This window comes from Pavona decussata, unplaced genomic scaffold (assembly GCF_977016875.1).
Source record: "Pavona decussata unplaced genomic scaffold, jaPavDecu1.1 SCAFFOLD_61, whole genome shotgun sequence".
Lineage (NCBI taxonomy): Eukaryota > Metazoa > Cnidaria > Anthozoa > Scleractinia > Agariciidae > Pavona > Pavona decussata.
In genome coordinates, this window is record NW_028145482.1 from 4,649,543 (window position 1) to 4,793,721 (window position 144,179).

At 39.6% G+C, this 144,179-nt stretch overlaps 7 protein-coding genes and 1 pseudogene across 9 annotated transcripts in view; 6 read left to right on the forward strand and 2 right to left on the reverse strand.

Moving 5' to 3' along the window:
* Positions 1 to 8,565: 8,565 nt before the first annotated feature.
* LOC146479242 (uncharacterized) lies at positions 8,566 to 10,056 on the reverse strand. Its single transcript, XM_085111176.1, has one exon. It carries the CDS (start codon positions 9,794 to 9,796, stop codon positions 9,209 to 9,211), a length of 588 nt encoding a protein of 195 aa, XP_084967302.1. The 5' UTR covers positions 9,797 to 10,056; the 3' UTR covers positions 8,566 to 9,208.
* A 9,016-nt stretch (positions 10,057 to 19,072) lies between these two features.
* On the forward strand, positions 19,073 to 79,496 carry LOC146479243 (uncharacterized). Its single transcript, XM_085111509.1, has 24 exons — positions 19,073 to 19,154; positions 20,107 to 20,137; positions 21,213 to 21,536; positions 22,262 to 22,313; positions 23,722 to 24,260; positions 25,900 to 26,202; positions 28,972 to 29,274; positions 29,758 to 29,971; positions 30,606 to 30,892; positions 31,246 to 31,297; positions 62,440 to 62,990; positions 63,893 to 64,192; positions 65,382 to 65,666; positions 66,450 to 66,740; positions 67,530 to 67,847; positions 69,048 to 69,198; positions 69,436 to 69,641; positions 71,297 to 71,481; positions 72,354 to 72,815; positions 73,715 to 74,185; positions 75,256 to 75,467; positions 76,003 to 76,043; positions 77,363 to 77,459; positions 78,347 to 79,496. The coding sequence occupies exons 1-24, from the start codon at positions 19,125 to 19,127 to the stop codon at positions 78,531 to 78,533; spliced, it is 5,892 nt and encodes a 1,963-aa protein (XP_084967635.1). The 5' UTR covers positions 19,073 to 19,124; the 3' UTR covers positions 78,534 to 79,496.
* On the forward strand, positions 32,176 to 36,002 carry LOC146479244 (uncharacterized). The gene is made up of 5 exons (XM_085111102.1): positions 32,176 to 32,233; positions 32,628 to 32,927; positions 33,791 to 34,108; positions 35,302 to 35,452; positions 35,805 to 36,002. Exons 1-5 carry the CDS (start codon positions 32,176 to 32,178, stop codon positions 35,971 to 35,973), a joined length of 996 nt encoding a protein of 331 aa, XP_084967228.1. The 3' UTR covers positions 35,974 to 36,002.
* LOC146479245 (uncharacterized) lies at positions 43,169 to 79,496 on the forward strand. 2 transcript variants are annotated; one of them, XR_014865039.1, is made up of 8 exons: positions 43,169 to 43,308; positions 44,231 to 44,667; positions 45,526 to 45,987; positions 46,287 to 46,498; positions 47,237 to 47,277; positions 48,259 to 48,355; positions 49,551 to 50,409; positions 79,246 to 79,496. XR_014865039.1 is itself a non-coding variant. In XM_085111511.1 (7 exons), exons 2-7 carry the CDS (start codon positions 44,296 to 44,298, stop codon positions 49,735 to 49,737), a joined length of 1,371 nt encoding a protein of 456 aa, XP_084967637.1. In that variant the 5' UTR covers positions 43,169 to 43,308; positions 44,231 to 44,295; the 3' UTR covers positions 49,738 to 50,571. The 2 variants fall into 2 exon arrangements, 1 of the variants encoding a protein (XP_084967637.1); XM_085111511.1 differs by lacking the exon at positions 79,246 to 79,496 and having other exon boundaries at positions 49,551 to 50,571.
* A 23,169-nt stretch (positions 79,497 to 102,665) lies between these two features.
* On the forward strand, positions 102,666 to 108,603 carry LOC146479246 (uncharacterized). 2 transcript variants are annotated; one of them, XM_085111514.1, is made up of 6 exons: positions 102,666 to 102,796; positions 103,751 to 103,807; positions 104,135 to 104,191; positions 104,651 to 104,718; positions 104,805 to 104,889; positions 106,239 to 106,563. In XM_085111514.1, exons 1-5 carry the CDS (start codon positions 102,704 to 102,706, stop codon positions 104,878 to 104,880), a joined length of 351 nt encoding a protein of 116 aa, XP_084967640.1. In that variant the 5' UTR covers positions 102,666 to 102,703; the 3' UTR covers positions 104,881 to 104,889; positions 106,239 to 106,563. The 2 variants fall into 2 exon arrangements, with proteins under 2 accessions (XP_084967640.1, XP_084967639.1); XM_085111513.1 differs by lacking the exons at positions 102,666 to 102,796; positions 103,751 to 103,807 and adding exons at positions 106,642 to 106,696; positions 106,858 to 108,603 and having other exon boundaries at positions 104,136 to 104,191; positions 106,239 to 106,310.
* Positions 108,604 to 109,179: 576 nt separating this feature from the next.
* LOC146479247 (uncharacterized) lies at positions 109,180 to 112,503 on the reverse strand. Its single transcript, XM_085111512.1, has one exon. It carries the CDS (start codon positions 112,478 to 112,480, stop codon positions 111,191 to 111,193), a length of 1,290 nt encoding a protein of 429 aa, XP_084967638.1. The 5' UTR covers positions 112,481 to 112,503; the 3' UTR covers positions 109,180 to 111,190.
* A 1,453-nt stretch (positions 112,504 to 113,956) lies between these two features.
* LOC146479248 (uncharacterized protein KIAA1958-like) lies at positions 113,957 to 115,753 on the forward strand (annotated as a pseudogene).
* A 21,648-nt stretch (positions 115,754 to 137,401) lies between these two features.
* LOC146479249 (uncharacterized) overlaps positions 137,402 to 144,179 on the forward strand; it is a gene marked incomplete at its 3' end in the record, with an annotated part of 16,042 nt that continues 9,264 nt past the window's right edge. Inside the window, exons 1-6 of the mRNA XM_085111138.1 lie at positions 137,402 to 137,485; positions 138,645 to 138,675; positions 139,582 to 139,908; positions 140,353 to 140,676; positions 141,610 to 141,933; positions 142,980 to 143,031. Coding sequence (XP_084967264.1) covers positions 137,456 to 137,485; positions 138,645 to 138,675; positions 139,582 to 139,908; positions 140,353 to 140,676; positions 141,610 to 141,933; positions 142,980 to 143,031 — 1,088 coding nt within the window. The remainder of the gene's footprint in view (positions 137,486 to 138,644; positions 138,676 to 139,581; positions 139,909 to 140,352; positions 140,677 to 141,609; positions 141,934 to 142,979; positions 143,032 to 144,179) is intronic.

Genomic DNA, 144,179 nt, shown 5'->3' on the forward strand with positions numbered 1-144,179 from the left:
GCAGTATAAATTTTTGAATTACCGTAGCTGAAACCTTTCTAGGCATTCAGAGGGGCTTTCAGCTGGTATACAACTTTGAGACCTAACTGGGAGCGGCCTGCTAACTGTGCCCTATTGTAACGCAATGATACAGACTCAGTCGATAATAATAACATTCTTGTTTAGTTAGTGAACTTCTACACTTCTGTGCAGGCCGCCACAGATGCGCCACTAGAACACGGTTGGTCTGCTGCACGATTCAAGTCTGTCCGTTCCTTCAGATGACCCATTCGTGACAATCTAATGTACTGAATTGCTTTACACTTGACAGCTCTAGTTGCATTTTCCAAGGAAAAATCATGTTAATGTTCTTGTTTAAGTCCAATGTATATCGCTCTAGTGGCATAAGTCTATTAAAAGCGGAGTTTTAAATTTGACTGAAGGGAGTTAATTTTTGCGGCGTTTTATTTTGCGGGTGTTTTTTTCTGCGGAAACTAATTTTTGCGGATCGAGGCCAATCCGCAAAATTCGCAAAAATAAGAACCCGCAAAATTTTCATGCTACACGGTAGTGTTCTTCTGGCTCAATTTGGACTTTGCCCAGGCATTTGCAGATAGTCATTTCTATGCCATGTTGTTTAACCGCTGCACACCATGCGACGTAGATCCGGCGGTTCCCTATGGAGTATACTTTTCTGGGCCACTTTTCTGTACCTTTACGAGTTGCTGGCTTGAGACCCATCTTGTGTTCCTCCACGCGTGACTTCTGGGATACCCTTGTTATAACCTTGAAGCGCTCTTCATTACCCCGCCGCTTGTGCTCTTTGTAAATAATTAAAATACTTTCCTAGCTGCACGTGGGGTTATCTTTGCTCTTCTCGACAATTTATTTTCCATGTGATTTACAACCGTTTTTTCCCGAAATAACTAATGAAACATTCGGAAACCGAACTCAATCGAATTAAATCGAACACATTCGGACGATTGAGTGCGATTGCAAATCGAACAAAAACGAACTAAAAAAAAGATTACCAATCAAACACGATGGAAAGTTCGATTTCCAAACTCTTGATTACTGTCTCAGCTGAGAGTCTGCCCGTGCGTTACTTTTTCCACAGCGCTAATTGGCTAATACCCTGGGTGCCAGAGGTTAGAATTTTTCGTGAGATTGAGAGAGAGATACCTCCCGGTGGCGTCCTCTGCACTGGCACCCAGGTGTAATTGGCTAATTGTATAGTAGTTAACTTTTCAAGCTGGTTAGCACGTGGTAGTTTTAAAGCTGGCTTGTTCGATTGATATTTTCTTCGATGTAGTTTTCCCGGGACTTGGTTATTTGCCTCATACGCTTTCTTGACTACTCTCAGTGACACCACAAAGGCGCAGGGGAGTCAAATTTGAGTGTAATTTCGAATAAAATGACCGGGCGATTGCTGCGCAAATAGGATTGTGATTCAATTATATATTTACGTGACCCAACCAGTGAAGCGTCATCGCGTCTGTTAGGCCACTTATAGATCAATGACTGTGGGCGCATCTTTCGGCACTTCGTGCCTCGTTCGCGGCAAGTTGCCCTTTGGACAACGATTATTTCGCCGTGGGCAACCGTTGTTGACTTTTGTCTTCGTGAGAAGCGTAACATGATCTCGCGACGTTTTGTTCACTTTCATTAATTTCAATATTTGACATATTTGTGTTTGCGCTGCCACTACTCGCTGAATTTAGCAGGATTTGACTCCTGTCTGCGCGCTGTAGTAATTAAGCTGACCAACAGTCGACAACACGAGATTATCATCAAAGGCCCTCCGTTGCTCGCCTACAGTACATGTGTTCAGCTAAGGCCATGAATCTGCTTGTCATCTTAGCAGTCCTTTACTGTGTGATTCCTGTCGCTGAGGAAGCTGTCCAACAGTGTGTCTTCTGTTCCGGCAGCGGCTGCCATGAAAGCACACCAAAGACTAAGTCGTGTAATGAGAAATGCTACACGATTCTTTTGCGAAAGGATAGTCCAGACCAAAAAGACCCGTTTGTGGTGAAAGGATGCACTACCGACACCCTGTTTTATCGACGATCTTGTGTCAACAGGTGTTACGACAAGAAGAAGGAGTTTGGCTCATCCATGTATTACATGTGTGTGTACTGCTGCACTGGAGACAAATGCAACACTTGTTCACGGATGAAGGGTGGTGTTGTCTTCGTTGTCGTGTCTGCTACTATCGCACTTTTCAAATCACGGTCTTAATTTTTGAAGAGATGCAGCTAGCTGGCCACGGTCTTGAAAGGAGCTAAGGAAAAGTTGTAACTACCGACAAAGTCTTTAGTTTTTAGGATTCAGTTATATATTTGCTTGTCAATTTCATGTAGCACGAACAGAAAGACTCACTCACTCGGGTTAAGTTCCGGCGCTCGCATTCCTTTCCTCACGATTAGTAAGTTGTATATCAGACTTGGTAGACTTGTAATTTGTATTAATCTAAAAGTCGTTCCATGTATGTAAATTTTGATCAGTTTGCGAAGAACGCCCGCTATCTTCTCTTTTGTTAGTAAGAAATCCTGCCTGTTGCACTTGAAACAAAATAAACCTTAGGTAGTTTATTTAGTTTTGGTCTTCCCCACGGTTTTCTTTAATGAAGTTGAATACCTGTTTTCATTCAAAACACTAAAGGCAGCTCAAAAATTCATCTTATCAGCGTACGTGTAACCTCAGAAGGCCCCGTCCGTAGCCATCCTAGCCTGCAGGGGGCGAAAGATTATGAGTCGAGTTTCATACTCTTACGTCTTCGTTCTAGCTTCGATCAGCTGATTCCCCTTCCATCTAAGTCGACGTTTCACAAATTTCAGTGACAGAAGAAGGCCTCTTTTTGTATCCTACAACATGTGCACTTTTGTAATGGCTTGTCACGAAATCTGCACTTCACACTGAATGACCAGGCACAGAACTGAGCCGAAGTTGGGGATTAACTCATAGAATTGACTGACCCATTGTTATCGACAGAAAGGTTTTGACACATTTTCCATTTGTGCTTTTTTTTTTTTTTTTCCGAGAAAGAGAAATTTTAAAATTCGGGTAAGAAAACTTTCTCGGAGACTCGGTTCTGTTTAGAGGTACTTGATTGCTGGCGAGCGTTAGCGAGACAGCACACTATTCTTGTCAATAGGGGAAAAAATCCAAAATTTTGTCGGATGTAAGACTCGAAGCTTGCGCAGTAGAGCATTATCCGGGATGGTTGAGACGACAATCACGCGCAAATCACATGCCTGACATATAACCCGGGCTGCACACCTCACTTTGCACTTGAGAATCGCACGCTGTCAGACGCTTTCGGTTACGAGGTGCAGTTGACATTTGCTTTTGTAATCATTCATCAAGGTCACGAACGGAAAGATATCACTTTCCACGGGATTCATCATTGATCCTTTTCTTGACCTTGATGAATATTCACAAGCAAATGAAGACATCTAGCAAATAAAAATATTTAGAAATACTTACCTATTTGTTTTATGGCAAATTCAACTGCGCCTCGAAACCGTCTGTGCGTAAGATCGTGGTAAAATTTTCCCGTGGAAAGTGATCTCAATTCTTAAGCGGTGGATCTATAAAAGCAGCCAAACACAAATTGATCTGTTTCCGTTCGTGACCTTGATGAATGATTACAAAAACAAATAAAGACAGCAAATAGAAAAAATACCGTGGGGGCTAATAATTCAAAATCTGCGAACCACTCAACTGTGAAATCAAAGTACTCGTTGTACTTTCACACGAGTGAGCCCAACCATTCAAAATCTGTGGAGTTTGTGCAGGATAATTCGACCGTTGAGTCATGCTCTTTCGGTCCGTAAGTGTGTCCGTTGAGGCAAAAGAATTGAAAACATGTCGATCGCTCGTCGAAGCGAACTGTGCAACTGTGAAATCAGATGATTGCTTCACTCTGAAATCAAACGACTCGTTGCACTTTCACTCGAGTTCTTTGCTCGTGGAGGCAAATAATTCAAAATCTGTGCCGTTTGGGGCGGCTGATCCGTCCACTTCACCAACACCCCCATCCCACGAAAAAGAAGCGTTTTCAACATTTCTTCCCCAATGTGGGTTAAACAAATCACTAAACCTGCCATGACCCATTTTCAAAACAAATGCTTGCTGTAGTCATGATTTTTACAACTCATCCAACTGAAACCTACTCTCCCCACCCTCAAAGTCGGCCCCCTTTTCCAAACCCATTTACTGTTTAATTAAATCCCCACAACTTTATCCCCCTTCGCCAGCACCCACTTTCATATTGAAATCACTAGTTTATATACTTATCGAGTGGACGTTCACTCGAGTGTAAACGCTGAACCCTTCAAATCGCTAAAATCGCCGTCTTCAACCTCAAGAACGACAACACACAACATTTAAAGTAAAATTACGTTTATTTTGACGTTAAATGAGAATATTTATCGCAACCTAGTACGATAATACGAGGATTTTCGACATTCCCATACATTTCCTCTATAAATTCAAAATACAAACGGTCACACAGTTTGGGTGGGCTCCCTGTGATATTCACAGAAAGTTGAAGTACAGTGCAGTTCTCACCCGAAAGTAGCGAAGCTAATCAAGTCGGGTGGGAGCAAAAAGAATAAATGAAAGGAGACTAAAAATATTGAACACCACTACCACGATAACAGTGTAAATAACATCTCAAGATTGTCTTCATTTGGAGGTGATATCCTAAAGAAAAAATTTAAATAAGGGAATTTCCACGGGCGGCACGGAAAAACATGGTCTTTGTAGAACGGTATTGCCATGAGTTCTGATTTAAGGTGATTCCATCGAAAGAACGTTTGTAATGAGAATTTTTTGAAAATCTCTACAGATGTTAAGTCCATCTAGTACATCAGAAAAATAAAATAAAAAGAGGGGGTCACCGTCCTTGTTTTCACCCTAGAGGGCTGTAGTATCTCACTATTTTCTAGGCATGTGATATATTATTGTGGCATATTAAAGGAGCTAGTCTTCAGCGAGAAGTGCTTACTACTTCCAGAAAGTTAGTACTGACAATGAAATACTAGCATTTTTCTTTTAACAGTACTGTAACTTTGTAGTAAAACGACATAAAGTGGCTAAATAAATTAATCCCATAGCATAACAGGGGACATTCGAGCGGTTGTACGCTTCCCGCGAAACGTCCAAAATTGATCGTAGTAGTGATTTCACAATAATTTTTCGAAATTGAATAATGAAAAATTATTGAAACTGGGATATAACTTAGAGAGTCGTATTTTCTTTAATTTCGTTGAATAAAAAATGGGGGTCACCGTGATCGTTTAGAAGGAAAGGACCATTTATTTTCCTGCCGAGCTTAACCTCAAGGAAATCCCGCAATGTTGTGCGTGCGCGCGCTCGTGCGCGCGCTAAATGACGCGAAAAATTATGCGCAGCAAGGATGCGCAATGCAATTCAGTGGAATCACCTTAATGGAAATGAAAGATGTCTTTTTTTTTTCACAGTTTAAAAACTTTGAAAAAAGGAAGAAAAAATAAACTGCTGACAATCACGTTCGCTGCTCAATTGTGTTCGAATGTCAATCGACACGTCCACTATGAGAACACGTTATTCTTAGGAACAGTAACTCGTTGCTCTGAAAACCAATTGGGATTTACAATAAAATAGTGTTTCCTTGTCTCTTGAGTCGGGTGGAAGAAACATGTATCTCGAACATAACGTACATGCTTTGCGTGCTTTGACAACAACGAGCTGGGCCTGGGCGCTACCCTCCTCAGTGTTTGTTCGTCTCCTTGGCTAAGTTGTGACACCATATCGTCCTTCAAACCTGATGCTGTTTGAAGCACATTTGGCAATTTCTGGGATTGTGCACCGCAAAATGAACCGACTAAACGTGAGGAAGGCGACTTCGAAACAACAGGGCGGTTGGCCTTGCTTGAGAAACTTGCGGATGAGGGATATTTGAACTGCACTCGCCTCGTAGAAGCCGATTCCCTGCGTACACTTTGTGCTGATGAAATCCCCAACATCTGCAACACCTGATCGTCTGCCAAATTCTCTCTTGGTGAGCCAATTTCTCTACGTATATCGCATTCGAGTGGTGGAGCGATCTTACTAAAAACGTCTGGAAGTCTTGGGCCGCTTTCGTTCCGTACGAGAAGCCTGTTGTGACCAAAATCCTTATCACCCTTATCCACAGAAGCCTTTTCTTGCTCGTGGTACTTTTCTGTTTGCTGATCAGTGATATAGCTCGCCATTCGAGCGGCAAATGGCGGTCTTAAATAAGTCAGTCTGGTGCCTACTTCCGAGTCATATCGGACGGCTGCTGTCGGACGGCGAGGTTCGCACCAAGAATATTTAGGCACTTGACTGTATAACACAGGTCCTTCGGAGTCGCAGAACCTCGTGCTATATTCAGTGTGGAATGGTTTTGTGCGTAGCCTGTCGACGTAGGCATTATACCCTGGATACAATAGTTTCATCTTGGAAGATTTCGCGACAGTTCTATCACGGTATGGTTCTTTTCGTATACAGTTAAACTATCGTTATCATCAAGGCGCCACTACAGTGGCTGTGGTTAATGTCGGCGCTGAAATTCGTCGTTTTCTCTGCGTTCAGTATTTTTGATCGCACACAGAACTGAAAAAACTTTGGATTTCGTTTGACAAAAAATCGTACAACTTTCTCCCCGTTTTTAAGCCGGCTTAAAGAACTTGTTCATTCGAACCAGTTACTAACTCTATGGTGATTTCTAAATGTTTAAATTTCCAACGATTCAAGTTGCCATGGACTCAGGCACTGAGCCATGCCACTGGTAGCTGCTGCGTTAAATTTTTAATAAGAAGTGTCTAGGTTAACAATGCACACAGTGGGTCAGATGGTTTCGTTACCCACAATTAATTCCAAACATCCACGAATTAAGTAAATACAGCAATCATTATTCTGGTAAAAAAATTCACACGGCGGTATAGCATGTTCCTTCACAAAGCAGTTTTCGTTGACAGTTTTCATCAGTCGATGTTGTTCAGTACTATAACAAGATTGGAAAAAGATGCTATACGAAGTCCATAACGTCCGCCTTATTTTACCTAACAATAATAAAAATTTACGTATTTACAATTATTATATCTTAACTCACGTATTTTAATCGAACAAGGCATGCAGTTTAAATCCTTTCAGACGGAATAAAGTCTCCCATTGTGCAATCCATCAACTTTCAAGTTATTTTTGTAACAAAGAATCTTCTGTGAGTGAGTATACTCCCGTGGTGGGAGGTAAACGGTGAAAACAGTATTGCTTATAATTATCTGCAATCGAGATCTTTCTATGACCTGAGTGTTTTAAGGTTACCAAGGTAACTGTAATTTCACCGAATTTTGACACTTGTTCAGCTCTTCACTTGTTAAATTGCGGTTGAAAGTGTTTATTTTTGAAATAGATTAACTTTTATATTAAGTAACGAAGCCAAGAATATTAGGAAACTAAGCGATATTGTTAGTCTCACATATTTTACCTGTTTTAAAGAAATCTCAGCTCTCCCCATACTTCTAAACTATCTTTTCTTTAAACTTGCATTTTTTTTGAGAACACTGTTATTCTCTGAGGTGGCTTGAGTTTTTGATGCGCTTCTAACTTTTTGAACTTTTAGAATAATCGAAACTTAGTCGTATGCAAAAAAGTCACGAGTGGTTTTGGTTTTCATTGGCTCATAAAGAGGCCCGAGTATTATTAACAAACTGATCACGGAGCGTAGTTAAGTGCAAAACCAAAGCAGTTATTTTTGGCACTCGATTGAAAACAACTGTGATTATCGTATGAAACCCAACCATGGATTGAAGCTAAAATTATTGATCCACGGGAGACCGATGAAAGTCTTTTTACTATAGCTGTAAGGATCGGATGGGGGTAGCTCGGTTCGATATCAAGCATGTCTAAAAATGGTTACTCTTGTTTAAGTTCCTTTCATAGTAAATCTTAAATTAAACCCAATGTCTGGAAATAATGAAATGAAAAAAATACAGACGGATAGACGAAAAGTGTCGTCTGCATTATGCCGGTAAAATAGAACTTCAGGATCCATGTATTGTTTCAGCTAAATCAGTCTTTATATGGTGACTAATAAATAGGTTTGTGGAGACTAGGGAAAACCCACGGCTGATCACGGAAGGAGGTAACTACGCTCCGTGATCATACTAAAGGTCGTTAATTTTTTATCGCTTCTCTTTGGCCAGATTAGCACCGCTAACCTCAAAAACACTTTTCAGCTTCGCTACAGCTCAAAATCATTTCATGTTCAAGGACACTCTATACGATCAAATGTTACAAGCCATCTGGAAAAAAAATAAATGACAAATGTTCAAAATCTAGGAAATTTTCATTCCGGCCGAGCTTACAACCAAACATGAAGTGATACCAAGGACAGGTTAATCTTCTAATGGTAATAAAAGGCCCTTTGGCTCGGTAACACCACAGAATGCCCTGTCTGGGGATATTGTTAGAATGTCGGAAAGGTCGATGGCCTGGCACTGAATTGGTTGAACCGGATTATCGGTGATTCCGGCTAGAAAGAGGTACTGATATCTTGACACAACCGATCCACGTAACTCAGTATGCATTTTTATTCACCAGCAAGGATATTTCGTTATGCTGTACTGGTAATAAGCGAGTACTTAAATAAAATTCCATTCCTGAACAAGCTGGTAAAAGAAAGCGATAAAACTTGCAAAACTTCCCACAATAATATAAGCAGCGATCATGATGGATTTCATTACGGACCAAAGCTCAACGATTTTCAGATAATAGTTCAGTTTTTTACTCAGTTTACGCTGCTCTATTTACCACTCAGGGCTTCGGTAGTCAAGATGTTCGGGTTAATCCTGATATACCTACATGCGAAGCCTTTTTTTTAGGGCGACGCGTAAATTGTACATGGCAAGTACTACAGAAAAACAGTATATAACTAAGGCAGCTCAGATTTAATCGCTAACAGTAAGCCCGATACCTCTTTCTGTCGTTAATAAAAGCTTCGTTGCAATGCATTGTAATTTGTTCATTCATGTTAAATAACATTATTTTACCGTCTTTGGTGTGCAGCCTTAAGTTTGTTAAGGATATTCATGAAGAAAATTAAAGTTTTCCATCATTGTTACGGTACCGGCATCAGGAGTGCGTGATGGCCCTCTGCCGGTCGTTAAAAAATGTTGCGATAGAATTGTTTTGTCTCATCATGAATTCTTGACCTGCATTTTCAACCAAACAAAGTGTTTTTCCTGATAGAGTAATTCTTGCGTTCCGAAACCCAGTCAGGACTTATAACAAAGAAGCTCCTGGTTGGTTCGTTAGCCGGGTGAAAGAAGCACTGTTTATCAATATAACGAAAGTCCTTTGGAAAACGAGACAGCTCGCTCTGAGGTCTTCTTGCCACCAGACTCTGGGGCCGCCTTAACAAGTCTTCGGTACTTGGTCGTTCGGGCTTCGAAAGCGCCGATAGCGAACTCGCGGGTCTACGACCACTGCCTCGGCTTGAATGAGATAGATTACTACCAGGTCTTTGTATAGCACTTTTTGCTCTTGCAGTTGGTGATGGTTGCAGTCCTTGAAGATTTATTCTTGTAGGATATCCTCCTCTTTGGCGAAATGGCAGCTGAATCGCTCGTGATGTTTCCAGCTTCTGTGCCTCGTCCCATGCGCTCTTTGTCTTGAGTGCTGTAGGGATTCGGACGTTCTGTAGTGGGACACGCTCGCCGGTGAAACTTGTTGCGTATTCGCTTTTGAATTGGATCTTAGTGATAGTTTCCTGCAACAATCCCGGTGCATTTCCATATTGGGCCGGCATGTTACAATCTTTCCGTTCCAAGACCAAACTGTAAAATATTTTCCCTTCGAGACCGGCCCGGGATTCAGTATCCACAAAGCAATGAAATGGCCAGTGTAAAATAATGTCCCCAGACTACCTTATCGTCTGAACAGCTTACTTTCCTAACCACTGAAACCTATTCCTCACTCCACGAATGCTTCCCGAAGATCGATTTGAAGGATTTGTTTATGATAAATCCCACAGTTTTGGGACAGGGTCAATTGCTGTCCCGAGTTCGCGAAGCGATTTTTTGTTGCGTTACTTGTTGTCTATAGCAACGGAGATCGTTTGCATATCGCATTAACTGTGCTAACAATTCGATTATTTCACTCTTTAGGCTCCATTGTTATGCAATTCTTTCCGTTTTGAAGGTAATTTAGGGAAGGGCTATTGTTTTGAAGCGTTATTGTTTTTACAAATCTCGAGAAAACCGCACTCAAGTTATAGGCCATTTTACAATAGTTAAGTGGATGTTTTAGCCACAATAACCACTTCCCCCTGCTCTGATCTTTCTGTCGTATCACTGCTAAATGTACCGGCAAGTTCATCAATGTCATTAAATCAGAAATTGGATTTTTTAAGATATTAAAAAAATGAACTGCATGTCACAAGAAAGTGCAACTCATTATTTTTATTGTCACCACTGAAGAGGCAGCTACACTGATAGCGTACGCCTTCTGCTCCGGGGAGTGTAAACAATGGTGACGATTTTAGTATATATTTTAGCAGCTCCTTCATCTAGCAGTACGTAGTGTAAAGCTTCACATCACACGTGTTTCTACGATACCGTACTTAAAAGCTTACTTTACGTCATGATTGAAGTCGACCTTGAACTTGTCCGTTGCACTAATTAAGCATAATATGATCCTCAGTTCTAACTCGTCCACTCGGACTGTAAGAGATACTGCTTTCAGCAAGGTATGACGAAAGTCAGTCTAAACTACATGTTAGTACCTTCCTCTCTAAAATTCAATTTGTTTGATTAAATTTAGATTTACGTGAATTGTTTTCTAAAACACAATATAGAAGTGCGGCTCTTCCGCCAGTTTCTGTGTGCAGCAAAACTCAGTCGTATGCTGTTAAGATTTGGACTGAATTTTACGAAAGAAAAAGGAGTCAGCGTTCAAAATTCACAGGAGTGCTCCGTCATTCAGCAGTGCAAAGTCAAGAATTCGTTTCGCAGTCCAGTCTCGATGAACAGTTCAATCTGAGCAGTCGATGAACACTTCAAAGCTCTTTAAAAATTCTACGAATCGTGAATAGCATGTACATATGAAATATGCCGCTCAACCAGTCGTAGTTCAGTTTTTGAGACAGATTTGTTTGCTGAAGTTTTTTCGGTGTGTTCGTCAATAAGCAATTAAATTAAATGTAAGTAAAAGATTAAGTTCGCGCTTTTCGACTAACAAAAACATCATTATAAACCATCCGACACCGTCAGAAATATTAACAATGAAATAATAAACCACTGCTATCAAATACAAAGAAAAGAGCGAGCTAACGTAGAAACCATCAAGAAAAAGGATTGTTCTTTCGAACATCTCGCTCAGACACCCAGTCCGGCCTCACTGTGAAATACGTCCGCCCCTCTTTGGCAATGCTGTAAAAGGCGTTGCTATGCAGAAACACGTAGTTTCCAAGTCCGCCAGATCTCGCAGCCGGCACGAACCCGGGCTGAAAGCTCTCTCGAGGCTGACCCCGCACATAATCGGGAGGGCGCCGGTACATGAAACTCGAGGCAAGCTTGATATTTGGTTGCACAAGTTTTACCTTTGGTGTGAAGCTGAAGCGGTATTCGGATCTTGAAGGATGTGTCTTGTTGACTGTCATGCACAGTAGTGGAGGTAGCTTTACTTTCTCAGGCATAGTTAGCTTGATGCTGGATCGATCCTTTGTGCGGGAATATGTCGATAGCTGTGTCCTTTCGAATAACTTGTCGTAGTTAAGCAAAGTGAGACTCTTTCAGACTCTTCCAGACGGTAACAGACGTAAGCTGTTCAAGAAGCGCCTTCAGGTCATGTATACGCAACAGTTTGTTGAAGCAATCGGATTACATTCAGGGCTAAGAAACCAATTTCGTACAAATTAAATGGCTCTAGATCGCTCCTCGCGAAAGTGCTTGCTTAACGTGAAAATGATACGTTTTGTTTGTAGATTTGCTGTGAATTTTGTGGAGTGTTTGTACTTTGCACGCAACACGTCTCTTGGGTCAGTGACTGATAATTGACTTTGTTAGTTTGACTTTTGATATCTTAATCCCACAGCTTAATACTCCCTTTATATGAGTGTTCTTACTTTGGCTCTATTGACTTGACACAATAGATAGGTGACTCAAACAACTGTACTGCATTGAACATTTTACAGTGGGTAACGAAAACTGACTGAACTCCCCATGATAGTCACAACAATTACATTTTCGGTCTCCTTCAGTGGAATTCAATTCTCTATTTACTTCACTGAATGTGGAACAATTATTAAAAAGTTGAACCAGATATAGCGTTGAATAGTGTGAACATGGGACAAAGAAATTGATCAGCTCCCGACGAGAGTGGACCCAATGACCAGCCACACACTGTCAGCTGATTGAGCAGCCCAAAATCCCCGTCTCCCCCTCCCCTCAAAAAAAAGTTACATTTTTTGGAGCAGGATGCACCCCCTGCCCCCCACCACCCAAAAAGTTGCTTTGGTTGGGTTGCTAAGAATGCAAACACGACTTGCGAATATACTCAAAATGCTGTCTTGCTCGCGCTCATATCAATGACAACAACAGCAACACTAACGACCGTCCACTATTTTTTCTCTGAGAGCGATTCTTGTACGATCACTCCACATTTTTTTAATCCGATTTCGAAATGTTCTATAACTTTTCACTGTAAATGAATATGGCAAAACGGAGACACGTTTTTAGCGCTTTGAATTGGGTCCGAAAACTGAGGAGTGGCTTTCAAAAGCTAATTCGGACGCTCGCATTTACAGGTCGCGACAATTCATTTTATTTGAAACTTCTTTGTAATAGCCAGCTCTATAAACTTTAATTTGATATAGGGGTTTAGATATCTACACTTTAAACCGGACGCGCTACATCAGTCCAAATTTTCCTATACACACCGCTAAGATGTGCCGCTTGTGTTACAATGCATGTTTGAAAGGAGCAAAAGTGTTTCAATTTTGACAAAAACAAAGCAAAAATGTTTTAAGTTAAGTTTCTGAAGTAAGAACTGTTGACCTGTCATTTCAGAGTATACTACGAGAGTGAGCAGCTCAACAAATTTTATTATCCAGGCTAAAAACATAAAACAAGTTTCACGCAGACTTGAAAACAACAATGGGAAAGCGTAAAAAATAAAAACGTTATTAATTAAGGGGGCAATTTACCTAAATTTGAATGAAATTTAAAGAGGTTTTAAGAAGGGATAGAAGAAAGAAAATGATTTTTGGAACACCAACAGACAGTTGATACCCACGCAAGAGCACCCCGGGTTGTTAGTGGACTAACTGGTATCCGTAATTATTAAATACAAATTCTAATTTTCAAACTTCACTAAATCTTCAATATTTCTTATTTCTCTTAATTTAACCAATCCTTCTAAAAAAAACTACTCCTCCCAAATATATCCAAAAATCACCCCAAAATTTACAAAATACCCCACAACACAGATTCACGGGATAATGTTAGGGTTTTTGGATAGCTTGAAACGTGAATGAGAAATTGCCGTTAAAGCCATGTCAAGTGGCAGAAAAATGGCGTTTAGGTGAATTGCCCCCTTACTTCTTGGGTTAGTATTGGAAAGATAATGATCTCGTCCTTTTTCAACTCATGAATGCACGCATGCGCATTGAACGAGTTATTGTAGTGTGGGGGAATGTCACTCGCTCAGTCACACGATGTGTCGTAAACTTTATGTTAATTTAATCGAAATTCAATCAAAATCATAAACTATTCATTAGTCTACAGATAGTGCGTGTATTCACCATCAGCCCCCATTACGGGACAAAAGTCAAGAAGCTAGAATCAACTCAACGAATAACTTATTCTTAAAAGAAAACAGCTAGTCGGTGTGTTGTCTGCTAAATCCTTTCATTTACGGAAACTAAAGGGCAACTTTCCTTTCAGGACGGATATTTTCCAAAAGTTCGACTTTGGTTAGCCTCCCTCGCAAACGCTCTTTTGACTCGTCTCGTTGGGGAGTAGGCTCGATTTCTGTCGCTCGCTTCGGAACCGATTGAGGGGCGGAAATCGAGCCCACTTGGGGAGCAAAGATTGCGCGTGGTTTTCTCAGTAAAAGAGTGCGTATTCAGCTGTAGTAGACAACAAAGTAAAAAACCAGGCTAGCCTAGGCTAACCAGACCTTTAGTTGATTTTTTCTTGGAAGTCATGGCCAGAATAGCCTGATTAGTTTACTTTCCAGATATTCTTATCGGGCCCGGTAAGTTACCCGGACTTTCGAGAAACTGGCCTCATGGCCGGTATTTACAAGGCAACTAAGGCCATTTTTTTCTGTTTCGGCAGACATATCACAATATCGTATCATGCACCCTTCTTTGCGAAACACAGTTTTGGTCGGACAAGGGATGTAACTTTGGAATTTTCTTGTCTGCAAGAGCAAAATGAAACAAACAAATGTCTCTTTTATAAAACCATGAAGAAAACAAGGCTGAAGTTTCTCATACAACTTGTATTGCGTATGCACCGCTACATTGGTAAGCTTAACGTACTATGTGAGTTTGTAATCCTTATTTTATCCTGTTTTTTTAAATCTAATTAAAATTTAATTACACAGGTAATTAAAAGAGTAGCACTGAGCGTGTAATCTATTTCCTAGCCACGTTTGGGTACAAGCAAGCTGTTATTTCTTATTCGCGCTCAATGGTACAAAAGCTAGGAATTACCCTAAGAATCGACAGTCTTCACTTTAAATGCTAATTATCCATTACTAAACATGTAGTATTTTCACAAGAAAGGACCCTTGGAAATAAAGAATGCATGCCAGCGTAAATATGGAGTCGTAAAGACTACCGACCCTAGAGTAGTATCACATGATCTGTAATGGGACAACAAAACAACGAAGCCTATTAAGTCATAAATGACTAGTAACTATCTTGAATGTCATCAATATTTCCAGCAAGTTCTTGTTAATATAGTACTTATACTACGTAAAATCTTAAGGTTAAAACAACCCTCCCCATGGTAAGATTCTAAATTCATCCTCAAACACGAACGCAGATGATCTAACTCATTAAGGCTAACAGCTGTCGCCAGATTAGAATGAAAAAAAAAAAAAAAAAAATGAATTAATGTGTTTTCACGTTTTCAATGATTGTTCCTTTTTGAAGCGGACAGCTGTTCAGGGCATTGCGCTCTGTATATATTACGAGTTGCTGAGGCTGGTTATCGAGATCACGCTCTAAAGTTAAATTACGGAGGAAATCAGTCAGAAACTTTCAGAGTAAGTGTTTATAGTAATGTTATAGTTTCTTTATTTTTATGTGTGTTTGATCTGGTCCTCATTGTGCAGGCGCAATAAAAGGATCCAGAATATGACACGAACTAATAACAACACATTAGATTTTGATTAAGGACGTTTGACTCAAATTTACGCTCCTAAATATAACCTTTATTAACCATTTATTTGTTAAACAGAAATATTTGCGGGTGACTTCATTTTATGAAGGCCTTATGATAATTTCCTAGAAGAGGAAAATAATGTCAACAGATATATACACCTAATTGCAACAACATTGTCACATAAATCTGAAATTGTAAGGCCCAGCCCTATAGATGATAAACCTTGCAACCATTTTGAATTATATTTAATATTCTCTGTAGTAATATCGCAATTCTCTTCTTAGCGCAGTGATTTTACGAACAAACGCTTCTTCTTAACTGTATATAGCATGCAGACGTTTTAACTGCTATAATAAAAAGCTAGCTCCTAGTTAATCATCGTAGCTTACAGCTCTTAAAGGAAACCCACGTATTTATAGCTGTGTATTAGATTAAAACACTCGTGTGATTACGATAAAAGTGGTTAGTCCGTATTTTGAGGCGTTGTGATACCATTCCATCGGCGCGAATTTCAGGTTGGTCGTTGTGAAAAAATTCATAACTCTCCTCTTCAAAAAGCGCTATAACAAGTACCACTTGTTGAAAAAATTGTTCAAGGACAGCTGGTTACCGTCTCCAAAACAAGATTGAAATTATTGAACACTGTGCGGAGAGACAAGTAAAACGTGTGCCTTACATAGATTATCAGCATCCCTCACTTTTTTATGCGTGACTTTTCAAGTTTACGCATTGTTATCCAACCTATTTTCTTTATGCCTAATACTCCTTTCACAACCTTTCTCAGCGATGCCTCTATATCCCAGTATCTTGCAGTTAACATCTGTGGAAAGTTTCATGCTTTTATAAAAAAACGCACAATTCCCTTAAATGTTTGGTCTTAACAGGTAGACTATAACGGCACATAAGACCTGTTCTACCCTCCGCGTCTAGAGGTAAAAAAGAGCAACGTTCAATTTTAACCAATTTGTCGTACATAAGATGCCAGTTACATAAAAGCTATTTATGACGAACAGCTTGCCACTCTGAGGATTTGTTGTGCTAGCTACCAGTTCCTTTAAGCTGACATTTATAGAGAAGCGAAAGTTAAATATTTTATTTGCGTGTCATACATTTTCATGTTACGTTTTAGTTGGAATAAAGGATTAAGAAACTGCAATGAACGCTTGTTGGTCACTGAGAGAGAGTGTCTCTTTTTAAAGTAAAGTGCGTGTGCGGAGGTTGGCACCCGGCATTAATTTCTTAATAAATAATGGGTTTATTGATATGTTTATGACCTAAAGCTGAGAAAACATGATCCTATCTTTTCTAAATATTTAATTTCTCCTTTCAACGTTCGTTTCTTGCTTTTTCATGTCCGTGCTCATTGTTAAACCGTCAATCAGAATGTGAGATACGTAGGGCCAATATTTGGCCTGACACACAAGTCTGTGAAAGATTACCAAGCGTTATAAGAGCGAACGACCCATGTAAAAGTAACTGAATAGGAACGCTACAAAATACACGCGGCTCGTCTCCTGTCGGATTCAAGCCCGCAGAGGGTTTTCACTGTCGCCAGTCTCGGAGGAAATCGGGATTTAATACAGAAGCAATTTAAAGAACACTGAATTATTAATGAAAATATAGACAGTATTTATATATATTTGTAAAATTCATTTATTATTCATCAAAGTTATGACCAATCAATAGGTAGTATTTGAGGCACATGTGCACCTCGGCAAACCCCAATACAAATCAACTGAAAGCACCGGGAGGAATTGAATAGGTAGCAGGGAAAAGCTGGGGTTGATTAATTATTAAACAATAGAATTAATTTTTGATACAAAATCCTGCTCAGCTAATTGGAATTCATTAACTTTTCGCGTCCGATCTGTATGGGCTTTACCGATGGCCCGCCTTCGGCTCGCCATTTTAAACGCCCGTACAGATCTCCAGCTGATATTTTATATAGTACATATAGATAACGGTAGTCTATATGTTAAACTAGCTTTAAAATTTTTTCACTTTATTAGTAGCATACTGCGAGCTGGTGGAATACAACTATACAAATGGGCTTTAATTCCTGCTGCGCACGTTTTGTTACGCAAAAGGCGTGTTTTAAAGGCATTTTAGATCTAAGCAGCAAAATTACAACCACCTTTTTAAGCTGAACATAATATACTAGGATTACCACACAACTTTCATTCCCTGGAAAAATAACTGTTTCATTCATTCATGCATTCTCAGGCTACTTAAGGTCACCCGATACCTTCATCGCGTTTAAGCGATGTAGCGCGTCCAGTTTAAACTGTAGATACCTAAACCCCTATATCAAATTAAAGCTTATAGAGCTGACTATCAAACCATACCAAAAATTTTGAAATAAAATAAATTGTCGAATTTTTCACGACCTCTAATTGCGAACGTCCGAATCACCTTTTTAAAGCTACAAGTCAAAGTGGATTTTGTTTTTTGCTAATTTAATTTGCTCCTCAGTTTCCGGACCCAAAGCGCTAAAAAAAATGTGTCTGCGTTTTGCCATATTCAATCGCAGTGAAACGTTATAGGGCATTTTCGAAATAGGATGAAAAAAATGTGGAGAAAAAATATTTCGAAAGAAAAAATTCGCAGACACGTTTTTGTTGTTTATATGTTAAACTAGCTACTGTCCAAATTTGACGGCAAACGAACAAATTCCTTTTGAGTTTTAGCTCTTTGAAGTGGCTCCTCCAAGTGAAAAAAATTTATTCGAGAAAACAGCCCTAAAAATTCGGCAATTCATTTTATTTTAAAATTCTTGGTTTAGTTCGATAGCCAGCTCTATAAGCTTTAATTTGATATAAGGGTGTAGGTATCTACAGTTTAAACCGGACGCGCTACATCGCTTGGACGCGCGACACCTCTGAAGACACCTCTGAAGGTACCTCATCTTACTTATCTAAATCCCTGCGGCATGACTAAGTTGAAGCCGTCCAATAAACTCGCAGTTCATGGTTTATCAAGTCGTTAACACTGGCTGCGCCTCGTGTTTTAAACTTGATAAAGCACTTTATTAACTACATTAACAATCACTGAGTTCGTTTTTCGAGCTGATGACTTTGATTACTAAAAATGGCCATACTTGGGCCTACTGCTGCTTGCATTGCAGTACACACGGTAGACAACTTTTAAGTGTCCACTGCTTACAAAATGTCGATGAAATCAATAAACATTCAACAGTTTCAGACCGACCTCTCGAAACAATTCAACAGTTCGAGAAATCAATCAAAATCTAACAAGTTTCAGGTCGAAATCCTTTAATACATTTCCAGCCGGCTGTTTGTCTTACCTTTTTTTGTTAGTGGTTCGATTATACAGCAAATTAAAACTTCCTCGTTTCTGAAGTAGAACTGGATAAAATGATTATTTGCATCGGAAAGGTGTGAAAAAGTTTAAACACGTGCATTGTAAACATTAAACAGTCAAGGCACAACATGTCAAGTACCGTCGGGATGGAACCACGTAACCATGTCTCTCTTCGAGATGTGTCCGACTTACAGAATTTTTGCATCAAAAGATTTCACTGTTTAGTTTATTTCCCACAAGTATTTGCAGTAGACACATGTGCGTGTTTCGTACCTATTTTTAAAACATGCGGTAAATGTTCATGTGTACCAAGTAGACCAATTAGTCTTTAAAATTCAGTTCGTTTAATTGTTTTGTTTTTCTTTCAGGCAGTTTGTCTGTCTGTACACGGAAGACGAGTAAGGAGAAAAGAAGACGACGATGAACACTGGGTGGATAGTAATATTCATGGTGAGTAAGTAAAGGAACTAAACAACAGTCATAACTGAATCTTTACTTCATAGTCGATCCTTGGGAATTTACAGCTCAGTTATTGGCCGACAGCACTTTCTGTGGTAAATTATTCAACAGTCACATGCGTTTTGATTGAATGTACGCTTCTCGAAGGTCCTCAGCCCAACAAGAGAAAATTTACTTTTCTTATTAATATTGATAAAACATTTTGTCTTGAGTCGCGAGATATTAGTGCAGATGGAAGTTTTAGAGGTGCAACAGCAGGTCGAAAATCAGTAAGACAAGATTCCATTCTTACATAAAATGTTTCTCTGCTAAAATATCCAGAAGAGGAATACGAAAATACTAGCTGGTTTCACCAACAGTTTAAAGTACCTACGTTTCAATAACAAAAAAAGTCCAGTTTTCGTCTCAACCTCAAATAAAAAACAGAGGCTATTATATTAATACGAACTAATAAACTGGAATTTTCAACAAGAATAATGTCATAAAGCTTTTTATCATCAAATTCTAATTGATCAGCTTGGAATTTTTATCAGTTTATTTTACGTAAAGAAACACGTTTGCATTTTCAATTCAAGTTACTTCTCTTTTCTTTAACGTGATTTCTTTCAGTGCTATCTGCACTGTTGTTTCAAGAGTGCTGTTTCACGACCTTGTGATTCCTAACTAATTCCGCGCGTCGTGGCCATGAAGGGGGTTGGAACTGCCATGGTCATCATGATTGTTGTTGCCCTCGGCGAGAAAATAAGGGAGCGGACCTGGACGAATTGCAACAATCGGAACAGATCAGCTCCCATCGGAAAACTTGTAACGATTACATTGTTCCAGGGACTCAATTAACTTCAAAAAGGCTATTGAGCGAGTCATAACGAAGGGCGGATGGGATGAAAATGGATGGCAAGTAAAATTTCCTATTCCCTTTAACCTTTCCATATTCTATTGACAGACCTGTACAAGTCTATTGGTCATGGCCTCTGGTAAATCAATGCTATTTACTAGTCTGCAAGGTTTGGAGGTGGCTGGTTACGTTGGAGCAGGAAGGGTTCCAGCTAGAAATTTCAGTGTTCTTGAAATTCGCTAGTACTGGGCGTGTAATCTGTCGTGAAACAAGATGATATCATAACTTCTTCGTGTTCCACGAACGTTTGTTACGTATAATAACTAATGTTCAGTTTTTTCTTGTTTCCTTCTCTACATGTTCGTTTGATAAATTCAATGGGAGGACCACTTCAAAGCTCTATAACCAACAAACAATTAAACATAAAAAGTTCCAAGTTTCAATTACCTATGACTGGACACTCAACCTCGTTCCCAGGATCTCTCCTCTTGGAGAGACCCTGAGAATGAGGTTGCTGGACACTTTGTTCGCTGACCCTAGTGAATACGTCTCTATTTAGATCCGGAGTATTGCAGGGAATGTGAATACACCTCGCATGAATCGAATCTGAACTTATCAGATTTGTGGGCGGATAAAATACAACTTACCAGATTTGTGGGCAGATAAAAAATCTCATGAGTCTAGTCGAGGGACTGTCAAAGTGAATTAAGTGCTTATAATTATACAAATTAATCCCAAACAAGAAGCTTAAACCTGGGCCTAGGAATGATATTTTGTTGACGTATGGTAGCGGATCAGATGAAACAGTGACAGATATATAGAGCCGTTTTGTTATCTCTGAAGTTAAAAGAAGAAAAAACCGGGAACAAATCGTCGCAAAATGTTACAGAGATTGATCTCCTTACGTCAGAGGTATTAACAAATTGGAGCCATTAAGACCAATTCACAAGATTTGAAGATTCATACCGATGCCCCATAGTACAGGAGAACAAGGTTTTCTTACAATTAAATTATTGACATCACTCATTAATACATTCGCTATTTAGTGGGCCAAAACTTTCTTCTATTCTCTTGCAATTGTATTAAAATGGATCTCCGTCCACTTCAATTTTGTTCATATATTGTAAATAACAAATACAGCAAATCTCATTTACCAAGTTGAATTGACTATTTTTTGCCTTTTTATGACTGTGCAATTACTTTTGATCTTGCAGCTTGTAATTATTTGAGACTAGCTAATGGAAACTCGAAAGGAGAAGGAAGAGTGGAAATTTTCTACAATGGCACCTGGGGAACTGTTTGTGACGACAACTGGGATAAGAAAGACGCGCGTGTCGTTTGTCATGAACTTGGGTTCAGTAAGGCCCTTAGAGCTCCAACACACGCCCAGTTTGGTGCGGGAAGTGGCCCCATATGGTTGGATGAAGTACAATGCGTAGGAAATGAAAGTACTTTGACGAATTGCGGGCACAATGGATGGAGAATTAACGATTGTAGCCACTATGAAGATGCGTCAGTGATCTGCTTAAGGAATTTGAGTATGCCAACAATATTTCGTACCCAGACAACTATTTTTTTTGGAATAATTGCATGCAGGAGAATAATGTTTTGTTATCGTATTGTCTGATCAAGGAAAAAGAATTGGTTAAAACGCTGATCTCATCCTAGAATAATATCCAATCCTTTATTTCAGTAAAAAATGAAGGAAGCGCTATGTGGCTGGATTAAATGAATTACCAGGAGGTGGTGAACACAAATGCGTGCACTAAAATATGCAATTTGAGATAGCGGTGCAACCGCTAATCAACACAAATTGGGTCGATAATCATAGAAAATAAATAGTTGAGTTCGTCAGGTGCAATAAATTACACCAGAGTCCGTGCTCCACAAAGAGCTTCGGTTCTAAATAGCTAAAACGGGAACTTGTTACGCATCTTTCCAACGAAAGAAGGAAAAACAGATTTGGAAGCAATATGTTACTTTATTTGAAAATACTTTGAAAATGATGCTTACACAGATCATCGGCTAGTATTTACTATCTAAGTTCCTATTTCGAAAAAAAAAATGAAGGAAATTTCATAGATTCACCAAGTAAAACGAAGGAAGTTTGAACATGAACAAGGATCCTGCACAAGAGTGTCTGCTTAGCAGTAAATCCTGTTTCCTGTTATATTAACGATTATTAAAACCAGGATTCTTATAACCTGCGATAATCTTGCTTGGAACTTTATTAAAGTAACACGATTGTATTATGATGTTTTAGAGGACAAAGTCCTTGGTCACTGGCTCTTGGATGGCCGAGACCAGAACATAAGGTTGGTCAAGGAATTCGTATTTTTTTAAGCAAGTTTATGGTAAGCCTCTTAGGAGTTGTATTCAACCATTGTTGTTGGGTTGCTGGGTCACCGTTTCTGTACTTGTATTACAATGACCGTCATTAACATTTCCTTTGTTAGAAGCTGAGTGTTTCTGTGCACGCTCGGTAAACCGGGAACTCCTGTGAACATCACAACGGAGGGGGGAGGCGGTGGAGATTTGGCATAAAGTAACTTAATATACGTTTGTTTCCAAACATTGATAGTTAAATCCAGTTTGATATGCTCTATATTTCTTAGATGCTTTACGAAAAAAAATTCCCAATTCCTTATGAGCAGCTCAAGTTCAAATCGTTTAAAGGTTGAAGGTTGTCCCAGGGGCAGATATTGGGGACGAGAAAAAGTATGGAGGAAAAGTAAGAACCCCTCAGGACAGACTCTTTACGAACCAGATCCAATCGGCCGAGCAAATACTGGCTGTTGATTGGGCGGAAAAATGTTTGTATTTTTCTGCCTAATCGGCAAGCAGCAAAGGCCAAAGACCCGACAAGAAAACCAGTTTGCTTGCCATGCCTCCGTCTCAAAGGCCGATATGCCAGAAAAATCGTTCGCATGCGCAATTACTGAAGAAAGGCGATGGAAAATACTGTGCAATTTTGGAACGTGTTCTAACCGTAGCGCATTTTAAGAGGTTCCGAGCTTTCTGATTCGCCGATCAGCAATCAGGGGATGCCAGAAAGAATGTCAGCACTTTAAATCTTGCCAATGCTTGTGATGGAAACTTTCCAAGACGGAGACGGAGACGGAGACTTTCCCTTCAGTTCAATTATCGTCGAACGGGCAAGACAAAGATGGCGAGTAGACTCGCCTTCTTGTTGTTCTTCGTATTACAGCACACCAAATTGGTTTTTAGCCTTTGCTGCTCGCCGATTGGACAGGATACTGAATACAAAAGATCGCCTGACCAACGAAGAGGAAGTATTTGCTTGGCAGTTTGGACATGGTCCGTAAATAATTTGTCCTCGGGGGCTCTTACTTTTCCTTCCTACTTTTATTCTTCGAATGTTTTCCCACCCGTTTCGGCTATTTCCTCGTCGCCAATATTTGTTCTTGGGTCTTCGAGGATGTCCCTGAGACACCCGATGTGTTTCTTATCCCAGGCGTCTTAAAGCTTCATACACCGTTCCCAGCCTACCAGTTATTCACTATTTTATTCATCTCATGTATTTAATAGTTAGATGAGAAATATTGGATAAATGTGGGTTCAAACTAAAATCTCGGTATGAGGTTGGGCTTTATATCTGCAACAGTACATGAAAAGCTATCACTATATTTAATTGTGTAATTAATTATGGATCTGCGTGTTAATTGTTAATTGCGTTAACAATTTTTTTTCTTGCTATTTAAGTTTCAGTGGGTTGCCGCCGTTTATCGAAGGAAGGTGTCCTGGCAGCAAAGCTCCCCTTTTCAACCAATCGAATTCCTTCGCCTCAGCCCCTAAAGTGAATTTCCATGGTTCCAGTTTCACAATTTCCTGCTGGATAAAGCAAACGAAATGGAGCGACATGGGGGTGATTTATGGAGACTGGCATTACCCTCGCGGGCAGTTTCTGCTTAGCGCTGCCAATCAAAGTATTGTATTCTATCGAAACAGCACCGTAAACAAAGATTGGTGGTCGTTGCAAAGTACAAACCTTTCTTTGATTGACTGGACACACGTTGTGGTCACGTGGCATCATCTCACTCGGGATGTGGCAATCTATGCTAACGGTAAAGAAGTAGGCAAGAGGATGTATTCTCCAAAGGAAGCATTCTACGGACCCACGGGGAAGCCTTTCATGATTGGTAACGACGGCCTTACGCTTGACCAGCAGTTCCACGGATCAGTGATGGATCTTTACGTATTTGACGAGGCATTGTTGCTGGATGAAATCAACGTGATAAGAGGTGTGAGTTTCATGCATTTCCTAGTGATAAATACTGAACATTTTTAAATTTAAAAGAAATATGTTAACTTGCAGGGCTATCTCCAATAAAAAAAATTCCTCTTCTGCATGGAAAGACAGTGTTAGACATTTGAAATCCAAAAGCATTTCAAGTCCACGCTTATGAACGGGCTGGCAACGAATCTCCTTTCATTTCATACGTTTGCCTCATTTATGGAATCATAAAACTTTTGAAGACTAACAACTCCTCCTGTTGGCATGAGTGGAATTAGCTGATTTGTTTTTTAATGTCACCTAAACTATTAGTTTTGATTGATTGATAGCTTTGGATTCTTATAGTAAAGCTATAAGCGCTATAATCTTTTGGTACCGTATGACTGCCATACCTAATCGTACCTTTTTGGCTCGCCGAGGGTATTTTGGCTCGACGAAGGGGGATTAGCTAGTTACAGTACTCAAATTCAGACCAAATCCTGGTGATATTTTTAGAAGTTACAGTAATAAAATTTGTCGGGCGTCCTTCGTGTGGCCTGCGAAGAGAATAATACGGCGGTGTCAACAAACGACACAAAAAGTGATGAATGAAAAATTATTTAACTTTGATCTTTTTTAGTTTATTTTACTTAGAGCAAAGTGACAAATCGTTGTAATAAAATATGTGTAAAGTCGTTCTCCGCAAAACTAATATTGGCATTTGAAAACGAGACAATTACAATGTATACTGAATGTTTCAGTACTTGTCCGAAAACATCGGGCAGTTGGCGAGCGCCCTCCATTTTAGTTTTGGCGGAACGTTTTTACTCTTTTTACCACCGGAAAACACCTGCTAAATCCTAAATTGCGAAGTTTATGTTTTAACTGGCAAAACCTCAATTTAGTTTATCGTACAATGATATTACTTTACTTGAATTCAGTAAAATTGATATCATGCGATATCATGTCAGTGACTTGATATGGTAGATTATTAGGAGAGTAGACTAGGCTTCTGATTGGGTTATTGCGAATTTGGGTACGGTAATTCTAGATATCGATGTCACAAGTCGTTGCACCCAATATACCGCCTTTAAAAAAGATGGAAGGTGCCATTTCAAATCGGGCTCAGATAGACCCGAGTTCAGCTCTTTTACCAGCTCAAGAGTAAACAGCTAGTACTCCTTTTTCTTTTCTGACCAATCGCGTTATTTTTTATAATTTGTAAATATTTCCCTCTACTAAATATTAGCATTGATTAGCGGATTTCCTGGATACCTAAAACTGTACTAAATACCTAAATGTCACTCTTTTCATACGCCATGCATTTACACTGATAAACGTTTCAAGCAGTGTGTTTTGAATGATCGAGCACTCAATCAATCTGTCAAATGTGTTTCTACCAAATGCAATTCATATGCACGCTCATGAACGGTATGGCAACGAATGTCCTTTCATTTTATACTTGTGCCCTATATATGGAGTAATAAAACTTTTTTTTAAAGAGAATCTCATGTTATTTTGTTGAATTAAAAAGAATAAGTCTGAAAATGTTTGAACAATGCACCTCCTTTGAGGGTAGCATCCCATTTTGTGAACCATGAGAAAATTGCGGTTTAGCAAACGAAAAGGGACGATTGAGTAAATATCCTTATATTTATCTTTTATAGGTGTTCCTTTTATCGAAAGCCAAGATAAGGTCAATGAAGTTAAAGGAGGAGCATATGCAGTCAAATGGTGGCCTCACTTGAAAGACGTCTGTCAAGTTGAGCAGTACAAAGTCAACTACAGAGGAGTCTTTTCGCAGGCTTACAAAGGCAAATGGAACTCGGTTACCGTTAATAGAAATGCGACAAGCTACATCCTACACCTTCACTGTTGGAAAGAATATGAAATAGCAGTTACGTCTCTCAATTCATATGGAGAGAGTTCGATCAATGACAGCGAGCTGTGGAAATTCAGAACAAAAGGAGGTAATTTATACTTTTATTATACGACTAAGGTAGTCCGAGGGCCGATAACTAAAATCAACCAATAAGATCGCTCTATTGCCGGTCCAATAATTTCCAAGTATTGGACCGGGTATCGTCCCGAATGATCCCGCGATGCGTACCGCTTTCAACTTAAAATCAAGATGGCGGACGCCGACGATATCTTCCGAAAAATTTGCTGTAAAACTCCAGAATGGGTGGATGATTTCGAATGTCCCTCTTTTAGTCTTGAATTGGAATTTCTTAAGGAAACGACGAGTGAACCTGCTCCAGCAAGAGAAACATCGAGTAGGAGTAAAACAAGCACCCAAGCAGATGTGAAACCAAACGCGAAGTCAACAGTGACAGCCAACAGCTACAAGATTCTATTTCTGAACAAAAGTCAAGCAATACAGTCAATAAAACGAGGTCCGACATGACAGCTCTAAAGCGTTTTTGTTCTACAATTAGCGAGACGAGAGAACCAGAAACTTTTACTGCGAAGGAACTTGACAATTACTTCCAATATCTTTTTAAAGATGTCAGAAAAGAAAATAGCGAAGAGTACGAACCAAGTTCGCTCACTTCAATTCAAAGAAGCTTCCAACGCTACTTTTCTGAGAAGAGGTTACCTTTTAATATATTTGAAGATCAGGAGTTCTCCCGTTGAAGTCAAGTCCTTGCCGCAAAACGAAAGAGCCTTGTTCAGAGTGGTTTCGGCAAAAAGCCAAATGCTACGCGGGAATTAACAAAAGAAGAACAAGAAAAGCTCTTTATAACCGGGCAGTTTGGTGACCACGATCCGCTGGCCCTGAAAAGAACCCTTTGGCGGTTTCTTTCTTTGCATTTTGGCTTTCGAGCCAGAGATGAGTCCAGAAAGCTGTGCTGGGGGATGTCCTACTGGAAAAGGATCCCGAAACAGGCCGAGAACTCCTCGCTTGGCGGACGGAAAGAGGATCGAAAACACGTCAAGGAAACACATAAACTGGCTACAAAAGACATTTCTGTCCGAAACTGTTTTTTACTGGTGATGCCAGATGCCAAGTGAAAGTCTAAACTACGTTCAAGAAACACAGGCCAGAGGAAACGAAGAAACCAGAAGCTCCGTTTTACTTGGCTATAAAGCAGAAGAGAAGTCCTGACGAGCAGATCTGGTATATGCGTTCACCATCAGGCAAAAATCAACTGGGCAAGTTCAGTTCCCAGACGCAGTTTCAACTGCTGGCCTATAATCCGGCAAGAGAAAGGTGTGTAATCATTCCGTGAAGAAAACTAACATCGGTAGATTGCTTGACACCAATTTCCCCGAAAACTATGTGATGCAGATAAAGAGCCCTAGTCAACCACACCTTTGTTTTTGTTTATATGCAAGAGTTTGGCCATTATATTTCATTCGGAGCATGTCGAAATGAACGAAATCACTGTGAAACTACTAAAGATAATGAAACATATTTTCAGGAACACAACTTACGGTAAAGTAATAAGATTTCGCTTCACCTGATGCAATATCAATAATTTCGATGGCATCGAAAATGGCGGAGGCTGACTAGGATCGTTTAAGCGGCTACAAAAATATCCAGAGTTTAAGTGCCTACAAATCGGCTCTGTCTTTAGGCCACCAACGTCAGATGTCCGATGCACTCAGCGGGAGAATAGAGTCAGCAACTGCAAGCTCCAGCGATGTAAAATCTGATGATTCTGTCAAGGTTACTTCAGTTTCTAGCAAAGGTTACTCGTCAAGTCCAAATGTCCTTGAAACCTTCTTTACTGGTGCTAACATTTCATCCATGTCAGGGTGCACATTCCAGTTCATGACAGGACCGGTTAGCATCGTTAAAGTGCCCCTAACCCTTCAATTTGTTTTCTTTTGGTAGATTTCCATATCTGTGAAGAACTCATTTTCGAATTTTTTTTTTAGAAATATTGAATCCTTTTTATTTTACGAGCGCTTAAAGTTACTGAAATTTTTAAATTTTTGCGCCCTTAAAGCCCCGCTGGACAAATTTTTGTCTCGTGGGCTCATTAGGAACGAGCCAATGAGAAGCGTCCGATATTTGACACTTTCTTAGCTGTGACGTAAGAAAAGGACACCAGAAGGATTCAGAAGGAATCTTATGCATGCTGATTCCTTTCTCTACATTTCGAGAGTTGCTGCATCCAAAAACCACACACTTTTCAACCATTTTCTCTGTTTACAATTGAAGCATTACCGCGAATCTTTGAATATTTTTGCACGATGTCCTTTTCTTACGTCACGCTGCATATTTGGCCGAGTGGGGGACTAATGCGAACGATAGGTGAAAATATCGATAAGACTGCCTTCACTTCTAGCGCTCGTAAAAAAAAAAAGGATTCAATATTTCTCAAAATTTTTTTCGAAAATGAGTTCTTGAAAGATATGGAAATCTACAAAAAGAAAACAAATTGAAGGGTTAGGGGCACTTTAACAAACCAGCTCCAAAGCGACCAACGAGGCTCATTATTGAAAGTGACGACGAAGATTGAGTTAAGCTTATATATTTCTGACTCACCCTCGCGTGTTTGGTGGCTGCTTCTTTAGTGATTGATCAACTTTTGGTATTTACTGGAGTTTCGACGTGTCAAACCAACCGTTCATTTGAGACATTTTGAAAACTTTCCAGGAGTTTAAAACGTTAAAGCAGTCCACGTTGTTAAACTTATTCTTCCCCCACTTTAGCACAATGATAAAATTGTGATTTAACAAACGAATAGAGACGATTGAGTCAATATCCTTGAATTTATCTTTTTTAGGTATTCCAGTGATCGATAGCCAAGCTAAGATCAATGAAGTTAAAGGAGGAACCTATGCAGTCAAATGGGAGCCTCTCTTGGAAGATGCCTGTCCAGTTGAGCAGTACAAAGTCAACTACAGAGAAATCTTTTCAAAGGCCAACAAAGGCAAATGGAACTCGGTTACCGTTAATAGAAATGCGACAAGCTACATCCTGCACCTACACTGTTGGAAAGAATATGAAATAGCAGTAACGTCTCTCAATTCATATGGAGAGAGTTCGATCAATGACAGCGAGGTGTGGAAATTCAGAACACTAGGAGGTAATTTTTGATGGTTCTTTTAACATCAGTTCCTGCCAAATTAAAGGCTCGCTTAAAATGAAAGAAAATAATACTGTCTAACAATGATGTTAGCTCAGTCAAGGTAACTGAAGTTCGTGCAACAAGCAGAACGGAAATGACGTTAAAAGGCATTAGATAATAGTTAGCCTTAATTGTTCTCTGGTCACAGTATACTGGCCTGAAATACAGACTTACCTTTGGCGGGAGATTTAGTATATTCTATTCTCTGGCTGGCCGGCATCTTGACTTGGAGTAAACACGTGAATTGATTTGAGTTTACCAAAGGAACACCACCCGCCATTAAATAAGCTCGATCATTTTCGATAGACATCTCTGACAGGGCACAAAAGTCTGCTAAAAGCTATTCGTTGATAGAAACCAAGAAATAACTTTTCGGCTTATATTGAATTAGAACTATACTACTAGACGCATTTAGCAACAGCTGATTTTTATTGGCTCCAGGAGACAACTGCTGTGTTGAAGCTAATTTTCAAAGTCAACCAGGATGGGTAAATTGTTCCCTGGGAAGATACCTGAATGGAGTCAGGACAAAATCGTCTGGAAAAAATGGCGGCATGGATCATGTCACAAAAGGGAGATGCTGCACACCTCCACAGGAATACCAAGATCAAACACTTGTTTGTCAAACAGCAGACTGGAAAACTGCCCTAAGCAGGTCTGTAAAATAAGTGACTTTAAATTGGTCTTTAGTATTGAAGAACGTGCTGTTGCAATGCATGCTCAATTACAAGAACGGCTATATATGTTGTCGTTAAGGCAGCACATTATCCCCGAGATAATTTGATTTTCGAATACTTTTCCTTGAGCTTCCTTTATTGATGCAATGGATCTGTGATGTGGGCCGTGGATTAGAACACTGATGTAATTATTTTCCGTGTTTATCGGGGTCCGAGTATTTTCTTTGAACTGAACGATTTAGTTCCTTTCGAAATCAAATTAAAAATCAAGCAACTAACCACATTTTAAATAGAAGAAAGACCCTTATAGTTATTTACTCAACTCACGAGTTGCAAAAAGAAAGCCTGAAAAATTTAGGCTTGAACGGGATTCGAACCCATGACCTCTGCGATGCAGATATAGCCGGCTCTACCAACTAAACCAACAAGCAAACTAGGAGCTGGTCATATTGTGAGTTTGTAATGTAGCCGTGAAAAATGAATGAATGAACACTTTTATATGAAACGATAATCGTTATTTGAACTGGGGGTGAAAGATCAATTTTAGGTTTTATATATTCATATTCATTTAACCACATTTTGCGCGACTATATTTTTATTTCCAAAATCTAGCAACCACACCTGGGCTGTCTGTCCTCACGGATATTTTCTTCAAGGATTTTACCGCTCCGATGATACTGGGACTGGGCTGCATAACATCAAGCAAGCAACATGCTGCAGGCCTAGAAACTTCAAAAGCGTCCCCCTGGACTGCTATGATCACAATTTGACGGTTTCAGTTGCTAAAAAAGGCTGGAGTAAATGTCAAGACTGGTCCTATCTAGCCGGTGTATATAAGGGAGTCTGTGACAAGCTGCACTGTATTGAAACTTTTAGATGCTGTAGGATGCCTCCCTCAGGTATCTATGCACTGTGTACACTGTTGTGCCAAGTTGCAAACATGAATCCACGCTCTATCTTAAAATTCTCCAAGTTCCTATTTCAATAAGATTGCGTATAAATAAGCTGCATTATACATATAAACTCCAAAGTGCACGGATCATAAAGTCTTGCTATTTTTGGCAGAACTTCTTTGATCCAGCGTTTCTAGACTGGTTCACAAGTTGAGACAAGGGATCGGAAGCCACCTTTTAATGAGTTTAGAACATCTTTAGATGCACTTAAAGCCAAGATTAACTTAATATAGTACAAGCATTAAGCAAGGACATTTGATAATGACCCCAATTAACGTTTTTGTACCTGTTGTTTTTAGAGATGATTGTTCTTGGCCACTGGAAGCTAGATGGCAGTGATCAGGACATAAGGTTGGTCAATTACTATATATTTGAGCGACCAGTGAAACCTTATAGTTTTTTGTAGGAAAAGGTTTCCGTTGAAATTGAACTATATGTTTCGAACAACATAATCCTTTTCAAGGTTGACATGTAAATCATTTTAGCTAAATTAAGAATAAAAAAAAAATCGCCAACCGTTGTTTGTCACCATAACCGACTGTTCATACGTCTCTGAAATACGGATAAAATGGTACTTGGCATCGGATTGGGTTTTGATCATCAACGTTTAACTGCGAATAGAAAAATACTAATCAATTTCCTGAGGGGATTTTTGAAAGAAGGTTACACTTTTGAATGGAGTGCTTCTTTTAAGGTTGAACAGTTACACGTTTATTAGCTTTTTTTCCTATCTCAGTTTCAGTGGTAATGTATCCTTTATCGAAGGGTGGTGTCCAGAAAGTAAGGCTCCCATCTTCGACCGACCAAATTCCTTCGCCACTGCTCCGATAGTCTATCTGAACGGCAGGAGTTTTACAATTGCATGTTGGATAAAACCCACGAAGATCTTAGTAGGGTACCAGATGGCGATATATAATGACTGGCGTTACCCATGGCAGTTTCTTTTATACATTGAAGACAAGTTGTTGAAATTTGCACGCCATAGCTTCAATGATAACTATCGGTGGTATATTGTTAAAAGTAGCACCGTTGTCGCATTGTACACCTGGACGTAAGTGGCAGTCACGTGGAATCACGTAAAAGGGTCTTCGTTACTCTACGTTGACGGTAAAAGGGAAGGTTATCGTACCTATCAACCTCAGGGAACATTCTTCTACAAACCCATTGGGAGGCCATACAAGATTGGGAATGACGATCACGGGGACGATCACCAGTTCTACGGATCAGTAATGGATCTTTATGTGTTTGGCACAGCATTGTCAGTGAATGAGATCAATAAACTAAGAGGTTGGTGTGTAATTAGCCTTTTTAAACACCAGTCACTGATTGCATTACCAGCTTTCTTGGTGGCATGAGTGAAGATAGCTTAATTTTGTTTATTGATTTCATAGCTTTGAATTCTTGTAATAAAACAAACAGCTATAATCTTAAAACCAGCTAAACTTTATCTGTTTTCATTTTTAAATGTTTCCCTGTACTAAATATCAGTTTTTATGTGTATTTCCTAGAAGGCCATAATAGATGCATAAATGCAACTCTCTTCATAAGCCATGCATTTACATTTATATACTTTCCAAACAGTGAGCTTTGGATGATCGAGCAATCAATCAATCTGTCAAATTTTCCTCTTTTCCTTTCAAAATCTTAAGACTATCATGTTTCCACTTACGATCCTTTGCAGGTGTACCTTTTGTCGTAAACAGCAGCAAGGAAGTTATAGGGGGAGCCGTTTTAGTCAAATGGGAGCCTCCCATGGAAAGGATATGTCATGTTGTGGAGTACAACGTTTACTACAGAGAAGTAATTCTGCGGGATGAAAAAGGCCACTGGAATTTAATAACTGTCGATAGGAACACCACCAGCTATACCCTTCACCTGGAGTGTTGGAAACAGTATGAAATAACTGTCACCGCCTTTTATTCACACGGAGAAAGCGACAAGGAGGACAGAAAGATATGGAACTTCAAAACTGGACTTAAAGGTAAAAGTTGGTGCTTAACCCAGGTTTCCGCGCCACTAAGGAGTACCTATGGGTGTTCAATAATCTCTTCTGGATTGTATACTTTTATTTCCGGGAAAAAATTATGATTTTGGTTTCCTTGGGTAATCACAGTTTTAACACTGCAGATAATTGCTACTCATCATATCTTTTATCAGGGTTGCCATTAGCAGCGTGGTTGTATAATAATTTTTGAGGGAAGATTGTGATCTAAATGGCTTTTTGTTCTTTAGTTTTTAATTTTACTTACAGATTCCGTGATTTGTAAGCTCTTCTGAAACCAGCCAGCAAATGTGAATAAAGCCGCTGCAAAAATAAATATAAACTATAATACACAAATGTTTTCAAAATAATCGTTAGATCCGGTCATATTCCAATTAAACTGATAGATCAAAATTGATCGTTTGTCTCACGGCTTTGTAGCATAAGTATGGTTAGCGACGTTTCCTCGTCTTCATGAGGCGTTGGTGTCGACTGTCTGCATGTGGATTGGTGGTAATTATCGTATTTTGATCCTTTCCCCACTAATACAATCATGAGATAAACGACCAAGTCTGATTAATCATTAAAATCTATGATAAACGAACATCAAAATAAACCGTTTTTGAAACATTACACAGTAACATTTGATAAGGTTTTCTCTTAAGGCGCAACTTGAGTCGAACTAATAAATGTTATCGTCTTGTCTTGAAAAAATGAGCTACCCAAAGGATTTCTTAATCCATTTCTGAGTTTTTTTGATACAGATAGGCAATAGGCGGAGAAAGTTCGGGGGTCACCCAAAAGTTTTGGAGCGATTTTCCCCGCTATCAAACAACTTTTTTCTTTTTAAACATTATGTGCAGAAACACCATTACCTCCTACAATAACAAACAGCGAAACTAAAACAATGGGCTGTAATGTCATCGTCACTTGGATGAAGCTTGCCGATAACGGATGTCCGCTGACCATGTATTCGGTGTACTATCGGGAGATACAGTCACACGAAACACGAGCAGCCTGGCAGGAAGTTAGAATCAATGGCAATTTGAAGACTCATCTTGTTCTTCCGTTAAGATGTGACACGCAGTACGTGATCGAAATGTCCGCCTGGTATGAGTTGGTCGAGAGCAAGAGATCAAGAAGGTGGAATATAAAAACAATCTCAGGCAAGTTTCCAGGAAGTTATTATTTGCATCCTTTTCTATGTTTTGTTAGAGAGTCGATGGTAGGGAGGACGCACTTTAAAGTAACTTCATCCTGGAACTGATTTTCGCATGCCAGATGGCGCTACTCCAGATCTTCTGCCATCTTCAGTGTCATGTATACGAGAACCTTGCCTACCCCGAGATACTTCCGGATGTGAATTTAACGGGGGGGGGGGGGGGGGAGGAGGAGGTAGCTCAATAAGTTCAGTCGTAGGGTTGTCAAAACTGTTTTTGCCTTATATACCAAGGCTATTGTTTTTGTTTGAGATCTTTCATGGAAGTAATAACAAATAACACACCATTTCCAACATATTAAAATTCTAGCTTGGCTGCGAGACTTGGGGGAATAAAACAACAGAAGTTACATTGAAGTTCAGAGATGAACAATTTTAAATTTCTTTGTTTTATTCCCATAAGGCTCGTAGCCAAGCTAAATTTTAATATATCGGAAATGGTCTATTTGATGGATCACAAGAACGTAACAGGTTACTTTCCAAACCAGTTGGCCAATTTCAGCTCCGGTATGCAGTATCACGCTGTAACTGTTTTACATGGAGTTGCAAAAATGGGAAAATTTATTTTAGATAGGGGAGGCAGATGAAAGATTATTACTTGGAAGAACGTCAACGTTAACAAGTTCCAGCTACACTGCTCCACCCAAGCCTCGGTCAGTACCTTCCAGGGACACAGTCTCTGCACGCGAGCTAAAAGCAGCAAACACAATGATATTTTTACAATTACTGTTATTCGATACTATGTGCGGCTGATTTTTACGCCTCCTTTCTGAAAGTTGAACAGCCCCAACAAAAGGTTTTGGGCAAAAATTAAAAGATCTTCAGCCGAATATTAAAACTTCCTGAACAGTAATATGTAACAGTGCCAAGAAATAGGCAATTATAGATCCCCTCCCCACCCTCACCCCATTCCCCCCAAATGGGTAAAAATTCCTATTTATATTTGATAATAATCTTTGAATTAGCCACATACTATAAAAATATACACAAGGTTCGTGACGGGGAATTATGTCAAAAGATAAGAGTTTGGTAAACGTGTGTTCGCATGAGGTGGAAATATGACTGGCGTTATTTCTTATGTCAGTTTAGATTGAACAGTGCAATTATTTGACTTCTCTCAGTAACAGGAATTATTCTCTTGACAATCATTTTCAGACACGAGCTCTCGGACATCTTCAGCCTTGGTGATTGGTTTAATATCGGGGATTGTTGTCCTTCTTGTGATCACTTTCATCGGGGTGACATCCTGGATTCATAAAAAAATAGTGAAAAAGAAGAAGTTGGCTCGTAAGTCGGAATCCCGGAGGTATTAACTTTATTTATCTTTCAAAACATTTGGAACGATCTTTCACATAACTTTTAAATACTGGATACATCACAAGTTCAAAAATACTAGTATTACAACAACAACAACAACAACAACAATTTATTATCAGAAAAGACAAATTACAATATTACATACCCACAAGTCAGCGGCGAGTTGACCAAGATGGCCGCAATTTTTTGAGCTCTGCTCGTTTTCTTTCAATTGTCCTTCTTTCCTTTCTTTTTGCTTTATACATACATTTATACTTAGTAAGGCCCAAAGTGTCTGTCATCGGTTGCCGGAAAAAATCCGACCTATGAAAACTAGCATAATGTGATTCTTCGTTTTACAGATCGAAGTCAACCATTATACCCCTTCTTCGATGGGAGATTCTACCAGAACAAGTCGATTTCAATGAGGAGATTGGTCGTGGTGCATTTGGTAAAGTGCTCAAAGGTGTATTCAGGGAGTCACCTGGAATTAAGGTGTTTTACGTCAAGAACTCAGACTGTCGATTTTAAAGAAGGCCGGACAGTAGCTGTTAAAGTGTTAGAAGGTAAACGATTTCAGAAAATATTAATCCTTTACTTACAGGATCAAAGGGTTGAAATTAAAGAATACCGATTTGCAAATGCTAAAAACAAACAACACCGCTTGTGAAAATGCAAGCTGCAAGTTATTTCAATGAATATTTTCTTTGTTAAAGCGAAACTACAAGCGACGTTCGGGACGGTTAATAAAAGGACTTTTTGCGACGCAGACATTTCGTTTCATAGACGTTTTTTAACACGGACGGTAACCGGAAATATAATTTTTCCCTTTTTGGAGCGTTTTCACGCCATCGCGTTGGTAACGTTAAGCCACAGTCATCAACAAAAGCTTTTCCTATCCATGTTAAGGAGCAAAAGCACACCAAAAAAGGAAACATTCTACTTCCGGTTGCCGTCTATGGCTTTGACGTGTGCGACTTCTACCCATCCATATCTCAAGATCTATTACTGAAAGCATTAAATTACGCCTCAAGATTCACCACTGTCACTTAACAAGACCGCCATATCATTATCCACGCAAAACAATCACTCCTTTACCACCAAAACTCCCCATGGATCAAGAAAAACACAAACGACATGTTCGATGTCACCATGGGCTTATGCGACGGAGCAGAAACTACATGCTAGCCTTGATAGCGCCCAAAAATTTAAGAATGCATCGTGACGATGGTCTCGCAATTTGCAAAGCCACTGTGGAATGTTGTGAGCTTTGTAACCGCTCCTCGAGTAGTTTTTCAGTAGAACAGTTCGGATGAAACACGTTGTCCACGGTTAGAATTAAAAGCAGTTGTGTTCTCCAACTTTGGCTGGTTTAATGGACTCAGAATACTACATTGGCGACGAGAAACGGATCAAAACATGGCATTGATCGGGAAAATCGAGAAATACAACGAGAAGGACAACTGGATCGAGTACACCGAACGACTCAAGCATTACTTCGCGGCGAATGAAATTACGGACAACAACAAGAAGCGAGCGGTACTGCTAAGCGCATGTGGAGCGAAAACTTACAAGTTAATCAGTAATTTGGTAAATCCAAGGAAGCCGACCGACAAGTCGTTTACAGAGTTAGTCAACCTGGTGAAGAATCGTCTAAATCCAAGACCCTCTTCAATCGTCTATCGATTCAAATTTAACAGCTGTTTTCGTCAACCGGGAGAAACAATACAACAATATGTCGCCGAACTGAGGAATTTATCGGAGCACTGTGAATTCAACGACCAACTGGAAAAAAAATGCTTCGTGATCGACTGGTTTGTGGCGTGAATGATGAACGCATACAGCGGAGATTACTGGCGGAAAGTCAACTGGAATTCAAGAAGGCAATGGAATTAGCCGCCGTGATGGAAACCGCCGACAGGAATACACGTGATCTGAAGCACGGGAATCCGAACGAAAAACCGAAAGAACCACAAGTTAACCGCGTGACCAAGGAGCCACCGAAACAAAAACAGCCGCCAAGAAACCCGAGGCAATGAAAAGAATGCTATCGTTGTGGAGGACAGTTTCATGAGGCCGATAATTGCAGGTATAAAGAAGAAGAGTGCTATAGATGCCGTAAGAAGGGTCACAAGACAAACAAGTGTCGCAGTAAACGTAAAACGAGTTTTCAAAACAGCAACAAGTTTGGAAACACACATCGCCTGGAGACATCAGAAGAGGCAGAGGAAGAATGCGAAAAATACACGATGTTTCACCTAGCTGCAAAGGAGAGAAAACCGTATCGAGTCGACCTACAACTAAACGGAGTTCAGACGAGTATGGAAGTGAACAACGGCGCTGCAGCTACGGTCATCAATGAAGAAACCTATAAGAGAATAATTGATAGAAATTCTGCGAAGAATCGACCGCAGATGGGAACCGCTAAAGTGAAGCTTCGAACGTACACAGGTGAATTAGTCAAGGTCTTAGGAACTGTGAACGTTGTTGTAAATTATGAGAAGCAAGAAGTGGAACTGCAAACACTCGTAGTGGAAGGATCAGGGCCTAACTTACTGGGAAGGGACTAGTTGAGAGTTCTGAGACTCAACTGGAAGGAGCTGTTCAAAATCCGAGTTGACGAAAACAACCATTCATGAGTCTTCACTTGGAAGGTTGATCGACCGGTACTCGGAAGTGTTTCAAGAAGGACTTGGAACATTCACAGGCCCAAGGGCGAAGATCCATGTGGAAACAGAGGCAAAACCGAGGTTCTTGAAGGGGAGACCAGTGCCATACGCCATGACAGGAAAGATTGAGGCTGAACTCAAAAGGCTACAAGATGAGGGAACAATCGACCCTGTTCAGTTCTCTGAATGGGCGGCCCCCATTGTACCTATCCTAAAACCAGATGGCTCCATTCGTATCTGCGGAGACTACAAAACAACTGTCAATCAAGTGTCTAAGCTGGACAGTTACCCTATCCCGAAGGTTGAAGATCTCTTGCAACTCTAGGATGAGGTAAAAAATTTACTAAACTGGACATGAGTCAGGCCTATCAGCAATTACTTCTGGATGAAGAGTCCAAACAGTACACCACCATCAACACACACAAAGGATTGTTCCAGTACAACCGTCTGCCTTACGGAATATGGTCAGCACCTGGAATATTTCAGCGGAACATGGGGAATCTACTGCGGAACATTCCTCATGTAATCTTCCGGGTGGATGACATACTAGTGTCCGGAGCCTGTGACGAAGATCACTTAAAGAACCTGGAAGAAGTCTTGAAACGACTAGCAAGCGCGGGCTTGCGACTGCGGAAAGACAAGTGTGTGTTCATGGAACCTCAAGTAACGTACCTGGGGCACAAGGTCAGCAAGGAAGGCATTCAACCGTTGCAAGACAAGGTCGATGCTATTACCAATGCACTAGCACCTACGAATGTGTCAGAGCTCAGATCGTACCTGGGCATGATTAACTACTACCAGAAATTTCTGCCCAACTTGTCGAGTGTGTTGGCTCCACTACATGGGTTGCTACGTAATGAGACTTGTTGGCATTGGGGTAAAGAGCAGATGCATGCATTTCAAAAGTCGAAGGAATTCCTGAAGTCCCCTAGACTCCTGGTCCACTACGACAGTTAGAAGAAGTTAACCTTGGCATGTGATGCATCACAGTATGGTTTGGGGGCCGTTCTTTCTAATCAAATGGATGATGGCTCAAAGCATCCAAACGCTTATGCTTCCAGGACCCTGTCCGACGCAGAAAAAAATTACTCCAACTTGGAAAGAGAAGCACTAGCGCTGGTATTCGGGGTGAAGAAATTTCACCAGTACATTTATGGCAGACATTTTAGCTTGGTAACTGACCACAAACCGTTAGAATCATTGTTTAATGAGAAGAAAGATATACCTACTATGGCAGCAGCGAAGATTCAGCGTTGGGCCTTGACGCTGGTTGCCTACGACTACTCCATTGATTGCAAACCAGGACCTGAACACGCCAATGCTGATGCCCTCAGCCGACTGCCCTTGCCTGTTAGTCCGCCGACTACACCGTTGCCTGCAGGAACTGTTTTTGCAACGGAAATCCTCAATTCAACACCAGTGAGTGTGAATGAAATCAGAACCGGAACCAGATGTGACCCGATACTGTCTCAAGTAGTCAAGTATGTACAGCAAGGTTGGCCTAATCACAACTCAGAACAAGTATTTAAGCTCTACTTCACAGGGAAAGATGAATTCAGTGTTCAGGATGGGTGTTTGCTATGGGGCAATCGAGTGGAGGTACCCCCTAAAGAAAGAGGAAGAGTGGTAGAGGAGTTACACAAGACACATCCTGGAATTCGCCGTATGAAGGCGTTGGCGAGAGGTTATGTGTGGTGGCCGAAAATGGATGCACATTTGGAGCAGAAAGTGCGTCAGTGCAGTCCTTGCCAGGAAAACAGGAAGTCACCGCCAGAAGCTCCTTTACATCTCTGGGAATGGCCTCATAAATCCTGTGTCCGACTTCACCTAGATTATGCAGGTCCGTTCCTTGGAAAAATGTTCCTCAACGCGATAGATGCCCACTCCAAGTGGATGGAGGCGTTTCCAATGAACACATCAACATCAAGTGCGACTATTGACAAATTGAGAATCACTTTTGCAACACATGGTCTGCTGGAAATCGTTGTCACAGACAATGGTAGCAACTTCACAAGCAAAGAGTTTGAAGATTTTCTCAAACAAAATGGAATCCGTCCCATCAGAACTGCGCCATACCACCCTGCGTCAAATGGACTGGCTGAGAGGGCCGTACAAAAATTCAAGGAGGGAATGAAGAAAATGAGTGGAGGAAGTGTGGAGACGCGAGTTTTGCGATTTCTAGCCCGTTACAGAATCACCCCTCAGACTTCCAGAGGAGTGTCGCCAGCAGAATTACTGTTAGGGAGGAAACCCAGATCGAGACTAGACCTAGTCCACCCACAAATTGGAAGGAAAGTAACATCAAAACCAGACTTCTCAGAAACAGGCACATGACTGGCATGCTAAGGAACGCACCATGCTGGAAGGAGAAACTGTTTATGCAAGCAACTTCAGAAGAGGACCAAAACAGTCGACTAGTCCAACTTCGTTTGTAGTTCAACTGGAAGATGGGGGACTGTTGAGAAGACACCAAGACCATCTGATACAGCGGTCCACTGTTCTCCAAGCGTCTATTCCTAATCAAGAGGAAGTCCCAGCTGACCTGATTCCAGCATCGGTGGAAGCTGAAAAGCCAGATTTGCAGGTGGAAGAAACTCCGACCAGCTGTCAAGACACCCCACCAGCACTGATTGAGCCTGTGCAGTCTGCTCCCCTAGGTGTCCCAGAAAAACGCTACCCTACTAGGAACAGACACGCCCCTCGATACTTGGCTGATTTTGTTACTAAGTGACTTGTTAGGTTATTAGGATTGAGACACTTAAGAACTGCAAGCTAAATTTGTTGTTGATTTATTGTGATAGTTTTCATGACTTAGTGAGGGAGTGTGGAATGTTGTGAGCTTTGTAACCGCTCCTCGAGTAGTTTTCCAGTAGAACAGTTCGGATGAAACACGTTGTCCACAGTTAGAATTAAAAGTAGTTGCGTTCTCTAACTTTGGCTGGTTTAATGGACTCAGAATAATACAGCCACCCCGAAAGAAATTGAAAAAACCAAGCAAGAAGTCAACCAAGTGTTCAAATTGGAGGGCGTTAAGATCACAATTGAGGCAAACAGGAAGATCGTCAACTTTCTTGATGTGACCTTCAGCCTTACAGACGGAAACCTAAAAACAAGCTGTCGTACGTCCATCAACAGAGCAATCACCCCCCCCCCCCCCAGCAGTGCTGAAAAACATACCACTCAATAGTAACAAAAGGTTAACTGCCATCTCATCCAGCAAAGAAATATTTGACGAATCTATTGCCCCTTACCAGAAAGCTCTCACAGAAAGCGAATATAACCATAAGCTAACATACAATCCTCCACAAGAGCAAGCCTGGAAAAACAAAAGAAAAAGAACAAGAAACATCACATGGTACAATCCACCTTACAATTCAAACATCAAAACTAACCTTGGAAGAAAGTTCCTGTACATCATTGACAGATGCTTTCCAAAACACCATCCACTCCACAAGATTTATCTCACCGCACAACAAGCACGTTCTTTTAAATGTTAACTCACCAACTCCACAACCTGACACCTGCAATTGCAGAAAAAAAACGGACTGTCCACTCGAAGGAAAATGCCGTCATTACTGTAGCGTTGTTAGGCTAGTGATCAATTAGTTGAGAAGTGTGATTTTGGGTCGGATTTCAAGATTCAATGTCATAAATAATTTCCAGATGTTCGTTCGGCGTGATTCGCGTTGCGTCATGAATTTAGAATGAAGACGGAAAATGAATTTAAAACACTGTCTTGCTCCGATTAAGCCGATTCTGTTGTGGAAAGCTAGACTTGAGCGCTTAAAGACCGGGTTTTGGGTGAGATTTAAGATGCGTTGGCGCCGTTAATAATTGCCAAATGTCACACTTGTTTAGTCGGATCACAGGTCATGTTTCATTTCACTCAGATGTCAATGTCACGTATAATTCCAAATAAAAGCCCCTCTTTTCTCTTGCATAGTATTTCCTGACCTTTCTTTCTTGTGATGAACCGTAGCTAAAGTATTGTTAATAAAAGGTAATTTAAAATATTTAACACTGGTACAGAAAATGGGTCCTGTCAACCCTATACTATTCCCCACAAAATCTAGCAGTCCACTTATCACGTCTGTCAGACGACCACACTGGAATTGTAAAAAGAATAGTACTTTCGTCCAAGGAGGGACTAATCTATCATGTGTTAGTTTGAATAGAAAGTGGGCTTTTGGGGAAGGTGAAGTTTAGATTGTCCTCCACCAAAATTTTAAATTCGCGGGAAGACAATACCGTCAGCTACGCAGACAAGCAGTGTGTCTCTGAGGATAGAGTTAAAGAAGAAATTGGTAGCTCCGGCTCGGATGACACATACATCTCATGACGAGGTACAGTCTAATCTCGTACCCAGATCTCAATCGTATAGCTTACTACCAATACACACAGTCTCAAAAAATGGTTTATTTAAAATAAAATAGTGTCATAGTAAACCACATATGAGCCTTAGGTGGCCCACACAGCATGGGACGAGCTTAACCCGTTTCTGTAGGATGAAGCAACTTAGGGTAGTGCTGGATGGGATGCTAGTCCATTGCAAGGTTATCCCCTGCGTTTTGTAACCATTACTCCTGTGCGGAAAGAAACAATATGGGGCAAAGTTTCTCGTGTAAGTAAATAATGCTGTGGCAGGAGCAAGACCTCGAGCAACGGACCTTCAGATACAGTCTCCTGAAAATACAGCGAGCATCAATAATATAATCTCACTACTACGTAGATCATAGAAATATTTTAGTGTTTGGTACTCGGCATGGTTATGGTACATGTTCGGAAGTCGGGATTCTGTAATTGAATTTTGATTTATTTTCTTAATTTCGCAAGTCGCTGTAGCTTATTTTCCTACAACTGCTTTGAGGAATTTGCACTCCAGTATAAGTGTTATCTGATGAATTATGTAGTTCACCATAGGCGGGGCTAGGCCCAGCACTAGGTCACTGTTAAAAGTCAATTAGACATCGCATTTTAAACACCATTTTAGTTCCAAATTATTTAATTTTCAGACTCTACAGATAAAGAGGCAAGGAACCATCTTCTAGAGGAAATTGAGTTAATGAAATCGATTGGTTCTCATCGCAATTTTGTGAGCATGTTGGGTTGTTGGGTTAACTCAGAACCCATCTTTCTGCTGCTGGAATATCTTGCATATGCAGATCTACTGCACTGGCTCAGAAGAAAGAGGCAACAGGTGACATGAATAACTACCATATACCGTGGTGAAAGGGTCATTCTCATTGTTCCCAGAGGGTCGACCTTTCAAATTTATTTTACCATAATCAGCAAGAACGATTTCATCGACGGGGCCTATAAAAGACTTGTTTCGAGAACGTGTTTTCTTTGGCTGGTTATATACCGTTGAAAATTTAGCCCAAACCTCTAAAGAGTAAAGTGTTTGTACACGTAACACGGAGGTGCCTGAACAGATCTAGAGGTTGATGAAGTTGTTTCTGGGACCAAGCAAACTCCTCCGTACTGAATATGGAGAAATGAAGTCCGTAAGAATAGGTTGGGCTATACGTGGATCTATTAGCGACATTGAACTTGTCTTGGAAAGGTGTTCGAGTAATTGGAAAAATCCTTCTAATTTTCTGCAAAGTCATTTCAAATATGCCTTGAAATTAAAAGGACAGCACTCAGCTGCCTGTATACGTCTGAGTGGTATTGTTCATATTAAGATCATAACAGTTCAGTTGACGAAGCAGTGTACACACTTTCTTGATAGACGAGAATTCATATACGCCATCCGGTGGTTTTAGTCTCGTATCCTTGATTAGAGATTAAGCAGAGGGCTGTGGAGAAAGGCCCACGAGGTGGTTTGTAAATCAGCCCAAATGCGTCACTACTCTACCTCTTATTCAAACGCGAAATGGTGACCAACAAACATGGATAATTCATTCAGTGTGCGCACGCCTCTATTGCTTGTTTCGGGGAGTTGGGCCATGCACTAGCTTAAGTCCACCTTTCTGACCCCTTTGTAATTCTTGCAAATTTTCAAAATTGTCTTAAAGTTGCCGGTTTGAGAAAGGTTATGAGTCACGACTTGGGCATTTTCCCATCTACTGACAAATCGTCTCACTCAGATTTTGATTCTTGTAATTTTCCTCCTTTAGAAAACCTATCGCAAATTTTACGATAACGAGGGACCTACACATGCTGCTGAAAAAACGCAAGAGTAATGGCATTGGCTGAAAATACAGCAGAAAGTGAGGGAACGTTGTGCCCTCAAGAAATATTCCCTGCAAGTGGGAATGCTGAAGACGGCGGAGGACGCTTAGATGTAATTGAAGTGCAAAGTTTCAGTGCAGATGTTAACTCTAATGTACGTTTGGATGAAAACGATAGAGAAAGCAAGCACACAGCTTTTCCTGTAAAGACAGCAAGGGATCAAGCCGTAAAGATGGATGATCAGGAGTTCACCTGCTCTTTCTATCTTGTAAGTCCAGAAAATGCAGAGGATGGAACCAAAAGCCAGGGAGACAAGTCTCATGACGGCGAGGTCTCATTGAAGGACCCTTCTTGTTTCGAGCGGAAAATGGCACTGGGAATGGTAAGTGACTTTTGTTTGTTTGTTCGAGTTACAACCACTTCAACGCTAGCTATTAATATTAGTAGCCATACGTTAGTTCATTTGTCCTTAAAACACCTTACATATCCCCGCAACACGTCAATCATTGCAAGGAAAGATCAATTGAATGTTTGGACTAATTATGCTTAGTTGTTTTTATGTGGGCATGATTGGTAGGCATGTTTTGTGATTTAATAACAACTTTGTCCGACTACTTACTGGGACAGCTAGTTTTCATCAGGCAATTAGGTTGACGGATTAGACTTCGCCATTTATAAGCCAAAATTCGGCTGTAAGTGACAGATTTTGCCCTTACTTTTCCAGGATGAAGCTCTCTCCATAAGTCAGCACTCTCGCCATAAGTTAGCGCCTTTTCCGGCCTCTTGTTGTTTTCAGTGTTTATCCTGAGGAACTTCAGGAACTTCCATTTCTATACCTAAGAGCTAAAGTCACAGCAACTCCGTTAACTTCTGGAATTGTTCATTCCAGGATAATGGTTCTGCGATGACAGGAAAGCATGTATAGCCGTTTAAGTTCAATTATGAAGAAACAATGAAGGTTTGTCTATAAATTAGCTCAAAACACGACGCGTGACAACTCCAGCCATTTTCTGCAGCTGAATCTTACATAGCTTGCATAAATAAATTCATCCAGGGTTTAACGATTGTGCCGTATTCTCTAGATCGACCATGTATTACAAACAGTTTCAGCAGAATGGTGGACTGAGTGCTTGCAAACATTCTCAAACTAGGCTTTAAACTTTTGCATCATTTTCACGTACCGTAATCTTTTCTCTTTTCAGTTTTTTCAGTTCTGTTTCCTTTGATTTTCATGTTTTAGGAAAGCTATCAAGAGTGTCACGACACCGAACGATTTACCCTCGACGCTGACAAAACGCAACTTGGCGCGGAAAATGATTCAAAAGTGATGCTACTAGCTAAAAACCCTGCCGAAAGCAAGGAATTGGGTTGTGAGGAAACTACGGCTTCAAGGATTGCTAAAGGCGAAAAGGAACACGGGGATATTACTCAATTGCAAATTTGCAGTACAAGTGATAACTCCAAACAACTTCTGAATGAAAATACAAGCGAAAGCGATCACGCAAGTGGCTGTGGGGAGTTAAACGTGGATAATGCTGCAAAGGATTTCGAAGGCTTGGCTTGCTCTTCTCAGTCTGCAAATGAAAGTGTTACTCCAGAAAATGCAGCGGATGGAAACGACAGCAATGGAGATGAGCCGCACGATGACGATTTCTCTCCAAAGGATCTTCTTCGTTTTGCTTGGCAAATAGCGCGGGGAATGGTAAATAATGTTAGTTTGTTTTTTATGAGTGTCACTTGAACGCCGGTCGATAATACACATACGTTGTTCGGGTAACAGTTCAGCTTTAAATACTGTTATGTGACCATTTCTTAGAATGAGGTTAAGAGCAAGGAAACAGGAGATTTTTAATTTTCAGAAATTGGTGTTCATTATTTATCTCAATAGGAATTTTGAACGCATCCATTGTCAATCGCGATTTCTTTATAAAATCCGTAAAAAATTCATTGATACATCGATCTAGTATGGATTGATTAATTGATTTTCTATTCCTGCCACAGGGTTTCTTGTCAAGTAAAGGATTTATTCACCGCGATCTAGCGGCAAGAAATATTCTCCTTGGGGAGGGCAAAGTGGTCAAAATTTCTGACTTTGGACTGATGCGCCACATTTACGGAGACATCTACAAAGTCAACAAAGGGAAGAAACTCCCCGTAAAATGGATGGCACCCGAGGCACTTTTTAACAGTGAATACACTACGAAAAGCGACGTGTAAGTGTTGTGACATGTATCTTAATTAGCCATGCAGAAACTGTTACCCAGTAACAAGCATTAAGGGTTTTATATATTTTGCACAATAGGAAACGTTTGTGCATCAGCTAAGATACGTCTACCTCTACGAGCAAGCAAGATCAAGCAAAATGCTGGGGTGTGATTGTGCGTTAGTTTGGCAGTCCATAAGAAATGTATTATGTACTATTTTCTATTTTTTTTTTCGGGCAAGGCGCGCACCGCCGTTGAAAGCATTAGTGTATGACCTTTTTTCATATTTGTTCAATGAAACATGTCTTTTTTGTATGAAGGAGCCTCTGCGGAGGAGAGAGTTGCAATAATACCCTCGGAGTTATAGAGAGTGGTCGGCTATATCCGTCTAACATGGATCACAAAACATGGACAGTCTAGATTGCGTTAATAGTAGAAATCTGGAAGGAAGTGCGGGTGGAGATTTCGTCATACACACTCAACAATGCAGGCGCAATGATCGACTTTTAAAACTCTAACTTTGGATTCTTTTGTAATTTTCAAAAAAAATGTCTCTGTGTAGGTCGACAGCCATGTTGGGGTGGGGGTTATCTTTCTTCATGTACGGTAATGATTTGTTTTTCTTTTCTGGACAGTTTTCCCTTTATGTTGTTAGTTTAATTCTTCTTTAATTTGTATGCCATTTCACGAAAGTCTAGCCTAGAACACGAAGATTATTCATGGACATTTATCCTGTAATTTTTTCAGATGGTCTTTTGGAGTTCTGCTGTGGGAGATTGCCACAATGGGTAAGAAAACAAGAAAAGAATGAGTTGTATATATAAATTGTCTGACTGCCTGATTGACCGACTGGCTGACGGATAGACGGAAGGACTGACCGATTGATTGACTGACAGGTCTGACTCACCCACTCACTGACTCGCTAGCTCACCTGATAATGATTTATCATGACTTCAGATCAGCTGACAGTGATTGTGGGTCAGGAGGTGACTGGTGGGGCCAATCCAGGTCCTGAAGGCCTGCCCACGCGTGGGACATGTGGGAGAGTGCTGCAGTTGAATTGGTGGCAAATAAAACTGTGGGTTAAACAGATATCCACGATTCTAAGCGCTTCTATGACGCTATCTATCCTGTGTGCAGAGACCATTCTTTCGGCTCCTCTCCCCTCCTCAGCTCCGAATGACTGACTGGCTAACTGAATCATTGTCCCACTCATCCACTGACTGACTCATGCCAAAAGAAATTTAATCAGTGACATGCTGAATGGATTGATGATTCACTGAATGACACACCAACTGAATGGCTGAATGACTGACAGAATGTTTGATTAACAGACTCACTGCTTGCTATTTTTTTTCTCGCTTGTTTGCTTGCCATGGATTGGTCGATTGATTGAGTGAAAGGTGATGATTGGCTGATACGTGTCTGCTTGATCGAGTGCATGGCTAAGGAAGAGGAAGGGGGCGAAAAGAAGTGGAAGTCAAGAGGGACAGTGTGCAAATTATTTTCGAAAAAGATCTTATTGTCAATACGCGAATGGAGAAAAGTGCTGCCACAGCTTACTACAGCTGGTGCTACCAGTGTTGTATTTTTAACGTAACTTAACTCTTAATGATTGTTAGACCTTAACCACGTCAAAAATAGGAACCAAAAGTCCTTTTAGACTAACATCAATTCAGACAGCTTTACTAGAGGGTACAATGCACCAGCGTTTTTGTATGTACAGATCAAGTATTGCATATCATTAAAAGCATGATTATATTTCCAAGGAGGAAATCCGTATCCTGGATTAGACAACAAAGAGATGTACAATCTTCTTAAGACTGGCTATCGCATGGAGAAACCAGACTCGTGCTCTAGTGAAGTGTAAGTTCTTTTTGTTCTCTTTTTATATGATATATCTTTAATGAAACTGATTCCTAGTTTGTTGGCAACGGTAAACAAATACTCAAATGTCCATTCTTATGAGCTTAGATAAGCCATTTCTTTTTAAAAATGACCGAAGTAATTGCGGCTATTTTAAAGAGAATGCTCATAAGTTATTTCACCACCATCATAACCATGATCATCCGACTTATGACATTCCGCTATTAGTGTTAATTAGGCCACCAATAGCGTGAAAGTCAGTGTACATTTTCTTATGCCCGTCACTTTTCCAATGGTGTCCCGCTTGTGCCTGCAGCACCTTCCGCGCATTTGACTTTATTCGGTCTCAGGCCTGCACATCAGAAGACCTTTCGAAAATCTTTTCTAGCCAATTTGATGCACACATGCAGCTTAAGTATACCGTCCCAAGTCTTTTGTTCCAGACTATGAGGTCTGGTCAGGTCTTTTTCTAAACCCGGTTTTCCTTACGCAATGGAAGCACATTATAGAGCGTTTTCATTAACGTGACTACTTGCCATATTGGTTTACTGAAACAAAAGAAAGCATTTGCATAAAAATGGAGTTTAACTCCCAGAGGCTTAGTTTGGGACACCAACATGGGTGCCATTTCTTTGTGTGAATACACTCTATTAGAAGGATACAGCGGAAACTGTTGCAACATTTAGAGAAGGTTAAGGATGAGCCTCCTTTCCGATCACTGTTTTTTTTTTTACTTTCCTTCTCGTATAACATATATTACCATGAATTCATTATCGCTGAATTCGCAAAACCGGAGCGCGAATTTCTTGACAAGCATATTTCTTTTTGAGTGTCAAAGTGAGGGCTTCTGTTCTATAATTCCACGGGATTGCTAGCCATGTGAAGGAAATTTGGTTTGCCGAGGTAAAAAAAAAAATCTTAACCTCGGCAGCATTTCAACCCATGTGGGTTACAATACCTGCTGAAGACAGAGGCGATCATGAAACCACTGAGAGCATTGGTGGCCGCGGACATGTCTGGCGTCTGGCGGACTCCAGTCACAGTTTCATCTAATATGTGCCCAACCCTCAGCATAAACTTTCTCTGCCCGAAATATTGGTTCTCGCCAGTACAGGACTACAAAATTCAAAACACAGTGTTTATTCAAAGATGAAATCGCCATTGAACAATTCGTAATACTGCAGTAATTTTTTAGATTCCAGCTGGTAATGGAGTGTTGGAATGAGAAGCCCAGTGAGCGACCGACATTTGATCAGGTGACGACATTGTTGGAGACGATGCTTATGGAGGACACCCCTTACTTTGACCCTGGATTGCTGGATGAGTCGAAGGCGTACTACAATGTGATGCCGGAGGAGGAGATTGTCGTGGAAACCACTTAGAAGAACCGTTTAAACCCTAATAATTGATAAAAAGATCCAGACCATGTTTAGATTGTAGTTTACAGTGTTAAAAATGCGTTATAACCCATTTGAAAAAGACCACGTTTATCCCGTTTCTTAGTGTTTTAGTTGTAAAGGTAAGTCAGACATTGATTAATTTATAGAACATTGTCATAGATAAGATTTATGTTTTTTCTACATTTTGGCTCTTTCTTGGAGTCCTTGCCATTTGTCAGAACTGACTGGCCAGAGCGGTCAATTCGCAAATGGACTTTACCGATTTGAAGGTTAACTTTTGTCCTAGTCCTCCGAATTTCTTCAAAATAGCGCATACCATTTACGGAGTCATTACTTTTCAAGATTTTGCATTACCATGCCTTCAAAATGACGCATTCGATTTACAGACCAAAAGTTATGGCCAGCCAGTTCTGCAAATTGAAAGCACTATTGGTCACCAGACGAAAAACAAGGTATAAAAGGAGCATCTATAATTCTATTACGTATATAGGCGTAAAAAGTTGACATAGTTTTTGTTAATATTTTAGTTTAATAGTTTCCAGATCGTGTTATTTGCAGTTTCAAGGAGGTCTAGTGCATAAAAAATTATGAGTATATTCCATAGTGTTTGAGGTTATAAATAATGCATTACCAGTTGATTTAAATGAATGCAAAGTATAAGTTAACTTGTTTACAGGATTACGTGATAAAATGCAACAATATGCTGATAGTGAAGGCTTTTATTCGGTTAGAAGACATGCCTCTCTGCAGAATTTAATTTATTACTTATATATTTACAGGATTTGAGATTACCGTTATTTCAGCTGAAAGTAAAAATTAAAAGGTTTGGAATCTGACATGACTTTATGACTTGTGAATGTCTGCTAAGGCTTATGTCGAAGGATTTGGTCGGTAAAAGTACTAACCCCCTTATAAAACGGTCCAGAAGAGGAACTTTAGTCTTCTTATTGTTTTCGAAGCTATAACCGTGCGCAAAAGAGTACCCTGAAATTGTTTTTTTTTTAACATTCATTGTATTTCGACTCAATTTGGCCTGGCTCAACGCATTGCACCTATAGTTAATCTATTTTGATTTTGCCGACGAAGGACACAATCATCCCAAGCTTTAGAGCATTTTCGTATCATAGATATCAAAATATGACATAGAAAATTCTCAAGTTATGAGACACGTGGCGTGTATTCGAAATTGCTTAATGTATGTCCGTTGGTCCGCGAGCACATTCAATGTTTATCGGAGTACCTGGAACAGTGATCTGTAACTACCTAGCTTGTAAAACCAAAACCTACCTGCTTTGGACCTTCAACCTTAATTTCGACCGTGCTGCTGTGCTATCTGTTGAAGTTCCCTGTTTTAATGTTCACGCACATAGAAAAGGCGACATAAGTGGGGGAGAAAAAGGTGGGGGAGTAGCCAGGACCAGAGCGCTGCCTGCCGCATGTAAGGCCAGTCGAAGTGGCTAGGTTAGTGTCAGCGAGTGGCATGGAAGACCGTGAGATGATTGTCACGGAGAAACAGCTGCTCTTAGCAGCGCCTCTCCATGCCAAGCTCCTAGAGGGTAGATTAGCAAGGGGAAGTGGTCGTGGCCTCTGTTGCTCACCCAAGCTAAATGACCCCGAAACCTTTTTAGTGTGGGACTAAAGGGTTGGCGCCAGCAACACTTGTCCCCTTGATTCTGGAGCAGAATTCTCCCACACTGAGGTTGCTAAAACAGGTGTTTAGAAATCAAACGGGTTTCCCCACCAGAATGGTGCAAGGCAGCATTCTGTTAGTAAGCCTCAGACAAGATGCTGCACTAATTATTAATGTACTAAATCTAAGTGCAAGGTAATGCTAACTAAAAAGTTCAACGTCACAGAGCTGGCTAAAGGCCTAGGTCAAGGCGTACAAAGGTACTGTTATACAAGAAGGAAAAATGGGTACATGTGCATACTGTTTATGTGACAGTAGGTGTCCCTTGCTTAAATCCACGGGTCAAAGGTTGAGTTGTTCTGAGAAGAAATGTGGCTTTGATGTCAGGTAACCATGGTTGCAGGTATTTCCAGGATGGTAGTGTGAGGAAAATGAATAAATCTTTGGTAGGCGTCATATCTCCAGCGACCAAGTGTCTTGATGAGACAGGATGGGAGGTTAGCACCAGCAGAAGTAGTTGTTGCGGCCCCAATGTGGAAGCTGTGGGTGTTGTAGTGGATGGGTTAAAGGCCACAGAGGTCATCTAAAGTAGGGTATGTAGGTTCGAGACCAGGGTTCGGCGTGTGAGAAAGCTGCCATCATGGAACTGGAAGAGAGGGGTCTGTACACTATATTCTGGTGTTTGTAGTATGAATTCTCTTACTGCAGATACCGCACATATCTTGGAATGGGACTTGGCGATGGCGACCGGAGCAGTTCGCTGGAATTGATCTGTCTTGGATTTCGTAATGCAGATATCGTGTTGAGGGTTGTTGATGTCAGGATCGATGGTAATGTCCTGGCAAGTGAGGAAGATGTTGTGGTCGAAAGGACCATTACATGTTAGTTCACTGCGCCTCAAAAAGCCAAGAAAGGCCAGGGTAAATGCGGCACAGAGCATAACGGTATCTACGTCAAGCGAGTGGTAAGGGTCAAGTTAATTGCGGGTCTTATGCAATAAAGGAAGGGTGATAGGCTGCCGGTTGCGCCTAGGAAACCCCAGGACACGTTTGATCGGTTAATTATGGTTCTTTGCGAGTTTACTTTTTTTCAGGACCGATTTGCGATTACAGTTACGCGTTTTCTGAACAATATTCGACCATTAAAAAGTGTGCGTTAAAAGAATTGATTTCATGTTGTCTTGTGTCTTCGATTTTGCACATTCTTATCTAGTTGGTGTCTAGAGGGAAAAAAGAGCAATGTTCACTTTCCTTAACTTGATGTAGATTTTTCTGAATGTGTATGGAAAACAAACCAGAAGAGGCCGAAAGCCGGATATGTGCCATATTAAAAAGTCACGTGGCCGCCTGCTTTCCCTCATGCTCGAAGCATTATGATACCAGACGAACGTTTTTTACAACATTAGCCATGCACAGATCAATACTTAGCGTATGATAAACAGGACCCCTCAATCAGTAAAACGCGGTATTATCGTCAACTACGTGTAATACCGGGCCAAACTACTTGTGACACCAACATCAGCTGCCTCTGTGGAACAGAAATATTTGACATCTGTTCAACACCCTAACATCATCAATAGACATAACGCGATAAGTTGCAGCCCAGTATCATGGTGTTATTTCCCTGTCAAGAAACTAATTACGTCACAGTGTCTTCCTTTACTCAAGTGTATAAATAGGATACTTGCGAATCTTAAAAGAAACCTAACAAAATACTGTGGGCTGCCCTGCGATTAACTAGCATCCGAGATCCAAGAAGAATACCACTATCCTTAGATAATTTTATGCTACAAACACAGAGTAAAGGCTAAACCAAAACTTCGCGGGTGCTCCTCAACAAAACAAAACAAAAAAACAAACAACAACAACAACAACAACAAGAAAAGAGGATGTACGTTTTTTTTAATAGAAATCCTAGAAAACTATATATAACCATGAAGCTAATAAACTGTAGCCCTGTAAGAATTTCAAGCCCTCACATAAATTGCACTCTAGCACTCAGAAAATAATGGGCTAACAAAGTGTGTCAGGCTTTTCTGCGATTCCCATTGGCTCCTGAGAAAACTCTATTGTAACTTTAAGGTTTGAAAATGAACTTTTCAAAGAGTGTTCACGACTACATTGGTTATTTTCAAATTGATAGATGTTCATTGGAGCCGATCAAAAGCGCTTTTGGGCTTGGTCGCGTTAAGGATGACGTCATCATACTAAATTTGGTATGAGTGATATTTTTATGGGAAGTGTTATTTTCATGTTCTGTGGTATCCTCCCTGGCTTCAAATGACAAAGTTTTTTTGGCATTTGCTATTTTAAGGCGCAAAGTATTCTGAGAAGGTTCTAATAATTATATTTACTTTCATAATTATTAGTAATGATGGTTTATTAGATATCACATAGTCGCACCTAGAAGTGAATTACAATGTGTTTAAAGAGAATTTGAAAATGTACAATGTCTTTTAACGCTTACTGAGTCTATACGATATTGCTGGGAGAAAGCTCTTTTTCCACCTTTCTGTTCGGCATTTAGTCATGGATGCTTAATTATACGGTTGACTTATGGTGCGTGTTGGAGGTAGTAAGTGATCCTGACATCAAGGCGGGTAGCATTTTCACAAGATAGAGCATCAGAGTAGTGCTCCTCCGGGAACAGAATACGCAGTGCTTGTTTCTGAACACGTTCAATATCATTAAGATAGGCTGTGATGCTTGATGCCCAAGTAACGCAACAATACTCTAGGACAGAAGGCACAAGCGCGAAATAGACCATTCCACGTCACTGTATTACACAAAGTGATTCCAAGCACTTTGTGGACAGAGACGAAATCCAGAGGGCGGTTGTTCACACGTGATGCTGGTAGCTCTGGTTTGATTCTAAGAGGGCAAATGAGCATCTCTTTGCATTTCTTAGGATTGAGTTTCATGCGGTTGTTAGTTCGAGATACTGTCAAGGTCACCTTGCAAGGATGATGCACTTCCGGGGGTGAAAACTTCGGAAATAGATAGATCATCAACATACTTCCAGTGACTGGAGTGCAGCGGTGATTTTAGTGCCAAATCATTGATCATGATGAGAAATAGAATAGGGCCAAGCTTCGTGCCGTGTGGTACGCCTGTATGGACCGGAAGTCACTCGGAGATCACATGACAAAATTTGACAGCCTGCAGGCGACGACCACTTAGAAAACTGCAAATCCATCTTATGAGGAACGAACGGAAGCCGAGATGAACGAGTTTAGAGACCAAAATGGTATGGTCTATGTGGTCGAAGGCCTTATTACTAAAATCCAAGTAAGAGACATACAGATATTTTGTGGGTTGCTCGAGACTGGACAGTCAGTTATGGATGGCGAACATATTATCGCAAGGATCGTTTTACCTCGTCTTTACCTTTTCATATGAAATTAAATATGATATAATCTGCTTTCTTTATTACTTCCATGCCTTATCTGAAATAATAAACGTTTTGACAATGTTGAGTCTACCCCTAACTGTTCAATTCCTCTATTTCCACATTGTAAGGTACGTGTAATTAAACAAATGTTTTCTGCGAAGTTCAGTTTCTGTCGAATGATCTTATCATACGCAAAGTGTACACCCAAAATTTTTACTGCTTTTTCTTAACTTAAGTTCTTCTAATTACATTTTTGTGTACAAGTGTGGGGGTTGAATTTAACCTAAATAAGTATTTTCGTCTTTTCACAGTTGATACGTAAGACCACAGCATGCTCCAAATTCATCGGTGACATCGGTGAATTCGCTTGAATTGGTTACTCGTTTAAAGTTGGTAAAAATAAAGCTTGCTTTTGAATCCAGTCCATTGAGTACATCAGTTTAGTCTGCACAGCCGAGTGTGCTAATCTATATCCTAGTCACGTTCGCGCTCAATGGTAAAAAAAAAGCCAAGAATTACCAATTTAATACGGCATGGTAAGGATTGTAAATGGAGAGTAACAATCTTGAACATCATAAATGTTTACAACATGTTCTTGTTAAAATACTAGTAATACCAAAATCAAACGTTTAAAACAATCGCCCCCATGGTAAAATTTCAAATTCATCTTTAAAAACACATGGATATTATTCAACTTATTAGGCCAGCAGATGTTGCCATATTAAAATGAAAAGAGGAAAAAAACAGCAAAAACGTTTCTCTTGATAAGGATAGTTTTTTGTGCTGTTCTTTTTTTCACTTTATGAGACTAGATCTGTCAGGAAAATTGATTAACGTTACTTCTTAACTCAGCCGATCTTTGCACCGAATATGAATTAATGAGTTCTTGTGTTTTTCATGTCCCTTTTAGAAGTCGACAGCTGTTCAGGGCTTTGCGTTCTGTGTACATTAGGAGTTGCTTAGGCTGGCTATCAAGATCACGTTCTAAAGTTTAATTTCAGAGAGAATCATTCAGAAACTTTCAAGTAATTAGTATTTATTTATAGTATTGTTATAGTTTTTTTAATATGTGTGTGGTTGATGTGGCCATCGTTGTACAGGCACAATTAAAGGATCCAGAATGTGACGCGAACTAATAACGAATAACGAAAGATGCACAATTTTGGCCAATGATGTTTGGCTTGAGTTCACGACTTCCTGGATCATTTAGTTTTTTAAAAAAATACATTTGCATGGTGACATGATATATATAAAAAAACTACAATTTCTTCTTCGTCGTTCTACATAATCAGTTTATTCGCGGAAGGACCACCAGAACAAAAGGACATGGGTTTTGTGGCCGGGCTGTGAAGGTCTTTATTTCTCACGCTTTAGAAAGTAAGCATAGGACGTTTATCCTAAGTCATCAGTGACACTGGATAATCAGTTGACTTCGGTAATTTCAGTAGTATGCTAACAAGTAACAATTGCTTGCTGAGAAATTTGAAATTGATGTTGTTTTTGAAAGGTATTGATATTTTGAGCGAATCAGAATCGACGCGCGTGGTACTACCTTTGTGCTGTTACTTTACTTTGCCCTTATTAAAACCTGATCTTTCAAGAAAACTGATCTTTGCGCAAAATGAATTAATGACAGAGTTCTCTTGTTTTCCATGTTCCGTTTTTCAAGCCAACAGCTGTTCAGGGCTTTGAGTTCTGTGTACATTACGAGTTGCTGAGGCTGATTATCAAAGATCAAGTAGTAAAGTTTGACTTTGGAGGGAATCATTAAAAAAACTTTTGATTGAATTTTTACTAATATTGTTGTTATAGTTTTTTGTACGCGTTTTTACATCGTGTTCGCCAAACACGTATTAATTAGCATAATCATCATGGCTTGCCGCTCCTCAGTGGACACCCACGCGTTAATAGCTATATAATACTAGCACTCGTGTAATAAAGATAAAAAAAACTGTTTAGCCCGTATTTTAAAGCGTTGTGAAACCCCTTATTCGGTTCGAATTTCATGTTGGTCGTTGTGTAACAAGGAAAGAAATTCTCCTTTTAAGAAAAAGAAAAGAAAAAAAAAAGAAACATTATTGGAAACTTTATATTGCGCTAATTAACAAGGTCCACTAGTTAAAACCGTCCTCGAATGGATACCGTCTCCAAACAAGATTCAAATCTTCGCACACTGTGCAGCTAGGTAACTAACGTGTAACTTGCCTACATTATTAGTATCCTTTACCCTTTGTTTTGTGACCTTTTAGGCTTGTTATTCAAACTCTGCTGTTCCTTAGCTCGTTTATACCCAGTGGCACATAACACCTCTTCTTCCCTCGGCGCCTGAAGCTAAAAAAAAAAACAATGTTCAAGTTTAACCAATTTGTCGTACATAAGACCACAGTTATATAAACTCCATTTTTCATGAAAAGCTTAATTGTCTCTCTGGCTCTCTTTTTGCTACTGCTAGTTACCACTTGTTTATAGCTGATATTTATGCAGAAACGAACGTTTTATTTGTGCGTTGCCTGTCAATACAAACTTTACTAATCATCCCGTCATTCGACGTGTTGCTTTGAAGAATAAAAATGCCCATTTTTAAGTCTACTGCTACTTGCATGGCAGTAGCCAACGTTTAAGTGTTAACTGCTGACAAAATAAAGATGAAATCGATAAACACTCAACATTTTTTGGCCGACATATCGAAACAACATTTCGAGATATCGATAAACATCCAACAAGTTTCAGGCCGAAGTCTTATAATTTATTGCCGGCCAGGTGTTTATCCGGCACATATCGTAGTTTATAGTGGCGATCAATATTACATATGTTTGTTCTACTTCTTCCCGCTTAACAGTTTTTTTTATAAATGATTCGACTACATAGCGAATTTAAAATCTCGTTTCTTAAGAAGAACTGGATCAAATGATCATTTGCATCGAGAAGGTGTGAAAATAATACGATGGCAAACATCTAAAGTTTAGACATGTGGATATAAAACATTAAACAGTCAAGGCGCAACCCGTCAAATCCTCCCGGGATAGAACCACCTAACCTTGCCTCTCTTCGAGATGCATCCGACTTACAGAATTTTGGCATTAAAGGATTTCACTGTTTAGTTTATTTCACAAATTAATTTGCTGTAAACATATGTGCGTATTGCGTACCTATTTTTAAAACATAAGCTAAACGAGTCCAGGCGTACCAAGCAGACCAAACTTCATTTCGTTTAATTGTTTTGTTTTTCTTTCATGCAGCTTGTCTGTCTGTACACGGAAGACGAGTAAGAAGGAAAGAAGACGACGATGACCACTGGGTGGATAGTAATATTGACGGTGAGTAAGTAGATGAACTAAACAACAGTCATAAGAGAATCTTTTTAATTTATCTCATAGTCGATCCCTTGGATTATAGAGCTCCTTTATTGGCCGACTGCGTTTTTTTTGGTGGATTATTACGAAAGTTGAAAGAACCCACATTTCTACAAAGAAAAGACCACTTTTTGTCTCAATCAAATCCAGATATCTGAGGTGATTTCATTAATTCCTTCCGAACAAACTAAGAAACCATAATTTAACAGGAATAAAGTCATAAGACTTAGGAAATTCTAATTAATCAGCTTGGTATTTATGTAAGTTTGAATAACGTAGAGAAACACCTTTGTATTCGCAAGTATTTGTGTTTTCGTTAACGTCATTTATCTCAGTGCTATCACTGTTCTTTCACGAATGTTCTGACACGACTTTGTGAAGACTCTTCCAACTAAAGCCGCTTTTCGCGGCCGTGAAGGACTTAAAACTGCCTTGATCATCATGGTTGTTGTTGTCCTCGACGTTAAACGGAGCAAAGCAGCTTTGTTCAGAAAACTTGTAACGATTTCAAATAGCTGTTCCATGGACTACTCAGCGAGCCATAACGTAGGGGTTGGCTTTTTAAAGGGATGAAATGATGAAGTACTGTTCCCTTTAACCCTTCCATTTTCTATTGACAGACCTGTACAAGTCTAATGGTCATGGCCACTGGTAAGTCAATTCTGTTTACTCGTCTGCAAGGTTTGGAGGTGGTTGGGTTATTCTGGGGCAGAGAGGGCTCCATCCAGAAATTTAAAAGTGTTCTTCAAACTCGCTAGCACTACGCCTGCAATCTGTTGTAAAACAAGATGTCGGATATCACAACTTATTCGTGTTCCAAGATGTTTGTTATGCATATTCATGTTATGTGTACTTTTCCTATTTTCTTTTTTCCGTCTCTACATTTGTTTGTTTCATTCAATAGAAGGAACAATGCACAGCGCAGCTCTATAACGAACAAATAATTAAGCATTCAAAGCTCCAAGTATTACCAGGTTACCTATGAGTTTTCACTCTTGTCACTGATCCTAGCGTATGCGTCTTTATTTAGATGTGGTTTATGACAGAGAATGCGAATACACTACAAGAAATTACACCGATCTGTGTGCATTACGCCATTGAGGTCATGCATTTTAGAAATGAATCCACGACCATGCAGTACTTTAAAATCTACACGTTCCGTTCCTTTTTTTATTTTTCGATGAGATTGCGTATAAATAACCTGAATTATCCATATATACTCAAGCGTACACGGAAAATAAACTCCTGTTACGTTTGGCAGAATTTATCTTTCACAAAGTTTCCATACTGGATCAGAGTTGAGAGACAGGGCTAAAACCCGCCCTTTAATGGGTTTAGGACATTTTTTGATGGCTTAAACGCCAAGATATACTTAATATAGTACAAGCATTGCGCAAGGACACAGGATTATGACCCCAACTAACGTTTTTGTACCTGTTGTTGCATTTTTAGCGATGACTGTCCTTGGCCACTGGAAGCTAGATGGCAGTGATCAGGACATAAGGTTGGTCAATTACTACATATTTGAGCGACCAGTAAAACATTATAGTTATTTGTAGGAAAAAGGTTCCGCTGTAATTGAACTATATGTTTCGAACAACATAATCCTGTTCAAGGTTGACATGTAAATCATTTTAGCTAACTTAGTAATCGAAAATTCGCCAACCGTTGTTTGGCACGATAGCTAAATGTTCATACGTCTCTGATACACTCGATTGCAAAAACGTTGACACCTAAAAAGCATAAACCATGAACGATGAGGCCCAACGGATTTGTGGGTAGTGTTTAAAAATTGCCCCTTGTTGGCCAACTTGACACTTTAAGGAAAGTTTGGACAGTTTTCATCATTCACCAGGTGCAACTAATTTTGGTTATCAACCGTCGCACGAGAGTAGGAAATTAACTACACTTATACCCATAAACCCATTGGGTCTCATCGGTCACGGTTTATGCTTTTTAGGCGTCAACGTTTTGGCAATCGAGTGTATTCTTGGTTTTCACATGACGTCATAAAAAACTGAAATTCATAACTAAACACAATTTTGGGTTTTTATCTTCATCACATATAAGAAAATCTAAATTTCCATCGGCTTGCTTGTTTTCAGCAGGATAGCATTCTTTGTTTTGAAAATAGTGCAGTTTAAATTTTAGATTTTTGCGCAGTGCGTGACAGAAGGATTGCAGCTCTAAACATGTCACGTACATGAAAACATCGATTCGCCTCGTGTTTTTTTTAGGTCTGATCAGCTAACATGTAATAGAAGCGTTAATGTCAATGTGTGAAAGTTCAGCAGAGAGAAGAAAGGCTTTGAAATAGCCAAGGTAAACTCCAGATGTTTTTGCTGGTTTCCGGCTGCCATGTTGGTGCCCATCAGACAGGGCACCAACATGGCGTCCCATACTAAACTCTGTAATTTTCCGTGGTACATTTTCTCGAATAACTCGATTAGGAGATATCGCACAGCCCTGTAGCTTTCACACGTTGTTTATGTATCACTCTTCTACAACATATCAATTTCTTGACTTTATCTATTGAATGGTTGAGGATTTTATTTTTTCCCTTGCGTGACGATGTGTGAGGTGAAAACCACCTATACGATTAAAATGGCATTTGGCAACGGATTGGAGTGAGACTGTTAATTACTGGAGGGCGTATAATCTGTTGGACAGTACGGTACTACACTATATTGTACCAGTTGTTCGTACGTCCCTCGTGCCCACTTGTTTTTTATTCTTCACAGCCTACATCTTGGATTTCTCGACTTCTAAAAACCTCAGTTACCCGCTAAAATTGATCCAAAATTAATTATAAACGAAAAATATTAGAGTAGCGATAATGCGTTTCAATTTTTAGAACATAACACTCTAAATTCTTAAAACATGGCTATCAATTTTTTATTGCCATGGAAAATCAAGTCACGTGAGCAAATAATTTTGTCAGATTAACTTTCAGACCAAAGGAGGATGTTACTATCTTCCCGGCATGCACCGCGTCGCAACTATATTATCAAACGGCTGGCCCCAGGTGAATCTCATTTTTCAATGGACGCCGTCGAGATAGTAACGCGGCAACTCGAGGTTTTCAAGAAATCGAGTGTTATTTACTTGAATTGCGTGGATTTAGCCGTCGATATCAGGCAGTCTTCGGAAATGCTGAATTTATAGAGTATAAGATGCTTCTCGGGCACGTGAACTTTCCAGATGAGCTGAAAAATCGGAGATTGGTGCTGTTTCCGAACACGCCGCAAACAGTGACAGTTTGAAAACGTTCGATCGACCGCTTTAAGCACGTTTCGTGCCTTTCTCGGCGACCTCTTCAGATGTTGACTTGAGGGTAATGGCTCCTACAATAAAACAAAATACATGAAGCGAAAACATGTAAAGAAAATCTTGAATACTAGGAGCTTGGAACAGAAGTCCCAAGCAATATAAATATAGGTCGAATCATGTACAAATCGCGGCAAAAATCCCTCACATTCAACTTCAACATTTTTGTTGAAAACGCGGAGTCAATAGGAGTCGATCAGTTCCCAGTGAAACTTTGAAATATAAAAGCTAGTATTTGAATATTATAATCCTATTGACTCGTCGTTTAAGTTCCGAAATAACGCATTCAAAATAGGTCATGCATATTCAATAACAACAGTCATGGTTGACAAGCCACGAACAATACGCAAAGTATTGCTGTTTTGAAGAATATCTCTCTCTGAAAAATATTCCTTTCCCTTATTTGAATGTAAATGAAATAAATAAAGATAAATTACTCACCATGGATCATTTGTGATACGAAGAAATCCAGCTCAAACTTGGCCTCAAACACGCGCATTCCTCTCACTGACCGGAAGCCATTTTACCGAAATTGGCGCAAGGTACGATGGGAAGATAGTAATATCCTCCTTTGTTCAGACCTACATGCAAACTCAACCCCCCCCCCCCCTCCCCCACACCTTGCGTGATATAAGGGGAGAGGGTGGTTGGACCCCCTCCTGCTTTTTCGTTGCGTTACGGTAGTTTGAAAAGTTTTGATCTTTAATTTAATAGATAGCCTTTTATGTCGGCTACATAATAATGTTAATATTATAGGAGATATAAGCAAATGGCGCTGCTGGGTGTCAGTGACGTCATACAACGCGATAACGTTTTGATCATCACCTCTTAGCTGAAAAAAAAAACAACAACAACAACAAAAAAATCAAAACAAAAAAAAAAATTATAATAATAATCAATTCCTGACAGGGTTTTTAAAAGAAGGTTATACTATCTAAATGGGGAGATATTGTTTATTGGTTGACGTTTCTTTTCTTATCTCAGTTTCAGTGGTAATCCATCCTATATCGAAGGGTGGTGTCCAGGAAGCAAGGCCCCCATCTTCGACCGATCAAATTCCTTCGCCACTGCTCCGATAATCGATCTCAATCGCAGGAATTTTTCCATTTCCTGTTGGATAAAACCAATGAGGAGACTTGTAACTGGCGACGACGAAACGATTTATAACGACTGGACTTCACCATATCAGTTTAGACTTGCTCTTGTAAACCGGAAGGTCTATTTTGAGCGCCGTAGCACCGACAATATCCATGAGTGGTACTACTTTAGAGGCGTTAAAGTTTCTTCGAACATTTGGACACACGCGGCAGTCACGTGGGATCACGCAACTGGAAATTCAACAATTTATGTTAACGGTAAAAACGCAGGTTATCTTACGTTTCCCTCCAGAAAAATATTCTTCTACTCGCCTACGGGAAAGCCATACAAAATTGGCAATGACGGTCACCCGCACGATCACCAGTTCCATGGATCAGTTATGGATCTTTATGTTTTTGGCACGGCATTATCACTGGATCAAATCAATAAACTAAGAGGTTATTGCCTAATTTCCTTTTTATAAACATAAGTCACTGGTTACATTTTAACTCTTCGTCGTGGCATAAGTGAAATAAACTGAAATTTAAGGCACTAGTTTTGATTGACTGATAATAAAACAGAGCCCATGATCTAAAAACCGGCTAAACTACTCGGTCTGGAGTTTTATTTTTAATTTAAATTACTTGTTTCTTAGGTTCTTTTTGTCTATTTCGTCCATGTTGCACGGGTTTAGTCATCCTTTTACCATGGGGAAGTTTAAAAAGCTAATTTAAAAACTATTAACGTTAACTACTAACGTTAACGTGAAGATTGCCTTCGCGGGGGGGCATAAACGTTTGAGTGTGGTTGCGCTAAATATCCATGTCGCAACTCATCGTATGCAACATATCGGCCTCAAGAAAGATCGAAGGTACCAGGTTCAAATCACACTCAGATACTCTCAAGTTCAGCTCTTCAACCAGCTCGAACTAAACAGCTAGTCCTCCATTTTAAATTTAATTGGTTTTGATTTATAAATATTTGCTTGAACTTAATATAAGTATTTAATGACGGTGACTCCTTTTGCTATTGGGCAAATGTTCTAAGCATCTCAGGACGATCCGAGAGACCCAGATTTCTTTGGGACGGCACCTAGAGTTATTGTCGCTTAATTACCTCTTAAATTGCATGCATTTCTATCCTCAATTTTATTTTTGAATTCCAAATCATCTTGCTGTACCTAAAACTGTAATAAACAGCTAAATACACTTCCTTTACCAGCCATGCACTTACATGTATACGATTTCCAAACAGTGTGCTTGCGATGATTAAAAACTTATTAACAGCTAATCTGTCAACTTTTTTCCCACGCTATTGAAATCGTTAAGATAATCATGTTTCTATTTATGATCCTCTGCAGGTGTACCTGTTATCGTAAACAAGGGCAAAGAAGTTACAGGTGGAACCGTTCTAGTCAAATGGGAGCCTCCCATGGAGCGAATATGTCCTGTTCTGCAGTACAACGTCAACTACAGAGAAGTAATTTTGCGTGCTGAAAAAGGCCATTGGAACTCAATTTCTGTCAGTGGAAACACCACCAGCTATACCCTTCACCTGGAGTGTTGGAAACAGTATGAAATAACCGTCACGTCATTCTATTCATACGGAGAAAGTGACAAGAAGGACAGCAAGATATGGAACTTCAACACTGGAACTAAAGGTAAAGGTTGGTGCTTAACCCAGATTTTCGTGACACTAAGAGGTAGCTATGGGTGTTTAATACTCTCTTCTGGATTGCATACTTTTATTTTCGGGCAAAAATTATGACTTTGTTTTCCTTGGTTAATCACAGGCTAAACTAGTCGGTCTGGAGTTTTATTTTTTATTCAAACCATTTGTTTCTTAAGGTCGTTTTGTCTCCTTCTTCCATGTTGCATGGTTTTAATTAGTATTCCTTTCACCATGGAGAAGTTTTAAAACTAATTTAAAAACTACGATATAGTTTTACGATTATAGTGATACGAGCAATAATGTTTCGTTGAGAATTGCTTACGCGAGGGGGCATAAACGTTTGAGTGTAGTTGCGTTAAATACCGTCGCAACTCATCGTATGCAACATATCGGCTTTAAGAAAGATCGAAGGTATCAGGATCAAATCACACTCAGATACTCTCAAGTTCAGCTCTTCTACCAGCTCGAAGTAAACAACTAGTCCTCCTTTTTGTCTGTTAAATTATGACTAGTTTTAATTAATTTTAATTTATAAATATGTGCTTCTGCTTCAGTAATATAAGTATTTTAGAACAGTCCTTCCTTTTGTTATTTCGCATACGTTCTATGCATCTTGGGACGATCCGAGGAACCCTGATTTCTTTAGGACGGCGCTTACTAATTCAAAGGTATTTTGTGCGGTTTATGGGTATGTGAAAAAAAAAAAAGATCTAAGAAATGGCTATAGATAAAACCTTAAAAAAAACAAAGGAAATTGAGGGTAACTACGCATTTATGTAGAGGTAATTAAGCTTGATTTTGAAAAAAATAAAAACATTTGTTACATCTTTATATATATTTATTTTTGGAATTATTGTCGCTTGATTATCTCTGGAAAGTGCATGGTTACCCCTAATTCTGTTTTTGGGTTTCAAAATCTCTTGCTAACATCTGTTTTTTTCCCTCATAGTTATAAGCCGTGCAAAAATACTTCTGCATTACTAGGAACCGTCCTTAAGTGGATTACCTGGAAACCTAACTATAATAAACGACTAAATGCAACTCCATCACAAGCCATAAGCTTTCCAAACAGTGTACTTCGGATGATTGAACACTTATTAATAACTAGTCTGTCAACTTTTCTTCCACGCTATTGAAAACGTTAAGATAATCATGTTTCTATTTACAATCCTTTGCAGGTGTACCTGTTATCGTAAACAAGAGCAAAGAAGTTATAGGTGGAACCGTTCTAGTCAAATGGGAGCCTCCCATGGAAAGGACGTGTCCTGTTCTGCAGTACAACGTCAACTACAGAGAAGAAAAAGGCCACTGGAACTCAACTACTGTCAGTGGAAACACCACCAGCTATACCCTTCACCTGGAGTGTTGGAAACAGTATGAAATAACTGTCACCTCCTTTTATTCATACAACGAAAGTGACAAGGAGGACAGCAACACGTGGAACTTCAAAACTGGAACTAAAGGTAAAGGTTTGTGCTTAACCCAGATTTCCGTGACACTAAGAGGTACCTATGGGTATTCAATACTCTCTTCTGGATTGCATACTTTTATTTTCGGGCAAACACCACAATTTTCTTTTCCTTGGGTAAACAGTGTTAATTAGTTTTGATTTATAAATATGTGCTTCTACTTAATATTAGTGTTTTAGAACAGTGCTTCCTTTTGTTATTGCGCATGCGTTCTACGCATCTCGGGACGATCCGAGAAACTCTGATTTCTTTAGGACGGCGCTTACTAAATCAAAGGTATTTTTGTTCGGTTTATGGGTATGCGGGAAAAGAAGATCTAAGAAAGGGTCATAAAACTCAAAAAAAAAATTGAGGGTAACTACACATTTTTCAGAGATAATTAAGTTTGAATTAAAACAACAACAACAACAACAACAACAACATTCGATACATCTTTATATTTTTTTACAATTATTGTCCCTTTATTATCTCTGGAAAGTGAATGGTTACCCCAAATTCTGTGTTTGAATTTCAAAATCTCTTGCTAAGATCTGCTTTTTTTCCGCACAGTTATAAGCTGCGCAAAAATACTTCTGTATTAGTAGGAACCGTCCTTCAGAGGATTACCTGGAAAACTAACTATAATAAACAACTAAATGCAACTCCATCACAGGACATAAGCTTTCCAAACAGTGTGCTTTGGATGATTGAAACTTATTAATAACTAATCTGTCAACTTTTCTTCCACGCTATTGAAAACGTTAAGATAATCATGTTTGTATTTACGATCCTTTGCAGGTGCACCTGTTATCGTAAACAAGAGCAAAGAAGTTACAGGTGGAACCGTTCTAGTCAAATGGGAGCCTCCCATGGAAAGGATATGTCCTGTACATGTTGTGCAGTACAAAGTCAACTACAGAGAAGAAGAAGGCCACTGGAACTCAACTACTGTCAGTGGTAACACCACCAGCTATACCCTTTACCTGGAGTGTTGGAAACAGTATGAAATAACTGTCACCTCCTTTTATTCATACAACGAAAGTGACAAGGAGGACAGCAAGATATGGAACTTCAAAACTGGAACTAAAGGTAAGGGTTTGTCCTTGACGCAGATTTCCGTGACACTTAAGGAGTACCTATAGTTATTCAGTACCCTCTCCTAGATGACGTTCTTTAATTTTCAGGCAAAAATCATGATTTTGGTTTCCTTGGATAATCACAGTTTTAACACTACAGATAATTGCTCCTCATTAAATCTTTCCTCAGGGTCGCCATTAGCAGCATGGTTGCATAATAATTTTTGAGGCAGGACTATGATCTAAATGACTTTAGTTCTTTAGTTTTTATTTTTACTAACAGAGTCCGCGATTTATAAGCTCTTTTGAAAGCAGCCAACAAATGTGAATATAAATATAAACTATAATACACAAGTTTCTTCAAAATAAATCGTTTGTCTCACGGTTGTGTAGTATAGGTGTAGTTAGCGACGTTTCCTCGTCTTCATCAGGCGTTGGTGTCGACTGACTGCATGCGGATTGGTGGTAATTATCGCATTTTGATCATTTCCACACCAATACAATCATGAGATAAACAATCAAGACTGATCAATCATTCAAAACTATGATAAACGAAGATCAAAATAAGCCGTTTTTCAAACAACACAGTAACATTTGATAAGGTTTTCCCCAAAGGCGCAACTTGTGTCAAACTAATAAATGTTATCGTATTGTCTTGAAAATATGAGCTACCCAAAAGATTTCTTAAGCCATTTCTAAATTTTTTGGATACAGATAGGCATGGGCCGAGGAAGTTCGGGGGATTTGGAACGATTTTCCCCGCAATCAAACAACTTTTTTTCTTTTTAAACATTATGTGCAGATACACTATTGCCCCCTACAATAACAAACAGCGAAACTGAAACAGTGGGCTGTGATGTCAACGTTACTTGGATTAAACCTGTTGATAACGGATGTCCGCTGATCATGTATTCGGTGTACTATCGAGAGATACAGTCACATGAAACAGGAGCTCCCTGGCAGGAAGTTAGAATCAATGACAATTTGAAGACTCATCATGTTCTTCCATTAAGATGTGATACGCAGTACGTGATCGAAATGTCCGCCTGGAATGAGTTGGGTCAGAGCAACAGATCAAGAAGGTGGAATATAAAAACAAACTCAGACACGTTTCCAAGAAGTAAGTATTTGGGTCCTTTGGCATGTTTTATCAGAGAGTCGAGGGTATAAAGGGTGTGCTTAAAAGTAACTTCATCCTGGAACTGAAATCCGCATGCCAGATGGCGCTACTCCAGATCTTCTGCCATCTTCAGTGTCATGTATACGAGCGCCTTGAATAACCCGAGATACTTCCGGATGTAAATTGAACGGGGGAGGGGGGGGGGGGGGGGGAGCTCGATAAGTTCAGTTGTAGGGTTGTCAAAAGTGTTTGTCTTATATACCAAGACTCTTGTTTTTGTTTGAGACGTTTCAAGGGAATAATAACAAATAATACACCATTTCCGATATATTTTAAAATTCTAGCTTGGCTGCGAGGCTTCGGGGAATAAAGTAACAGAAGTTACATTGAAGTTCACAGATGTACAAGTTTAAATTTATTTGTTTTATTCCCCCAAACCTCGTAGCCAAGCTGAATTTTATTATATCGGAAATGGTCTATTTGATGGATCTGAAGAACGTAATAGGTTACTTTCCAAACCAATTGGTCAATTTCAGCTCCGGCATGCAGTATCACGCTGTGAATGTTGTACACGGGGTCGCAAAAATGGGACAATTTATTCTAGATAGGGGAGGCAGATAAAAGATTATTATTTGAAAGAAAGTCAACGTTGACAAGTTCCAGCTACCTTCTCCACTCAAGCCTTGGCCAGTTACTTCCTCGAACACAGTCTCTGCACGCGAGTCAAAAGCAGCAAAAACAAGGATATTTTTACAATTACTGTTATTCGATACCATCAGTTACTATGTGCGGCTGATTTTTACGCCTCCTCTCTGAATGTTGAACAGCCACACCAAATTAGGTTTTGGCCAAAAATAAAAGATCTTCGTCCGACTATTAAAACTTCCCTAACAGCAATATGTAACAGTACTAAGAAATAGGCAATTGTAGATCCTCTCTCCACCCTCACCCCATTCCCCGCAATGGATAAAATCTCCTATTTCTCTTTGATAATAATCATTGAATTATCCGCATACCATTAAAATATACACAAAGTTCGTGACGGGGAATAATGTTAAGAAATATTAGATGGGTAAACTTGTGTTTGCTTGAGGTGGAAAGGGACTGGCGTCATTTCTAATGTTAGTTTAGATTGAACAGGGCAATTGATTGACTTCCGGCCTCAGTAACAGGAATTATTCTCTTGACAATCATTTTCAGACACGAGTTCTCGGACATCTTCAGCCTTGATGATTGGTTTAATATCGGGGATGGTTGTCCTTCTTGTGATCACTTTCATCGTGGTGACATCCTGGATTCATAAAAAAGCAGCGAAAAAGAAGAAGTTGGCACGTAACTCGGAATCCCGGAGGTATTAATCTTTATACATCTTTCAAAACATTTATAACTATCTTTCACATAACTTCTTTTTACTAGATACATCACAAGTTTCAAAATAACAATATTTACACCGTTTAAAAATATATATATTTGTACTGACTAAGGCCCAAAATGTCTGTCTTCGGTTACCGGACAAAATTCGACCAATGAAAATTAGCATAATGTGGTTCTTCCTTTCTTTCTTAATTTTTTTTTTTTTTTTTTACAGATCGAAGTCAACTATTATACCCCTTCGACGATGGGAGGTTCTACCGGAACAAGTCGAGTTCAATGAGGAGATTGGTCGTGGCGCATTTGGTAAAGTGCTCAAAGGTGATTTCAGGGAGTCACCTGGAATTGAGGTGTTTTACAAGTCCAGAACTCAGACTGTCGACTTTAAAGAAGGCCGGACAGTAGCTGTTAAAGTGTTAGAAGGTAAACGACTTGAGACATATTAACCTTTTACTTACAGGATCAAAGGGTTGAAACCAAAGAATACCTATTTGTAAATGCTAAGAACAAACAACGTCGCTTGTGAAAATGCAAACTGTAATTTATTTCAATGAATATTTTCTTTTTTAGGGCGAGATTACAAGTTACGTTCGGAACCGTTAATTAGGGAACTTGAACACAGACGTTTTTGAGCCACGGACGGTAACCGAAAATAAAATTTTTCCCTTTTTGGAGCGTTTTCACGCCATCGCGTTTGTATCGTTAAGCCACAGTCATCAAGAAGAGCTGTTTTTGCTGTCCGTGGGAAGGAGCAAAACTACGCCAAGAAAAGAAACATTTGACTTTCGGTTGCCGTCCGTGTCTCACGAACGTCTATCGCAGGGGGTGATGGCGGAGACGATTGGGGGGGGGGGGGGGGGGGGTAGCTATCGCGTGCTCACTGGAGGCCGCACGTTTATTGAGTAAGGTGAAGCAACAACTACAAAGGTGCATACGATGATAATAGCTTATGAAACAAAAAAGTAAAACTGAACCTGGAAGAGTACGAACGAGCATCCACAGGATGAAAAAACCTCCCCGCGCTCATTACGGCAAAAACTGAGGAAAATTTCCAGGCCCTATCGATAGTACCCTCCAGACCTGCCGGTCACAGCTAAAATGGGCGTCCTGCAATACTTGTTGTGTTATTCAGGGGGGCCTTGAAATTTTAAAGAGTTGCAATTCCTCAAACCAAGGGGCAGAATTAAAATATACATTAGGTGTACGTAACCCCAGTATTTTGATAAAAACAAGAAGTATGATATATGGTGACAACGTATTTATTTCGTTTTTCCATTTCTTGAATAGAGGATTATTCAAAATGCTATTGACTCCCAAGATAAAAAAAAAAAAAAAGAACCAAGCTAAGATGCCAAATAAAACCCCAAGATTTCATAACAGAGGAATGACCTTTGAGACATGCAACAGTAAACCACAGGGCTTTAATTAGTCACGATAATCTCATAACGAGGTACAGTCTACCACCAATACACACAGTCTCAGAAAATGGTTTATTTAAAATAAAACAGTGCTCACAGTAAACCACATATGAGCCTTAGGTGGCCCACACAGCATGCAAAGAGCTTGATCCGGTTTCTGTAGGATGAAACAACTTAGGGTAGCGAGTGCTGGATGGGATGCTAGTCCATTGCAAGGTTATCCCCTGGGTTTTGTAACCATTACTCCTGTGCGGATAGAAGCAATATGGAGCAAAGTTTCTCGTGTAAGTAAATAATGCAGTGGCAGGAGATAGACCTCGAGAAACGGGACCTTCAGATACACCCCTGAAAATAAGGCGAATATCAATTATATAATCTTACAACTACATAGATCATGGAAATATGTTAGTGTTTGGTACATGGATATGGTACATGTTGGGATACTGTAATTAAATTTTGGTTTCTTTTCTTAATTTCACGAGAAACTGTAGCTTATTTTCCACAACTACTTAGAGGAATTTGCACTTCAGTATAAGTGTTAGCTGATGAATTATGTAGTTCACCATATGCGAGGCTAGAACCAACACAAAGGCACTGTCAAAAGACAACCAGACATCGTATTTCAAGCAGCATTTTAGTTCCAAAATATTTTATTTTTAGACTCTACAGATAAAGAAGCAAGAGACCATCTTCTGGAGGAAATTGAGTTAATGAAATCGATTGGTTCTCATCGCAATGTTGTGAGCATGTTGGGTTGTTGGGTTAACTCAGAACCCATCTTTCTGCTGCTGGAATATCTTGCATATGGAGATCTACTGCACTGGCTAAGACGAAAGAGGCAACAGGTGACATAAATAACTCAATATACCGCGGTAAAGTGGTCATTCTAGTTGTTTCCAAAGGGTCGACCATTCAAATTTATTTCACCACAATCAGCAAGAACGGTTTCATCAACGGGGCATATAAAAGAGTTGTTTCGAGAATTTGTTTTATTTGGCTGGTAATATACCGTTGAAAAATTCGGCCAAACTTCCTAAAGATTAAAATGTTTGTACATGTATCACGGAGGTGCGTCAGCAGAGATTGATTAAATGGTGTCTGGGACCAAACAAACTACTCCGTACTGAATATGGAGATATGAATTCCGTAAGAATAGGTTGGGCTGTTCAAACGTGGATCTATTAGCGACATTGAACTTGCCTTGGAAAGGTGTTCGAGTAATTGGAAAAATCCTTCTAACTTTCTGCAAAATCGTTTCAAGAATACCTTGAAATTAAGAGGACAGCACTCAGCTGCCTGTATACGTCTGAGTGGTATTGTTCATTTGAAGATCATAACAGTCCTGTTGACGAGGCAGTGTACACACTTTTTTGATAGACGAGAATGAATATACGCCATTCTGTGGTTTTAGTCTCGTATTCTTGATTAGAGATTAGGCGGAGGGCTGTGGAGAAAGGCTAACTAGGTGGTTTTGAAATCAGCTCAAATGCGTCACTACTCTACCTCTTTCAGCGTGCGTACGCCTCTATTGCTCGCTTTGGCGAGTGGAGCCATACACTAGTATAAGTCCACCTTTCTGACCTCTTTGCAAATTCTTGCAACTTCTCAAAATGGTCATAAAGTTGTTTGAGTAAGGTTATGAATCACGGCTGGACATTTTCCCATCTACAAATCGTCTCACCCTCAGCTTTTGCTCCTTGTAATTTTCCTCCTTTAGAAAACCTATCGAAAGTGTTATGATAACGAGGGATTTACACATGATGCTGAGAAAACGCAACATGGCACCAAAGATGACTCAACATTAATGCCATTGGCTGAAAAGACAGAAGAAAGTGAGGAAAAGTTGTGCTGTAAAGAAACATTCTCTATTGCAAGTGGGACTGCTAAAGACGGCGGAGGACACTTAGATGCAATTAAAGTGCAAATTTTCAGTGCAGATGTTAACTCCAATGTACGTTTGGATGAAAACGAGAGAGAAAGCGAGCAGATAGTTTTTCGTGGAAAGACAACGAGGGATCAAGCCGTAAAGATGGATGTTCAGGAGTTGACTTGCTCTGTCTGTCTCGTTAGTCCAGAAAATGAAGAGGATGGAAACAAAAGCAAGGGAGACAAGTCTCATGACGGCGAGGACTCACCGAAGGAGCTTTCTTATTTTGAGCAGCAAATAGGACTGGAAATGGTAAGTGGCTTTTGTTTGTTTGTTTGTTCGAGTTACAACCACTTCAACGCTAGCTATTGGTAGCCATTTGTTAATTGATTTGTCCTTAAAACACCTTGCGTATACCCGCAACACGTCAAACAATGCAAGGAAAGATCAACTGAACGTCTGGACTAATAATGTTTTACGTAAACATGATTTGTGGTGCATGTAATGGGATGTAATAATAACTTTGCCCGACTACTTCCCCGAACAGCTAGTAGTCTTCATCAGGCAATGAGGTTGACGGATTAGAATTCGCCATTTATAAGGCAAAATTAGGTTGTGAGTACCCGATTTCTACCCGTACTTTTCCAAGATAAAGCTCTCTCGTCATAAGGCCATAAGTCAGCGGCTGCTGTTTATCCTCAGGAATTCAGGAAATTCCATTTCTATTCCTAAGAGCTTAACTCAAAGCAACCCTGTTTACTTTTAGAATTGTTAATTCCAGAATACTTAGCTTGGTGATGGAAAAGTAATGCGGACAGTGTTTGCTAGACAGGAAAGCATATATAGCCGTTTTAGTTCAATTATGAAGAAGCCAATGAAGGTTTGTAGCAAAAGTGAAAAAAAAAAAATTAAAAACAATAACGAGGCTAAGGTACATAGCATCAATAAAGTAGCTCCAAACACGTGGCATCTCTAGCCATTTTCTGAATCGAAGTTGGTGACTTAGATAATTAACATAAATAAATTTTCTCCAGAGTTTAACGCTTGTGCCGTATGCTTTAGATGGACTATGTATTACAAACAGTCTAGAATGATGGACTGAGTGCTTCCAAACAGTCTCAAACTATCCTTTAAACTTTTGTATCATTTTTACGTACCGTCAAATTTTCTCTTTTCAGTTTTTTCTGTTTCCCTTGATTTTCATGCTTTAGGAAAGCTATCAAGAGTGTTACGACAACGAGAGCTTTACACTCGACGCTGACAAAACGCAACTTGGCGCTGAAGATGATTCAAAAGTGATGCTACTGGCTCAAACCTCTGCCGAAAGCAAGAAATGTGCGAGTTATGAGGAAACTACGGCTTCAACGATTGCTGAAGGTGGAAAGGAACATTGGGATATCCCTCAATTGGAAATTTGCAGTACATGTGATAACTCCAAACAACTTCAGAAAGAAAACACAAGCGAAAGCGTAAGGGTTGACGCCGGTGGGTGTGGGGCACTAAACGTTGATCATGCTGCAGAGGATTCCGAAGGCTTGGCTTGTTCTCCTCAGTCTGTAAATGAAAATGTTACTCCAGGAAATGCAGAGGATGGAAACGACAGCAATGGAGATGAGCCTCACGATGACGATTTCTCTCCAAAGGAGCTTCTTCGTTTTGCTTGGCAAATAGCGAGGGGAATGGTAAATAATGTTCTTTTGTTTTTTAGAGTGTCACTTGAACGGTGGTTGATGAGGTTTAAGGTTTTTATTATTACACACTATTTCAATGGCTTACAACAAAAGGAAATTACAATATATAAGAAAAGCAATATAAAGACAGCATTAAATTACATAAATGCGAAAAGTAAAATGTCCGCAGTGACCAGAGAGCTTAGGCTTTCGAGTTAGTCACTGCCAAGTGCAACTAACTGGCGTTTAACCTGCAACTAACTAGAGCAAAAAAAAAAAGTAAAGAATAAGAAAAGTGCAATAATAGAAACATACTACAATTTTTATATATAAAACAATAGAAATAATAATTAATAGTGAGGGGAGTACCTTTTAAATACCCAATATGCATTGGGTATTTAAAAGGTACAATTTGTACTGCTGGTAGAAGCTATTATATGAGAGCTTTTTTTTATTTAGAGGAAATTTTTCCCAAATTTTTGACCCCGAAAATGCAAAAGTGGCAGCTCCATAATTATTCATTATCTTCGGCCGGTGAAAATTAAGGTTTCATACAAATCTGGTGTTGTAGCTATGAACTTCAGAGGAAAGAGTTAGGGTTCCTCTGAAAATGTTAGGAATATTAGTAGTATTGTTAGTAATTTTATGTGTGAAAAGGGCACCTTAAATTTGTCAATGTTTTCAAGTGTAAGAATACCTAAGATATTTAAGTATGGCATAGCACTGTCCCTGCTACAAGCAAAGAACATGCTACGCACACACTTATTCTGTTTAGTTTTAATCTTAAGCAACCTGGTCTTGTAAGCACTACCCCAGCTTGTGATACCATAAGTAATAGGCATACGTTGTGCGGGTAACAGATCAGCTTAAACTACTGTCATGTTACCATTTCTTAGAGAGTGGTTTAGGGGAAAGAGGAGATTTTTAATTTTCAGAGATTGGTGTTCATTATTTATCTTAATAGGAATCTAGAACGTATCTATTGTCAATCGCGACTTCTTTATGAATTCCGTAAAACTTAAAATTCATTTATACATCGATCTAGTATGGATTGATTAATTGATTTTCTATTCCTTCCACAGGCCTTCTTGTCAAGTAAAGGATTCATTCACCGCGATCTAGCGGCACGAAACATTCTCCTCGGAGAGGGCAAAGTGGTCAAAATCTCTGACTTTGGACTGATGCGCCACATTCACGGAGAAATCTACAAAGTCAATAAAGGCACGAAACTCCCCGTGAAATGGATGGCACCCGAGGCACTTTTTAACAGTGAATACTCTACGAAAAGCGACGTGTAGGTGTTCTGACATCTATCTTAATTAGGCATGCAGTAATTGTTACCCAGCATCAAGCATTAAGGGTTTTATATATCCGGTACAATAGGAAAATGTCTTTTTTATGAGGGAGCCTCTGCGGAGGAGAATTGCAATAATACCCTCGGAGTTCTAGAGAGGGGTCGGCTCTATCCGTCTAACATAGATCACAAAACATGGCCTGTCTAGATAGCGTTAATTGAAGAAATTTAGAAGAAAATGCGGATGGAGATTTCGTCATGAAAAAACTCTACAATGTATGCGCAATGATCGGGTTGTAAAACTCTAACTCGGGATCCTTTTGTAATTTTACAAAAAATCTCTGTGTAGGACGACAGCCACGTTGGTGTTTTCTTGTCTTTCTTTATCTACGGTAATGATGTCTTTTTCTTTTCTCGACAGTTTTTTTTAATGTTGTTATTTGTAATTTTTCTTAAATCTGTATGTCATTTAAACGTCAAACCTAGAACACGAAGTTTATTCATTTATTCAGATTTATCCTGTAATTTTTTTCAGATGGTCTTTTGGAGTTCTGCTGTGGGAGATTGCCACAATGGGTAAGAAACCGAGCAAAGAATTACTTGTACATTTACCATTTGTCAAGTCTTTTAGAACTATGCAGTGAATAATTAATTGCTATTAGAGCGGTTTCTAATTGAGTGTCGTAAAACAAAAACCAAAGTAATTGCTCTGGCCAAACGCAACAGATGTAATCAACACAATGAACCAATCAGAATTAGAAGCAAATACATGTAACTGGCGCCAAGCGCGGGAATACTCGTGCGGCCAAAACACGATTGGTTTTGGTTTGGATTCCCATTGGTTGAGAAAGTGGCGCGAGTTTTGTTAACTAATCACAGAGCGTAGTAATGCAAAACCAAAGAATACGCGAAATTACCTTCGACACTCAATTGAAAACCGCTCTAATTGCCTGGCTGCCTGATTGACTGACTGGCTGACGGATGGACGGAAGGACCGACCGATTGATTGACTGACAGGTCTGACTCACACGCTCACTGATTAGCTATCTCACCTGATAATGATTGATCATGACTTCAGATCAGTTGACGGTGATTGTGGGTCAGGGTGTGACTGGTGTGGCCAATCCAGGTCCTGAAAGCTTGCCCACACGTGGGACAGATGTGGGCGAGTGCTGCAGCTCAATTGGCAGCCACGATTCTAAACGCTTCTTTGACGCTATTAATTATGTGTACAGACACCCGTCATTCGGCTCCTCTCCCCTTCTCAGCTCCGAATGACTGACTGGTTTACTGAATCATTGACTCACTCATCCACTGACTGACTCACGCTAAAAAGAAGTTGACTCAGTGACTTGCTGAATGATTCACCCAATGACACACCAACTGGATGGCTGAGTGACTGACATAATGTTTGATTAACAGACTCACTGGCCTGATGACTCACTGCTTGCTATTTTTGTCTCGCTTGTTTGCTTGCCATGGATTGGTCGATTGATTGAGTGAAAGGTGGTGACTGGCTGATATCTGTCTGCTTGATCGACCGACCAATCCATCGACTGGATGGCTAAGGAAGAGGAAAGGGGCGAAAAGAAGTGGAGGTCAGGAGGCACAGTGTGCAAATTATTTTAGACAATGATCTTATTGTCAATATGCTACTCTTCCTTTCCTAAATGGAGTAAAGTGCTGCAACTACAGCTGGTGCTACCAGTGTTGTATTTTTCACGTAACTTAACTCTTAATGATTGTTAGATCTTAACCACGTCAAAAATAGGAAGCAAAAGTCCTTTTAGACTAACATCAATTCAGACACCTTCACTGGAGGGTACAATGCGTCCGCGTTTTTATATGTACAGATTAAGTATAGCATATCATTAAAAGCATGATTTATTTTCAAGGAGGAAATCCGTATCCTGGATTAGACAACAAAGAAATGTACAATCTTCTCAAGACTGGCTATCGCATGGAGAAACCAGACTCTTGCTCTAGTGAAGTGTAAGTTGTTGTTTTTCTCTCTTAATATGATATATCTTTAATGAAGCTGATACGTAGTTTGTTGGTTACGGTAAACGAATACTCAAATGTCTCTCCTTAGGAGCTTAGATAAGCCATTTCTTTTTAGAAATGACCAAAGTAATCACTGATATTTTAAAGAGAGTGGTCATAAGTTATTTCACCACCATCATAATCATGATCATCCGACTTATGATATTCCGCTATAAGTGTTAATTAGGCCACCAATAGCGTGACAGTCAGTGTCCATTTTTCTTATGCCTGCCACTTTTCCAAAAGTGTTCCGTTTGTACCTGCAGCACCTTCACCATTTGACTTTATTCGCTCTCAGGCCTGCACATCAGAAGACCTTTCGAAAATCTTTTCTAGCCCATTTGATGCACACATGCAGCTTAAGTATACCTTCCAAGTCTTTTGCTCCAAAGAGTGACTCTGAGGTCTGGTCGGGTCTTTTCATAAATCCGGTTTTCTGCAAATTCCTTGACAAGCATATTGCTTTTTGAGTGCCACAGTGAGGAATTCTTTCCTTATAATTCCCCGGGATTGCTAGCCATGTGAAGGAAATTTGGTTTGTCGAGGTAAAATAAAACCTCTCAATCTCAGCGGCATTCCAACCCATGTGAGTTACAATACCTGCTGAAGACAAGGGCGATCATGACACCAAAGAGCACTGGTAGCCGCAGACATTTCTGGCGTCTGGCAGACTTCAGTCACAGTTTTCACCTAGTCTGTGCCCATCCCTCATAATAAACTTTCTCTGCCCGAAATATTTGTTCTCGCCAGTACAGGACTACAAAATGCAAAACACAGCGTTTATTCAAAAAAGAAATCGCCATTGAACAATTCGTAATGCTGCAGTATTTTTTTAGATTCCAGCTGGTAATGGAGTGTTGGAATGAGAAGCCCAGTGAGCGACCGACATTTGATCAGGTGACGACAATGTTGGAGACAATGCTTATGAAGAACACCCCTTACTTTGACCCTGGATTGCTGGATGAGTCGAAGGCCTACTACAATGTGATGCCGGAGGAGGAGATTGTCGTGGAAGCCACGTAGAAGAACCGCAAGCCCATTCAAACCGTTGTTATAATTGATAAAAAGATCCAAACCATGTTTAGATTGAAGTTTACATTTTAACCCATTTGAAAAAGACTACGGTTATTCCGTTTCTTAGTGTACTAATTATAAGAGTATGTCAGACATTTTTTAATCTATAGAACATCTTTATAGATAAGATTCATGTTTTTTCGGCATTTTGGCTCTTTCTTGGAGTGCTTGCTATTTGTCAGAACTGGCTGGCTAGAGCGGTCAGTTCGCAAATGGACTTTACCGATTTGAAGGTTAATTTTTGTCTTAGTCCTCCGAATTTCTTGAAAATAGCGCATACCATTTTCGGAGTCATTACTTTTCAAGATTTTGCACTACCATGTCTTCAAAATGACGCATTCGATTTACAGACCAGAAGTTACTGCCAACCAGTTCTGCACATTAAAAGCTTTATTGGTCACCAAAACGCAAAATAAGGTACAAAAGGAACATCTATGATTCTATCATGTATATAGGATAATTTAAAGACCAAAGACAGTTTCTTAAATGAGGCGTAAAACGTTGACATAGTTTTTGTTAATATTTTAGTTTAATAGTTTCCAGATCGTGTCATTTGCAGTTTCAAGGAGGTCTAGTGCATAAAAAGTTATAATTATATTCTATAGCGTTTGATGTTATAATTAATGCATTACCAGTTGATTTAATAAAAAAAAAGTACAAGTTAACTTGTTTACATATAGCAGATACCAAAAATGACCGTAGAAACGAGAACAAGGATAAATTCGAAGATAAAAACTGTAAAGACAGGATTAGCTGATAAAATGCAACAACATGCTAATAGTAAAGGCTTTTATTCGGTTAAGAGAAATGCCTCTCTGCAGAATTTACTTTGTTACTAATATATTTACAGGATTTGCGATTATTGTTATTTCAGCTGAGAGTAAAAATTAAAAGGTTTGGAATCGGACATGACTTTATGACTTGTGACTGTCTGCTAAGGCTTATGTCGAAGGATTTGGTCGGTAAAAGTACTAACCCCCTTATCAAACGGTCCAGAAGAGGAACTTTAGTCTTCTTATTGTTTTCGAAGCTATAACCATGCGCAAAAGAGTACCCTGAAACTGCCTTTTTTTTAATATTCATTGTATTGCGACTCAATTTGGCCGGGCTCAGCGCATTGCACCTATAGTTAATCTATTTTGATCTTGCCGACGAAGGACACAATCAGCCCATGCATGCTTTGGAGCATTCTCGTATCATAGATATCAAAATATGACACACAAAATTCTCAATTTATGAGACACGTGGCGTGTATCCGAAATTGCTTAATGTGTGTCCATTGGTCCGCGAGGACTTTCAATCAATGTTAATCGGAGTACCTGGAATACTGATCTGTAACTTCTTCGCTTGTAAAACCAAAACCTACCTGCTTTGATCTCCAACCGTAATTTCGACCGTTCTGCCTTTATGTATATGTTCAAGTTCCCTGTATTAATGTTCATGCACAGTAGATAACATACTATTAATAAATACTATTGATTTAATTATTCGATATTACATCGCAAAACATTTCTAACAACAGTTATTTACATGGCAAAACATTTCCGCCCGTAAATAGCAGGTGCTAGTCGAGGCGGGCGGAGAAAAGGGGGACAGCAGTCAGTAATAAATTACCTAACATCAGTACAAAATCAACCACTTTTAATGAGTAAATTATAAATTATACTAAACTCATTGTAAAACTAAACTAATTTTTTCTTGAAACTAAACTAAATGAGATTTTCAGTATCGACTTTATAAATTAAACTGTGTATCCTTCCGATAGTGCGATATTTTTTTAAGCAGTATGGGCGATTCATCATAATCGTCCTCGGCCTCTAATAACGAGAATAACATGTCATTAATATGTTTTTTGAAAGCTCTCTTGAGGAGTTGACGAAGTTTATCGCAAAGGGAATTCCAAAGCTTAGCACCGAACCTGGCAAAAGAACCTTGGTTTTGATTCAGTCTCGATGGGTTAATATCAAAATTGTCGGAGGAAAAGAACCTGGTCTCATGATTATGCTTTTCATTGGCTTTAATGAAAAGATTACTAATGTTAGTAGGAACAGTTAAACATGAGACGTCGAACATCATTGAGGAAACTGTTTTAACGTATAACATATTTACAGGGAGGATTTTTGAGGAAATGAATAAAGGCACCGCATGCGCTCTGGGTTCAATACATCAACCGAAGGGCACGTTTTTGTAGCACGAGGACTTTTTGTAGATGGGATTTGGCAGATAAGGTAGTATCAAAGAGCGGTAAATACTTAATAGAATGGTAAAAGGGACGAGGTGCCTAAGACGGACAATAACTCCAATAATTGCACTTGTTTTTAGTGCTACATTGTCAATGTGGTATTTCCAGCTCAAGTGACTGTCTAGTAAGACACCTAGATATACATCATAAGTGGGGGAGAAAAGGTTGGGGAGTAGCCAAGTGTTGTCCAGGACCCTAGCGCTGCCTGCCGCATGCAAGGCCAGTCGACGGGGCGAGGTTAGCGTCAGCGAGTGGCATGGAAGACCGTGAGATGGGTGTCACGGAGAAACAGCTGTTGCCAGCAGCGCGTCCCCATGCCAAGCTCCTAGAGGGTAGATTAGGAAGGGCAAGTGGTCGTGGCCACTGTTGCTCAACCAAGCTAAGCGACCCCGGCATCGCTTCAGTGTTGGACTGAAGGGTTGGAGCCAGCAACACTTGTCCTCGTGATTCTGGAAGAGAATCCTCCCACACTGAGGCTGCTAAAAGAGTTGTTTGGAAATCAAACGGGTTTCCCCACCAGAATGGTGCAAAGCAGAATCCTGTTAGTAAGTCTCAGGCAAGATTCTGCACTAATTGTTAATGTCCTAAATCTAAGTGCAAGGTAATGCTAAATAAAAAGTTCAACGTCACAGAGCGGGCCAAAGGCCTAGGTCATGGTGTAGAAAGGTACTGTTCTATGAGATGGAAAAAATGGGTAAATGTGCCTACTGTTCATGTGACGGTTATTAAGGTGCCCCTTGCTTAAATCCATGGGTCAAAGGTTGAGTGGTTCTGAGAAGAAATGCGGCTTTGATGGCAGGTAGCCATGGTTGCAGGTACTTCCAGGATCGTAGTGTGAGGGAGATGAATATATCTTTGGTAGGCGTCAGATCGCCAGCGACCAAGTATCTTGATGAGCCAGGATAGAAGGCCAGCAGAAGCAGCAGTTGTTGCGACCTCAATGCGGAAGCTGCGGGTGTTGTACTGGCTGGGTTTAAGGCCACAGAGGCCAAATGAAGTAGGGTATGTAGGTTTGAGGCCAGGGTACGGCGTGTGAGAAAGCTGTCATCATGGAACTGGAAGAGAGGGGGCTGTACACTATACCCCGGTGTTTGTAGTATGAATTCTCTAACTGCAGATACCGCACATATGTTCAAACGGGACTTGGCGATGTGACTAGAGCAGTTTACCGGAATGGATCTGTCTTGGATTTTTTAATGCAGACTTTAATGTGTCGAGGGTTGTTGATGTCAAGATCAAAGGTAATGTTATGGCGGGTGAAGTGGATGTTGTGGTCGAAAGGACCAATACATGTTAGTTCACTGCACCTCAAAAAGCCAAAAAAGGCCGGGGTAAATGCGACCCAGAGCATAACGGTCTCTACGTCTAGCGAGTGGTAAGGGTCAAGTTAATTGCGGATCTTATGCAATAACAGAAGGGTAACAGGCTGCCGGCTGCGCCTAGGAAACCCCAGGACACGTTGGATCCCTTGAAGGGTGTTTTGGAGATGGAGCATGGTGGCGAAATTTAGCAGTTGAACTCGACATGTAAATGATACGTATACTTGACATGTGATACTTGACATAACCAGCTAAGTAAGATACAAAATATATTAATGTAACCTCACTAGCAGGGAGCAAAGGGGTAGATTGGCTTACAAGACTATACTTGAGGCAAAATAAAATAAACTGCTTTTTACCTGAAGCGTACGTTCATCTAGTGGCAGTTGCAAGGAAACACCAGAGGTATCCAGAGACCTTGGATGTTAAATATTGATCAGGTATTCCGAGATGGGGTAGCCAGTAGGCGAGGCTTCGGGTGCGAGTTCCCTAAAACGCCCCATCTAGAAACGAGAAAGGGAGTCAGCGATGCCATTCTGAAGGCCCTCTACATGAACTGCGGTAAGGTAAGAGACCCAGTAAGTTGAAATGTGTAGGAACTGTTGCTGTGGCATTAGAGTGCTGACAATTGTTAGTGGCTTGTCTTACTGTACTTTGAAGCGTTCACTTTAACTTGCCCGGTCACTGTGTTACAGATATGAGGTTAAATCCTGTGGAATTACAAGGGCCCAACATTAACAAATTCCGGCGAAAAGCGAGAGATGCCTACCTCATAGTCAGAGGTAAAACTTTTTCAATAGCGTGGTGGTTGAAATTTTATCGATTTTTCTTTCATTGTATAATGAGTTAATAATAAGCACTAACCAAAGATGAAAGACGAAAGTGGGGACTTCTGTTCTTATAATTCCCCGGAATTGCAAGCCATGTAAAGGAAATTTAAGAGTCCTTGACCTCGGCGGCATTTCAGTTTTTATCTAGTCTGTGCCCATCTCTCATAATAAACTGTCTTTGCCCGAAATATTTGTTCTCGCCAGTACAGGACTTCGTCAAATTCACAATATAAGGATTAAGAGGTGGTTCTATAAACTTGTGTGCGATGACGCAAATTAAGGTGATTTAAAAGAAAGCGGCAAAGTATACTAAACTGAATTTAACTTGTTTACATACGGCAAATTGCAAAACTGATCGTACTATAAAAAACATGGTAAACTCGAGGAGAAACAGTTGGGGCCAGATAAGCTGATTATATATAAGCTGATGGTTTTTATTTGGTTAATAATGGTTGTCTGCGAGTTTACTTTATTATTATTTTTGTATTTACAGGATTTGCGATTACAGTTACTCGTTTTCTAAACAATTTGCGACCCGTAAAAAGTTTGCGTTCAATGAATTTATCTCATGTTGTCTTGTGTCTTCGATTTTGCACATTCTTATCTAGTCGGTGTCTAGAGGAAAAAAAAAACAATGTTTACGTTCCTTACTTGACGTGAATTTTTCTGAACGTGTACGGAAAACAAACAAGAAGATGCCGAAAGCCAGATATGTTCCAAATTAAAAAGTCACGAGGCCGCCTGCTTTCCCTCATGCTCGAAGCATTATGATACCAAACGAACGCTTTTTACAACATTAGCCAGGCACAGATCAATACTTAGCGTATGATTATCAGGACCCCTCAATACTGTATGTATTACCGGGCCAAACTACTTGTGACACCAACATTAGCTGCCTCTGTGAAAAAGAAATATTTGACATCTGTTCTACACCCTAACAACATCAATAGGCATAACGCGATAAGTTGCAGCTCAGTATCATCGTGTTATTTCCCTATCAAGAAACTAATTACGTCACAGTGTCTTCCTCTACTCAAGTGTATCAATAAGATACTTGCGGATCTTAAAAGAAACCTAATAAAATACTGTGGGCTGCCCTGCGATTAACTAGCATCCGAGATCCAAGAGGAATACCACTATCCTTAGATAATTTTATGCTACAAACACAGGGTTAAGGCTACTCCAAAACTTCGTGGGTGCTCCTAAAAGAAACAAAAGCAAAACAAAGAAACAAACAACAACAGGAGAAAAGGATGCACGCTTTTTTTTATAGAAATCCTAGAAAACTATATATCACCACGAAGCTAATAAACTGTAGCCCTGGAACCCTCAAACAGAATTACAAACCCTCACATAAATTGCACTCTATCACTCAGAACATAATGAGCTAACAAAGTGTGTCAGGCTTTTCTGCGATTCCCATTGGCTCGTGAGAAAACTTTATTGTAAGGTTAAGGTTTGGGAATGAAAACTTTTCAAGGAGTATTCAGGACTACATTGGTTATTTTCGAATTGATAGACGTCCAGTTTTGGAACCGTTCAAACGTGTTTTTGAGCTTGGTCGCGTTAAGGATGACGTCATCATATTAAATTTGGTATGAGTGATATTTTATGGAAAGTGTTATTTCCATGTTCTGTGGTATCCTCCTTGGCTTCAAATAAAATAGTGTTTTTGGCATTTGCTATTTTAAGGCGCACAGGATTCTGGGAAGGCTCTCATCATAATTATATTTACTTTCATAATTATAAGTAATGATGGTTTATTAAATATCACGTAATCGTACCTAGAAGTGAATTACGATGTGTTTACAGAGAATTTGAAAATTTTCAATGTCTTAAGTCAAAGATACAAGGGGACTTGGATTTCAAATATGAAAAACTATATTACAATAATTTCAGTTACTTAAAATGTTTCTACTAAATTTTAGATATTTAACCCTTACTGAGTCTGTACGATATTGCTGGGAGATAGCTCTTTTTGAACCTTTCTGTTCTACAATTAGGGAAGGATGTTTTTCTCGTATTATGTAGAAGGGGGGAGGGGGGGGGGGGGGGGCTCTGATCCCGCATTCCCGCTTCTTTTTCACGAGAATCCCGAATCACGCACTTTTTTTCACCGCTATCCCGAATCACGTTTTTTCTTTCCCAAAAAATACATTAAAAAAAATCATTTCCGCAAAAGCTAATAAATTTAAGATCGGATGTAAATTGGCCCTTTCGGTTGATATTTTGAATTTACGCCTGTTTTAAGGTTACTAAGAAATAAATTTAGCAAAGCCTAAAAACCGAATTCGCCACTACAATAACTTTAAAAAAGGCAGACAAAGGAACTACAACTGTAGTCATCAACACGCAAGATAAAATAAAAGAAGGTCAAATACGCTATACTTGTTTCAATGGACGTAACGAGCCTTTACTCGCCGTATGCTCTGCATACTCACTGTAAGCAGAGCATACGAAAAATTCTACGACAACGAACCTCCTATCCCTATACGGCTACTTGAAAGAGTGCTAAATAAGTTTAGTAGGCTTTATCACGGTTTTCGACGCCATTTTGACGAGTAGGCAAACAGGCTCGAAATAACAGTGTTTGTATGGAAATCCGATGTTAAATAATTTTCATAAAACATCGATTCTGAAAAATTCATAAATTGGAAACTTTTGGCAATAGGAAAAGGATTTTAAGAAAAAAATTGGAGAGATGTAGCTGTGCCAGAAAGCGTCCAGTCGTGTTTTGAACTTTCCATACATTTCCCTGTATTTTTACTTGCGAGCTATTTTTAGAGTAGTTCACGGCTGGTTCGCTAACAGACAAATGTATGGAAAGTTCAAAACACGACTGGAGGCTTTCTGGCACAGCTACATCCCTCCAATTTTTACGCGGGATGCCCTGAGGGGGCATACCGTGTCTTAAAACGGGTCGATTTCTTTTTTTTTACGCGGGATGCCCTGAAGGGGCATACCGTGTCTAAAAACGGGTCGATTTCTTTTTTTTACGCGGGATGCCCTGAGGGGGCATACCGTGTTTAAAAACGGGTCGATATCTTTTTTTTTACGCGGGATGCCCTGAAGGGGCATACCGTGTCTAAAAACGGGTCGATTTCTTTTTTTTTTCTTCCTCGTATCCACAAATGTGTACATTAATTTATTCATTAAACTCTCCCCTCTCCTACTCGGGATGTATTGTCCTGATTGTCTTCAACAAAAGCAGGCTAATCAAAATCCATTCTTGTCGCTTATATTGCGAGGGAGGGGAACCACTCACCCCTACCTGTGTGACGTCAAAGCATCATTCATCATTTAATTAACACTGGATTAAACTTGTGTCGCTATACTGTTAACATTTTCTGGACTCAAGTGTGCCGTTTTCAAACGGAAATTTCACCATTTTGAAGCAGTAAATCGAAAGAAGAACTTCTAAGAAGCACTCGACATCTAAAACGGTGGAAATTGGAGAGTTCCTGGCGAAGGAATCGTCCTTTCTTTGACAGTCTTAGACCACGATTGCAGACAGAAAAGAGGTCATTGAGAAGCTTACGTTATCGCAATGGAATTCCCGCAATTTCCCTTGAAAGCCTGAGTAGCGTAACAGAAGGGAAACAACGTAACGCGATCTTCGTGGCTCATACTATTCCATTAGCAAGGATAGTTTAATAAATCTGCGAAACATACAGTTGGAATAAATGAATCAGCCACGGCATCACGCGTAATGCCAGTATAGCAGGCATCTTGTTTTTTTTTTCTTCCTCGTATCCACAAATCGGTACATTAATTTATTCATTAAACTCTCCCCTCTCCTACTCGAGATGTATTGTTCTGATTGTCTTCAACAACAGCAGGCCAATCAAAATCCATTCTTGTCGCTTAGATCGCGAGGGAGGGGACCCACTCACCCTTACCTGTGTGACGTCAACGCATCATTTGATTTCTTAATTAAAACTGCATTAAATTTGGCGCCATATTGTTTATAACATGTTCTGGACTCAAGTGTGCCGTTTTCAAACGGAAATTTCACCATTTTGAAGCGGTGAATCGAAAGAAAACCTTCTAAGAAGCACTCGACATTTAAAACGGTGGAAATTGGAGAGTTCCTGGCGAAGGAATCGTGCTTTCTTTGACAGTCTTAGACCACGACGCGAGACTGAAAAGAGGTCATTGAGAAGCTTACGTTATCGCAATGGAATTCCCGCAATTTCCCTTGAAACCCTGAGTAGCGTAACACAAGGGAAACAACGTAACGCGATCGTCGTGACTCAAACTATTCCATTAGCAAGGATAGTTTTATCAATCGGCGAAGCATACAGTTGGAATAAATGAATCAGCCCCAGCATCTCGCGTAATGCCAGTATAGCAGGCATCTTGTTTTCTTAAAATCCTTTTTCTATTGCCAAAAGTTTCCAATTCATGAATTTTTCAGAAGCGATGTTTTATGAAAATTATTTGACATTGGCTTTCTTTACAAACACTGTTATTTCGAGCCTGTTTGCCTACTCGTCAAAATGGCGTCGAAAACCGTGATAAGGCCTATTCTCCAAGAAAATTCATTCCAGTTCTGTCACTACCTACAAACCCACGGTACAGCCATGGGCACAAAAGTGGCAGTCGCCTTTGCCAATATCTTCGTGGTTAAGGTTGAAACGGAGATTTTAAACTAAAGCGCATTAAAACCACTCATTTGGAAACGATATTTATTATATATGTAGTGCAAAATGAATTGTCAAATAAAACGGTGAGGGTAAAAGGCGGCATGAGTTTGCGGAATGGCATGTGGCATGAGCTGCGGCATGGCATAATTATGCGAAATACGATACTCGCGGAATGGCTTAAAGAAATAAATTAACTGAAGAGCGCGTACTGTTTTCGGGCCAATTTTATTTTAGATGTTGTGGACTCCAAGCTGAATATTTAAAACCAACTAGTCAACAGAAAGAGAATTAGAAAATACAAGGCTGGGATAAATCATGTCGGCGATCGCTGGTTAGGAAGGAGTGAAGGGCCAGGGACTGAGTAAATTTAAGTTTCATGTTCGCATTTCACCTTTTGACTTCCATGTTAAATGACAAGTTCAACTTGCGTCCGTATCTCGTGGAAAATGTAAGGTGAGAAAAAACAGAACCTATTTTTCTCGTGAGTTTGTTACAAATTTTTTATTCGTTACAATATGTAACTGTTCAATGTTCACAGCGTCTGATAAAACTATTCTCGGACAAAGCTTCAACAACAGTTTCATAAAAGAGTAGCGAAGAAACTTCCCAGCTTTTCCTGAAAGCTTACCTGGCTTGACAGAGAGCCGGAAAAACTTACAAATGCAATTTCCAAAAGCAGCATAATGTGTTAAACATCACATCGAGGAATATATTTTTTACCCCCTAAAAAGAATTGGCTATAAATATTTGTGATTTGAAACGGCGGGCGAAGAAAGCGCTTTCGGTGGGTAGGTCACAGGTCAAGTTATAAGTTGTAAGTTTCATTGACCTAACTGGCGGGGGATGGTAGCGGGGTATTTTTCCTCACGACCCACATATTTTATTAGCCGTTGACACAACTATAGCTCGTCATATCTATGAAATAAAATTCTGGGATAACAATGTGGAATTAGATAACAAATGCGATACGTGGTAAAACAAATTACCCGGCGAAGGTGCCTTTGGACCGGTGACAATAGACCCGCTACATAATGTTTCAGCGCTTTAAGAGCCACTGTCTGTAAATATCGAGAATCCGGCGTCAGTCGTGAAATTTTCAATTTCTTCATATTTTGCCCAAATAACCTCTATAGTGAGTTATTTTCAAAAATACTATTCAAAGGACCTGAAGCGCTTTAGTTTTTTCGAAATCTAACAAAGTTCGAAAAAAGCCATTTCGGCCTTCCAGCGGTGTCGAAACTACAATAAAATTATGCATGTTCTTTTCGCTCGTCCAGATCAACGCAATAACATCTATCGATGTACTTTGGTTAACTCTTAACAGATCTCTTGATCTCCCTGAAACACTAAATTATTTTGAGAAAGCTGTTGAAAACTGCTTGTTTTTGGCTGTTACAATTACACTTTGTTGCAGCGCTTTAGCGGATAAGGTAATATTAGCTAACTTTAACAGCAACGAAAGCCCACTGGTACATGTAATTTGAAGTTGAAACTAGTAAAGCCCATTCTTTATAGTTTGTTGCATTAAAATTTCTAAGGCGGCCCGAAAAAAGTGTTCCGTCGAGAGACGGAAACGTGAAGTGTACTTTCTGGGATTTCGACCTTTTTACGAAGCGAACATAAAGCATCCCTATTCCGAACAGAACCGCGCATTGTAAAATCTGCCAATGGAAACCTGTTTCGAAATCCTGGATGCATCAAAACAGTCTTGTACTCAAAGCTACAATCCCTTTTGATTAAAAATATTATTATGTTAACACTTGTGGAAAACAGGAGACGTGTAGTTCAAGCCGTGAAATATGTAATTCAACGCCGCGCCGAGCAGATATCTACAGTAGCACGCACGTGTACGCGACGCAAGGTTTCTGTTTCGTTCCGCTATTATTTTACCGTTACAGCTAACAAGAAGATCCTCAATATGCATGTTGTCGTCTTCCTTCGTTCATTCTTATCTCGAGATTTTTCAGCTCTGAAGAGAACATGCCACACGCCAAGTGATCAAAACAAAACAAACAAACAGGATTCTAGTTGGGCGATCAAATGCCATTGAGACAAATGAATGAATGAATGAATGAATGAATGTTTATTTCCCACAATTATAAGTAACATAATAAGTACATAGTGCAATTTACATTGAAGTCGGGAGGAAGACTAAAGAAACCCTTTCGGGCTTTTACAAAGTAGTCCCCCTTTGATTCAAATTACATTTTTAAGCTAAATTAATCAGGATATCAGGTTTGGTGTACAAATAACAGTAATAATAAAAGGTGCAAGTAAAATTATGTAAGTTAACGCCTATATCATAATCATTGAAAGAGAAGGAATTGCTTCATTTTCTTTTTGAAAACATGTATAGAAAGAGATCGTTTTATTTTTAGAGGAGTTTTGTTCCATGTATCAACTATCTTACTTCTTAAGAGCGCTCCCCAGGAACTTTCACCTACGACCATGCAAGATAGAAAAATCGAAAATCGCCAAACTTTGTCATAATAAAGGACTACTAAAACCATTTGTAGAGAGACATGTTTCAGTTTGTTTCGATAATTGTTTTACCTTCAAAGTGACTTTTTCATTTTGGTGGCCTGTGAGCGGGTAAAACCGACTTAAAAGTGTCACTTGTATGGGCCGCTCGTCTTGAAATTACGAAGGAGTAACATAAAAATTGAAGCAATTGAACATAAGTAAACTAAATCCCTCACACTTTCACGCTGTCAAATGTACATTCAATGTGATCCAGAATTTTTGGCCAAATTTTAAAAATTAACCGTTTCTAGCGGAATTACAGCATGCCAAAATAATGCAAAATTCAACCGCAAAAAAAGCATCCTGGTACATGGCTTTGTCAACCAAGACTATATTCATCGGAATAAGCAATGTTTCGTGTACCATTTGATGAAATAAAATTTTTGGGTAAATGAAACGATAAATTTTTGGAGCGCTATTTGAACATGCTATTTCACAGGTATCCCAAGCTGTATGAGCGTTAAATAAAGACCTTTGTTTTGACCTTTGTAATTTGAGTGTCACGATGATCTGAGTGTTACGCAATGGCGTAAATTATAAGGGTTTGTATGGGAATTTACGAACGTGTTTTGGAATCGAAAATAAATGGCATGAATTGAAAAAAAAAAAGGCTTACCTTGTCTCCTCGGTATCTTGCCAGTGTTTTTGTGCCGTATTTTGGCCATTTCAGCGCGATTTAGTGGGTTTTAGGTTTGCTGATTTCCTCTCTATATATAATCTCCCCAAGGTAGGTTACTGCAGCGCGAGGCTCGGCAGATCTCCGAATAATAAAACAGCCGTTAATTCGCCCCAAAAGCTTACCTGGCATCAAATGTATTCATTGTCGCCGCCGTATTTTGACTTTCATTGCGATGACAAGCTTTCCAATAAACGCTGCTCTACGAATTCCCGCCAGCGCCAAGGATTTTCACATGTAAACTGAACTGTTTGTGTTGTTTGTGATGACAAGCGGTGACCTCCTTCTCGCGCCTCTGTCGAGCTCCGATTGGTGAATGTAACACAATGGAGACAATCCGCTCTTGGCAGGGCCCGGAGGGAGAGTGTTATTGTTGTGGTCAAGAATTGGCCGCTGTCCCACCGGGTGGGCAAGTGATTTAAACCTGGAGGCCTGGCTGCTAAGGCGATTTTCCAACCGTCGGTGCACGGAACATACGAATCAAGCATGTTTCGAAGGTCTGTGATGGAAAAGCGTCTTGAGTTTTGCCGGGTGAAATTCCCGTTCCGCGGACGTTTTCGTCCGATGAAGGAAGCGAGTGGTTAGAGGAGCTATGGTGCGAGCTCTATGTGGAATTTCGAGACGATTGGAGCTTTTGGGGCGAATTAACGGCTGTTTTATTATTCGGAGATCTGCCGAGCCTCGCGCTGCAGTAACCTACCTTGGGGAGATTATATATAGAGAGGAAATCAGCAAACCTAAAACCCACTAAATCGCGCTGAAATGGCCAAAATACGGCACAAAAACACTGGCAAGATACCGAGGAGACAAGGTAAGCCTTTTTTTTTTTTTTCAATTCATGCCATTTATTTTCGATTCCAAAACACGTTCGTAAATTCCCATACAAACCCTTATAATTTACGCCATTGCGTAACACTCAGATCATCGTGACACTCAAATTACAAAGGTCAAAACAAAGGTTTTTATTTAACGCTCATACAGCTTGGGATACCTGTGGCTATTTATCATCAAAAGTTGACCTTTTGACCTTTAAAGGAGGGCAAGCAATTTTCACATCACACTCGCTAATTTTGATTTTTCAAACAAACAATTCAAAACTCTGGGTATTCTTTCATAGCATAATGTTCAATAAAGTCAATCGCTAGAATTAGGACTGGTTTAACGTTAGTAAATATAATTTTAGTTACGAACACGTAATTTGGTTTAGGGCTACAACATCGACAAATTTGCATATAAATTAGTTCGTTTTGATTTCCACATAGAATATTTTTATTTACGTTAACTTTACTAAAAAAATTAAATCACAAACAAGGTTAGTTGTTACTTTAACTGATTATATGGCTTATTGTACCTTAAAAACCCTTTTCACAAGAAGAAAAGACGAGTTTACCTCTAGCCGCCAAACGACCATTGAACCTTTTGACGTCGCCGAAATATCTCGCATGACACAACTGTCACGCAATATACGCGGACCTTAGATTCACAAACCACATGGGCCATCCATTGTGGTTACCCTGAGGTTGTTGGCGGAATTTGTGGTCCAAGCTGAGCAAACTCAGACAATCCTGCAAATGTTCAGTGCTCACGATAGAAAGGCACACCTTAAAAGTTATAAAGTGTGGGATTCTTTTCTGGACACAGAAGCAAGGCTTTTGCTGGCACGTGCAGGTAACTGAACGGCACTTTATAAATTACGTTGCAGAGATACCACGTGGAAATTAATTAAACGTTTTAGCCTGACTTCCACTATAGGTTGCAGAACAGGCGTTATTTTGGGTGTGTGTGTGTGTGTGTGGAGGCAAGCGCGAAGCGAGCGTGGAGTGTGAACGAGGCGCGACGAGAAAGGCGCAAAAAAATTTTTTGTTCCCCTCCCTTTGTGCGTCACTCGAGTTCCGCAATAGCTTCGTGCTCACTTCCGCTCACCTAAAAAAGCACACAAAAATAAATGAATCATAATAATAATGATGATGGTTATGATGATGATGATGATGATGATGATGATGATGATGATGATGATGATGATAATAACGCTTGTTCTGCAGGCCAACATGTAGCGCTTTTGTGTATGCCACCTGCTTTGCGCGTCATCTCAGTTGGGTACCCGAAATGATCCTCAACCCCGAATCGATCCACGAGTTGACCCCGAAATGACCTCGACTCTGAGATGACACCGTCCTACCAAGTAGCCAGTTTCTAAAATAGTGTCCCAACTTGAATTTATTTCCTAACTGTGCATCGCGTATCCCCGAGGAGCACTCCATGGGGGTTCGGGTGTGCGGCTCAGTTCTCTAAACCTTGTCCCTATTTAAGACCAAAATATCAAATGATTGGGTACCCTTTTTCAGAACTGTCGTCTAAAACTCATATCCATTTTCAGACTTGGTTTCTTGGATCCATTCCCGTTTTCAGGCTCACGCTGTCAGACTAAATTGGTTACAATATGTACCACCAAAACGGTTCAAAAACCATACCTATTGGTGCTGCACATACCTACGTTACAGTACATAGCTTATGCAGGGGGCGAACCTTGCAGTCAGATACATACTAGTTATGCAATGCTTTCGAGTGGTATTTCTTGAAATATTCCACGAGTGACTTGATATTTCTTAGTATACACACAGGCCTGAGCCATGCCACTCATTGGATTAACGCAAAACGTCACTCTTTAATGCTTTAACGACAAATGCAATCAGTGAAAAAATATTCATGAGTCGAATTTCTGCAAAGCTGATCGGACTGCGTAGAAAACTTAATACGACAGAGACAAGATAGAGACCAAACCGAGAATCAACAGAATGCGGCAACCGTGGACAGCTGTTTCGAGCTGGTTGGCTCTCGTCAGCACGGTGTAGCACAGGAATAAGTGTTCTTCCAAATGCACATGGTAGTGATTTCAGATGGGACCAAATTCAGACATCCGTACTCGTCATAGCGCGTGACTACGAACAATGAACAAAAGAACTGAAATATCATGTGGCCGTCGCAGTAAGTTAAATGAGAAAAGCAAAACGTTCCTTCATAGGTAAAAAAAAGTATTCAACCAGTTGGGTACGACAGGACATGGCGAGAACAGACATTTTGGATACACTACTGACTGACATCAAAATTCAGAATTTCGTGCACTTTAAATTACACAAGTCGCTCGTTTCACTGATTAAGGGGCCGTTTACAAGGAGGAAGGAAGATCCAAGCTCTAAGAAGATCCGAGAAGGCGAAAAAACTTTCTGTTTGCTTTACATGCAGAAATTTCGGCCGAAGTTGTTATCAAGTGGAGAAGGAAAAAAGAATAACTGTCGGCCTTGAGCAGCTGAACGCCCGGCTGCCGCCATGTTTGTTTGTTTTGTCCCTAGTACTAAGATCTTCCGAGCGAAAGTTGTTTACATGGTGCTAGGATCTTCCTAGTTCTAGGATCTTCCTATCTCTCAGCCAGGAAGCTCCTATCTCTAGGAAGAACCTAGCGCTAGGCCCAAGTGCAACTTTTTGCATGCAAACTGAATAGAGAAAACATATGGCGCTAGGATGATCCGCCGCCCTCTAGGATCTTCCTAGTGCTAGGATCTCCCTCCCTCCATGTTTAGAGCATGAAAGGGAGCGATTTCAACAATGCAGACATTCGCGCGCACTTGCGTTTTCTTTCGCTCTCGTATCCTTGATTGCCTTGTGGGATGGAAAATGAAAAATTGAAAATTTCGTCTCCATTATTCATTTAAAATAGGAAGACTTCGTTGTGTAATAGATTAATTAAAGCACATGATTTGTGTGGTAACATTCTTTTTTATTCCATTTCTTGAAGTTATCCTGGAATCAAACAGAATAAATTGGGAAATGTGTTGTATTTGGACAGCTTTCAGTTTTTACGAAGCTGATGAACTGATAGAAGTGGTTCATTTTTTACATATAACATGTAATTCCCTTTTTGTTCCCTTACCTTTTTGCCCTTGCTAACACAGGATTTTCCCGCCCTCTTTCATAATGTGACTCTTTACAAGCGACCACGCGCGCGCACACGGAAAAGAAAAGTGTTTGGTACCCATTTACCCCATGCTATGAGTTTGTACCGGCTATTTTTTTTTTTAATAATGTAAGGCTTTTTCAAAGTTCCTGTATTTTTTAGACTCATTGAAGGAACTGGAGTTTGGCTGAGCTGTCGGAGCTGCATACACGTTAGGCCGGATGGCTCGAAACGTCTTGGAGGATGGACGGGACCAATGCACGAACGCTACCAAATGTAACGAGTTGCGGATCGTTGCGCCAACGTCAGAAACTTTTACATTCGGAAACTCGGACACGTTTAAATTCAATTTCATTTATTGTCAGTGAAGATACAACATTCAACAAGACGTTTGCTTTATCTGAATTGTCATTTGCCCCGCGGTCACGCACGTTTTGACTGAAAGCGTATATTGCGTGACAGTTAAGAGATACGTCAAAAAGTTCAATGGTCGTTTGGCGGCTAGAAGCAAACTCGTCTTTTCTTCTTGTGAAAAGGGTTTTTAAGGTACAATAAGCCATATAATCAGTTAAAGTAACAACTAACCTTGTTTGTGATTTAATTTGTTTAGTAAAGTTAACGTAAATAAAAATATTCTATGTGGAAATCAAAACGAACTAATTTATATGCAAATTTGTCGATGTTGTAGCCCCAAACCAAATGACGTGTTCGTAACTAAAATCATATTTACTAACGTTAAACCTGTGAGTGTCCCAATTCTAGCGATTGGCTTTATTGAACATTGTGCTATGAAAGAATACCCAGAGTTTTGAATTGTTTGTTTGAAAAATAAAAATTAGCGAGTGTGATGTGAAAATAGCTTGCCTCCTTTGAAGGTCAAAAGGTCAACTTTTGATGATAAATAGCATGTTCAAATAGCGCTCCAAAATTTTATCGTTTCATTTACCCAAAAATTTTATTTCATCAAATCGTACACGAAACATTGCTTATTTTGATGAATATAGTCTTAGTTGACAAAGCCATGTACCAGGATGCTTTTTTTGCGGTCGAATTTTGCATTATTTTGGCATGCTGTAATTCCGCTAGAAACGGTTAATTTTTAAAATTTGGCCAAAAATTCTGGATCACATTGAATGTACATTTGACAGCGTGAAAGTGTGAGGGATTTAGTTTACTTATGTTCAATTGCTTCGATTTTTATGTTACTCCTTCGTAATTTCAAGACGAGCGGCCCATACAAGTGACACTTTTAAGTCGGTTTTACCCGCTCACAGGCCACCAAAATGAAAAAGTCACTTTGAAGGTAAAACAATTATCGAAACAAACTGAAACATGTCTCTCTACAAATGGTTTTAGTAGTCCTTTATTATGACAAAGTTTGGCGATTTTCGATTTTTCTATCTTGCATGGTCGTAGGTGAAAGTTCCTGGGGAGCGCTCTTAAAGAGTATTTTCCATAGTTAGTTCGGTTAAAACACTTATGTAGATGTTTTGAATTCCTGGTATTATAACCATGGACTTGCGTGTTTTCAATGCATAACAAATGAAAATAGCTACAAATGCAGGCCCGATTTAGTATTCAGTTGGTTAAGACAACCGCACATTTATTTTATATTCAAGCGATAAGGCATAATGTATATCAAATTATTATGTAGACAAAGTAAAAACAACTTTTCAGCAATGTCAAAGTACCGTGGAAAAGCAACTGTTAACAAGCTTTAATTGATTTGTAGTGTAAACAAAACAACGTCAACCTCACCAGTCTTGTTGCGATCCTTGAGAAAATATAATGAATCCCTTGCTTCTATAGTTATGTATGACAAACTTGCTTCTATATGTTAAGTTAGCAAACTGGTAGACTTGTTTCCTCCAAAGGCTGTGATACAAGAATTGCAATAATCTTCCGTCAAGCAAAAGTTACTTTTATAGTTGATTAATCACGCCATATGGTTCAGATTTCTCCCTCTACAAAACGTTCCAGAACGTCGTTTGTGGCCAGATTGGAGCAGTTTTGTTGGCCTGTCCCAATAACTTTTGCTCTCTGGGAAGCCCGTTAGACGGGCACTGTTGTGGCGTTGTCGGGAGCGGTGTGTAAATATTCGACTTCGTGCCTGTGCGGCTTCAGCAACTGTGGAATGCGTGACAGTCTACCGCGCGATGTATAAAGGATGTCTAAGGGTATCTCGAGAAAGGACTAGAAGCGGCGATTGTGGAGTGGACAGTGACTCAAAATTGCTGCTTTCCCGAGCAGGTAAGGTGTCAAATAATTGTAAAGTTCAGATTACACATTGTCACGGTTTTTAGGGCTCAAATCAGTGGAGGCGCCCGTTGGGATCATCGGAGGTTGGGGGAGGGGGGGGGGGAATTGGGGTATGGGTGGGCATTGGAACTAGAAGGTGGAAAAACTCGCGCACATTGAGTCAAAGGAAAACTTTCAACAAAGCTCCTGCTAAGGCCTTCAGTTTTCTTTCGTTCCTGTGTTTACATGCAAATGGTTCTTTCCGGACCTAAAATATAAAACTTATTCCCAAAACTAAAGTTGAAAAAAAAAAAAAGAAATTTAGCATCCGACCCTAACCCTCCGCGAACCACAAAAACGATCAAACAAACAAACAAACAAAATGGTAAGAAGAGAAAACGGTTGGCCCCTTGGAAGATCTCCCTCTTGCTCCGAGTGTGTGGTCCTGTGTAGACAACTGTTTCGGGCTCATCAGCATGGCATAGCCGTCGGGCACCGAATGAGCTGAAACGTCAGGCTTGGCTGAACATAAAAATAGATAAAAAGCGGAGCCCACCTCGTCGTCATTATCATGTAGGTAGTTATTCCGGAAATTTGGGTTCGATTCTAGTTCTCAGTGTCATAACAGGGTTAAGTTAATGGTTGGTTCTCGTTCTTGTTCAGAGAGATTTCTCTCCGAGTACTCCGATTTTCCCCTCTCCTCAAAAACCAAATTGAATTCCTATCTACAAGAGAGGACTACTAATAATTGTCCAACCTAGTTCCCAGGGTCTCTCTTCTTCCCGCCCCCAAAAGAGAGACCCTTAAAGAGGTCCTTAAAGAACCATTTGCATTTAAACACAGGGGCCAAACAAAACAAGGCCTTAACAGCAGCCTTGCTGAAAAATTTCCTGTGATTTTTTCCACCTTCTAGTTCCAATGCCTACCCCTCTACCCCCCTTCCAACGCGCAACGCGCGCGGCTCCACTGATTTGAGCGCTAACAACCGAATGTGTACTGTGAAGTTTACAATTATTCGACACCTTACCTGCTCGGGAGAGCAGCAATTTTTATTCACTGTCTACTCCACAATCGTTGCTTACTGTCCTTTCTTAGCAAAACGCGAGATACCCTTGGACGTCCTTTATACACCGCGCGATAGACTGTCACGCATTCCACAGTTGCTGGATTCTCTGAACTGGAGCCGCACAGATTACCAACCAAAGTCGCATACATGTATTTACACACGGCTCCCGACAAGGCCATAATGGTGCGCGTTAGCAAGCTTCTCAGAGAACAAAAGTTATTGGGACAGGCCAACAAAACTACTTTAACCCGGCAATAAACGGCGGGAAGCTCTGGAACGTTTTGTAGAGGGAGAAATCTGGACCATATGGCGTGATCGCGGACCAACTATAAAAGCTAATAAGAGTAACTTTTGTACCTGACGGAAGATCATTGCAATGCTCCAGTGTAAATTTAATCACAGCCTTTGGAGGAAACAAGTCTACCGGTTGCCAAATATACATATAGAAGCAAGTTTGCCATACATAAGTATAGAAGCAAGGGATTCACTACATTGGCAAGGATTGCAAAAAGACCGGTGAGGTTTGAATTGTTTTGTTTACCTTATTAACAGCTGCTTTCCACGGTACTTTGACATTGCTGATAGTTTGTTTTTACTTTGTCTACATAATAATTTGATGTACATTATGCCTTATCACTTGAATATAAAATAAATGTGCGGTTGTCTTAATCAACTTAACTGAATACTAAATCGGGCCTGCATTTGCAGCTATTTTCATTTGTCTTGGAATTTGATCGCCCTATTAGAATCCTGTTTGTTTGTTTTGTTTTGTTTTCTTGGCGTGTGGCGTTATGGCGGGCCAGCGCGGTCAAAAGTAGATACAGTCGAACCTGTATTAAGCGGTCACCCTCTATTAAGCGGTCAGTTGTCAAAGTCCCGAAAATTACTTCCCTGAATTACTGTAATTTTGACCTCTATTAAGCGGTCGCGGTCACCCTTTGCTAAGTCCCGACGAGCTGTTTCTATTGTCTTGACCTGTATTAAACGGCCACTTTGTAAAAGGAAACCACTCAACTACTACAGTAGCTAAAGGAGGAATTTACTATCTTCCCATCGTACCTTGCGCCAATTTCGGTAAAATGGCTTCCGGTCAGTGAGAGGAATGCGCGTGTTTGAGGCCAATTTCTTCGTATCACAAATTATCCATGGTGAGTAATTCATCTTTATTTATTTCATTTACATTCAAATAAGGGAAAGGAATATTTTTCAGAGAGAGATATTCTTCAAAACAGCAATACTTTGCGTATTGTTCGTGGCTTGTCAACCATGACTGTTGTTATTGAATATGCATGACCTATTTTGAATGCGTTATTTCGGAACTTAAACGACGAGTCAATAGGATTATAATATTCAAATATTAGCTTTTATATTTCAAAGTTTCACTGGGAACCTGATTGACTCCTATTGACTCCACGTTTTCAACAAAAATTTTGAAGTTGAATGTGACGGATTTTTGGCGCGATTTGTGTCATGATTCGACCTGTAATTATTACAGGCAATAGCGGGGCATTTACTCATGTCTAACATTGTGTAATCCGGCCGGGAGTGGGGCATTTTTAATTTTATCTTTACCCGTGGGCCGGGCATCTGTTTACCGCGGGACGAACCCGGGGGATTTACAGTCAACCCAGGTCACGCGTGAACGATATTTTTGAAATTTGAACGGAGTTTTGAAATTTACATGTCAGTTTTGAAAATCGCCAACGAGATTTCAGAGTTCCCGTATAAATTTCCCTAGATTATTGACAGTATGAAGCTATGATTTTATCTTTACATTGCAAAATTGAATATTTCAAGAATAACAATTGTTTCCCAAGTATTTTGAATTTTTTTTTTTTTCAGTTAATGTGTCTTTTTCGGAACGATTTCCAGAGAAATGTCCAACATTCCATTCACGCGTCGGACATTACAAAGAGAAATTCAATTGTTCTTTTTATTCTTGGAAATACTGTTCACGCGTGACCTGGATTGACTGTAACCCTTTGTGCGTGTGCTCTATCAATAATTTTGTTAGGAAAAACGATCTTGCGGAAGGCTGAGCCAACAAGGGTAACAAAAGCTGGAAGATGTTTTTAAATGCGTATATTGTCAATTTTAATTCATTGCTTTTGTCTCTCGTCAATCTCGTTCCCAGAGCCCTTGATACCCTTGTCCAAGGGTAACGAGGGCTCTGGGAACGAGATTGGTTTCTCGTGCAAGCTGCGTGCATTAAATAAGATATGTTAAAGTTATGCCGATTAAGTATTACGCAAAAATTTTAAATGTTCAAAGATGGCCTGAATATAATGTTTTAATTTAACGCGCTAGAAATAACTTATTATTATTATTATTATTATTATTATTATTATTATTATTATTATTATTATTATTATTACTATTATTATTATTATTATTATTATTATTATCTTGTAATGGTTAATAGAGCCGCCATCTTCTTCCCATATTGTACCAGGGATGGACAAGAAGGTGGAAATAATCTTCAGAACCAACAACAACAACCACAGCATCCCCCCAATCCTCAGCCCTACCTACTTCCTCAATTTCAATCCAGTCAACCCCAGCACCACTACCACCAACAACAACCTCAACCTGGCCAGAATTTACATCAGCCACAACCACAGCAGCAACAACTCCAACAACATCAATTTCTGCCTAACCATCTCTATCAGCAACAGGCGAATCAACTGCAGCAGCAACAACTTCAGTTTCCACCACAGTATCAACCACAACCCCAGGTGCAGTACAACCCACAAATCCCGGTACATCAACAAATGCTTCCACAGATGTCTACTTTCTCCCAACAAGTACTCCAGCAGCAGCAACAACAATTGCAGCAACAGCAACCACAACTGCAACAACAGCAACCACAACTACAGCGGCAGCAACAACAATTGCTGCAACAGCAACTACAACTACAGCAGCAGCAACAACAACTGCAGCAACGGCAACCACAACTGCAGCTACAGCAACAGCAACCACAACTACAGCAGCGGCAACAACAACTGCAGCAACAGCAACCACAACTACAGCAACAAATACAGCCACAACAAATACATCAAAGTTTGCCTCAGCAACAAGCACTGCAACAACACCAGAACCAACATGCCGCAGGGCCAACTTTACCATGTGCGCAGTCCTTGATGATGCCACCTACCCTCCCACAGTTTTCAGCTAACTGTGGAAACGTTGGGCAGGCAGGCCAACGGCTCCTAGACGTTTTACAAGAGGCCCGTTCGTCCTTTTCCGACGAACTAAGTCGAAACTTTCCGCGGTCTCAAGGCGGGAGAGGTTCCACCCAAAGACAAAGGGGGCGAAATGAAGGAACACATCACGTAACTGTTATCTGCCTTCCACCCGGAACGACATCCGTGCCGTCCCAAGGACAACTTCAAACTCTCACAAACTCTGGTTCAGGTTATGGTCACTGGGCAATTCAAGTACCAACTAACTTTCGCTCAGAGGACGAACTCCTTCAGCATCTGCGAAGATACTTTGGTTGCTTGAGTGGGAGCAACACGCCCTGCTCGTTTTACAAACGAACACAAGGCCAGGGTCTCCGCCTAATTTCATTCTCCTCCTACAGAGAATTACGAGAGGCCATTGGCAGGGGAGCACTCGTTATTATTCCAGACCCTACACCCTTTCCTAACAATGCCTACGCAAATCCTCCAATCCCGAACACACCCTTAAATCAGCATCCGAATCAACTTCTTTTCAATCCGCTACAAGGATTTAATACAATGCATAGCCAAACTACACTAAACCCATACATGCATTGTTCTTTTCCAAGTGTGAATACCTCCTTGTCCTCTGCAATTCTGCCTTCTGTAAATAACGACCAGAGTACTACCTACGGCTCCTTACCTACCTCGATTCAATAACAAAGTTACAACACATTTTCCTTTGGTTCTTTTCCGCCTTTGCACAATTCTTTTACGCCACAAATTCCCACTGGACGTGATGCAGAAACAGACCCTCACAGCGCTCCCCTCAACAACAACATGTGCCCATCTGCAGGTCCACATGTACATTTAGGAATGCCATTGGTAACAACCACAACTGCTCCGGCAGATGATGCAGAAAGTGTGGCATCAAGTATGCCAGACACAAATATAATTTCATCATCGGTACAACCAAATGCAGCAACAGCACCACAATCAACAACAATAACGACAACTACAACACCAAATGCAGCACCAGCACCACAATCAACAACACTAACGACAATTACAACACCAAATGCAGCAACAGCACCACAATCAACAACACTAACGACAATTACAACACCAAATGCAGCAACAGCACCACAATCAACAACAATAACGACAACTACAACACCAAATGCAGCAACAGCACCACAATCAACAACACTAACGACAATTACAACACCAAATACAGCAACAGCACCACAATCAACAACCGTAACGACAACTACAACACCAAATGCAGCAACCGGTACAACTGCAATACTTACTGCTAACACACCTGCAGCAGGTGCAGTTACCGCATCAGTTACTGCGGCTGAAGCGTCAACTCAACAACAACGACTGGATCCAATGGTAGTGCATTAACATCGTTTACGGCTGCATTGTCTGCTTTGGAACTACTACTACGTAGGCAAACAGAAATGCAGTCTGAACACCATTCTCAGCTGATGGAGGTTATGGCGGAACATCGCAGAATGATGGCAGCATTCACGGAACATCGACTGCCAAACAACGTAAGTTTTCAACATTGTCTTTTGATATATACTCACTGTTTGTTTTTGTACTTTCGTAACCGCTAATTTCTGCAGTAATAATAATAGAAATGACAGGCCTGCACGGCTCACTGCGTTATATGGTGTACATTTTTATGAACGCTGCCTTTATATTTTTGCCCTAAAGAGCGTGCCCTTAAGAGATTGTCCTCTCTTGTAGGATATAATTGGCGGATTTTTGAATATGTTTTTCAGCAAAGGCTGATTTTGAATTAAAAGTCCAGTTTTGCATCCATATATTGTTTTTAAGGTTACGCTCCGATGGGTGGTACGTTGTAACAAAAGGCAAGATTTGTTTACGAGTTTTTTTTCTTTTGCTGTAGAGCCGACTGTCTTCCGGCGAAGTTGACTTCTGATAACGTTGTCTGTATCATCTTGTGGGGGTGTCCGCGCGCTATGAGGCGCGATTTAAATTTGGAGATACTTTCTTCGAAAGTTGTTTCAAAAGAATTTGTTCTCAGTAGTCTGAGTGCTTCGCCTTTAACAAGACCTCTTTTCACACCCAAGGGATGGCTCGAGGTAAAATGTGTACACTGAAAGGTTTCGTTAGCAGTTTCACAGTGATTTCGTTCATTTCGGCATGCTCCGAATAAAATATAATAGCCAAACTCTCGCATATAAACAAAAGCAAAGGTGTGGCTGACTAGGGCCCTTTAAGGCTTGGTTATTTGTCCTTCAAAGACCCCCAGCAAAGATTGTAAGGAACCAATATTCTCTGTTGAGAAAAGAAATTACACTATAGAGGAAATTCATTGCATAAACTGCCTGACTTTCTTGACCAAACGGAAGTCTTCCTAAGTGTCACGTGACATTTCTTAGAAACGGGAGTCGATCATTGTTGTTGAAGTATGGCACTGTTGTGTTATCACACTTGTTAAGAAATCATCGTCCTGAAAAATTTTCCTTACTTATCAGGAACCAAGTAGAAGTGGAAATGAAAATGGAAATGAAAATGGGAGCCAGGATACTGAGGTTGGTATGATTAACTGTCGAATGCGAAACAAGCATTATAATTGATGGCCATCCTTTGTACTGTAGATTCAATTTGTGTTTATGTCTGTGACCGGTTCCCTTTCCATTACACAGGTCTTTTTTAACGGCTTAATCTACAAACGGCTCTTTTCAAGAACTAGCAGTTTACGAGACACAGCACACAGGATATCGCACAAAACCCGCACAAAACGGTAGCCTTCGATATTTTTCATTACCACTATTTAAATCATTTTTGTTTTCTTTTTTTAGTATTTAGGTTTTATTATGTTTCGTGCCAACAATTGAAAGGGTATTATTTTTCGCCAGGAGCAGGATTCACATGCTCATCCATTGTTACAGCCGCATGAAGAGTCGGATCAGGAGGTTTGTAAAGCATTTCATATGCCAAATACTCACCGACTTACATATAAAGAGGTCTGCTAGATCATTATACATTCTCAACCTAATTCGCACCTGTTACTATTAACAACAGCATGATTAAAAACGATCAAATTAATATCAGAAAGTTAGTTTATTCTATAAAAGGAACAAAACAAGGAGACATTTGGAATGCAGTCATGTCTCTAAATATTGCCAATTTTTAACAGCACGTTATGTACTCATCTTATTACTTACATTCCATGTCAAATTGCCATTTGTTTACTGTTAAGTAACAAAAATGTTGGCTTTCACTTTCATAACGGCGAAAGTCTGGTCTGAAAAGAGTTGTAATAATAGCGCAAAGGAAGCAACCTAAATGATTTTTACACTTCAAAATGGAATTCTTGACCACACTGTACTTCTTTTCACTAGCTTGAAATTAACAGTTACTGATTGTCACAGGTATCTGTAACGCGTCCTCATCCCGCGCCTGTGAACCTCGAGATGAAACAGAATCTGACAATGATCAGGTATATATAAAGATCAAACTCTGTTCACCTTCTGTCGATATTCCACATTTTAATGCATGGATTTTCATTTCAATATATTTCACTAGAATGTTAGTAGTCCCTCTATGTCTGAAGAAAATGAAACAATTGGGGACTATACAATGCGCCGTTTGGCTGAATTAGCATCAACTGGTAAGTGGGAAAATTCAACATTGTTTAACGATCAAAATTCCGTTTGGTACCTTAAGAAGGACCAAAATTTTGTTTTTACATTTGGTGTGTACATAAGATTATTCCCTTTGCCCCTCATGTAAATCTAAATCGACTAACCAGACAGAAAAAAAATAGGACTTGAGACCGCGATGCAATGACAAAACCTTGACCTGGTCAGCGAACAACTTAAAAAAAAAAATGCCACCTCGACAAGTTCTATATCTAACCTTGCGATATGGTAATGTGATACTGGTCAGCGGATGCCTTGTTTTTGACAGCTGTTAATTGACCATAATATGGATGTCCAGTATCAATGATATAAGCCTTTACGCCAACAGTTTTAGCCTCAAAATTTAAATGTAAAACAAACTTACCGTGTGAATATCTGCAGCATTTTGTGCAATGAGGCAAAGTCTTCACAATAAAATCTTATTTTAACCTTTTTTGGAGGCTTTCTTTTGGTATTACCTTATTTTTCACCCCACCCAGTAAACAAATATTCTCCTGTCAAGTGACCACTTAAAAATGCCGGGGTTTTTTTGGGGGTTAAATTTCCCAACTTTCAGGAATTTCTCTTAAATACCGTTTAATGTTGCCGTGAGGTCAGTTGATCCAAAAGTGGTCATTTGAGAATAATGGACTTAAAGTTTCTTGGACTTGAATGGAGGGTTGCAGGGGAGGACTAAGTAGTTTAAGTATGTGTTAAGTTGCCTAAATCGGAGGAACTATTCTGTTTCTTATTTAATGACAAATCCTGTGATGGCGATTCAAAAGCCGCTTTTCACAAGTCATTATGTTTTCTACCAGTGTTCAGTGGTTTTAAATCTTATATTTTCAAAAACAAATGGCTTTTTCGTCCACACCATCATATTTAAGGGTACCATTTAACCTTTAAACCCATGCAATATGCATATTAGTGAAGATTTCAAAGTTGAGAAAGGTGAAAATCGACAATTGAGCGTACGAGGTCCGATATGAAAAGTTAGCAATAAGGGTGCGGCCGTGGAGAGAGACATTCAGATTTCAGATTTTTCATTATTTAACACTATTTACAGAAATCGTACACTATTACGCTAGTTACAAAAAATACGTTAATTAAAAGAAAGAAAATAAAACAATAAAGGGCCAAAGTAAAATGTGCTGAGTGGCCAAAGTAGCTTAGGAGTTCGTGTTGGTCACTGACATGTACAAACGATAGACAAGACATGTATATTACAAGAAACAATAGGAAAAAAGTACAAGGTGAATATTAAAACACATATAAACAATAAGTGTGTAAAAGGATGGCAAATCGTAGGTAACTACTAACTGATTGTGATGTGATTTAGTTTCAGAGTGGCCGTGTAGGAGCTGTACCTTCGTGAATCAAAGGCGGATATCACTGTGTAAAATGTGCGGTGGTACGTCATTTAAGAAAAGAAATGTTCAAGATATTGCACTAATAAACGGCTTTCCTTTTTTTTTTTAATGAATTGAAGCTTTATGACTAAATTTTTCCCAATGCGTCCAATCATTTGGATTTTTTATTTGAAAATTTCCTAATATTGCTGAAAAAGACTTAAACCACGTTTTGTTTTCCCAAAAATTTTAACTTGTAATCATCATAACAAAATTATTCGCGCCATCTTGACAACCAATCAACGAACTATCTAAGAGGACAAAAAATGAATAAATAAATAAATAAATAAATAAATAAATAAATAAATAAATAAATTGCTTTTTTTATTACAGCTTCAAGAAGGCCAAGGCAACACGAACAAGTTACGCATCAGTCGACAGGAAACGGGTGAGTTAGAAGTCACGGTTCAAATGAAATGAAATTTTAATCTCTCCAAAAGCCAATTTCATTGCTTTCTATATAAAGTTTTTACTAGTTTCCTTCCAAAATGAAAATGATTATAATTAGCATTTTAATAACTTTATTAATTGATAACTTTCATTTTAAAGGTTGTCGGCCATGATAGCCACCTTGTCCAGAGATCTATCTGTCCGCATGACCTCTAGCACCAACACCGTCCACGTTCAAACACGGTCCCACAAATGCATTGTCTCAACATTTCTTGCCCATTTTGAACAACAGTCTGGAACATCTGCGAGTTGGCCAAGGATCTACTTCGATGACGATGGGGTGGGCGACAGGGTGACAAGGGAAGCCTTTTCCTTGTTTTGGGACGCGGCGGTGGGACAAATGTTCCAAACACAAGGAGGGGATGTGGCAATTCCCACCCTATTCCCGACGTACAACGCCCAACTATGGGAAGTAGTCGGTCGAATTTTGGCCTATACTGTCGCTGTTCTTGGCCAGTTCCCCGTGACCTGTGTTTGCCAGGTTCTATGCCTGGCAATATTTGGGATAGAACCTGACGACGAGGTCTTGGTGAGAGACTTTCTCTCTACCCTAGGGGAAAGGGAACGAACACTTCTCTCGCCACTGTTTTTTGATCATCATGAACAACTCCAGAGATTCTTAGACAGAAGGAGAAACGATATCTTAGACTTGTTAAGAGAATTCAACGTACCAACTCTGCCACCAACCCATGACTTGAGGAGACTTGTAGTAAATATTGCTAGGTACAACGTCCTCGAAGCGCCTAGGACCGCCATCACATCAATGCAAGCAGGATTTCGTTCCATTGCTGGCAACACCTTCTTTGGGGTCACAGATGTTATGGTCTCGCACTGGTACGCTCAACAGCGACACCCAATTTTTGAGCAAATTACTGAGCGTCTTCATATGGCGTCAGATGGTGAGGAGGCTAAACGCATGTTCGAAATTTTGATGGGCTTCCTACGTCAAAACCGGGAAAATGAAGGCCTTCTCCTTAGCTTTCTGCGATACTCTACAGGGTCGCCAAACGTTCGTGGGGAGAGGATTAGAGTTGAAATAAGTCGTACCACTTCAGTCATAACTCATCAAGTCTGCTTTTCAACAATTCAACTACCAATAATTGAAGATGACAGTGAAAGCGAACAGGCGTTCTTGACACAGCTTATGGCCGAACTCACAAGTAACCAAACCTGGACATTCAACAGTGCTTAATATAACCGTCTTAATTAACGTTGTCGGATAAAAGCGCACCAAGACCACTTGAGAAGACCGAATGGTCGTTTGGATACTCATTAGAGTTTACTATATCTGTGGATGAGGTGTGTAGGCTTTCGTTTTTGCACTTGCGATATTTCAATTGTTTTTCCTCGCACGAAACCTTTTTCTATAGCTTTCTAAGGCTTTAATGTGGCTAAACGTATTCTCATATGTCCTACCCCGAATTTTACAGTAATTTTCCAAACTCAGAGGCATGCGACAATAAAAGGAAAGCTTCAGAAAAAGGTTTCAAAAAATAGAAAAAACAAAAAAACAAAAACACAACACTACATTTCGCTTGAGTTTGGAGCCTTAATCCGAAAACGTTGATTAGGCTGGGAACCTCCACTCCGTATGACACTGACACTTGCTGGCGTTGATTTGTTTGAAATGATGCCAAAATACTGAAATTTACAGGGAGAAATAACATTTAATAGTAATAATTTGAAGGAGAATTGGAGCTCTAAGTAATTGAGCGTTACAAGCCTTCTCTTTATATTGATGCCGTCCAGGATTTCGGAGATCGGGTGTGGCTTTATAATTATGAATAAAGTGGCTCCAGACAGTTTCTAGCACTTTCCATGACTTAAATTTGGATGGGTCACTACAACAACTATTTGTCAGCTGATATTCTAATCATGGTGGCAAAAAATAACCTATGATTGGTGAACACGTTATACTCTATTTTTTGACACAACAAGTTACCGTAGCAACGGTTAAACTTATTAAAAACACCCCAATTTGTAGCTTTAATAACTCAAAAATGAGCTTGATGACCCCTATTTTTGATTATGAAATTTTGATCAGCAAGACAAGATGCGACTTTTGGCAAAGTTTAAAAAATTCTGTACATGGGGTTCAGAGCAACCTAAAATTTTCGTAAATTTGAGGTCACTTTAAACCCCATGTACAGAATTTTTTTAAACTTTGCCAAAAGTCGCATCTTGTCTTGCTGATCAAAATTTCATAATCAAAAACAGGGGTCATCAAACTCATTTTTGAGTTACTAAAGCTACAAATTAGGGTGTTTTAAATAAGTTTAACCGTTGCTATGGTAACTTTTTATGTAAAAAAAAAAAAAGCACAACTTGTTCACAACTTGTTCATAATAATTGTTCCGTCAAATTTGAGGTACTGAAAAATGCTGGAAACTGTTTAGAGCCGCCTTAAGAGGGGTGGTCGATATTAACAAAATTTAGCCCCTTAGTCGCTATTCACAACTTTTAGGTTTCTAGTGAAGTACATACATACACGGTTGGTGTCTTCGTTGTAACGTGTGATTAATGGGATATTTTTGTTTTCTAAAGCTTAAGATAGCTGATGTTATTAGTTGAAATCACGATTAATTTTGAAATATCTTTAAGGATAGATAATCCCATGTTTTTGTTACAGTTGGCGATATTTATCGTCCTTGCTAGTGTTATATTTAGCGAACATTATTTACCTATTGTTCTTAAAAAAAACCTATTGACAATTTACACAACGAAGAGAGGAATTATGTTCGTTGCAATCTTTCTTGTTGAACGAACTTCTTTATACTGTCATCGTCATTCAGGTTATAGTTGCAACGACAAGTTAAATGATGTTTTATCTATGCGAGCTGTTAACTGTTATGACAGTCGTTGATATAGTTACTGTTTCACTACGTATAATTAATATTTAATGAAACCACGATAATGATGGGAAAATTTAAACGGGAATAGTTTACACCAAAATTAATATTTTGTTATAATACGGCTTGCTAAGTTGTTGTTTAATACAGTAGTTTGCGCGTGGTCCTTTCTGAAATACTTGCATAAAAAGTGTACAAAGCTTAAACGACTAAACAAAACAGTTTCGTTTTTTTCCGTTTAGAGAGATTACAAAAGAACAAACCGGATGTAACAAAGTAAATCGGCAAACAATACTGCAAAAGTTGGCCAATTTTGGTTGTAAAGACCTGTAATTCGGACGCGAATTTTTGAAGCTTTAATAAAAGTAAAACCTGGAAGAGAAAGTCATTAATATAGCTAGAATTCATTTACCGTCATCGCAAGCTGTTAAGAAAATTATAGTAATGATCAAATAGTATTATGTGAGTTTTATTAAATAATAAGTATTAAAACGATTATTTTTTTAAAAAAAGTTATTGCTGTCTACTTCTTGCCTCTTGAAGCCAACGTAGACAAATGAGATAGATGTCCATGCCGAGAAGTTCTGAATAAGCTAGAGGATCTACTGATTCCCGGAGATATCGTAAACTGTTTGGAGGAATATTTACGTCAATAGGCCATTTCCGAGTTTCTTTGAACCTCATGATGAAAGCAAGGCCAAGTGCAAAGTTTTTATCATGAAAATAAGTTTTCATTCATATGCAAACAAAACTAATTTTCATATGAAAAAATTTGCACTAGCCTCGCTTTCATAACGAGATTCACAGGAGCTCGGAAATGGTCTATTGGTGGCACGGTCAAACCATCCACGTATGATTCCCTAATAATCAGGGCAAGGTACTTCCCAGCCGATGCCATATTGTATTGTTCTCGTACAACCTTTATCCAATCAAATATGTTCATTACAAAGTTATGTAAACTCATATCAGGCCTGTTCATGAGGTCGTGCCGTGTTTAATTCTTGAATTTAGTTCGGCACGGCAGTAGCGCGACGTTTAGAACGGGCCACACCATACTGTTTGAACTGAATATATGTTTTGTCGAGTAAGTGATCAAATAACTTTGTTGTTTGATTGTCATTAAACAATTAAAGAATTATTTCCTGTTTATGTCGGTGTACAATATAGGTATAGTTGCTTATAGAGGATATGAAAATGTCAAAATAATGAATAGGGGTATTGAAGAGTCACATGACTTGCATTTTATTGTTATGGAAATTACTTTTTACGTGGAAAAATCAATATTGTCGATTTCGTACTTCTAGTAGCCAGCGTAAACAAATAACATAGATGTCCATACCGAAGAGTTCTGAATGAGCTAAGGGGTTAACTGTTTCTTGAAGATTCTGCAAAGTGCATGGTGGCAGATTCAAGTGAATCGGAGGCACAGTCACGCTTTCCACGTCCGGCTCATTGTCGGGACACGGACCTTCCCAGTCAACACCATACTGTTCCGAGGTACCTCCCACAACTTCTCTGTTAAACACTCCTTCCGGCGCTTCGTGATCCGAGTTCTGTAAGTGAAGCATGCTCTCAACCCACAGTTATCGGGGGCTACTGTTGTGCTCGGTAGCAAGAGGATGCCTGTTGTAAGCATCTGACCAGCGACTTAATAAATTGCTTATTCTTGGAAGGAAAACATAGTGTAGAGCAAATAAGTGGAGTTCGTCACTTTGATCCGACACACCCAATTCCTCCATGAAATAAAACAGAAAATAAAAAGTTGAGATACAAAAACAAAAGACGTCTCTCCACAACCTTTCGATTCGCTGATTATGAACCGACCGTCCAGCTATGAGACTTCCTCGATTAGCCCCGCGAACCATACACATTAAAACAGAGACAAGATAATTCTCCCCGCCCCTATCTGACCTGACACGTGATGGGAAGCCGTACTCTTGAGTGCTTTGGTAGAAGCACTGAACAACTGTACTGGCACGATTGTTGCCGAAACACCGCAAATATGTAATTAAGCGAGAATAGCCATCAATTCCTCCTGCTATGACCAGGCGCCATCGCACCAAAGAATGGTGTGTATCAATATGCCATAATGCATTTGCACCGTACACATTGTAACGCCTTCTAACATGCACTTCAGACCACCGAATGGAGGCACCAGCCGGATCAACTCTCCTCATAGCCAGTCTGATCCTAAAGCGTTGAATCCTTAACCCGTAATCTGCCTCTAGCATTGCACGCATCTGCCGACACCCTATTCGCGGGAAATGCGATCGAATATTTCGAATTGTCTCATCTAAGTCGGTATCAGAAATAGATGAATAACTTTGATTTAGGGCAATTCCGTTGTCACGCAATCTACGCCTGACAGTTGAGACACTCACGCCAAGGCAGTTTGCAATCCTTCTTGTGCTGAAATTCTCACCAGCAAGAAATGACAGCTGGTCATACGTGACTGCATATCGTGGTCGTCCAATGGAAGAGTGATGAAGTGGTACGTTGTATGCTGAGCTCGCTCGACTCTCTTCTACTGCGGGATGTGCGATTCGTGAGCGTAGTAAAATAATGTATTGTTGTACACTATCGACCAGGTGGTTATACAGTTCTTCATTAACAAGGCCAAACAGATTTACACAATTTGAAAGAAGATTTTCAAGGCGGCTTATGCAATACTCAAGAACGTCTTCTTGGTTTTCTGCAGTATCTGCTAGACGCATTACTTCTCGCACCAAACTAACAGCTCTTTCGAAAAAGTTATCCAGATTACTAGGCTGTGTTCTTCCATGAAATTGACCAGGGGGTACCCCAGAAACGAATGTACTGATCAGCAAAGTATAAAAATAAACACATAAACTAAAACCTCTAAGGCGAAGCATTATTCTCTTGTAAACAACGAGCAGTAAGTCGATCTAAAGAGTGCTCAGGGACATTCCCAGTTCATTTCAAGCAGAGGGATATTATGTGACAGTTGACAGACAGACTGGCAGACATGATATCTCTCCGGAAATGATATCTTCACGTAATGATATCTCTCCGGATATCATGCTGTATATGGCGGGCCATCGCTATGGCGGGCCATCGCGGTCAAAAGTGGATATCGTGATTTCTTAAAGATATCTTTAGGATATCAGGATATCTAATTATCACACACCGTGAGATATCTTCACAGCGTAAGATATAATGATAAAAGGATATCTCTACGATAAGATCTCGCTTTTGCACATTAATAGCAAAACCGTTTTGCAAATCGCTAAACCATTTCGCAATTCGCTAAACCATTTTGCAAAATGTCTCGTTAACGTTGTTATTTTAAATGTCTGGCTGTCAAAATGACGGCGTTGATTTAACGTTAATTAGGCCTACTTCAGACGCCGAACCTTTTACCTCGAGCAATAAAAGTGAGAGTAAAACTTGCGTTATTTTTCTTGTGACTGTAATCCACACTCTTGAAGAAGCATGAGGCCTTTTTTTGCGTTACGTTTCCTTCTCCTGCAATGTACACACGTGCTCTGGTAAGTCTGTGATGCTTTCAAATAATGTTCTGGGCCTTCTTCGCTGAGGGGCCGTGAGTTGGTGGTAGGGACCTTTATCACGAAGCAGAGTTCAGGTCGGTTCAGAGTAAAATGCCACGGTCTTACCGAAACTCGCCTTTGAAACAATGCAATTGCTTTTTTCCAAACAACGTGGCTTCAGTTCCAGGAACAAACGTTCATTTTAAAAACTGCCACTAGGGTTTTCCGATTTAGCGGAAGTTCGCGGAAGTTCGATCTATTTACGATTTATTTACGTGTTTAGGTATTAAAGGAAGGAACTATATACTAGAAAATTCCAAAAAGTGTCCGAGAATAGGCACATGTACTCATATTTCCTTGAATGTGAGAACGATAATCAGTATTCATCTATTTCTTAACCCTCACTTCTTCCTAACCACCGATCAGACATGTTCTATTCCAGCTACAGGCTTGTATTTTCTAATCAGCCCAACTGTTGCATTTTCCGCAACATCGAAAAACCTAATGCTCTTAAAATTGGCGCCAAAAACTGACGCACTCTTCAGTTAATTTATTTCTTTGAGTCATTCCGCGAGTATCGTATTTTGCATAATTATGCGATGCCGCACGTCATGCCACATGCCATTCCGCAAACTCATGCCGCCTTTTACCCTCACCGCAAATAAAAATGATGCTTTGCAGAGTACACGCAATCTGATTGGTTGTACGATTTTTCTCACTAGTGAAAAATTTCGTATGACCAATCACAAGCCGCAGACGAAAGTTTTATTTCACTAGTGACAAAAATCGTATCGGTTTTTCCGCCTTTCACTGACGGCGTCACTAGGCAAAAGGAAAACCATGGCGTCTTCTTCGAGCTATTCAAGGTTTGCAGATATTACTTCAGGAGAGGAATTTATTGAAGGACAAGAAAACGAAAACACCAGGAAGAAAACTGAACAGAATATTGCTTTGCTTAAGGAATTTTTTAGGCTAAAAGACGAGTCAAGGCCTGTAGAAGAAAATCCCCCACACGAACTGAGTTCATTCATCAGCAAATTTATCATAACAGTAAGAAAGAAAGAAAACAACGAAGATTACGAACCCACTTCCTTGCGTGCTATGATGGCCAGTTTTGAACGGTATTTAAACAAAAAGAATTACGGCTACAGCGTTATGAGAGACGTCGAGTTTGAAAAAGCACGAACGGCATTAAAATCAAAACAAAGAATCTCAAGAAGAAAGCAAAGGCGATAAACCAAACGCTTCAGTTTCCCTCACAGAAGACGACATAAAACTGCTGTATGACAAAGGATTGTTAGGAACGTCAACTCCTGAGGCTCTACTGAATACAGTTTGGTTCAACAACACAGTCTTTTTCGGTCTCCGTGGTTGTAAGGAACACAGAGACATGTGTTTGGGCGATGTGCAACTGCACCAAACTACAAATGGCGAGGAATTTTTAGAGTATACTAAGAGAAAAACCAAGACTCGAACCGGAGAAAATCCCAGAGATGTCAGGCAAATAAAACCGAAAATGTTTTCGGTTCAGGGAAGTGAAAGAGATCCCGTCACTGTTTACAAATTCTACGCGGAGAATGAAACGTCGGAAATGAACGACAACAACGCGCCATTTTATCTAGCAGTAAATAACTGTAAAAAACAAGATTCTTCCAAACCATGGTTTAAAAAGTCAGCCGTTGGCGTGAACAAGCTGAATTCGTTAATGAAAAAAAAAAAAAAAAAAAAAAAAATGGCAGAAAAAGCCGAGCTGGGGCCAAATGTAAAGAACCATAGCGGTCGCAAAACAATGATCCAAACTTGTGTGTGTGTGAGAGAGAGAGAGAGGAAGAGAAAGAGAGAGAGTGTGTTTTGACAGTGCATGTAAATTGTAATCTTTTAATTTTCCTTGGCTGTATACATATAATACTGTTTGTATGTTTGTTTTACTTTGCATATATACATATGTGTTATCATTCATCAAATATAAATGTAAAAAAAAATACTTAAATGAAAGGAATGTTAACATGACGTAGAATTGAGATAAAGTTGAGTATTAAAAAAAAAAAAAAAAAAAAATGATCCAAACTTTAACAAACAACGACATCCCAGCGACAGATATTATTCAAATGTCGGGACATAAAAATCTTCAAAGTGTGACAAATTATTCTGTAGTTTCTAAAAAACAGCGAGTGAAAATGTCTCGTACTTTAAGTGAACTGATGTCCGGGAATGTGCATAGCTTAGAGAAAACTAATTCATCTCAAGTTGGAGAATGCTCCACTGAAATTCCTTCAGCTAGCTTGGCGGCGGATCATCACCAACAAGCGATGTCGCTTTTCACGGGCGCTGTTATTCGTGGAGGTCAATTCAGTATTTATTTTAACAGCCTCAATCAATCCCCGAAGTTGGCAATCCAAGAAGTTGAGGTGAAGTCTCCTCCAAAGAGGTACAAAAGGCTAAAAGTACTGGATTCTGACTCTGATTAGAATGCATTACGGTAATTAGATTTACAAAACAGTCCACTTTTTCAAATTTTATATAGTTACGGTTTTGAACGGCGATATTTAAAGCTGAAAATTTTCATTGTCATTTAAAGTTAAAGAATCGTTTAAAAGTAGACTTTGTTCTACCTTTCTTCAGAGTCATTGAATAACTTTAATGTTGGTAGGAATTTTTGTACGTTCAGTTTGCTCGAATAAAATCATTCGCAACTCGTTGTGGTCTTTGTGTTGATTTCACCGCGCAATTGATAGTTGTTAACATTATTTTGTAATATCCCAGTACATATATAATAAACAAATTACCTCATGGTACGAGTGAGTTTGCGATTCTTCACAACGAGTGAATAAAAATCGTACGCACTCACCAACCATGAAGTAATCTCTATATAGACGACATATTTTCCCTCTGGACTCTAAACAGAGAGGAGATGCTGCAGTTCATTGAGCAAGCAAACAAACACCACCCGACAATTAAATTTACGGCTGAAATTTCAGAAACAGAAACGACATTTCTGGATACAAACATTTATAAAGGTGAAAGATTCAGAAGCAATTCAGTTCTTGATGTACGTACGCACTTCAAACCTACTGAAACCATGGGCAATAGGAAACATGGGTTTCGACTAAGCAAATTATAATATTACATTTATCTCAAATACAGTTGAATTACTCACAATGAAATAGTCTTTAGTCTTTTCTGGTCGTTTCTCCCCATTTATTTCTTGTAGAAAAGCCCTGATTAACAAGTAACAACGCGCCGTTTGACTCAGAACAAATTTAGCCCGCATAACAAATTCGTCAGCATTCGTTACAGTCTTGGTAACCGTGCGTCCTATTAAAATCCCAGCCGCGGTCGCTAAGCGCGCGAGTGTTAACTCATAATCCCCCCTAGGTAGGAACCAAACTCGACCAATTGTGCAAAGCTCGTAAGAAGAAACTATGCCCATCTCCATATAAGGGTGGGTCTAAAAGGCCGATAGAAGTCTGGTAACGAAGAGCTGTCGGACAATGTTCGGGAGAGAGAAAACTGGAAACAAGAGTCGCTTCGAGTTCAAAATATGTGGTTAGTTGGAAGCTGTTTCACCGGAATATTTCGTTGTTTGTTTTGAATGCCTTGCCATGGAACCACAAACTAACTTCCGTTTCCAGGTTTGGGAAAAAATACCATCGTTTAAAGTGCGTTTACTCCAGTTCAGCGCTTGAAAGGCTTTTTTTAAAGTGTTCGATTTGTTTTCTTCTGTATTATAGCGATTGTTGCATTTTTCCATAAATATCTATATCTCTTTAAGCTTGTTAGAAGTGCAAGTAATTTAATTGCAACAAATTTCATACGATGTTGAAGCCATCCGAAGAAGCTGGAGTTGGCGCTCGCTCAAGCTGGGATTAGACAGGACTGCAATACGTCAATGGAACCTTTTCCTTCGTTAATCTACTTCTTGACCTTCTTCCGTTTATCTGACTTGAGAAAAATTATCATTGACTTCAATACACAGTTTGGCCAACAGCAATCCAATAAACTAAGCATTTTTCAAAGCCCAAATATATCAGTCCAGTCATATATTTCAAAATTGTTTTTGACTCCTTCCACGTGGGGAGAGTAATCTTTTTGCCATATTTTGTAACTAGCATGGGGTGGAAGGAGTTTGCAGTGCTCTTACCAGGTGCAGACGAATTTGAAAAACGATGCCTATTGTATTTTCGGTTCAGTGATTGGCCAATAGCTCTAATGTCCTAGCAACGGTTAAATCGCTTCCTACCCAGTCACTTTTTAGTGTTAACGCTCGTGCGCTTAGCGGCCGCGCCTGGGGTTTCAATAACATGGCACGGTTACCAAGACTGAACGAATGCATGCTGGCGATATAAGAATGTTATGGCTATTCTGCAAGAAATAAATGGGGAGAAACGACCAGAAAAGACAAAAGACTACTTCATTGTGAGTAATTCAACTTAATTTAAAATAAATGTGATCTTTATTTAGTCGAAACCCATGTTTCCTATAGCCCATGCTGAAACATTTCAATATAGGCACTTCTCTTCGTGCCAGCCACCAGGGGTCAAAAAAGGCTTCATTAAAGGCCAGGCTCTGAGACTTCTCAGAACAAACGAAACGAATCTTGCCTTTCGTTACACAATACCACCCAGCAGTGCCAAACTTAAAACAAATCCTCTTGAAAGACTGGCACTTAATAGAGCAACAACCATTGCCTAAAGGAATCAACAAAGACTCGCCCAATATCTTACAACTGAGAGGGCGATCAATCAAAGATATACTATAGAGCCAAATTATAAAAAAAGGGTAAGACACACACAGGGAATCGTGCAGGCCTGCCACTCTTGTACACTGAAAACGTCTCAATATCGCCACCGACGACCGCCTTCGCCTTACCTTTTGTTCTGTTTGTTTTGCGTCTTTGATTCTTATACCATTAAGGCCATTTCATCTATTAAAGGTTTAGTTTGAATCGCTTAATGGGTGATATTTCTTATAGCCTTTCTTGTTGAGACCTATTTAATGATAGGCTTCTCAATCATTGTATGGGCCGTGTACAAGTAAGCTTTATCTTGTAATTTTTGCAATGGGCACCGTGCCAGGACATTAGTTCTCGTTGTAATTTGTTATGCTTCTATGTGTCTGATCTTTTCCGCCTTTCTTTACGTTTTCTTTAGCTTCTTAGCCTGTTGTATAGCTATGCAACAAATAAAAGAAGACCTGTTAAAGTCTGTTTAGGTTACAGCTGTGTTTTGTTATGACCTTGCGGCTCCACTTTGTTTCTCGGTTGTAGGAGATCAATCACGGTCTACCGTAATTCTTTTTCTGTATGCCTGAGTCTGCCGACTGTGTTTTGAATATGTCATTATACGAAAAGAAAAGACCGCAGTTAAACTCTCTAGTTGATTTCATCAGTTGCCGGGAAGGGCAACGCCATATTTCTTACGGGATAAGCGGAACATCAGTAATCGCAAAACAAACCGAACGGGAGGGCAAATTGAAAATGAATAGAAAGCCGGAAAGCCACGGAATTCATAATTCACATAAAGAAATGACGTTTGAACGCCTAATTTGAAACTCAGAGCGACACGAGTTCACTACAGGGCTCTATTTAAACCCTCCAGTTCAAAGTAGTAGTAGTAGTAGTAGTAGTAGTAGTAGTAGTAGTAGTAGTAGTAGTAGTAGTAGTAGTAGTAGTAGTAGTAGTAGTAGTAGTAGTAGTAGTTTCAGCCGCCAAATGTCCGTCGTTAGACATAGGCCTTCTCCATTGACCTCCACTGGGCCAGGTTTCGCGCGACGCGGTACCAGTGTTTAGGAATCTATCTAAGTTGTCCCTCCATCTCGTCCTTGGTCTTCCTCGGTTCCTTGTGTGTCCCCGGGGCGTCCAGAACGTAATGCAGGTTGTCCAACGGTTATGGCTACACGACCAGCCCAATTCCATTTGAGTTTACTTATCGTTTCCATGATATCTCAGTTCAAAGTATACTCGCAATAAATGTACACAAGAAGCTGAATTGGTCCTGAATGACGGAAAGAAATAGAGGCGAACATGGGGTACGAGTTATGGAGGCCTTCCACCATTTTTAATTAACCAAAACTTACGGGCTATTGCTTCAGATGTATGACGACGGAAAGTTCGACTTTAACAGAGCTGAGCCGGTTTGGATTTCTGCGAGTTCACCATTTCAGTAAACTTCTCTATAAAGTTCTCGCAATTCCAGCTACATTTGAAGAACCAGTTTTCATAAACTACACTAATATTTAGTATTGAAGAAATTTCTCTCTCGAATGATTTGAATTTTCCCCTACATTCACTCACCTTTTGGGCTTTTAGCTGTCAGAACACAATCGCAAAATCCTCTGATTTGGAAATTACGTTTGCTTCGTCTTGCCTCATGCTATTTACGGCCTTGTGAAAAACGTAAATATTCCGAATGAAGCGATTAGTTTTGTCTGATTTCTAATGTGTGTACATTGTTTCGATTTGAGACAAACGTAAAAGTCTATTACTAAAACCACGTGGAGTTGCAAGGCATAAACTGGGACGCATTGCTCATTGTAAATTATCCCCCTTGCATGCGTCGATGTTCATCGAAGCCTGACAGAGAGGAATCCTTAACTTTGAATTAAACTTGAACTGGCACGAAGTCTCTCCGCTTTTCTCGGATTTCTTCGATCGGGTTTTGTTACTGATCTAGTTTAAAAAGTGATAATGCGTATTACGTTTTCAATAAATATAAACATAATTCAGATTTTGTTAATCACAGTCGTGTGGGTTCAGGTAGGAGTTACGAAGTGTTAGAGTGAGAGACGAAGTTAGGAAGATTAAGCGTCGTATGAACACGACTGTTGGATGGGATCGTGAAACACTGCGATCGGAAACGAACGGCTGACGGTAATGTCTCTTTCGAAATAAGGAGACGTGATGTATTAACGTGGACCGAACCTGTTTAATTTTGGCGCGTCTGTAAAATTTTTTGGACTCGCGCTTTTTGGCAAAAACGATTGAACGATTTCTTTCATTTTCGGCATCCTAAACGAAGAGTGTTTGAATTTTAAAGTTAAAGTTTTTATTGTAGTAAAAGTGTTTTAGAGATGAAGACTTTTTCAACGACAAATTTAAACATAAAAAATGGGCCGAATTTTGATATGTACGAAATATTTTTTCTTTATCAAATAAGCCTCACAGTTTTCAAATTATCAGTAGTCCCCAACATAGCCTCGTAAGAATCAAAACATGAACGGGATAATTACTAAACTGGGGACGAGTTGCTGTATTGGAGACGATGTTAGTGTTATTTCATTGTACGTTGCTGTAATTTACAATGAAAACACGCTTCTGGATGAGTTATAAATAAACAGATATACAAACAGCATTATCCGAGCTTTTCGGGGTGTGCTGTGCATTTTTATCAGAGAAATATAGCGCTAGCATTAAGCTGGCGCATTTTTGTGGTGGAAAGTAAACGCATAATGTATAGTATAGTGTGCGGCCCAACTTGAGCAACAGCTGCAAATACTGTAAAAACAGTGACTAAGATAGTCCTGCACGTGTTTGAATATAAATTCCGTCTGTGGTCCATTTATGAGATATGATTTATTGTTTTATATATATGACATTTTATATGTAACCAGTTCAGTGCAAATGTTCAGTAAGCACAATTGTAAACTAGAGGAATTTTTTTTATTCGCTTGTTGTAGGAGAAAATAGTTTGACAGAAAAGTTGTTTGTAAACAGAAAATAAACGTGCCGCTTTGGTGACCTTGCTTTTCATCCCGTTCTCGTGCATGTAGTTTATTTCATTTGATTGATTATTTAGATACGATGGAAAAATAACACTTCAGTGATTTAAAAACTGATAAGTGGCTTATCATGCGGCAGGACCTTTAGGAGAGGCGATGAAGAAGCGATGTTTTATTAAAATTATATGACATCGGATTTCCATATACAGACACTGTTATTTCAAGACGTGCTTGCCTAGCCGTCAAAACGGCGTTAAAAACCGTGATAAGGCCTATTGTTTCGGTCGTGTTCTAGTAAGACCCTAGTAAGCTTTATCCTGCAATTTTTTTTATATGCCCAAGGCGAGGACATTAGTTCTTGTTGTAAGGTATTGTGGTTTCGTGTGTCCTTTTGATGCGTTCTTTTGTAAAATTGTACATGGTCAGTTTCTTATTATTTTCGTTTACGCGTTAAAAACTCGTGTTTATTTATTTATTAAAGTTGCCTAACGTCAGGATAATTTTCTATATCAGATGAATACGATCGATACCATCTATGAATTTTACATAATAAGACTTGTTTTTCTGATCCATCAGTCACTGGTTAGCCTTTTTCCACTGATCCATTAAAAGATAACATTGTGATGCACCATAATTTTGACCACTTGTGCGTGCAAGAAGCACATACATAATGAAGAGGGGAAAAGCGGATAAGTTGTAAGGAGAGTTGGAGCAGAAGAGCTACGTTGGAGCCCGATCTGAAGTAAAACACTGAGAAAGAAAATTGACTACCGCCCAGAAAGGTAAGCGCTTTTAAGTAACTGGCGGATGCATTGTCAGTAATCTCTTTTATTATATGGCTGGCTCCGCGAGCGGGCAAGATGAGTCAAATCCTGCGCTGTGATTGGCTACCCGAGCGGGCAAGATGGAGCTATCTTGCCCGCTCGGAATTACCCGTTGCCCGTCCGCTTGGCATCGAAAGTTTAATCCCAACAACAATGCGGGTTTTCTTCGATTTTCCCGTTGTTTTGGGGGAAAACGCTCACTAAAAAGTTCGGTAAACTCTCAACATTTACCTAAAGGAAAGGAAAAAGAATGGAATCGTCCTGGTGTAGTGAAAACTTTGTTTCAGCTACAATGAATGTGAGTTGAATGGGGTAAGTTGCTCTGCGTGTAGTATTTTATATAGAATTGATTTTGAAAAACTTGTTGTCTCAAGTCGAGTGCCAAATTGATAAGTTCTCTAGGTTTGCAATGACTGTATTTAAATCATAGCGTAGTGGAAGTTGCAGTTAGTGTTTAAAGCAGTTCAGAAAAGTATTTTTTTTAAGTTCGCCGAAGAAGCTCACGTTTTTAATTTAGCCGCGTCTTGCTTGTTGTAAACAACAAAATCTTGTCAAAGTTTCGCCCAGTTTTCTGATTTACCTGCTCTTTTTTTCGGCTTATGTTTGCATATAATCTCAAAATCTATTGTTTCATTCAAGAATTAATGATTGGAGGCCGAAAACGGTGTAAAAATTTTTATTATTTACGCCACCGCGCGATCGGCTGAAAATGGCGAGTTTGCCGGATTCTATTCAAATCTTCCCGCTCTTGCGAGAATCTAAATTTTTCGTTCTCAATAATTGTATACTCCCTTTAAACCATTATAAAATTAGAGCCCTAAGATAATTTAGGATTCCTTGTTTTCCACGATTACATGCTAATCTAAAAATGCACTGAAAATAAATCTTGCACCGGCCGGCTATGAAGAATTTCTTTCCGGGTAGAGCAGTTTCATGCCGTGTTTTGTTTTGTTGTGGTAGTTCTAACTTGATGGTAAAGCCATATAATAAATTCTTTATTGACCAAGCTTGTTCGGTCAAGATGGCTGGATATTGGCCTCGTTCTTTTTTTTGCGTTTTTATGGACCTCGACTTCGTCTCGGTCCATAAAAACGCGAAAAAAAGAACTTGGCCAATATAAAACCATCTTGACCTCAAGCTTGGTCAATAACGCATATATATTCTCGCTCAGGCGTCTGAGCCGGGGAAGAGCGTTGATCTCGTCAAGATTATGCAAGGTCACAGTTGTATTATTCTTTCCTGTTGGTGTACTTTGGCAAAAACAATTCTTATTTCCGGTAGGGACCACCTGGCCTTGGTTGACATACAGTCGTAAACATGTTTTTAGTACACTATAAAGGAAGGCGGGATTTGAGGGATACTTGTAGAATTGATGTCAACAGAACAGTTTTAGAATAGATGACAGAAGAAGAAGTATCTTGTGAACAAAGAAGACCTACGAAGATTCCCGTTACCTCTCTGCTTAGCTTAGTGAGCCTCCCAACAGCTGGTGGATGAACAACGCCCCCTAATGTGGTTTATCTTCAAGTGAAAATTTAAAAAATTCCAAGCCAACTTTTTAAATTGCATCAGTAGCAGCCAAAAAGTATTGCACCGAAACTATTCATTAATGTTTTGTGGTGTGGACGGTCAGTTAATCATTACAAAGTATAATTAACAGCAGTGAATGCAGAGATTCTTGGAAAAACCAAGAGAGTGGATATCAACGTGGTTTCTCTCAAAGCGTTTCGAGAGCGGCAGGAGTCAAAAGATCTTCAGTGTCAGATAGGCAAAGAATAGTTCATTGCGGCTAAAAGATCAGCATATGTGTTTGTAGCTTCTACCACAAAGTCACTAAATATGCCCTGAATGGAATCGGTTTTCGTTTTAATGCAACCGTTACACGTGACTGTTGTTGTTATACAATTCCTTAACCATACAATAAGAGAAACGTTTCAATTTATATTCATTATATATAAACTCGGTGGCCCATTTTCCAATATTCTCTTTGGGCAAAGAAAACAATTATGAAGAAGTCATGTGATATATAATTTCAAGTTTTGAAGTTAGAAGCGAGTTAGGGCCCCCCCCCCCCCCCCCCCTTACGAGTTACGGCCATCAACTTCTGCTCACTATCAAGTTTGGTGGTTTTTCAATTAATTTCTGGAGAGTTGCAATTGTTTTTTATTTTTTGGTCTGCCTTTGCCAAGCCTTAACATACTTGAACCACACTGGTGTGTTGAATCAGTGAATGGATAGAGAAGATGGACTTAAAAGAGTCATTTAAACAAGAATTGGTCTTTTAATTAGACCGTTGATAAACAAAAGGGAGAAGTTCGATGTTAACAATTTACTGATGCACTCGCGCGATTGAAATGTCGAGGCTTCTCCCCAGTAAAATCATGAAGGTGGCGCTTGAACATGTTTAATTACTCGGGCCGTAAGGCGGCACGAGTTAAGGTTTCGGTAGCATTATAAAATGCTTTTTTATTTTTGGGGTCGCGATGGGCCGAGAGATAAGACTTCGGGCCACGAGTTATTGTTCTCAATCTCGTTTTTTTGTTCTCGGCTGGCACGAGTTAAGTTTTCGTCGCGTTATAAAGTTCTTAAACTCTCGGTCGCGTTCTTTGTACTCGAGCCGTGAGGAGTGTATACAATATGCGAGGCATGAACAAAACATGCGGGGCATGCGAGGCATGAAGAGCCCCAACATAAACTGCTAACCGTTAATTAAGCTAACCGAGGAGCTATTTAAGCTAGCCTGAGTGCTATTTAGGCCAACCGGAGTGCTCTTTAGGCTAACCTGAATGTTTTTTAGGCTAACCTGAGTACCTCACACGTCTGCCTCGCATGCCTAGAAGGCCTCGCTGGCTCGCAGATTGTGCATCCCCGCCGTGAGGCGCCGAGTCTAAAGTTCACTACATGACGTGTCACATACAGGATGGCAGATGCAAGACACAAATGACTAAAAATAAGACTTATTCCTCTAGAATTTATCAACTTTAACAGAAACGGCAATCGCTTACCTAGAGAGGCATTTTGTATTTCCAAGGCGAAGACTCTTAAACTTTATGCGATAAACAGATGCGAAGGAACTTAATCTGTTTATATGTCTATATTTATAGCGCCGTTTGTGCATCTTTTAACTTTCCAAGTTTTTCAACCATTCATATCTCATCATTCATAACTAGCACTTTACAAATTCGAAAGGTTTTATCGTTTTTTATTTACTTAGCTTTTTTTAGTTTCTCAAGGTTAGTTTTGTTTGACCGAAAATTTGGCAACTAAATTAGTCTATGACCCCGCGGGCCAAGATAGATAAAGATGTCTCAAGTTTACTTTTGAAAAACAATCATGTAGAAACGGTTTATGTCTTCAAATAAAAGGTGAATAACAAATGCTTTCCCCTGAATTTCATTTAAAAATATAAACAGCTAGCGAAACATTGAAAAACGTCCAGGGATAACGTCCCAGGGGCCCCACTCACATATTTTAATGACGGGGGAGGGTGGGGGGGTGGGGGGGCGTTGTCCGAAGGATTTTTTTGGGTCTGACATTTTGGCCGAAAGGAATTTTTTTGGGTTTATGAAAGACGCCGGGATTTTTTTTGGGTTGCGAAAACAACACAGGGGTTTTTTTGGGTATTGTATTTTTCATCAGCTCAAATCAACAATAACATAAGCGCAATTTACTGCTTGTGTGATATTACGGGATATTTCTGAGATTGTAATCTATTTGAAAAGTAATTACCGGCGCTCCACGCCCATCTAATCTAGAGAGAAATATTCAATAGGTCACGTAATTCAAGGCCTTTCAAGCCAGTCATTTTGAGATATCAATTGCACAAAAATATGGCGAAAAGTCTGATGCCACGAGGTCTGTTACGTAGGAATGTTCCGGTACAATAGCAAGCAAAGAATGTGCTAAGGACAAGACATGCTGTAGATGTCATAATGAATATCTTCCTGTAAAGTTGTCGCAGAAGATAGGATTAAGAGACACTATAACAGTCGTGCGAGCTTTTTGTATTTGTTTATGTATAGTTTTGTTTTTGACCAAAATTTGCTGATGCAAAAACACTGAGAGATTTTTTTGGGTAGACAAATTCTGAAGTTGGGATTTTTTTGGGTATAACATATGAACCTCTGTCGGAACCCCCCCCCCCCCTCCCCCCGTCATTAAAATATGTGAGTGAGGCCCCCTGGGGATAACGTATGCGTGATGCGTAACGTTACTCTAGATCATAGCGGAAATTACGATCCGTCATTGACCCGGCGTCACGTATATATATATATATATCAGGACCGTGCAAATGGTTTCTGTCTCTAAACGAAAGGTGAAAACGTAAGAATTAAAGCCCGGGATTATAACAAGCATTCGTATGACAAATGTCGTTTTGCCCTGTATTTCATTCTGACTTCAAGAAATTTGGTGGTTACTTATTACCTCACTATATCGCTGTATCCATCTATTTGGAAGAATTAGCGATGCTGGAGGTTGTCATTGCTAAAACATTGTAGGCTTACGCACCACGCAGTCAAATATAGCCCGAGTATAAGCTGAAAACAGCTTCTTGTTCTCTATGGTTCTCTGTTGAGATTGGCACATTAAATTTCTCTTTATGAATCGGCTGCCCACTGAGAAGTTTGTCCAGACTCTGTTGTGAAATAAAAGGACACCAAAACTCGAATTGTCTAAACGGGGTCCGCGCTGCTCGCTGCCATTGCTTCCAGTGATCAGGGCCGGGTTGTTCGAAAGGTGATTAACATTAATCTACGATTAAAAGTTAGTCAAGGTTTTCATCTCGCTCTTTAAAAGTGATTTCAAAGCCTAATTTCAAGCTAAAGGTAAAGAAAAGTCTAAGTCAAAGCTGAGAGCCAAAAATCATTTTAAAGAATCTTTATTGATAAGTAATTAAACTCGAATCAAAGTTCACGTTAATCCAGGATTAGTTTAATCGGGCTTTGAACAACTGGGCCCTGATGGTTGAACCATGCGAGTTTGAGGTACGTGCAGAGTTAAACGATTAGCCAATTGTGAAATGTTTTATTGTAAAGTACTGTAAAAATCGCTAATCAATGCGTCCTTTGACAGACGAAACACCAGCCTATTACCGGAAACATGCGGAAAGTAACTTTTGTAAAAAGTTAATTGATAGATGAGCCACTATTAGCTTCTCGGTTTTCACGAAAGACAGACAGGCAAAAGAATCCCGCATCCCGTACCTAACTTTTGGTGAATCCCGCTTCCCGGGGAGCAGTCAAATTCCAAATCCCGTCAAGATATTTTGCGTTTTCCCGAATGCCGCACCGTTTTTGGGTCAAATCCCGGATCCCGTAAATACCCTTCCAGACCCTGTATGTAAATTACACGGTTGGTTTATGGTGCGCGTTGGAGGTAGTATGTGATGCAGTCGTGAATCCGGCACGGCTTGAATGGCATGCCACACCTTGTGGCAGAGCCCTTCTCTCCTGACATCAAGGCGGGTAACATTTGTACAGGATAGAGCATCAGAGTAGTGCTTCTCTGGGAACAGAATACGCAGTGCTTGTTTCTGAACAATTTCAATTTTATCATTAGGATAGGCTGTGATGCTTGTTGCCCAATTAACGCAACAATACTCTAGGACAGAACGTACAAGCGCGAAATTAATAGACGTTCTACGTCATTGTATTACACAAAGTGATTCCAAGCACTTTGTGGACAGAGACGACATCTAGAGGGCGGTTGTTTACAAGTGATGCTGGTAGCTCTAGCTTGTTTCTAAGAGGGCAAATGAGCATCTCTTTGCATTTTTTTTTTTTAAATTGAGGTTCATGCTGTTGTTGAACGCCCACATTCTCGTCCCCAGAGCCGCCTGGTCCTCTTAGCCGCTGGAGGCTGGGCACGAGGACCAAGTGGCTCTGGGGACACAGAATTGCGGAAGTCCTAGATTCTAGGACTTCCGGTGTTCATGTATGAAGTCTTGAAATGTCATTAAATTGAGTGAGAATAACATGGCGGCTGCTAGAGGCGATAAGTTTATTGAGATACTGGCGAATGTTCTGCGTCTCCTTATTTTGGAATCGATTTCTCTTCGTGAGCAACTTCCAGGAACGCAATTAGAATTATTGTCGAAAAAAGGAGGGATGTGTCAGGTGTCTCTGCCTTCGACAAATCCTTGATATTCCAGCTTTTGCCCTTTGTTTTGACCCATGGCTTGAGGTCAGTGACTGCATTGTTTTGGTCGCATCGCCGTTGAATGTGCTGATACGGGATCAGATATCAAACTTGACAGCATGAAACTACCATCTACAATGATGCTTTGAGGCGAATCGCTAGACTTCTCTGTATCCCAAATGGAAGGAATATTAAGTGTATTTAAGTTTATTGAAAAAAAAAAAAAATAGGCAGGTTTTGGACAGTGGTGATCGAGATTAAGGAAAAGATCAAGGCAGCTGTAGTTGATGAGGTAAATCTCATTGCAGAATGGTAACAAGTTTTTTTCTTCTTCTTTTCACAATAAACATATTGATACTCTAGAACTATATACTTTGTGATCAGCCTAAATCACACTATACAAACCTGTAAGGGTTAATCTTGTACAATGTTATGCAAATCATTAATGGGAAAATGACTACAGTATGTTGGCATTTTTAGGATGGACCTGGCGTTTCGAGGGCTCAATTTATAATAAAGATGGACCATCTGATGGATCATTCAATTATTTGTTTCTATGTTTATTACACCTATTTTAAAATCACTGGTGATCCTTATATAATAACCACTTAAAAAACGGGTTTCTTGAAGCAAATCAATAAATATTAACATTGACAAAAAGAAATGTGATTTCAAAATGGGTGTAATAAATTACTAAATATTGAACTTTGCACTCCACTCAGTTCTATTAACAATTATACTTTTAATAATTTTAATACATGAATGTCAGTAGAAGGATAATCTGTGCCCATACTGTTTTACACAGATGACTGATTATCAGGCAAACTAGTAACACTCCATCTCTAGCATGTATGCCTGCAAATTAACTACTATACAGATTCATCGGGTTGGATTATCCATCTCTGCTATAAATTCACCCATTTTGACTTCAGCACACATTAACTCATTCACTTATTATATTACACATTGACATTTGTGTGTTTAATGTGTCTGTAGCCTTCAAGAGACTTATTTTGAGTTCATTGGGTTCAATGAGTGTTCCAAATATTAGGAAAATTAAAAAGTTGTTCTAAAAAAGACAAAATGTTGAATGCAATTTCTATTATGACATGAAATACAATGAATTTTCATATTTTTAGTGACCCTCTTTTTATGTCTCAAAGATAATTCTAACAGTATTAGATTTGAAGGGATGGCAGTGCACATGTAAATTATTTGTGTTGCCCTCTTCCACTTTCAAGTAGGTAATTTTCCAAATTCCGCCACCAACCCCTCCCCCCCCCCCCGAAAAAAAAAAACAATCAAAAAATGGATGTTGCAAAACTTAATAATATTCATAGGGAAATAATTATTTTTAGACCTGTTCCTAGGTATGCTAAGTGTCATGTTTCCAAATGTACCTATAGTTGAACTGACAGTAACAGCAACAGAGAAAACAAGAGATATAATTTCAAATTCCTTAGAGATGGTGGATCCTGTCATCATATCATTGAAGTGAACTCAAACAGAAAGAACATATTTTACAATGTTGCTAGATACCAACATAAATGAAATAGAGGCCTTCTTGCTGCCTTACATCACAAAGCTAAAGGACTGTAAAGGAGCTGAGAGAGATGCCCCTTACTGTGCTTCATTCCAAGTTAGAAATTTGTGGGGAATGCTCCAGCCATTTGTGATCGTCACTTGGGCGAGAAGCAGTTTGCACCGATAAGCTCGGGAAATTTAGCCATTCAATTGCGTAGAACTGCGAGCTCTTTCACTTTTGTCTCGATCTCAGCCAATGAAAGCTCCTGCGAAGATAGACTCTTTTTCTTTAAAGACTGCAATTCGTAAATGTTTTTTATCTTGTGAAAACAAGGTTGACAGAGGTTTTTTTAGGGAAATTATCATCGAGCGAAACTTCCCTTCCCGAATAAAAACTCTAAAGACTTTCGCCAACTCCACACCGTGTTTCCTTCACGAAACTATTGACAGAGTGGTTTCTAATTAAAACCCGTTTGATTATAACACCTACAGATGTTTAAAAATCTGCTAACGGCTTTTTCGGAGAATCTTTAGCGATCTTTTAGCGTCCGCCATCGTGCTGCATTTCTTTTTTACGCTACTTTTATTTTTCGCGCCAGGCCGCCAGTCGCCCATCCCACGCTCTGCCGTTAACATTTTCACTTCCGTTTTAGATTTCTTTTGTCAGGAACTAGCCAATCAAATCCTGTGTCCCCAGAGCCTCCTTTCCCTCGTGCGAAGGCCCCGCCGGCTAAGAGGGACAGGAGGCTCTGGGGACGAGAATGGAACGCCCAGTACGAGGTCGCCTTGCAAGGATGATGCACTTCCGGAAGTGAAAACTTCAGATATAGTTAGAGCATCAACATACTTCCAGTGACTGGAATGCAGCGCTGATTGAAGTGCCAAATCATTGATAATGATGAGAAATGTAATGGGGCCAAGCTTTGTTCCCTATAGTACGCCTGCATGGACTGGCAGCCACTCGGAGATCACATGACTACGTTTGAGAGCCTGGCGACGACCACTTAGAAAACTGCAAACACATCTTATGAGGAACCGAACGGGCCAACGCGACTCCTGCAGTTCCCAAATGTAGTTCTCATCCTTCTACAGATTCGCCTTAAAGGAGAAGTATCACGCAGATTTGCTGTCATCTCAAAACCAAAAAATGTTTGTCTGTCACCAGAAACAAAGAAATAATTGTCAAGTTTGTTATAAATTATCACCCTCATGCAATAAAACTGTCGATTAATGCCTCTGGTCAGAGACAGAGTAGGCCGGTATGGATTGAAACTTGAAAAATGTGAGGCTAATGTTTTTCAAGTTCTCGCATTTTTGTTTCCAAAATGCGCTAGAACAGATCACGAGTTGTTCCTTTCAAGAATTGAATTGATTTGTTTCCTCTCGTCATTCTAGAATTATTTGGCAGCTGATTAAAGGTCTTATTTCATCATTTTTAACAAAAGATACCAAAAACCCCATGATACTTCCACTTTAAATAAAAGGTCTTTGAGAGATTTTCCTCTTCTTTAAAACAAGATGGTAGGCTCCTTAAATATTTCTCTCGACGTAGGTTGATTTTGTGTAAGGTGCCATTTCTCCATCAGGATATTTTTTAATCTCGGTAGTGCTGGGTGGTATTGCGTTACAAAGGGAAGTATTCTCTTACATTCGGCTTTGTTTTTCTGCTTAAGTGCAGATTTCCTGTCTGTGAATTTGACTTCAGAAAGTTCTTTTTTCACCAGACCCATTGGATACCCTCTTGATGTCAGGCGTGCCTCAAAGTTTTTGCTATGTCCTTCGAATGTATTCTCTGAGGAATTTGTTCGGAGAATTCTGAACGTTTCCCCTTTGATAAATCTTTTTTTGACGCCTGGAGGGTGACATGAATAAAAATTCGTGTACTGGAATGTCTCTGTGGGCTTGCGCACGTCTAGTGTTCATTTGTTTCGGAATCTCTCTCCTTTGCACACTTGTACACATACATGTCCAAGAACGTAATTTCTGTTTCTGATATTTCAGTCGTAAATTTGATGGTGGGGTGGAGTCTATCAGCCTGCTCAATAAATGCGTTCACTTCATCCCTGCTTATGTTCCACAATGATAACACGTCATCGATGAATCTCTTCCACACTAGTGGTTTCTTATAACTCAGTCTGAGAATTTCTCTTTCAATCTTTGCCATGGATATATTAGCAAAAGCTGCAGCCATTTTCGTTCCCATAGCAGAGCCATGGATTTGTAGACAGTCTTTTCCATCGAATTGGAAAGAGTTTTCTGGTAGGATCAGACTGAGCATTTCCCTTAAATACCGGACCGGAATGGGGCCGGGTTTTTTTTTTGTGGTACAGTGGAACCCAGTTAATACGACCACCTTCGGGCCGTGAAAATGTGGTCGTAATAACGGGGTGGTCGGATTAACGAGGTTGTAAAACTAAGGAAATGACTGGACTTTCAATTCGTTCGGGGCACAAGAAAATGGTTGTAATAACGAGGTGGTCGTATTAACGAAGTGGTCGTAAAGCGGGGTTCTACTGTATAGGCTGAATGAGTCTATCAACAAATGATAATATTCCGTCTGTTAATTGGGCCGTCACAGCCCGATATGATAGGTCTACGGACTATAGAGTCGGTTTGTGAAGCTTTGTAAGTCTGTAGAAAACTGATGATACGCGGCAGGTTGGGTGTTAGGGAAAGCCACAGTACTTTTCTGTCATTTTGTCGATGTGACCCTCTTGTTCAAGGGATTTAATCAACTGTCTAACTTTTATCGACGTAGTGTCGACCATCGGTTTTGCTACGGGCTGATATGTCTTCCTATCGTTTAGCTGACTCTGGCCCTCCGCAAGTTTTTTTTTTTTTTGTCCATGACAACGGTAGTGGTTCCTTTATCGGATTTTTTAAGAACAGTATTCTTGTTGTTCGTTAGTTCTTTTAGCGCCTTTCGCTGACTTTGTGGCAAATTGTCTTTTGGTCTGCTCACATTAATTTCAGCAAGCTCTATCTTTACTTCCTCTTAATAAGTTTCTAAAGCCACTGATGGCTGGACTGGTGGTATCCAGTCAGAACTGGCATGGAAGGGTGAGGGTTGTTGTCTTTCCCGTGGAAAAAATACTGAAGGCACATTCGTCTTGCAAAAGCTCAAAATCATTTAAGAGTTGGCGCCTAATGAGATTTTCTCTTGTAACGGGTGTCGGTGTGAATTTGAGTCGCCTGGAAAGCAAATTGATTTGCTCGTTTGTCAGTTGTTCATTTGAGAGATTTTTAATATGTTGCTTGCTTGGCTCTACGGCGCAACGGAATCATAATCTCGATGTATATGCGAATCTTTATATACATGTATGAGGAATCTTGACGCGTGTCATTTATCTACACTTTTCGGTTTAAAAAATTGGTCCCTTCAGTACTGTGTACATGGGAATGTTGTCGTGTAAAAACGTATCTTGATGTAATATATCAAACACGAAGAAGAGTGTTTCATCAGATATCCAAACACTGAGAAGTAGGTTGAAAAAACGAGGCGCAGCCGAGTTTTTTTAAAGGACCCTAGTCAGCCTGTGCCATTTTCGGTGCCATCGAAATTATTGATATTGCATGGCGAAACGAAATCTTATTGCTTTACTGTGAGTTGTGTTCCTGAAAATATGTTTCATTATTTTAGTAGTTTCACAGTGATTTCGTTCATTTCGACATGCTCCGAATAAAATATAATAGCCAAACTCTCGCATATAAACAAAAACAAAGGTGTGGCTGACTAGGGTCCTTTAAACGGCTTCGAGGTGTTTGGATTCAGAAGAAACACACTTTCGAGTGTTTGATATGGCTTCTCAAATGTTCAATAATTCTTGGAGAAATTCAAGGCTAAAGTTGGCAAAAGTTTATGGTAATTAGGATCACATATCCAAACCACGGTCACAGTAGTGATTTTCTTTTATTTCCTTTGATGAATTATTAATGAGTTTGAGAATTAATATATCAAACACGAGGAAGAGTGTTTCATCAGATATCCAAACACTGAGAGGTAGGTTGAAAAAACGAGGCATAGCCGAGTTTTCTAAACGACTTCGAGGTGTTTGGATATCTGATGAAACACACTTTCGAGTGTTTGATATGGCTTCTCAAATGATCAATAATTCTTGGAGTTTTTTAATGAGTTTGAGAAGTAGGTATGCGAACCTTGACATGAATATGCGAAGTTTGGTGTCTATATTCGAAACTTGATGAATATTTGTTAGACTTGATGTAATCGCGTGCGAATCTTCATATGTGTATTTAAATCTTGTTGCAGACATATGCAAATCCCAACATATGCATACTAATCTTAACATTGATATTTTGTCCCTTTTGGACAAGCATAGATCGCGAGATGAACGAGTTTTGAGACCAAAATGATATGGTATATATTGTGGTCGAAGGCCTTACTGAAATCCAAGAAACAGACAGGAAGATATTTTGTGGGCTGCTCGAGACCCGAGAGCCAGTTATTGAGTATTTTATCGCAAGGATCGTTTTACCTTGTCTTTGCCTTTCCATATGAAATTAAATATGATATACAGTCGGACCTCTATTAAGCGGCCACCCTGGGGACTTTGAAGACTGGCCGCTTAATGGAGGTTGGCCGTTTGATAGAGGTACAATATAAATTGGGTAGAAATGGCAGTCAACGTAATTTTATTGCCTCTATATAGCAAAACGCTTCTTGAATAGTGAACATATGTGAAGATAAATGCAAAAATCATTGAAACAAAACATTAAGAGCCCTATATTTGCGCATTTCAAGTCCGTGCAAAGTGCTAGCTCTAACACAGAAAGCACTAGTCGATAAGTACAGTATATTTTAGTGTTGAGTATGTACACAGACGAGTGCTCTATTCAATGGCTAAAATCAAAACTTGAGGAGCAAGGATTTTTATAGACTTGCAATACAGTAGTAATAAGTTTTTTTCCCGTACAGTCTTTTCACAATGGGTGCTCTATCTATCCATTATCATGTTTTTATCGTGCCGGATGTGAAAGACTTGCACGCCATATGGCGGCTTGTGAATTGCCATTATAGTGGAGATAGAATTGCAGTTCTTGTTCACATTCATATTATCTGTCACCATTTCGCTTGAAAAGATAATTTGCCGGCCGCTTAATAGAGGTAAAAAAAACAATAAATACTAAACCTGCAACAGCAAAAAGGTGGCCGCGGCCGCTTAATAGAGGTGGCCGTTGAATAGAGGTATCGAATACAGCACTTTACTGACAAAAAATTCGAGACTTTGGAAAGTGGCCGCTTAATGGAAGGTGGCCGCCTAATAGGTGGCCGCTTAATAGAGGTCCGACTGTAATTAGCTTTCTTCATTACTTCCATTCTTTATCTGGAATAATAAGTGTTTTGACAATGTTGAATATACCCAAACTGTTAAATTTCTCTATTTCCGCATTGTAAGTTATGTGTACTTGAACAAATGTTTTCTGCGAAGTTCAGTTTCTGTCGAAGGATCTTATCATACGTGAAGTGCACAATCAAAATCCTTACTGCTTTCTTAACTTATGTTCTTCGAATTAAATCTTTAGTAACTATATCTTTGTTTACAGGTGTGGGGCTGCATTACCTAAAAGAAGTACTTCCGTCTTTTCATAGTTGATAGCAAGACCAACATGCCCTCTCCTGATCATCGCTGATATCGGTGAATTCGCTTGAAATGGTTACTCTTTAAGAGTTGGTAAAAGTGAAGCTAGCTTTTGAATCCAGCCCATTGAGTATATCAGTTCAGTATGCACAGCCGAGTGTGCTAATATATATCCTAGTCACGTTTGCGCGAAGCAAGCTGCTTTTTCCCATTCGCGCTTAAGGGTAAAAAAGCCAAGAATTACCAGTTTAATAAGGCATGGTAAGGATTGTAAATGGAGAGTAACTATCTTGAATATCACAAATGTTTCCAACATGTTCTTGTTAAAATAATACTAATACCAAAACTCAAAAGTTTAAAACAATCGCCCTCATGGTAAAATTTCAAATTCATCTTTAAAACCACATGAATATTATTCAACTTATAAGGCTAGCAGCTGTTGCCATATTAAAATGAAAAAGTGAAAAAAAAAAAAAAAAAAAACAGCAAAAACGTTTCTCTTGATAAGGAAAGTTTTTTGTGCTGTTAGTTTTGCCCTTAATAAGACTAGATCTTTCAAAAAAATTGATTAACGTTGCTTTTTAACTCAGCCGATCTTTAATTTTCACAATATGAATTAATGAGTTTTAGTGTTTTTCATGTTCCTTTTTGAAGCCGACAGCTTTTCAGGGCTTTGCGTTCTGTGTACATTACGAGATGCTTAGGCTGGTTATCGAGATCAAGCTCTTAAATTTAATTTCAGAGGGGAATTAGCCAGAAACGTCCAAGTAAGTGTTTATTTATAATATTGTTATAGTTTTTTTAATTTGTGTGTATTTGTATATGGCCATCATTGTACAGGCACAATTAAAGCATCCAGAATGTGGCGCGAACTAATAACCAAAGATACACAATTTAATTTTGATCAAAGTTTGTGATCGTAAATATCATCTTCCTGAATCATTTAGTGGCATCATATGTATAAAAAAGTAATATTTCTTCTTCATCGTTCTCTAACTAATCAGTTTATTCGAGGAAGGCCGGACTACAAAAACAAAAGCAGCTCCTGCAGTGTCCTTTCCCCACAAAGGTTGCGGCCGGGCTGTGAAGGCCTTTATTTCTCAAGCCTTAGAAAGTTAGCGTAGAACGTTTTTCCTAAACGTATTGCGAACTCATTAATTGACCGCTTTGCTACTAACGCCCAGAATAAGGCCCTTAATCATAACACCAACGATACCCCACGCGACAACCAAGAGTCAACTATCTGGCTTACCATACCGTTCGTAGGTGACCTTACAACCCAGCTTGTTAAGAAACTTAAGCGTAAGCTTTGTAGATGTCTCGTCGATCTGAATGTGAACATCCGAATAAAACAGAAGACCACAAAATTATGTTTCTTCCCAAGCGCTAAAGACAAAACACCGCCACTAAGCAAATCAAATGTTGTACATGTATACGAACTCACTTGCCCCGGCTGCAATTCCTCGTACATCGGCAAAACAAACAGAACTCTACTTGTCCGTACAGAAGAACATGCGACCACGGACAAAGATAGCGCTATATATAAACATCTGCGCTACTGTGATCAGATCAAACACATACAAGGTTTATGCAATCTACCGGACATTTTTATTAATAACAACCCACATTCTACTGCAATGAACAAAGAATATCTCACCCATATCGTGCGTGTTAACACCAAGATAATAGACAACGATGATAATTGGAATTTACTACTATACAAAGAAGCCTACCATATCAAGCGTTCAGTACCATCTTTGAACAATGGTTTAAAAGCTAGCAGAGAACTATGCTTATTCTTCTGACATTAACGTCTAGTTTTGTATTTTCATGTCCATGTTTTAAATTGCTAATTTACCATCTTTCAGTAATTTAAATCATAGCTACTTGTTGTTACCTTAGTCTGAAGATGATATAGTATCATATCGAAATATAACAATTAAGTACACCAACGTTCCCTTGCATTTGTTTTCCATATCGGAATTACATTTATTCTTTATCTGTTAAAATTGTTAGCGGGTAATGGTTTTTTATATCGTAATGACACAGCAACATAATGACATGATCATAACAGCATAAAGAAAAAGACTATAATCTTTTCTTTATGTCGTTATGAAATTATGTCGACAGTGTGAACCAAGCTTACATAGCGAATTTAAACTCCCTTGTTTTCTTCAAGAACTGGATCAAATAATCATTAGTTTCGAAAAGGTGTGAAATTTTTCAATTCCAAACATCCAAAGTTTAAATATGTGGATTATAGGCAGTAACAGTAAAGGCGCAACATGTAAAATATCACCAGGATAGAACCACCTAACCTTGTCTCTCCTCGATATATGTCCGACTTGAGAATTTTTGCACCCAAGGATTTCACTTTTTAGTTTATTTCCACAAGTATTTGCAGTAGACACATGTGCGTGTTGCGTACCTATTTTTAAAACATGCGCTAAATGTCCATGTTTGTTTAATTGTTTTGTTTTTCTTTCATGCAGTTTGTCCGTCTGGGCACGGAAGACGAGTAAGGAGTAACGAAGACAACGATGAACAGTGGGTGGATAGTAATATTCACGGTGAGTAAGTAAATGAACTAAACAACAGTCATAAGTGTCGATCCTTGGGATCCTTAGGATTTTACAGCTCCGTTTTAGGCCGAAAGCACTTTTTGTGGTGACTTATTCAACAGGCAAATGCGTTTGGATTAAATGTACGCTTCTTTAAGGTCCTCACCCCAGCAAGAAAAAAAAATACTTTTCTTATTAATATTGATAAAACATTTTGTCTTAAGTCGCGAGATATTAGTGCAGATGGAGTTTTCAGAAGTGCATTAGCACTTCGAATAATCAATAAGACAAGATTTCATCCTAACAAAAATGTTCAGCTGCTAAAATATTCAGAAGAGGAATACGTTTCAACATCAAACTAAAACATCCAGTTTTTGTCTCAACCTTAAATAAATATCTGAGGTGATGATATTCATACGAGCTAATAAACTGACAAGAATAATCTCATAAAGCTATTTATCATCAAATTCTAATTGATCAGCTTGGCATTTTTATCAGTTTATTTTAAGTAGATAAACAAGTTTGCAATTTCAATTCAAGTTAGTTGTTTTTTCTTTAACGTAATTTCTTTAAGTGCTATATGCACTGTTGTTTCAATAGTGCTGTTTCAAGACTTTGTGATTCCTAACTAATTCCGCTATTCGTGGCCATGAAGGGCTTGAAACTGTCATGATATTTATCATTATGATTGTTGCTGCCCTCGGCGAGAAAGTTAGGGAGCGGACTTGGAAGAATTAGATTAGATTAGATTGTTCCATGGACTCAATAAACTTCTCAAATTCATTAATAATTCATTAAAAGAAAACAAAGAAAATCACTACCGTGACCGTGGCTTGGATATGTGATCCTAATTACCATAAAATTTTGCCAACTTTAGGCTTGAATTTCTCCAAAAATTATTGATCATTTGAGAAGCCATATCAAACACTCGAAAGTGTGTTTCATCAGACATCCAAACATCTCGAAGTCGTTTAAAAAAACTCGGCTGCGCCTCTTTTTTTCAACCTACCTCTCAGTGTTTGGATATCTGATGAAACACGCTTTCTCGTGTTTGATAAATTACTTCAAAAAGGCTATTGAATGAGCCATAACGTAGGGTGGATAGGATGAAAATGGATGCCAAGAAAAACTTTGTGTTACCTTTAACCTTTCCATTTTCTATTGACAGACCTGTACAAGTCTAATGGTCATGCCCTCTGGTAAGTCAATGCTATTTACTCGTCTGCAAGGTTTGGAGGTAGCTGGTTACGTTGGGGCAGGGAGGGATTCAGCTAGAAATTTCAGTGTTCATGAAATTCGGTAGTACTGGGCGTATGATCTGTCGTGAAACAAGATGACATCATAACTTCTTCGTTTTCCACGAACATTTATTACGTATAATAATAACAATAATAATAATAATAATAATAATAATAATAATAATAATAATGATAATAATAATAGTTAATTTTCAGTTTTGTTTTCTTCTTTACATATTCGTTTGATGAATTCAATAGGAGGAACACTTCAAAGTTCTATAACCAACAAACAATTAAACATTCAAAGTTTCAAGTGTCACCTTTGTCCACTGATCCTAGAGTATACGTCTCTATTTAGATCCGGGGTATGACAGGGAATATGGATACATTTCACATGAATGTGAACTTATCAGATTTGTGGGAAGATAAAATACCACTTACTAGATTTGTGGGCGCATACAATTTGTCATATGCGAGTGGTGGGACTGTCATAGTGAATTAAGTGCTTATAATTATACTAGTTAATCCCAAACAAGAAGTTTAAACCTAGGCCCAGCAATGATGTTTTGTTGGCGTATGGTGAAGGATCAGATGAAACAGTGGCAGATATGGAGCCGTTTCGTCATTTATGAAGTTAAAAGAAGATAAAACCGGGGGAAGATCTTCGTAAAATGTTACACAGTTTGATTTCTTTACGCGAAAGGTATTCAAAACTTGGGGGTCGTAGGGGGAGGGGGGGGGGGGGGCAATCTCGATCCGGTTCAATTTTGTTCATAACTTCTAAATAGCTAATACAACGAATCTCATTTACAAAGTTAAATGGACAATATTTTGCCTTTTTGTCTGCAATTACTTTTGATCTTGCAGCGGGTAATTATTTGAGACTAGCAAATGGAAACTTCAAAGGACAAGGAAGAGTGGAAATTTTCTACAATGGCATCTGGGGAACTATTTGTGACGACAACTGGGATATGGAAGACGCACATGTCGTTTGTTATGAACTTGGGTTTAGTAAGGCCCTTGGTGCTCCAAAAAAAGCCCGGTTTGGTGCAGGAAGTGGCCCTATATGGTTGGATGAAGTGCAGTGCGTGGGTACTGAAAGTTCCTTGGCGACTTGCCGGCACAATGGATGGAATATCCACAATTGTGACCACAGTGAAGATGCATCAGTGATCTGCCTAACGACTGATTTAAGTATGACAATGATATCTGCGTAACCAAATGATTATTTTTGGAATAATCGCATGCGGAAGAATATTGTTTTTTTTATCGCATTATCTGGGCAGGGGAGAAGAATTGGATAAAACGCTGATGACATTCTAAAATAATGTCTAATCCTTAAAAACACAAATGAAGGAAGCGCTATGTCTTTTACAAAAGGAAAGAAGAGGCAGATACTAATGCTACTAGACGAAACTGAACTACCAAGTAGTGAGCAGAAATGCGCAAATTATTGACATCACTCACTATTACATTTACTACTTAGTGGGCCAAAACTCTTGCAATTGTTTTAAAATGTATCCGATCCACTTCAATTTTTTTTACATAACTTCTAAATAACAAATACAAGAAATCTCATTTACCGAACTGAATTGACCATTTTTGCCTTTTTATCTGCAATTACTTTTGATCTTGCAGCGGGTAATTATTTGAGACTAGCTGACGGAAACTTCAAAGGAGAAGGAAGAGTGGAAATTTTCTACAATGGCATCTGGGGAACTATTTGTGACGACAACTGGGACATGAAAGACGCGAATGTCGTTTGTTATGAGCTTGGGTTCAGTAAGGCCCTTAGTGCTCCAAAAGAAGCCCGGTTTGGTGCAGGAAGTGGCCCTATATGGTTGGATGAAGTGCAGTGCGTGGGTACTGAAAGTTCCTTGACGACTTGCCGGCACAATGGATGGAATATCCACAATTGTGACCACAATGAAGATGCATCAGTGATCTGCTTAAGGAATTTAAGTATGACAATAATATTTGTGTACCCCAAATAATTATTTTTGGAATAATTGCATGCAGGAGAATAATGTTTTGTTATCGCATTATCTGGTCAGTGGAAAAGAATTGGATAAAACGCTAATGCATTCTAAAATAATATCTAATCCTTAAAAACAAAAATAAAGGAAGAGGTATGTCTTCTTTAAAAGAAAAAAGAGGCAGATGCTGTGTTGACTAGACGAAATTGAACTACCAAGTAGTGAGCAGAAATGTGCGAAATAAGGTGACATGCAATTCAAGATAAGAATGCAACCGCTAATCAACACAAATTTAGGATACAATCAGCTGAGCACCTGTATAGTTAGCAAGCGTTTTGAGTAGTTAATCTGGGCAAATACCATGAACAAAAATAAAAGCTGAAGAACTTAATAACTTAATAAATATTCAAAGTGAATTTAGTACTTATACAAATTAATTCCAAACAAGAAGCTTAAGCCTGGGCCCAGGAATGATATTTTGTTCACGTATGATAGCTGATCAGATGAAACAGTGACAGATATGGAGCCGTTTTGTTGTCTCTGAAGTTGAAACAAGATAAAACTGGGAACAAATCTTCGCAAAAGGTTACACAGATTGATCTCCTTACGTCAAAGGTATTAAAAAATTGGAGCCATTTAGAGCAATTCCCAAGATGTCAAGATTCATACCGATGCCCCATAGCACAGGATATCAAGCTTTAGCTCTTTTTATAATTAAATTATTGACATCACTCATTACTACATTCACAATTTAGTTGGCCAAAACTTTCTTCTATTCTCTTGCAATTGTTTTAAAATGCATCTCGATCCGGTTCAATTTTGTTCATAACTTCTAAATAACAAATACAACAAATTTAATTTACCAAGTTGAATTGACTATTTTTTGTCTTTTTGTCTGCAATTACTTTTGATCTTGCAGCGGGTAATTATTTGAGACTAGCAAATGGAAACTTCAATGGAGAAGGAAGAGTGGAAATTTTCCACAATGGCACCTGGGGAACTATTTGTGACGACAACTGGGATATGAAAGACGCCCATGTCGTTTGTCATGAGCTTGGATTCAAAAAGGCATTTAGTGCTTCAAAAAACGCGCGGTTTGGTGATGGAAGTGGCCCCATATGGTTGGATGAAGTACAGTGCGTGGGCACTGAAAATTCCTTGACCAATTGCCGGCACAATGGCTGGAATATCCATAATTGTAACCACACTGAAGATGCATCAGTGATCTGCTTAAGGAACTTAAGTATGACAATGATACTTGCGTACCCCAAATAATTATTTTTGGAATAATCGCATGCAGGAGAATGGTGTTTTGTTATCGCAGTATCTGATCAGGGGAAATTACCTGTATTAAACGCTCAATAAGGCCCTTAGTGCTCCAAAAACCTCCCAGTTTGACGCGGGAAGTGGCCCCATATGGCTGGACGAAGTACAATGCGTAGAAAATGGAAGTTCCTTGACGAATTGTTGGCATATTGGATGGAGAACCCAAAATAGAGATCACGATGAAGATACATCAGTGATCTGCTTAAGGAATTTAAGTATGGCAATGATATTTTTGTACCCAAAAGGAAATTTTTTTGAATAATCATATGCAGGAGAGTAATGTTTTGTTATCGTAATATCTGATCAAGGAAAAAGAATTGGATAAAACGATGATTACATCCTAGAATCATATCTTATCATTTAACTCAGTAAAAAGTGAGGGAAGTGAACGAAATGAATTACAAAGTGGCGTGGAACAGAAATGCGTGGACTGAAATCACATATGCAATTTAAGATAGCAATGCAACCGCTTATGAACACAAGGTCGGTCATCATAGCAACTGGACAGTTAGCAATCGGTTTGACGAGTTAACCAGGGAAAATACCATGCAATAACAAGTTAAATAAATTACACCAGAATCCATGCTCCATCAAACAACTTTGGTTCAAAATAGCTAAAACGGGAACTTAATATGCGTATCTTTCCAACGAAAGAAGGAAAAAATAATTCGAAGCAGTAGAATTGCTGAAAAATAAATTGAAAAGTCACGTTTACAAATTCTTGTTAGTATTTACTATTTAAGTTACTTTTACGAAAAACTGATGAAAATTTCCATAGATTCATAGAGTTAAACGGCGGACGTTTACACATCAACAGGAATCCTGCACAAGATTGACTGTTTAACAGTTGCAATTTTCGCAATTCCTGTTCCTGTTACAGTTTTTTTCCTTGGATTATTATAACTGGCGATAATCTTGCTTGGTACTTCCTTGAAGTAATATCATTGTAATCTTGTGTTTTAGAGGACATAGTCCTTGGCCACTGGTTATTGGATGGGCGAGACCAGAACATAAGGTTGGTCATGCAATTTGTATTTTTATAAGAGTGTTTCACATCAAAGCTCTTAGGAATGGTATTCAACTGGTATTGTTGGGTTGGTGGGTTTCCGTTTCTGTATTAAAATTGTCGCCATTAACATTTCCTTGGAAGGCAGCTAACTGTTTCTGTGCACGTTCGGTAAACCAGGTACACCAATGAATGTCACAAGCGAGGGCGGGTGGGGGAGGGGGCGTGGTGTGGTGGGGATTTGGTATAGAGTAACTAAATATATGTTCGTTTCCAAAAATTGGCAGTTAAATCCAGTTTAATGTGCTGTATAATTGTTAGATGCCTTACGAAAAAAATCCCAATTCCTCATCAGCAGTTCAAGTTCAAACCATTTAAAGGTTGGCGGCTGACCCAGGGGCAGATATTGCGGACAAGAAAAAACTCGAAACGGACGGGGAAAAAATAGGGAGGAAAAGTAAGAACACCTGGGAACAGATTTGTTACGAACAACATCCAATCGGCCGAGCAAATACTGGCTCTTGATTGGGCGGAAAAACTTTTGTATTTTGTATTGTATGCAACAAAAGGCCAAAGACCAGCACAAAGAACAACAAGAAAGCCAGTTTGCTTGCCATGTTTGCTTTGCCCGTTCGACGAGATTTAAACTGAAGGGGAAAAACTCCGTCTCAAAGGCCAATATGTTAGAAAAATCATTGGCAATGGCTGAAGAAAAAGCGATGGAAAATGCTGTGGAATTTTGAATCGTGTTCAAACGGTAGCATATTTCAAGAGGTTCCAACTTTCCTGATTCGCCGAACAACAATTAATGGATGCCGGAAAAAATGGCAGCACTTTAAATCTTGCAAATGTTTTTTGATGGGAACTTTCCAAGACGGAGGCGGAGACTTTCCCTTCAGTTCAATTCTTGTCGAACGGGCCAGACAAACATGGCGCACAAACTCGCCATCTTGTTGTTCTTCGTGTTAGAGCACACCAAATTGGTTTGTAGCCTTTGCTGCTCCGATCGGTCAGAAAACTGAATAAAACACTATTTTATTCATCTCATGTATTTGATAGATAGATGAGAAAAATGGGATAACTGTGGGTTGAAATTAAAACCTCGGTATTTGGTTGGGCTTTATATCTACAAATATTCATGAAAAGCTATCACCACA

What these genes read in the sequence shown, in the direction of transcription:
- LOC146479242 (XM_085111176.1), bottom strand. Translation starts at nt 9,796, where the DNA reads ATGCCGGCCCAATATGGAAATGCACCGGGATTGTTGCAGGAAACTATC.
- LOC146479243 (XM_085111509.1), top strand. Translation starts at nt 19,125, where the DNA reads ATGAACACTGGGTGGATAGTAATATTCATG. An exon ending in GAAATTCAGAACACTAGGAG is followed by an intron (nt 29,275 to 29,757) that starts GTAATTTTTGAT and finishes TATTGGCTCCAG; the next exon opens with GAGACAACTGCTGTGTTGAA. An exon ending in CTCAGACACGTTTCCAAGAA is followed by an intron (nt 67,848 to 69,047) that starts GTAAGTATTTGG and finishes AATCATTTTCAG; the next exon opens with ACACGAGTTCTCGGACATCT.
- LOC146479244 (XM_085111102.1), top strand. Translation starts at nt 32,176, where the DNA reads ATGGATCTTTATGTGTTTGGCACAGCATTGTCAGTGAATGAGATCAAT. An exon ending in TGAGATCAATAAACTAAGAG is followed by an intron (nt 32,234 to 32,627) that starts GTTGGTGTGTAA and finishes GATCCTTTGCAG; the next exon opens with GTGTACCTTTTGTCGTAAAC. An exon ending in CGTAAGTCGGAATCCCGGAG is followed by an intron (nt 35,453 to 35,804) that starts GTATTAACTTTA and finishes TTCGTTTTACAG; the next exon opens with ATCGAAGTCAACCATTATAC.
- LOC146479245 (XM_085111511.1), top strand. Translation starts at nt 44,296, where the DNA reads ATGGCATTGGCTGAAAATACAGCAGAAAGTGAGGGAACGTTGTGCCCT. An exon ending in GGCAAATAGCGCGGGGAATG is followed by an intron (nt 45,988 to 46,286) that starts GTAAATAATGTT and finishes TTCCTGCCACAG; the next exon opens with GGTTTCTTGTCAAGTAAAGG. An exon ending in GTGGGAGATTGCCACAATGG is followed by an intron (nt 47,278 to 48,258) that starts GTAAGAAAACAA and finishes TATATTTCCAAG; the next exon opens with GAGGAAATCCGTATCCTGGA.
- LOC146479246 (XM_085111513.1), top strand. Translation starts at nt 104,823, where the DNA reads ATGTCTGAAGAAAATGAAACAATTGGGGACTATACAATGCGCCGTTTG. An exon ending in GGCTGAATTAGCATCAACTG is followed by an intron (nt 104,890 to 106,238) that starts GTAAGTGGGAAA and finishes GATGTGATTTAG; the next exon opens with TTTCAGAGTGGCCGTGTAGG. An exon ending in ACTGTGTAAAATGTGCGGTG is followed by an intron (nt 106,311 to 106,641) that starts GTACGTCATTTA and finishes TTTTTATTACAG; the next exon opens with CTTCAAGAAGGCCAAGGCAA.
- LOC146479247 (XM_085111512.1), bottom strand. Translation starts at nt 112,480, where the DNA reads ATGCTTCGCCTTAGAGGTTTTAGTTTATGTGTTTATTTTTATACTTTG.